The sequence below is a fragment of the Vulpes lagopus genome, chromosome 7, assembly GCF_018345385.1.
Source record: "Vulpes lagopus strain Blue_001 chromosome 7, ASM1834538v1, whole genome shotgun sequence".
Taxonomy (NCBI): Eukaryota; Metazoa; Chordata; class Mammalia; order Carnivora; family Canidae; genus Vulpes; species Vulpes lagopus.
In genome coordinates this window covers 3,093,997-3,231,140 of record NC_054830.1, presented here as the reverse complement: position 1 = coordinate 3,231,140, position 137,144 = coordinate 3,093,997, and the positions used below count along the sequence as shown (strand labels likewise).

The 137,144-nt window shown below is 53.9% G+C and overlaps 3 protein-coding genes and 3 non-coding genes across 10 annotated transcripts; 4 read left to right on the top strand and 2 right to left on the bottom strand.

Moving 5' to 3' along the window:
* Positions 1–55,780: 55,780 nt before the first annotated feature.
* On the top strand, positions 55,781–55,853 carry TRNAV-CAC. The gene has a single exon. It is a non-coding gene; the product is annotated as a tRNA-Val (tRNA).
* A 163-nt stretch (positions 55,854–56,016) lies between these two features.
* On the bottom strand, positions 56,017–56,088 carry TRNAG-UCC. The gene has a single exon. It is a non-coding gene; the product is annotated as a tRNA-Gly (tRNA).
* Positions 56,089–56,359: 271 nt separating this feature from the next.
* On the top strand, positions 56,360–97,261 carry DPP9 (dipeptidyl peptidase 9). 2 transcript variants are annotated; one of them, XM_041762284.1, is made up of 22 exons: positions 56,360–56,514; positions 57,378–57,429; positions 59,557–59,647; positions 63,438–63,691; positions 68,814–68,926; positions 70,132–70,305; positions 70,390–70,558; positions 71,250–71,363; positions 74,761–74,889; positions 75,877–75,938; positions 77,389–77,489; positions 78,945–79,122; positions 79,296–79,458; positions 82,542–82,621; positions 85,592–85,744; positions 86,215–86,350; positions 87,956–88,101; positions 89,072–89,218; positions 90,643–90,795; positions 91,457–91,599; positions 93,420–93,531; positions 96,262–97,261. In XM_041762284.1, exons 3-22 carry the CDS (start codon positions 59,592–59,594, stop codon positions 96,352–96,354), a joined length of 2,676 nt encoding a protein of 891 aa, XP_041618218.1. In that variant the 5' UTR covers positions 56,360–56,514; positions 57,378–57,429; positions 59,557–59,591; the 3' UTR covers positions 96,355–97,261. The 2 variants fall into 2 exon arrangements, with proteins under 2 accessions (XP_041618218.1, XP_041618219.1); XM_041762285.1 differs by lacking the exons at positions 93,420–93,531; positions 96,262–97,261 and adding an exon at positions 90,913–91,047 and having other exon boundaries at positions 91,457–91,593.
* Positions 81,735–81,841, top strand: LOC121496329. The gene has a single exon (XR_005989161.1). It is a non-coding gene; the product is annotated as a U6 spliceosomal RNA (small nuclear RNA).
* Positions 97,262–102,913: 5,652 nt separating the features above from the next.
* MYDGF (myeloid derived growth factor) lies at positions 102,914–115,173 on the top strand. Its single transcript, XM_041762219.1, has 6 exons — positions 102,914–103,117; positions 104,168–104,218; positions 110,432–110,493; positions 112,066–112,147; positions 113,416–113,488; positions 114,721–115,173. The coding sequence occupies exons 1-6, from the start codon at positions 102,944–102,946 to the stop codon at positions 114,798–114,800; spliced, it is 522 nt and encodes a 173-aa protein (XP_041618153.1). The 5' UTR covers positions 102,914–102,943; the 3' UTR covers positions 114,801–115,173.
* A 1,583-nt stretch (positions 115,174–116,756) lies between these two features.
* On the bottom strand, positions 116,757–130,511 carry TNFAIP8L1 (TNF alpha induced protein 8 like 1). Of its 4 annotated transcripts, none has more exons than XM_041762216.1 (2): positions 130,385–130,511; positions 116,757–119,045 (listed from the first exon to the last, which is right to left on the bottom strand). In XM_041762216.1, exon 2 carries the CDS (start codon positions 119,038–119,040, stop codon positions 118,480–118,482), a length of 561 nt encoding a protein of 186 aa, XP_041618150.1. In that variant the 5' UTR covers positions 119,041–119,045; positions 130,385–130,511; the 3' UTR covers positions 116,757–118,479. The 4 variants fall into 4 exon arrangements, with proteins under 4 accessions (XP_041618150.1, XP_041618152.1, XP_041618151.1 ...); XM_041762218.1 differs by lacking the exon at positions 130,385–130,511 and adding an exon at positions 129,896–129,919; XM_041762217.1 differs by lacking the exon at positions 130,385–130,511 and adding an exon at positions 125,700–125,828.
* Positions 130,512–137,144: the final 6,633 nt, after the last annotated feature.

The window sequence follows — 137,144 nt, the reverse complement described above, 5'->3', positions numbered from 1 at the left end:
AATTATATAATATTAATATATTATATATTATTGTTAATAATTATATATATAATTAATCAATACATAAATTTGATTTGCCAACACATAGTATAACACCCGGTGCTCCAGCAGGCTTTTTAGGATAGCGTTCCATAGTGTGGAAACGTGTTATGATTTATGTAGATAATCCCCTGCCATCAAACCCCCCGCCAGCTACATACTTGTAGCCAAATATTTCTGTTTTCTTTAATTGTTTTTTTTTTTTTTAATTGGAGCAAAATATAACATAAAATTAACCTTTTGACCATTTCGGAGCGCACAGCTCAGGGCATGAAGCACACTCACCCTGCCCTTCACCCATCCCCATCACCATCTCCAGAACCTTCCATCTCCCCATACGGAGACCCCAGGAAGCATGGACCCCCGCCCTCTGCCCCCCCCCCCCCCCCCCCCCCCCCCCCCCCCCCCCCCCCCGGCTCCCACCACCTCCTCTCTGTCTCTGTGGACGGGCCTCCTCTGGGGACCTCCTGGGAGTGGGGTCCTGCAGGAGGCGTCCTTCTGGGTATGGGTCCCCTCCCTGAGCCCGTGTCCTCGGGGACCGTCCACGTGGGGGCAGGTGTTCAGGATGTCCTAACCCACCTCCTGTCCGTAGATATGCCTGTTCCGGACACTTCATGTAAATGGAACCAAACACCACGTGGCCTTTTGTGTCTGGTCCTCTCACTGAGCGTCCCGGGCTTGGGGTCCAGGCACGTCCCAGATTCTATCTTCCTAAGTCCCTGCAGTTCTGGATTTTCTGGCCTGCATCGGGAGCGCATCCTAACTCGCCCACTCGAAGGGAAAATCAGAAGCCCGGGAAGGAAGGGCTGAAGTTTGAATGAGATTGAGGGTAACCAACAGGGCAAGATAGCAGTGACATTTGGTGGTGGGGGGAGGGACCCCGGGAGTGGGGGTACCTGACCTTGGACCCCTCTACCCTCCGGAGGAAAGTCGAAGAACAGAATGTGGGCACGGGAAAGGAGAGAGATTGGGGGAGCCCCAAGGTCCCGGAGCTCCCCTAGCTGCGCTCTGCCCTAGAGCAGAGTAAGGACATGCCCACGGCCACCTTAGATTTCACTGGCCCCGGCTCCCACCCGTGGACGAGGACCTTAGTCTCCCCTCCAGGCTGGGCTGGAGACCCCACGTCCCGGCTTCCGAGAGTCGTTACATCGCCAGGATTTTTTGACAATAGATGTCAAACGCAGCCAGTACTGAAAATTAAATTACAGGTACCTAAAACTTAACAAATCATGTAAAACAAAGATGATAAATACTGAACACGCATCACCTCCTCGTTACTACATATTGCTCATTAGCCCTGCTCCCCGGGTGACTGGTGCCTCCTGCCTCTACGTGGAAATGCTACGTGATGGTCTCTCCCCAGTTTCCTGCTCTGCGACTCCCCCCTGGGGAGCTGGAGATCACCGTGGTGGGAGGATCTACAGTCCGGAAATGGGCAGACGATAAAAATCAGCAAGGAACCCTTTCCCCCCAGGACCCCCTGACTTTGCTCTGTCTTTTCTCCCCTTGTCACGTGGACCCCTGTGCCTCCTAACCTGCTACATAATTTATAAATTTAAGACACCATTCTCGGTGTTGCCGATCGCAACGTTGGCTTGGACTAGCAGCGATCTTTGTCTGTTGATGCTCAATGCTCTGTGTTTCTAGAACAGTGCCTGGCACACGTCGGGCGCTCCACACATTATGGCGAGTGGATAAAGGGATCGTTCCGGGAAGCGCGTCTTAACCACAGCACCACCCTGCCTAAGAATGACGGCTGATTCCATGGTGCTGGCACGTTCCATCTCCTTCTCTTTCATTCTGATTTTTTTTTAAATTTTTATTTATTTATGATAGTCACAGAGAGAGAGAGAGAGGCAGAGACATAGGCAGAGGGAGAAGCAGGCTCCATGCACCGGGAGCCTGACGTGGGATTCGATCCCAGATGTCCAGGATCGCGCCCTGGGCCAAAGGCAGGCGCTAAACCGCTGCGCCACCCAGGGATCCCTAGATTTTATTTATTCGTGAGAGACACAGAGAGAGAGAGAGAGAAAGAGAGAGAGAGAGAGAGAGAGAGAGAGGCAGAGACACAGGAAGAAGGAGAAGCAGGCTCCCTGCGGGGAGCCTGATGTGGGACTCGATCCCAGGATTCCAGGATCAGGCCCTGGGCCCAAGGCAGATGCTCAATCACGGAGCCACCCAGGTGACCCTCTTTCATTCTGATTTTTGTGGGCCGCCCTCAGGCTTCCAGGGAGGCAGCCTCGGAAGACAGGGTATTGCCTCCTGGCCAACCCCCCACATTGGGAGAGCCTGTGGTCCCCCTCGCTGGCCCGAGCCTGGCCCGGTTGGTGCTCAAGCACACCTGGAGCGGTGCGCCAGCTGCGCTCCGCGGGGCCAGGTGCGCTCCTTAGCTGCCCACGGGGCAGCCACGCGGGGAACCGGGCCACCTGCGCCGGCGGCGCACTCTGGGCACACCAAAGGGCCACAGAGGCCACGGGAACCACTAGGGGCGCGCCAAACCAGGCTGGGGAGCTTTCATCCTAGTGCTCCTTAAAATCTTATTAATTAGGAAATATTCTAAAGGTTCAGGAAAATCGGGAAAATAGATATAATAGACCTCAAATAGCAAAGCCAAAGGTTAGGCGGATTCATTCACTCTGTAAGTACTTCATGAGATTACCAGGGTGTTAGGCCCTGTTGTAGCAGCTGGGATGCAGATGGCAGAAAAAAAAAAAAAAGATAAAAACCTCTTAACTCCAGAATCTGGTGTAAGTGGGGGAGGCTGGTGCGAAATTATATAAATAACAATCTTCATTTGCTAGTACCGTGTTACTGGCTGAATGCCCCCGCCACCCCCGCCCCCGTTCAGATGCTGAAATCCCAACCTGGGAAGGCAATGGTATTAGGAGGCAGGGCCTCTGGGAGGGAGGGGGGAGCCCCGTGGATGGGATGAGCGCCCTTCTGAGAGGGGCCCCGGAGGGCTCCCTGCCCCTTCTTCCAGGTGGAGGAGGGCACGGTGCGAAGTTGGGAAGTTGGCCGTCCCTGAGCCAGGAAGGGGCCCTCGCCCGGTCATGCAGGCTTGGAAACTGTAAGAAATGGAGATGTGTTGTCTATAAGCTACCCAGCTCCTGGTATTTTGTTAGCCCAAATAGGCTAAGGCAGACTGTCCTAACAACATATCACAGACCAAGGGGAGGGGGCGCTTAAGACAAACCTATTCTGGAGGCTGGAAGTCAAAGGTCAAGGAATCAGCAGGGGCGGTTTGTCCTGAGGCCTGTCTCTCCCTCCCTCTCCTCATCCCCCTCCTTTGCTAGGTTAATAGCTGGTGGTGGCACTTTTAAAACACGACCCCACATTCTCTGACCTTCTCCCACCAAGAGGTGGGGATTATGTCCCGACCCTTTGAACGTCTGTGGACACGTGTCTGCTTGACCTATAGGGTAAAGGAGAAATCGTGCGGGGGTTTCTGAGGCCAGGGCATGGAAGGGCAGGAGCCTCCCCTGGCTCTCTTGACCTGCCCGCCCTGGGGAGGCCAGCCGCCAAGAAAGAAGTCAACATCCTGAGGATCATCAGACTGGATGGGCCGCCAGCAAACACCTCCCCCCATCCCCCCCCTGGTCCCCATCCCCCGTCCACCAGTCCACCATCCCAGCAGCGCCCAGCCTTCTGGCCATCTGCTCCTGGCTGTCCCCTGTAAGAATGAAGCCGTCTCGAACCTTCCAGCCCCATCATCCACTAGCTGCCACTACTCACATGTAACAGAAGAAGCCCCCCCAGATGAGGCCTGCCCACATTCCTCACCTACAGAATCGGTGAGATAGACGAAAACGAGGATTATTTCAAGCCTGTGCGTTCTGGGGCAGTTGGTGATGCAGCAATAGTAAGTGGAACAGTGTTAAATGTAGCTTGTGGCTGGAATTTGCATGTCTATAATTACTCCCCGAATCGCACGGTTCCCCAAGAGTTTGTTTACTACGTCTGTCTCCTCCCGGGGGAAATGCCTGCCTCTGGGGAAATCTGCCATGGCTCAGTTCCTAAGAAACAGTCTCCACGTGTCCCTGAAGGGAGTAGACCCATCCGGGTTGCTGAGCACGGCCTTTTCTCCGTCTATGCCTCCGGCCACAGCTGCTGATCTTCCGGACCCCTACTGTGTGCGAGTCACGTGCTGGAAGCTGGGGGACCCCGGTGAGCAAGCCCACAAGCTGGCAGAGGGCACTAACTCTAGTCCTGCTGTGTGCTTAGGGACGCAGGAGCCCAGGGGGTGGCAGACTGTCCCTGGCTGGGGAGGGAAAGAGGAAGGTGGGAGATGCATCTTTCAGGGACACAGATTTTCCATGTAGAGTCATCGCAAAAAAGTCATCTTTTGCTTAACAGGCTGCCCCAAGCTCAGGGACTTCTGTGGCCTGCCTCGTGTCCTCCTAAAATTCGTGTATAGAAGCCCCAAGGCCCAGTGCGACCGCGTCTGGAGACCCTGTGCAGGCCATATCCTGCAGCCTTGGAAGTCACAGGGTGTCCCTTCCAGCCGGCTCTCCTGGCTGGGAGGCAGCCGCTAAGTCTGGTCGGCGTCGAGGGGAGGGAATCAGATGCCGTCCTCTCAAGGGATGGGAAATCCAATGGGGGAGGGATGTCCGAGAAAGTTTAAGGATGTTTTCAAAGCACTCGCTGGAGCAGAGACCCAGAGGAGGGACCACAAGGTAGACGCCGCCCAGTCAGCGCCTCCTCGAATCGCCCCACGCCTACAAGACGATATTTTTAGGGGAAATCTCCTACAAAGATGAGGGGTCACTCCCTGCTCTTTCAGAGCCCCTAAATTAGTTATACAATTGGTTCTTTTTGCAGCAACGGGTGAGGGATTCTGAGCTAAACACGTCAATGAAAAGGGCATTTCAACAAAGACCTTAGTTTTTCCCTCAAGATAAGACATGGGCGAGTGGTAGTTAGACACCGATCACACAGCGCCTCCTTAGCTGTGGGTGAAGGGTCCTTTTTTATTGCAGGACCGTGACCTGTGAAGACACCCCTACACTCACACATACTTGGGGTTTGGAGAAAGAAACAGGAGTGAGTTATCCGCCAGAGACACTTTAGTTACTGCTTCTGCGAGTGGCGATGCTGGACATCAGCGGCATCTAATGATACGTATGTTTTCCCTTCCTTATCGAGGGCCTTAAGAAACGCCCCTCCGGGGTGCCTGGGTGGCTCAGTTGGTGACGTGTCTGACTCGTGATTTCAGCTCAGCTCACGATCTCAGAGGCGTAAGATCAAGCCCTGTGTTGGGATCGTGCTGGGTGTGGAGTCTGCCTAAGATTCTCTCTCTCCCTCTGCCTCTCCCCCTACTTGCACGAGCATGCTCTCGTGTGCTTTCTCTCTAAAAAAAATTAAAAATTAAGAAAAAAAAAATCCCAGGGTTCCTGGGATTGAGTCACACATCGGGTTCCCTGCAGGGAGCCTGCTTCTCCCTCTGCCTGTGTCTCTGCCTCTGTGTCTCTCATGAATAAATAAATAAATCTTTTTAAAAATATTAAGAAATAGGGGATCCCTGGGTGGCTCAGCGGTTTGGCGCCTGCCTTTGGTCCAGGGCGTGATTCTGGAGTCCCGGGATCGAGTCCCGCTTCAGGCTCCCGGCATGGAGCCTGCTTCTCCCTCCTGTGTCTCTGCCTCTCTCTCTGTATCTATAATAAATAAATAAATAAATAAATAAATAAATAAATAAATAATAAATCTTTAAAAAGAATATTAAGAAATAATTGACCCTCCAGCCCTCCTCAAGTCTCTAGCAGAAATGTTATTGAGTAGCAGGAGGGCATGCTTCCTTATGATAACAAGTAAGAGAGAAACTTTTTTGTGTGTCTGTAACTTTTTAAATTGAAATAAATTACCCATTTTTTAAAAGATTTTATTTATTCATGAGAGACACACAGAGAGAGGCAGAGACATAGGCTGAGGGAGAAGCAGTCTCCCTGCAGGGAGCCCGATGTGGGACTCGATCCCAGGACCCCGGGATCACGGGATCATGCCCTGAGCCAAAGGCAGATGCTTAACCACTGAGTCACCCAGATGCCCCTAAGTAACCATGTTAAAGCAGATAATGAAATATTAAAACAACCATCTTGAAAGGTACCATTCAGTGGCGTTTAGAACATTCTCAGTGTTGTGCAACCACCATCTCTGTCTAGATCCAAAATATTTCCATCAGCCCAAAAGAAAACCCCGTCCCCATCCCACTTCTCTGGATTTGGCCCTTCTGGAAGATTCATGTAAATGGAATCACCCACCTTGTGGCTTTTTGTGTCTGGCTTCCCTCCCTGACTATCATGCTTCCAAGGTTCCTCTACATTGTATCAGGTTGTTTCAGTGCTTCCTGGGTTTTTGTGGCTGAATAATATTCCAGTTTAAGGATGGACCACTTTTGGTTTATCCATTCATCTGTTGACGGACATTTGGGTTGTTTCTACCTTCTGCCTATTGTGACCAGTGCTGCAATGAACTTTAGTATATGAGTGTTTGAGTCCCTGTTTTCAATTATTTTGGGTATAAACCTAGGTGCGGACTTGCTCGATCACATGCTAATTCTAAGTTTAACATTTTAAGGAACCACCTGTTTTCCTGTATCTGTGATTTAAAAAAAAAGTTTCATTTTTTATTTTTATTTTTTTAAATATTTTATTTATTTATTCATGAGAGACGCAAAGAGAGGCAGAGACACAGCCAGAGGGAGAAGCAGGTTTACCACAGGGGGCCTGATGAGGGACTTGATCCCAGGACCCCGGGACCATGACCTGAGCCGAAGGCAAATGCTCAACCGCTGAGCCCCCCAGGTGCCCCAACAATAGCTTTATTGAGGTAAACTTGGTATATAATAAACTATGCATGTGTAAACTGCACAATCATGTCATCCATGAAAAAAGACTTTTTTTTTTTCACTTCCTTCCAAAGTAGATGGCTTTGTTTCCTTTTCTCAGTGCCCTGGCTACAGCCTCCAGCACACTGAACAGGAACGATGGGAGTAGGGACACCTGGGTGGCTCAGCAGTTAAGTGTCTGCCTTTGGCTCAGGCAAAAAAAAAAAAAAAGAATGATGGGAGTAGACAGGCCGGCTTTATCCCCAGTCTCGGAGGAAAGCAGCCAATCTTGTGCCATGACGTATGCTGCTCACCGTGGGTTTTCGTAAGTGTCTTCTGTTGGGTCAAGAAAATTCCCCTCTATTACTCATATCCTGAGACTGTAAAAAAAAAAAAAAAATTAAGAATAGATGCTAGATTTTGTTAAATGCTCTTTCTGCATTTCTTGAGATGATCATGTGGTTTTCTTTGGATTCTTATTATAGCAAATGACATGGATTGATTTGCAAATGTTAAACCAACCTTCCATTGTTTATAAATTCTTATTTTGGGGAAGCCCGGGTGGCTCAGCGGTTGAGCATCTACCTTTGGCTCAGGTCGTGACCCCGGGGTCCTGGGATCGAGTCCCGCATTGGCTCCCTGCTAGGAGTCTGCTTCTCCCTCTGTCTATATCTCTGCCTCTCTCTGTCTCTCATGAATAAATAAAAAAATTCTTATTTTGATATAATTTTAAGATTATAGAAAAGTTGCAAGAAGAGCCAAAGTGTTTTTGCATATCCTTTACCTGGATTCCTCAATTGTTGACACTTTGTCACTTTTCCTTTATTTCTCTCTCTGTCTCTCTAATAGTATACATCTATACTATTGTGTAGTTTAATTATATAGATTATCTACATACATAAATATGATACATGAATATATAATATGATACATAATATTTATATTATCATTTATAACAAAATGTAGGTGTTATAAATAATACATTACACAATTGTATAAAATATATAAAATAATGCATAGCGTATAAAGTTTATTATAAATAAATGTGAGGGATGCCTGGACGGATCAGTGGTTGAGCATCTGCCTTGGCTCAGGTTGTGATCCCGGAGTACTGGGATTGAGTCCTGCATTAGGCTCCTTGCAGGAGGCCTGCTTCTGCCTCTGCCTGTGTCTCTGCCTCTCTCTCTGTGTCTCTCATGAAGAAATAAATAAAATCTTTTTTAAAAAGATTTAATAAAAAAAAAGATTTAATAGATTTATGTGGCAAAATAAAACATGCATTCGTACACATACATATATACACACTATATGTATATATATACTTAAATACACCTATTTGAGTCAGTAGGTTGGGGTCTTTTTTTTTTTTTTTTTTTTTATGATAGTCACAGAGAGAGAGAGAGAGGCAGAGACACAGGCGGAGGGAGAAGCAGGCTCCATGCACCGGGAGCCCGATGTGGGACTCGATCCCGGGTCTCCAGGATCGCGCCCTGGGCCAAAGGCAAGCGCCAAACCGCTGCGCCACCCAGGGATCCCTAGGTTGGGGTCTTGACCACCTTTACTCTTAGGTACTTTGGTGGACATTTCCTAAGAACAAGAACATTCTCTTACAGAACCATAGTTCAATGATCAAAATTGGGAGATTTGACACTGCTGAGCCTTATCATGGGCTTCGCTGTGCAGATTCCAATACTTTCCGTCATTTCAGTAGCTTCCTCCATGGTTTCTCTCCCTGGAAGCAGGCACATTCACGAGGCCTCTGCTTTCTTTCCTCAATGACTGGCTCTATTGCTGAGTCTGAACCAGGTGGGCTATTACTGCTTCCTGCTGTCTATTAAATCTCTCCTCTGCCCTGAGGAGCATATTCTGTGACCTGTCTGGTCACTGTCAGTTAAAAGGTCTCGCCCTGTCCAGGCCTGTTAACAATTTCCATCTCAGAGCTTTCTCCACCCTCTCCTTGGCTGGCTAGACATGTGACTGGGAATGGCATCAAGGCCCCTGCGTTGCCCTCTCTGTCGCCTGCCCCTCCTGCCTCGCTTTGCACCTGGGCCTGGCATGTGCTGCTTCTGTCCGTCCCTCCCTTGCCAGGCTGGAGCAGGAGCTCTGAGTGTCCCAGCAGGTGTGAGTGCTGCCCACCCACACAGCTGCCCTCTCTGCTCTGGATTGGGCACAGGCTGGGCTCCTAGGATCCAGAAAGGCAGGAATGGAAGGGAACAGATTCCAGAGCCAGATGTGGGTCAGGGGAGGAAACTCAGCCATCTCCTTGTGATGCTGCCTGCCTGTTGTCATGGAAACCTAAGCCGCTCTCTTTTGAAGGACCCATTAAGGTACGGGATGTAATCAACTCTCTCCCTGGTGGACCCCCGCCCTCCCTGGTGGGAGGCAACCACCCTCTGGGCCAAGAGGGAAAGCAGGCTTCTGAGTCCTGCCCTCACCATCCCTCCCCAGCTCTGGCTGCAGATGACTCTTGGTGTGACCACAAGTCGGCTTCTGTTTGCATCTCAACATCCCCTCTGTGGGAAAGACAGAGGGACATGCCACAGTGGCCACACTGTCTCCAAGTACCAGACTATGAAAGGGGCATAAGGTAATGGCTCAACATGCAGACTCTGGCTACAAACTGTGCACATTCAAATCTGGGCTTTGCCACCCACTGGCTGTGCAGCCATCAGGAACTCATTCCTCGCTGGCCTTAGGTTTCCTCTCCTAAAAGATGGATTATGATAATTGTACCTACTTCATAGGAGGTATTGCACCTAAAGTCGTTAAAACAGTGTCTGGATAAAGGAAATGTAGTATATTTATGCAGTGGAATATTATTTGGCCATAAAAGGGATAGAAGCACTAACTTTTGGCACAATACAGATGAATAGGGAAACATTATGTTCAGTGAGAGAAGCCAAGCACAACAGACTACAGAGCATATTATGCTATTTATATGAAATATTCAGAATAGGGGATCCCTGGGTGGCTCAGTGGTTTAGCGCCTGCCTTTGGCCCAGGGCCTGACCCTGGAGTCCCAGGATCGAGTCCCACATCTCCCTCTGCCTGTGTCTCTGCCTGTGTCTCTGCCTCTTGCTCTCTCTCTGTCTCTCATGAATAAATAAATAAAATATTTTAAAAAAGAAATATTCAGAATAGGCAAATTTATATAGACAAAACAGATTAGTGGTTGTCAGGAGATGAGGGGAAGGAGCATGGGAAGTGATTGCTTAATGGGATGATGTTCCTTTTGAGGTGATAGAATGTTCTGGAAATAGGTAGTGGTGATGGTTTCAGAACATTGTGAATGTACTGCATGTCACTGAATTGTCACTTTAAAATGGTTAAAATGCAAGTTTTATGTTATGTGCATTTGTTTTACAAGATTTATTTTGATGGTCCGATGCAACACAGTGACACTTGGGGAGATGAAAAGTAGAACACTTCGCCACTTGGAGTTCCATATAAGAGAAGGATACAGGGCATGCACTGCGGGGGGGGGGCAGGTGGACAGGTGGACAGGAAGCTGGAACTATAGGGGCAGCTTATGTGTAGAAAACTGCATGGGGTTAAATTTCCAAGACTTCTTGGGATTGGCTAATTTCTTTTTTTTTGGGGGGGGGGGATTGGCTAATTTCAATGATTTCCTGGGCTCCCAGACAATGGGGCTGTTCCTAGTTACCTGGTTCCCAACCCTGGGGCAATCAGAGCAGGTGCTCAGTGTCCCATGAATATGAGAGCTGATAGGGAAGTGGTCCAGGTGTGGATTTCATCAGCTGCTCAAGAAGAACTGATGGGCCTCTGGCCTGGGGCTCAGAAATGGGTCCCTCTCGCTTACCTCTCCTTCTTCCTTTTCCATCTATCTATCAATCCATTACTTATCCATGTTTATACTTTTCTTCTATCTACCCACCTACTTAACCTGTCATTGTTGCCACTGTCCTCATTGTAATTTATTGAGCACTTACTATGTACCAGGCATGGTGCCACGCATTAACACACTCAACTCCTTGATCCAACAGCCTGAAGACAGGAGCCATAATCATCACCACTTTTACAGATAAGGCAGCTGAGTGGCAGCGGGAACGTCTTGCCCAATGTCCTTGCTCGACATTCTTCCTCCCTCCCCCACTGATCCATGGAAAGGTCTCTGATCCCATCACAGGACTAGAAAAAATTTTTTTTGTACCATCTTTGTCAGGTGCTCTCCAAAACTTATTATAATGCCAAGAAGTGGCCATGTGCCAAAAGTTGGCTTATTTTAATTTTTAACCCACAGGGTGCTTCAAAGGCAGGGTCTCCTATGCTTCCCAAGAGTCTCTGAGGCATTTCATTCCTGCACTCAATTCTCCAACTTTTTTTTTGAAGGTAATCTCTATGCCTAACGTGGGGGCTCGAGCTCATGACTCCGAGATCAAGAATTGCATGCTCTATCAACTGAGCCTGCCAGGCACCCCTGGCCCAATGTTCTGATTTCTGTCAATATAGATTAGTTTTGCCCATTATTCAGTGTCATTTAAATGGAAATGTGTTCAAACTTCTTTTGTTCAGCATGACTTTTCTAGTCTTCTATGCTTCTGTTTGTATCATTGGTTTATTCCTCCCCCTGCCCCCCCCCCGCCGCACCATGAGTAGCCCATGGGGTGGACATACCATTGTTTATCCACTCACCAGTTAGTTATTACGAATAAAGCTATTGAAGATGTTTCTGTAAAATGCATTCTGTGGATATACATATTCATTTCTCTTCTATGTAAATGTAGGCATGGAATTGCTGAACCAAAGGGGCAAAACCTATTTCCATTTTATCTAAGCACTGTTATTTTGAGTCTATCAGAGTAACGGTAGTACACCCCTGTATATCAGCTTTCTCTGCTTCTTTGCCTCATTCTCTGGTCCCTTGATTCTTACTCTCTAGAACCACCTTCCTGATAAACCATACTGTCTCAGGCTCTATTTCCATGGGTTCTCAAATGAAGATAAGTGGACACTGATAAAATATAAGACAGCTCAATGAGCTGTACCTTGAGTTCATACATCCACAAGCAGCTCTGTGGGTGCTGGTTCATGTTTATAGGTGCATATGGCCTCCATACTTCTCTGTCTGGTGAAGATAATGGGGCTCAGACAACAGCATTTATATTTCAACAGAATACTCGTTGGGTATTAGCATTTAGCTGGCATGAGGGTACCCCCTCCTGAAGACGAAACTACTGAGATTAACTGAGGTGTCTCCCCAGAGTCTTCGGGGGGATATCAAAGGTTAGTGGGGTATTTTTAAAAATTTATTTATTTGGGCAGCCCGGGTGGCTCAGTGGTTTAGCGCTGCCTTCAGCCCAGGGTGTGATCCTGGAGATCTGGGATTGAGTCCCGTGTTAGGCTCCCTGCTTGGGGCCTGTTTCTCCCTCTGCCTGTCTCTCTCTCTCTCTCTCTCCATGTCTCTGTGTCTCATGAATAAATAAATAAAATCTTTAAAAAAATAAAAATAAAAAAAATTTATTTATTTGAGGGGATCTCTGGGTGGCTCGCAGTTTAGCGCCTGCCTTTGGCCCAGGGCATGATCCTGGGGTCCCCTCCTCGGGTCGGTTTCCATGTCATGCTAAACTAGAAAACATTGGAAGGATGCATTAAACAAGGGGCAAGTCCCCCTGAAGCCAGTGACTGACTCAGACATCAGCTATGTTTAATCATAAAGGGTGCCAGGTAATCCCCGTTTCATGGGGGATTTTTTATGGTGCTGAGAGAGAGAAGAGAACCCCGCAAGGAGAGGGGGGGATAGGAATAATCTCAAGCAGAACTTTGCACCTGGACCACTGAGCAGGGAGCCTGATGTCGGAGTCTTGAATCTGAAAAGTCTTGAGATAGCAATGGACTTGATAAGCTGAAATCCAGAGTAGGCTGTTGGAGAGAGGTCAAAGGAATTGACGAGCGGTTGAAATCCTGAGTAGACCTAGAGAGAGGCTCTGTTCCTGGTGTTGCCTGTGGGTCTCTTTTTTATCAAAGGAGAATTCTAACTCTCCTCTCTCTCTCTCTCTCTCTCTCTCTCTCTCTCTCTCTCTCTCCTCTCTCTCTCTCTCTCTCTCCATGTCTCTGTGTCTCATGAATAAATAAATAAAATCTTTAAAAAAAATAAAAATAAAAAAAATTTATTTATTTGGGCCGACGGGTGGCTCAGTGGTTTAGCGATGCCTTCAGCCCAGGGTGTGATCCTGGAGATCTGGGATTGAGTCCCGTGTTAGGCTCCCTGCTTGGGGCCTGTTTCTCCCTCTGCCTGTGTCTCTGCCTCTCTCTCTCTCTCTCTCTCTCTCCATGTCTCTGTGTCTCATGAATAAATAAATAAAATCTTTAAAAAAAATAAAAATAAAAAAAATTTATTTATTTGGGCAGCCGGAGTGGCTCAGTGGTTTAGCGATGCCTTCAGCCCAGGGTGTGATCCTGGAGATCTGGGATTGAGTCCCGTGTTAGGCTCCCTGCTTGGGGCCTGTTTCTCCCTCTGCCTGTGTCTCTGCCTCTCTCTCTCTCTCCTCTCTCTCTCTCTCTCTCTCCATGTCTCTGTGTCTCATGAATAAATAAATAAAATCTTTAAAAAAAATAAAAATAAAAAAAATTTATTTATTTGGGCAGCCGGAGTGGCTCAGTGGTTTAGCGATGCCTTCAGCCCAGGGTGTGATCCTGGAGATCTGGGATTGAGTCCCGTGTTAGGCTCCCTGCTTGGGGCCTGTTTCTCCCTCTGCCTGTGTCTCTGCCTCTCTCTCTCTCTCTCTCTCTCTCTCTCTCTCTCTCTCCTCTCTCTCTCTCTCTCTCTCTCCATGTCTCTGTGTCTCATGAATAAATAAATAAAATCTTTAAAAAAAATAAAAATAAAAAAAATTTATTTATTTGGGCCGACGGGTGGCTCAGTGGTTTAGCGATGCCTTCAGCCCAGGGTGTGATCCTGGAGATCTGGGATTGAGTCCCGTGTTAGGCTCCCTGCTTGGGGCCTGTTTCTCCCTCTGCCTGTGTCTCTGCCTCTCTCTCTCTCTCTCTCTCTCCTCTCTCTCTCTCTCTCTCTCTCTCTCCTCTCTCTCTCTCTCTCTCTCTCTCTCTCTCTCTCTCTCTCTCCATGTCTCTGTGTCTCATGAATAAATAAATAAAATCTTTAAAAAATTATTTATTTGGGCAGCCGGAGTGGCTCAGTGGTTTAGCGATGCCTTCAGCCCAGGGTGTGATCCTGGAGATCTGGGATTGAGTCCCGTGTTAGGCTCCCTGCTTGGGGCCTGTTTCTCCCTCTGCCTGTGTCTCTGCCTCTCTCTCTCTCTCCTCTCTCTCTCTCTCCTCTCTCTCTCTCTCTCTCTCTCTCTCTCTCTCCTCTCTCTCTCTCTCTCTCTCTCTCTCTCCTCTCTCTCTCTCTCTCTCTCTCTCTCTCTCTCTCTCCATGTCTCTGTGTCTCATGAATAAATAAATAAAATCTTTAAAAAAAATAAAAATAAAAAAAATTTATTTATTTGGGCCGACGGGTGGCTCAGTGGTTTAGCTTAAAAAATTATTTATTTGAGGGAGAGAAAGAGAGAGAGTGTGTGTGTGTGAGTGCACAGGGAATAGGGGCAGAGGGAGAGAGAGAATCTCAAACACACTCCTCGCTGGGCACAGTGCCTGATTTGGGGCTCGATCTCATGACCCTGAGATCAGGATCTAAACCGAAATAAAAAATCAGACGCCAGGGATCCCTGGGTGGCACAGCGGTTTGGCGCCTGCCTTTGGCCCAGGGCGCGATCCTGGAGACCCGGGATTGAATCCCACGTCAGGCTCCCGGTGCATGGAGCCTGCTTCTCCCTCTGCCTGTGTCTCTGCCTCTCTCTCTCTCTCTCTCTCTCTCTCTCTCTCTGTGTGACTATCATAAATAAATAAAAATTAAAAAAAAAATCAGACGCTTAACCAACTGAGCCACCCAGGGGCCCCTAACCATTTTATTACTTTTTAAAAAGACTTATTTATTTATTTATCCATGAGAGACACGGGGAGAGAGAGAGAGAGAGAGAGAGAGAGAGAGAGGCAGAGACACAGGCAGAGGGAGAAGCAGGCTCCATGCAGGGAGCCCGATGCAGGACTCGATCCCATGACCCTGGGGTCACGACCTGGGCGTGAAGGCAGGCGCTAAACCACCGAGCCACCGAGCCACCGAGCCACCGAGGCTGCCCCCATTTTATTATAAAAAAGAAAAATTCAACCCTCAGGAAAGTTGCAAGAATCATACAGTGAACTTCATGTCATCTTTACCTAGATCCACCCACCCATTGTTAACATTTTGCCACATTTGCTTTATTTTTGTCTATTTCTTTGCATATATCTTTGTATCTGTCCCAATCCTGTAAGTTGCAAACAAAACTGCCCCTTCATTCCTAAATACTTCAGCACACATCCCCCAAGATCAGGGACAGTCTCCTATGGAACCCTAATATAATGACCAACTGAGAAGTTAAAATTGTTACAACACTACTTTCTAATCCCTGGCCCACATTCCAGTTTCACCAGTCATCCCAATACTGTCCTTTATGGCATTTCTTCCTAAGCTGGGATCCAAGTCAGGATCATGCATTGCATTTCATCGTCCTGTGTTTCCCATCTCTACCACAGAGAGGTGGGCTTAGTAGTACCAAGATGATCCTTAGACCCTAGGATTCTCCTCTCAGTCCAAGGATCACCGTTCTCCATGAGGGTATGCACTATTTACACTGTGTCTGCCCCACCTCTTTTTTTACATTTTATTTATTTATTCATGAGAACAGAGAGAGAAAGAGTCAGAAGCAGGCCCCATGCAGGGAGCCCGACGCAGGACTCCATCCTGGGCCTCCAGGATCACACTCTGGGCCAAAGGCGGTGCTAAACCACTGAGCCACCCAGGCTGCCCATGGCCTCCCTTCTTTACAACGAGAGTTTGTTTAAAGGATTCCTTAGGTCTCTTTCTCCCAGAACATTCTAGAAAGACATAGCCAGATATACACACTCCAAGATTACTTTATGAATTCATGAACTCCACAAAAAAATATTTTTGAATGCCTGCTATGTGCTATGTGAGAATACAGCAGGGAACCAAGCTGACGTGTTTTTTTGTCCCTATTAGTGCAGAAGACAGACAATAAGCAAGTAAATAAATAAAGGAACAAGATAACCTCACACAGCAATGACTGCTATGAAGATAATAGATCAGGGGGACAGAACAGGAGTTTGTGTCAAGGGCCAGAAAGTAAACATTTTCAGCTTTGCAGGCTATTCCATTCTGTTGCTGTAGCTCAAAGGCAGCCTTGAAAAATACATAAATGAATGTGGGTGTGACTGTGTACCAATAAAACTTTATTTATAAAAAGAACAGCAGCTTATTTGAATCGAGGGCAGTTATTTACTGGCCCCATGGTAGCATGTGAGTGGCTGGTAAGAGGGACACATTAGCCAGGATGGTTGGGGAAAGTCTCTCTGGGATGGGGCCCCTTGAACTGAGGGCTGAATGGTGAGAAGGATGTGGCCAGGAGGAAAATAAAGGAGTATCAGGCTGCAGGAACAGTCACTGTTAAAAAAAAATAATTAAAACAAAAAAAAGGAACAGTCACTGTAAAAATCCAGGGTGGGTGTACAGGGGTTGAGGAGAAACAGGCCCTGATGAATGTGTCGGGAGAATGATCAAGGGTGAAGGGGACAGGTAAGAGACACAGCAGAGAAAGGTCTGGTCATTCAGGCCAAAAATAGGTCAAACAGGGAAATCTTTCTTCCTTTCTTTCTCTTTACCCTCAAGCTTTTACTTTGTGCCAGGCTCCAAGTCAAATTATCTACATGCCAAATATTCCTGAGGCTTTGGGGCACCCCATAAGATAGCGACAATTGTTGTCCTCATTTTACAGATGAGGAAACTGAGGCTCAGAGAGACTAACGAGTCCAAGGCCACCTGGAAAGCAAGCAGCAGAGTTGGAATTTGAACAGAGCCCTGGGTCTTGGCTCTAAAACTCATGCCCCCGACTATTCCCCACCCTGTTATTGTCTTCTGGGGGGGGGGCTCATACTTTCAGGAGAGCAGAGAATGCCTTTACCCCTAGGATTCTGAGATTCTCTTTCCAATTCATCTAGGCTCCAGATTGGATATGATAAGTACTGGTTTTGGGCACGTGGGTGGCTCAGTGGTTGAGCGTGTGCCTTGGGCTCAGGTCGTGATCCCGGGGTCCTGGGCTCCCCACAGGGGGCCTGCTTCTCCCTCTGCCTATGTCTCTGCCTTTCTCTCTGTATCTCTCATGAATAAATAAATTAAATTAAATTTAAAAAGATAAGTACTGGTTTTACAGACATGGCAGGAGGCTCAGAGAGGAGAAGGGCCCTGCCAGTGAGGAGAGGTTGGAGCTGGGATGCAGACCCTGGTCCACCAGCTTCAAGACTGAAGCTCTTGTCAATTGTACATTCTCTTCTCTATCCCTTTCCAGAGGTCCTTCATGAATATTTAAGCATCTTTGTCTCCCACCACACACACACACCTTTTTAAGACCTTGTTTTTAAAAAAGGATGTTATTTACGTGAGAGAGCGAGAGCAGGAACACGGGGCGGGGGAGGGGCAGAGAGAGAAAGAGAGAGAAGCAGACTCCCCGCTGAGCAGGGAGCCCAATGTGGGGGCTGGGGCTTGATCCCAGGATCTAGAGATCATGACCTGAGCTGACGGCAGATGCTTCACCGACTGAGCCCCCCAGACGCCCTCTTTAAAACTCTTTTTAAGAGTTTTTTTTTTTAAACATCAGGTACATTGAAGTATAATTGATGCACAGTAATATCTGTATTTTCAGATGTGCAGTTCTATAAATTTTGACAAAGGCACAGTGGTGTATCCAATGCCATAATCAAGATACAGAACGGTTCCATCACCCCCAAAGTTCCCTCATGCCCCCTGTGTAGTCTATCCCCTCCCCTAATCCCTGGTAACTGCTGATCTGATCTCTATCATTATAGTTTTGCCTTTTCCAGAACGGCATTTAAATGGAATTACACGGTGTGCAGCTTTCTGTGTCTGGCTTCTTTCACTCAGCATAATGCTTTGGACATTCATCCATGTTGTTGTGTGTATCAGGAATTAGCTCTTTTTTGTTACTGAGTAGCATTCCATTATGTGAATGGACCACAATCTGTTTATCCATTCACCAGTGCGGGGACATTGGGTTCAGGAACATCTCTAGGTCTTGGAGATGACGAATAAAGCTGCTATAAACATTCATGTACAGGTGTTTGTGTGGACAGTATGTTTTCATTTCTCTGGGATGAATGCCTAGGAGTGGGTTGGCTGGGCCACACAGTAAGGGTAGGTTTGACTTTATAAGAAATTGCCAACCTTATTTTCTAAGTAGCCATATGACCTCGCATTCCTGTGAGCAGTGGATGAGATATTACAATTGTTCCACATCTTCGTCAGCACTTGGCATTGTCAGCTTGATTTTTAACCACCTAATAAGTGTATTGCATCTCTCCCCCCCTTTTATACATAAAGTAGCATTCCATACACATCCTGTAAAAACGTGTTATTTTTCATTTATTAGTATATGTAGGAGAACAAGACATAATCCTCAACGAACAGTCTAGTTGGAGAGACAGATAGTCCTAGTCTATTTATAACTCAGAGTGAACAAAGCCATAATGGGGGAGCCTCTGGGCACTGTGGGAGCCCAAGGGAGTCACCTGCTCCAGTCCAGGTTGAGGAAGGAGAGGTAAATCAAGGATGGCTCCCTGGAGGAGGTGCCACTGTCTAAACTGAGACTTAAGGCTGAGGAGGGGCAAGCTGGATGAATTTGCAGGAAGTGCATTCCTGACAGGAAGAACAGCGTGTGCCAAGGCCAGGAGGAGACTCTGGACTTGGCACGATTGGACCCAGGACCACCTGTTTGCAGAACCCTTCCTCCTCCTACCTCTTTCTGTCTGCCTTTGGGTCTGACTGATCCATTTAAACAGAAGTGGCAGCTTTCCCTTGCAAACACTGGCACCTTAGGAGGCTGCATTCCGCCTTCCAGAATAATCATAGCTGGCATTTTTTAATCACTTGCTGCGTCCGCACTAATTTAGGCTCTGCCCTCGCCATCTCGCTAGGAATCTCAGCTTCACAGAGTCCCCTTTGTTCCATTTCCTCCCCTCTGGGTCCCCAGGATCTGCAGCATTTGCCTATGTCCTGGGAGAAAGGCAGGTGCAGGTGGGCAGAAATGAATGAGTCTCTTTAGAAAATGTCCCCCCTGAGACTCCAGTTAGGAACAGTAGCTAATTATCTCCTGGGATAATAAACCAGCAGTGAGTATTAATTAATAGCTCATCATGGTAGAAAAAAAGGTTTAAGAATAAGGGTCTGGGATGATTCTTCCTCCCTGTCCTCTGCCTTACACACACACACACACACACACACAGCCCCTTCCTCAGCCGTTACTATAGAGACCTCTTTCCTGCCACCCTCGTGAGCATTTACAAATCGAGACTGCACAGATGGTGGCCTCAGCAGGCCTGTTGTTCTCTCTTCTAAGGACAATTTCTGGAGCCCTGAGGATTAAGGAAACAGGGCTACTCTGGACAACATCTGCCTGGGGCCCCGAAACCTGACCCTCAAGCCCTGGCAGGGGGAGATTAATGGAGGCATTTACCCAGAAGGAGCAGAACACACAAATAGGACCACACACAGGTTGCCCTCCCCACCTGAGGCTGCCAGGGAATCCCTAATGAAGGTCTCAGGCCCCAACCCCCTGAATGAGAATCACTCGCACTTTTAACACTTCAGACTCTTTGAGAGGAAAAGAGTCTTGCAGTGTGTGTCCTTGCAGGGGAATTATTACAGTAATATAAACTAGTGTTTCCTGAGCACCTATTTTGGGCCAAGCCCTGCACATTTGGGGTATAATAAGTGCCTTCTGAAGCCCTTTGTGTATAATAATCACAATGATACAGATGCTCTTTTATTTGTCATTAACTATATGCTAAGAGTTTTATATATCATGTAAGGGCACGAATCTGTCCCATTTTAATGCCCATGTACTTCCCAATGCATAGAATTGTTAGTCATTGAATGAAAGAATGAATGAATGATCTCATTTGCTCTTCACACTCACCCTGGAGCATGTTAACTGAATCCCACTTTTCAGGTGTGGAAGCTGAGGCTCAGAGAGGAGGAGAGACTCCCACCACGGATGCCCAGCAAGGAGTAGCAGAGGAGAGGTCTGAAAGGAGATCTTCCTGCGACAGAGGACCTCCTCATGTTGATGAGGCCCAGAGAGGGAAAGCAAATTTGTCCAGCTCACAAAACATGTCAGGGATCCAGCCAGGTCTAGAATCCAGCTGGCCAACCCCCTCACCTGTGTGGGGTTGCTTTTTTGTTTGTTTGTTTTGTTTTCTTTTGTTTTGTTTTTTTGTTTCTCTCTTATTCCCTTGCAGCCTTTGCACCAAGCACAATGGCCTGCAAAATACTGGGTCCCAATAGATATTTGCGGATGATGCTGTGAGTGCCAGGGTTCAGACCTTCCAGAATCTTCTGAAACCCTTCTCAGCTTGTTATTTGTTTCAGTCTCACATCCCTCCAGGAGGCCAGGACACAGAGAGCAAAGAAGTGAAGAGAGCTGACATTCGAAACCAGAACCCCTGCTTGTAGGCTCTCGAGCTGCAGAGTCAAGGAGGAAAGCCAACTCTCTACAGGTCTGGTTTCCACTCCAGCATGGAGTCCTGGAGGAATGCAGAAAGAACAGCAGAACAATGCGTTCCCCCTTCTCAGCTTTCCAAGGTGCTTTAGAAACTGGTATTGACAAAATTTCTGGTACAACCTGTCCCCCACAACTGTCCTCCTTCTGACTCTCCATCTGAGGGGGCCAGGGAGGGGATGGGAACAGAATTCCTGGGAGCCACAGGGATAGAGGGGAGCATATTCATAGCTGGCAGAGAATAAGATGTGTGTGTCAGGGAAGTCCCTCTGAGGCCGTGCCATTTGTGCAGAGACTGGAAAGGTAAGAAAAACCCAGTCATCAGGAAGAGACTTCCAGGTGAAGGGAACAGCAGGTGCAGAGGCCCAGAGGTGGGAAGCCAACAAGGGAGAACCTGAAAGCAGGCCAGATACACCCCCTCTCCACTGAGATCCTGGACCACTGCCTGTGGCCAATGATATAGTTGGTCCTTGGAGCCTGCATTCTCCATAATGAGAATGAGGACTCAAACCCACAGTAGGGCTCAGGTGCACAGTAGGTGCTCAATTAATGTTTGTTGATGAAAGAAACAATGAAACAGAGCAAGGAACCAGAAGGCATTTAAGAGATCAGCCAATCTAGGAAACAAAAACTCAAAAGCCTGCAGGGATCTTTTACATGAAGACTCCCCAAACAAAAACATCGGGCGAGGAAACAGACTCCAGGGGCAGCCAGTTCAGCATGAGGCCTCTTACCCGATCCCTTTATATTATCTATGGAAAAAAACTGAATTCAGAGCCATTAAACAACCCTTGGAAGTTCTCACAGCTCATAACTGAGAGCTGGACTGTGATGATGATTAGCTTCTGTTTACCGAATGCCTACCATATGCTTCACATGCATTCTCTCAATAAGTACTCACAACCCCCACAAACAAATACCGGCGTCTCCCGATTTTTTTTTTTTTTTTGGCCGATTTGTTTTTTAACTGATGAAAAATCAGAGGCTCGGAGAGGTTAAGGGATTCATCTAGAGTCACATAGTGGGAAAAAAAAAAAAAGAATCACACAAGTGGTAAATGGCAGAGACTGGGTTCGAACCCCATCTGCTCAGGGCGAAGTCTTCATTACAGTCCCCTCAAAAGCTAAACTTTCCATATTTCTGTACCAGAGGAAACCAACACTCAAAGGAACAGGAGTGTGCGAGTGTGTGGTTCAATACAGCCAACAGTTTTGAGACCACAAATCTGAAGGATCAATCAAACCCACTGATCTGATTCGCGCCCCCCACCCCACCCCCAATCCAGATTTACGCACCCTGGAGGCTGGGGTCCCCACCCGCAACTGCAAGCGCTCCAACCCTCCTCTCCTACTCTAGGTGTACACAGTAGGCGCTTAATGAGCGCTTCCAGGGCGGTCACCCACGCAGCGGGCGGGGATGCGGAGGGAGAGGGTCCTGCCTCCCCGCCCTGTGCCCTCAGCATCCCGGGGCCCGCCCAGCCCCCAGCCCCAGCCCCCGCGCACCGCGAGCGCTCCCTCCGCAATTACGGTAATTAGCTCCGAGCCGCCCGCCCGGGAGGGGGAGGGAGGGAGGCGGACTTTGGCCCGGGCTGACCTGCTTCCGCGCGGGCCTCGGGATTGGTCCGCGCCGGGCACGTGACGCGCGGCGCGGACTTGTTGCTGGGCATCCCGGTGTTGCCGGGGCAACGCCTGCCGCGTGTCCTCTCCGCCTAGCGCCGCCGAGAAGTGGCTGCGCCGAGGGTCTCGAGCCTCGGCGGGAGGCGGGGAAGGGGGGATCGGGGGAGCGAGCCTAGCCGCCTCCCTCCCGCAGCTCTCCCCAGCCCAGTGGCCCTAGACACCCCCCCCCACGGAGTGGCATCCACGTGGGTGGTCACAGCCCGAGCCTGAGGGCGCCCACGCAGCCGGCAGGGACGGGACCCGTGCCAGGGACCCCTCACCCCGCGAGCACACAGGGTGTGCAGGCGGAACGCCGACGCTCAGGGCTTGCATTGAGCGGTTGCTGAACCCACCAGGTTCACCGTCTGTGTTCCGAGGGGGGTGACAGTAGACAAGACAGAAATGAGACCGTCCCTGTTCCCAGCCATCATCCTCATCATCCTGACCACCCCCGTGTGCAGGGGCTCAGCTAAGCACTTTACCTACATGGTGTCCTCATTACCCTCCTGTATTAACCTCGTTCTACAGATGAGGAACCAAGATTATTAGTAGGGAGGGGACCAGCACCCAGCTAGGGGACACGGACTCCATCTCCAAAAGTGTCTTTCCTCCGCCCCCCCCCCCCAAAGATTTTGTTTATTTATTCATGAGAGACGCAGAGAGGCAGAGACAGGCAGAGGGAGAAACAGACTCTGCAGGGATCCGGATGGGGGACTCCATCCCAGGACCCCAGGATCAGGACCTGAGCCAAAGGCAGATGCTCAACCACTGAGCCACCCAGGTGCCCCTCCACTAGTGTCTATTAAACCCTCTCAGGGGATCCCTGGGTGGCTCAGCGGTTTGGCACCTGCCTTTGGCCCAGGGTGCGATCCTGGAGACCCAGGGTCGAGTCCCATGTCGGGCTCCCTGCGTGAAGCCTGCTTCTCGCTCTGCTTGTGTCTCTGCCTCTCTCTCTCTATCATGAATATATACATAAAATCTTAAAAAAAATAAACCTCTCTCGGTCACTTCATAACACTTACAATAATGTAAACAAACAAATGAAAAAAGTTAGCTATGCCTGCCTACCAAATTGCCCCCAATCTTAGTGGCCTAAGATAATATCTATTATGTCACAGCTTCTGTGATTCAGAAATGGAGCTATGGCTTGGCTGGGTGCTCTGCCTCACAGCTTTTCAGGCTGTACTCAAAGCATTAGCCGGGGTTGAAGTACGACTGGGGAAGGATCCACTTCCAGACTCACGCGGTTGTTCGCAGCACTCAACTTTTGGAGGGCTGTTGGCAGGAGGGTGCCCTCAGTTCTTTGCCACGTGAGTCTCCCCAGCACGGGTGGGTTGCTTCATTAAAGCACGCGAGCCCAGGAGACAATAGTCTGCTAGCGAGATGGAAGTCACCGTCTTTTATAAGCAGATCATGGAAATGGAATCTCATTATTTTGTGTTTATTGTGTATGTATATGTATACACACATACACAATATACACTTTATTTTTTTTTAAGATTTTAAAATTTATTTATTCATGAGAGACACAGAGAGGCAGAGACACAGGCAGAGGGAGAAGCAGGCTCCATGCAAGGAGCCCGATGTGGGACTCGATCCGGGGACTCCGGGATCACACATTGAGCCGCAGGCAGATGCTCAACTGCTGAGCCACCCAGGTGTCCCTAACCACTTTAAAGGGCACACTTTAAGTGTACAGTTTAGTGTATACTTATATACGTTCACAGTGTCATGTGGCCATCCCTACTATTGCAAAATTCTTCATCACCCCAAACAGAATGCTCTATACCCATTAAGCAAACATTTTCCCCTCCTCCCTTCCTCTCAGCCCCTGCTTACCTGCAATCTATTTTCTGTTCCCATGAACTTGCCAATTCTAGGTGTCTCAAACAAGTGGAATCACACAATATTTGTTCTTTTGTGTCTGGCTTATTCTACTTAGCATGTTTCCAAAGGTTCCTCCACGTTGTAGCATGAATCAGAACTTCACTCCTTTCTAAGGCCGGCCCTACCTTTGGTTTATTCACCCATTCACGCGCACTTGGGTTGTTTCTCCCAACACACACCTTTGGGGTGTGTTCCCCATCGTGCCGCTGTGAACATGGGAGGGCAAGTATCTGACAGTGACTTAGGGACGAAGGGGTACTTCGGGAGCGGTCAAGGAAGGATTTTTCTGAAGAAGGAAATGATGAGTAGGCCCTGCTGGTGAAGGGCGAGAATGAGCCAGCGACGGGATGACACCTTGTGGAAGGGTAACCTGGCCAGAGAGCAAATGCCCAGCAGGAGGAGTGAGCTTCTCTTTGGGCCCCAGGAATCCCACAGTGGCTGTGTGGCAGGAGGAAGCAAGCTGGAGAGAGAGAGAGTGGGGCTCCCTGAGTGTTGGCCGTGGCTGGTGGAGGCTTCCAGATCTGTCCAGACGTGTGATTGTTTTTGAACTGTTGGAGAGGCTGATGCAGGCGCAGGCAAGTCGGATGCATTTTGTTTATTGTGGTAGAAACACAACCACAAAATTTGCCATCTTGATTGTTTTCAGTGTCCGGTTTGGGACTGTTGAGTATTTTCACCTTGTCATGAAGCATTTCCAGAACTTTTTCAACTTGCAGATCTGAACTTGTGTCCCTGTGAGAACACTGACTCCTCACTCTTTCCCCTACCCTGGCTCCCACCGTCCACTTCCTGTCTCTATGGATGGGACTCTAGGGACCGCCTATGAGTGGGATCCTACAAGATTTGTCCTTCTGTGTCTGGCTTCTCTCACTAAGCACAACCTCCTCTGGGTTCATCCACATCATAGCAGGGGGACGTCATCAGGACGTCCTTCCTTCTTAAGGTCGGATGCTACCCACTGTGTGGATGGACCATATTCTGTTTTGTCCCTTGATCCTTTGACTGGCATTTTCGTTGCTTCTACCTTTTGGCAATTGTGAATCGGGCTGCTGTCGACATGGGTGTTTCGAGCCCCTGCTCTCAATCCTTTTGTGTTATATGCTCAGAACTGGAACTGCAGGATCGTGTGATAATTTCATTTTTAAATTCTGAGGAAATGCTACACCATCCATACTATTTTCCACGGTGGCCACATTTTACGTTCTCACTGACAGTGCACAAGGGATCCAGTTTCTCCACATCCACATCTTCGCTTGCTAGGTCCTGTTTGGGTTTTTTGTTTTTTTGGTTTTTTGTTTTTTGTTTTTTGGTTGTTTGGTTGGTTTTTTATCCTGATAGGTGTGAGAATTGAGTGTTTTTTGTGTCAGAGCCTCGGCTGGTGAGTTTGAAAAGCTCAAAGGACGGGGAGCAATTGAAGATTGCAGGACTGTACTGGTCATGGAATGGGAGTTACAGGTGCACACCAAAGGGTCAGGGTCGTGGGGAAGGATAGCAAGAAGATTATGGGGTGAAAATACAGAGAGGAGGGATGCCTGGGTGGCTCAGCGGTTGAGCGTCTGCCTTCAGCTCAGGTCGTGATCCCCGTCCAGGGATCCAGTCCCATCCAGAGATGAGTTCTGCATAGGGCTCCCCGTGGGGAGCCTGCTTCTCCCTCTGCCTTTGTCTCTGTGTCTCTCATGAATAAATAAATAAAATCCTTTAAAAAACAAAAAAGATCAAGAAAGGTGAAATGAGTGTCTTTTGTTATCCAGTGGCCGGTGATTTAATCAATGGAGCCTATGTAATGCAGTCTCCATAACAATTCCCTGAAGCCTGGGGTTTGGAGAAAGGGGTTGGTGAGCCCTCGGAAGCACTGGGAGGGCCTGCCAGCTCTGGACCCTTCCCTGTCCTCCATCTGACTGTTGCTGGGTGTATCCTTTTATAATAAATGGTAATCTAATGAATAAACTCTTTCTCCTGAACTTTGTGAGCCTTTCTGGCAAATTATCCACCCCCAGGCGGGAGTCCTTGGAAACTCCGACCTATAGCTGGTGTGTCAGAGGCACAAGTAATAGCCTGGAACTTTGGATTGGAGTCTGAAAGGGGACAGTCCTGTGGGACGGAACCCCTACCTGTGGGGTCTGACACTGTCTCCCGGTAGATGGTGTCAGGATCTAGTTAAATTTCAGGACAGCCGGCTGATGTCTGGGAATCGCTTCATGTAGGGAAAACTCACACCATTTAGTGTCAGCAAAGTTGACCATGTTCCTTTCCTACTCTGCCCCCTCAGGCTCCCCATAGTGCTCAGGGTAGACTCAGTTTGCTCATCTGCAAAATGGGGCTGCTAATAGCATCGACCTCCTTGAGATGCAGTGAGAATAAAATGAATTAACACAGGGAGGTCACTTACACACTGCCAGGCACAGAGTTTGCACCCAAGAAATTACCTTTATGACAATCACCATCGTAAGCACGCTCTCGTAAGCCTTTACATACCCCCGTCATGTATCCCCAAAGATTCTGATGTTCTGTGCCTCTAGTCAAAAACTCCCTTTTGTGCCTTGGATGCTTAATTTCTTCTTCTGTAAGATGGACATAGTGAAAGGACCTACCCGACAGGTTGAAGTCTTTAAAAAACAAACAAAAATCCCCAACCCACATGTGAAATGTTTAACCAACGCTGGGGACATAGGAGGTGCCCAGAAAAATTTTGGTATTATATACTTCTTTTTATTTATTTTATTTTATTTTTAAAGATTTCATTTCTTTATTCATGAGAGATACAGTGAGAGAGGCAGAGGGAGAAGTAGGCTCCATGCAGAGAGCCCGATGTGGGACTCGATCCCCACTCTGGGGTCATTCCCTGAGCTGAAGGCAGATGCTCAACCGCTGAGCCACCCAGGCGTTCCCTATATACTTATTTTTGAATTTCTAATTTTGAGAGGATTATAAATGTCACATGCCGTTGTAAGAAATAACCCATGACCCAGGTTCGCCCAATGATAACACCTTGCAAAACTGTAGTATAACAGCATGTCCGGGACACTGACCTGGAGCATCTCTGTTAAGTTCTTCCCAACCGGCCCCCCAGGCCCCTGGCAACCATGAATCCTTCATCTGTTTCCACAATATTGCCATTTCAAGAATGTTCTATAAATAGAAACATACACCGTGTAACCTTTCGGGACTGGCTTTTCTCATCCCACATGATTATCTGGATATCTAGTGTAGGTTGCTGGGTGTTATCCATTGCTGGTTTCTTCTAACTGATGAGTAGTTCCATACATTGATTTTTCATTTTTATTTTTATTTTTATTTTTATTTTTATTTTTATTTTATTATTTCATTTTTATTTTGAAAAGAATATCAAAAGTCGCAAGAATAGTACCATGACCTCTTGGGTACACCCTGCCCCCCTTTTATCATGTTATCATTTTCATATACATGCTTCATCATTGTCACCAAGCCCCTTAAGAGACATGGTACCTTTAAGAAAAAGGCTGTTTTCTTACATAAAGAAGATACAACAATTCATGAAATCTAACATTGAGTTGATGTTACTATCCAACATATACTCCATATCCAAATCCGGCCAACAGTCCACATTGTGTGCTTTATGGCTCTTTTCTCTTCCCATCTGGGGTCTAACATATGTCATATGTTGCGATTGGTGTTCCTGTCTGGGTTGGCTATCTTGGTCTTCCATTACATCTGAAAACAACAGAGAAGTTGTTTCATACATGGTTTTGGTTTGGATTTGTCCAAACCAATTAGAGGTCTCTCTAATTCCTTTTATTCTTTCAGCAAGCACTTATTGTGTACCTGATGTATGCCAGGCACTGGTGTCATGCAGCAAACAGGACCTCCAAGCTGTGTAGTAAAAGCATCACGTGGATGGGTGGTAGTGACACTTTGAAATTTCCAACCCGACCTGGCCAAACATCTGGCTCTACCATTCACTCGTAGTGTGACCTGTTCCCTCTCTGAGCTTCGTTTTTTAAAAAGATCTATTTATTTATTTATTCATGAGAGACAGACACACAGAGCAGAGACACAGGCAAAGGGAGAAGCAGGCTCCCTGTGGGGAGCCCAAAGTGGGACTCCATCTCAGGACCCCAGGATCATGCCCTGAGCCAAAGGCAGACGCTCAACCACTGAGCCATCCAGGTATCCCCTCTCTGGGCTTCAATTCTCTCGTGTAGAGAATATGGCCGATGCTATCTTTAACACTCATGGGGGTTCTGAGAAGCCAATGGACCAGTATCATGGCGAGACTGGTAAATACTGAATGCACACTAAACAAAGTTGACTCTTGGGATTTTTATTATTCTGTGACTCTAGTTCAGGTTCTCTGTCTTGGCACTGCTGATATTTAGGACCAGATTATTCTCTAGGATGGGGTTGTCTCGTGCATGGTAATGTGTTATGCAGCATCTCTGGCCTCCATCCACTGGATACCAGGAGCCCCTTCTCCTAAACCGTGACAGGCACAAGTGTCTCCAGACCACCAAGTGTTGCCTGGGTAGAAGAATCACCTGTGGGCCAGGACCACTGATCTATGATATGTGATTTTAAAGAATGCCGATGATTGGAGGAATCCACAGTTAGATAAAATACTCCGTATCTACACAGCTAAGGGCTGAGAGGAGCTAATGAGTCTAATGTCGCTCTGGTTGCACAGGGTAAGATTTCTCAAGCTGTGGTCAGATACTACTTGCTGCCGAGCCTGCCTGGGCCCCCAGAGCACTGCCCCAGATCATCTGTTGTGTCTCTGCAGGTCTGGTACACCAGCCGTGAGAACAGGAGCTCAGGTTTCTGCTCAGAGCAGCTGTTGGGAGGCCCAAGCAGGTGAAGGGCTTGGGAGTGAAGTTCTATCAGGCTCCATCCTGATAATCCTTGGCTTGCTCCACAAGCAGGACTCATTCCCCAAATGTCAATAGGGCTAAGGTGGGGGAACCTTGGTCTGTGTCAAAGGAAAGGGGTCAAAGCTAGTTCTTCACACACATACCTTCAGCCAAGCACACGCACGCACAACCACTGGCCACGGCATCCACTTCGTCTTTTCAAAAATAATCTTATGGGTTATCTTTGCTTATTCAATGAGTGCATGTTCTCTACAGATAATTTAAAAACTAGAGAAAAACAACAAAGAAAATAAGTCACCCACGACCACCCCACAAGAGGGAGTTACTGCCAGCAGGTTCTAACACCCTCCCAAACTTGTCCCTAATATATCTGTTCTCCTCCACATACTTACAAAAAAGGGAATCATCCAGCACATTATTCCTCTTGGTAGATGGAGAACGTCTTTTTTGTGACTTGAAATTCTCTCCTGATTCAGTTATCTCACAGTTTAAATAATGAGTGCTCATCATTAGACATCTAGGTCATTCACAGTTTAGGGGTGAAGCTCGGGGTAACCAAGCTCTTTGGGACCAGGTCTTTGTATAAGTTCACATTTATTTCTTTAAGGGTAAGTTGTCAGAGGCAGAAATGCCACTTCAGCAAACATGCTCATTTTAAAATGTTTAAATGACAAGTTGTCTATCACCTCCAACTGCAAAGCTGTTGATAACCTCATTATGAAGCCCAACACAATTTGTGAATAAAGGTAAAGAGAAACATGAAGAGGAAAAGTAAATGTTCTAGTTAGTCCCATCACCCAGTGCAATTTGTCTTGACAGTTTGGAGCACACCCTACCAGAACTTTTTCTGTATGGATGCAAACCCATGTTCATGAACTTCATTCTACAAAAGATGAGCTCACTCTGTCCTTAACCATAAAACCCCTTTTTAAAACAAGTAAGACCATCTCCATCCCCTCTTTTTTTCTGTTCTAATCACATCAGATGCCTGGGCCCTATCTGACTCATTTTTCTGTTGGTGGCATGACCTGATGGTTGGAAATTCCTTTATCCATTTGCACAATCAGCAAACATTTATTGAGCACCTGCAGTGTGCCAGACATTGTTCTGAATGAGCAATGAACAAGATAGACAAATGTCCCTGTCCTCGTGGGGCTCATAATCTAGAATACAAAAGATAAACACTAAACAAGAAAGCATCTTAACACAGGGAGTTGGAAAAAAGTATAGGGCGACATGAGTGAGCACTTACCAAGTGAACAGGGCAGGCTTCCTCAGCTGAGGTGACAAGCTTCCTCAGCTGAGACTGAAGAATGCATTGGCACAACTAAGAGATGCAGTGAGGAGAGTATCACTGGAGGTGGGCATGGCATGTGGAAAGGCCCCGGGGTGCGAGGCAATGTGGCCCATACTGGGTGCAACCAGACCTGTGTGGAACAAAGTGAGTGAGAAGGATCCTGGCTAGAAATGTCGCTGAGAAGATCCAGCTGAGACTAAGCCAGGTGTGGGGAGGTGGAACTTGGGTTGGAAGCCAAAGAAGTATCAAGGGGACTCCCATGATTCTGGCCTGTGAGGAGAGAGGCTGGTGAGCTTTAACGAGGGCTAGGTTTATAGGGGATGGACCATGAGTTCAGATTTGGATGCACTGAGGTCTCTGTTAGTGGAGGGGGGTTAAGGAGGAGTCAAGAGGCTAGGTGGGAAGGGGCTGAGAGGCTGGGCTAAAGGAAAAACTCAGAGTATCAAAAAGTACTGTAGAGGGATAGGCAGGGTAAGGGGCAAGGGGGCCTAACAGCCTGAGCACCTGCTCTGGGGCCTCGGAGAGCAGCCCTAAGTAGCCCCCCTCCCCACCATCACCAGGATCCCTTCCTCTGACGCCAGAATTAGGGCAGAGCCTGGAGAGGAGTCTGTGAGGTTTATACTTGTGGGCCCCAGTAGAGCTTTATTTCTCTTCCCTTCCAGAACATTCAATATCTTTCTCTACTGATTAAATTCAAAGCCAGAAGAACTTAGAGCAAAGCAGCAAATGTTTTCTTCAAACACTGAGAGAGACAGAGACAGAGACAGAGAGAAGGGAGGGGTTGGGAGGGGAGAGACAGAGAAAGGGCAGGGGAGCGACAGAGCAACTGGCAAATGTGGGCAACATCCTCCTGAAACCATGGTGACCAGTATGATTGGGGGGGGGCACTGATGATATTAATAATAACTCGTGTGGATTTTTCCAGCATGGGTTAGCATATGTGGAACGCAGCATGTGTGTGTGTATATTTGCATGGTATGTGTGTGTGTGTGTGTGTGTGCATATTTGTGTAGGTGTCTGAATGTACGTGTGTGTGTCGTGCATGGATGTCACTACATGTGTGTGGTTTCTCCATAGGTATTCAAAGCTAGGCGTGGACACATGATGAGTCCCATGTGTGTTTAAGTGCCCCTTTCCATACACTTGTGAGATTAGCTGTGTGCACCTGTCCACACGCATCTGAGGGCGTGACTGTGCACATCTGCATGCATTTGAATCTGCCTGTACATATATGTGCACACAATGCTGTGTGTAAGCGACTCTTGGGCCTGGATGCAGGCGTATCTTCATGGGTACACGAGTGGGTCATGTATGTGCAACTCCAGAAGTGTGTAGACACATGCTTAGGTACATATGCACAAGGGGAGCTTAAAGTAAAAATTGTCTAGTATTGTACCAATGTCAATTTCCTGATTTTGAGAATGTGCTAGAGTTATGTAAGATGCTACTATGGGGGAGGGCGGGGAGAGGGTACAAGAGATGGCTGTGCTATTTTTGCAACTTCCTGTGGAGCCTATAATTATTTAAAAAATAAAAGGTTAAAAAAATCTGGGGATGAGAAACACGAATTTCACACGTTCGTGTCTCCTCAAAACAAGCAGGAGAAAAGGGGGAAAATGTGAGCAGCCAACCTATGATTTTTTTAAGTACAATTTTAACCAAGAACAGGTTGATACCCCAAGTCTCCCAGATGGAGAATGGAGATCCAGGTGCTGTGTGTGTGTGTGTGTGTGTGTGTGTGTTGGGGTGGGGGATCAGAAGCTCAGATGCTGCGACCCAGGCAGGTGCAGCAGTGCTACCCAGCATGTGGCCGTCTGGTGACCCAGGAGGACCTGGAGGGGACTGGGAACATGTGCAGAGTGAAGCCCAGGACCAGCCACCATGAACAGTGAATGCGTGAGACTTCACAGGTGAAGATGAGGAAATTTAATCAAGGTGGAGTGAAAAAGGCTGGGGCATCAAATCCCTTGGGGCACCGGGGTGGGGGTGGGGGGGGTGGAGAGTGAGGGGCAGAGCAGCTAATCCCCCTGGGTGTCAGGTTGTCTGACCACCTGCCTCAACGGGGGTTCTCCTCAAACCCCAGGGTTCCAAGCTTACAGGGGGCAGAGGTAGGGAGGGAGGCAGAGATACAGAGATGCAGACAGAAGAGGCAGGGAGGGAGAGAGACAGAGGCCAGGGAGAATAGAGAGACAGACAGAGACAGGGACAGAGAGACAGAGAGAAATCCAGAGAGACAGAGAGAAACTGTTTCAGCATCTTTGGCCTCAATGAAGCCAGTGTCTGCTTGCTTAAAAGGACCAGTCAAGGGACGCCTGGATGGCTCAGCAGTTAAGCATCTGCCTTTAGCTCAGGGTGTGATCCTGGGATCTGGGATCGAGTCCTGCATCGGGCTCCTTGTGGGGAGCCTGCTTCTCCCTCTGCCTGTGTCTCTGCCTCTCTCTGTGTCTCTAATAAATAAGTAAAAACCTTTAAAAAAAAAAAAGGACCAATTAGTTCATTCAAAGGCATTCTCTCAACAAATCAATAATGTATCAGTTACCTATTGCTGTGTAACAAACCACCTCCAGAGCTTAAAAGCTAAAACCACAGCATCTTATTATTTGTCATGATTCTGTGGTTTGGCTGGGTGACTCTTGCCTGGGCTCATTCACGCAGCTGCATTTGAAGAGTGACTGGGCTGGGCTGGAAGGTCTAAGCCGGTCACATCCCCTTGTGTGGAGGCCCACAGGCTGGGATCTCTCTCCTACTTGCTGCCCAGCTGGGGAATGGAAGCCTAGAAACTACAGTTCCCAGAATCCCCTGCAGCTGAGCTCTGGGCACAATTAGACTCCTTTAATGGACTATAGGTCGTGCAACAGTCTGTGCAGAGGCTGTGTTTCTGCCACATGCGTAATATGTATCTTGGTGACCACAGCGTTACAGTGAGAACAGAGGCTTGAGGGTCCAGGTACGATTTTTTGGGGGGGCATCAAAAGGCAGGGCAGAGAAATCCATTTTTGCTGCTTTTGTGGTTGGCAGTTGTTGACGACTTAAATCTGTTGGAGATGGGTTTTCTGTCACTTGCAACCCAGACAATCGTAGCTGTTGAGGTAAGGAAGGTGAAGTCTGCACAGATGGCTGTTTTATACAGAATGAAGCAAAGAGTTTCGTTGAAAGAAGATATTTTCCATGACCTCGGGTTCCCACCTCGACCAAAGCAAAAAAGCAATAATACTGGAGCCACATGGAACAGCAGAGCTGGAATGGCCCTTAAAAAAAAAAATTGAATCGCAGCAAGGTAAACTGAGTCAGCCCATCAGGGACAGAGGGCTGGCCCACACAGTGATGCCATATGAAGCTCTTTTCCTGCCGGTGGCTGGGGGAGGGGGGAGGGGAAAGGTGTGGGAGGGAATGGGAGAAGATTTCTCTGTGTGCAGGATTGCTCCTAGAATAGGAATAAAAAATGAGTCATCGCCAAGATAGTTGAGAGGCAGAGCTTTAAAATGTCACTGGTCTGGGAAGAGCCAGTTCTGAGAAAAGATGGCAAATGTACAGATAATCAGGGAAGACTGTGGCACGGACAATGTTTTTTTTTTTTTTTTTCAAGCCTTCAACTCAATATCTGAATTTTTGAACAAAGAGCACACAGTGGCTGGTATTGTCAAGGTCATGGGGCGCAAAAATCACCTCCATTGTCCTAGGTGCAGACATGCCGATGGTTTAGCTCTGTCATACCAGACCAGGTCATACGAAATCTCTGGTTGTGTCTGTGGTGGGAGCAATGAGATCTCAGAAACCAAGGGGGTGTATCAGTTAGGGAAGGTGAAGGTTACACGCAGTAACAAGCATCCCCCAAATTTCAGTGGCTCCAAACCCCAGGATGTGTCTCTTGCTTGTGCTGGTCCCTCTCTTGTGGTTTGGCTGAGGACCCTACATGTACTCCTCCTACACTCATGGGGTGATGGAGCCCCCACTACCTCAAACTTGGCCAGTCACTTCGGTAGCTGAAGGAAAGAGGCATTATGACAAGCTGTGTTAAAAGTTTCCATCAGGAGGGGGACCCGTCACTTGAGCTCACACTTAATGGGTCAGAGCAAATCTCATGGCCCCCATCTGACTTCCCGCAGCACAGGGAAGTGCAATTCTATCCAGGAGAATGACCGGAATGTGTAGTGGATGGCATCGATGGTTAACTTAGGGGATGGGGGGCAGAGAGGGCATTCTCTAGAAATAAAACTCACATCAGAGGAAAAAAAATACTAGGATGCCAGCCAAGGCAAACTACGTCAGATGCTAATGGATATTGGCACTGTTCTAAGATTTGATATAATTTAATTAATTTAACCCTCACAACAACTCCATTTGGCATGAGAGGAAAACTGAACACAGAGAGTTCAAGTATATCTTCCAAGGATCCACAGCTCGGAAGCAGTGGAGGAAAAGATTTGATCCTAGACACTGTGGCTCTACACTGAGTGTATTTAAACACTATAGTATAATCCCTCAAATCCAGAGAAGCTTCCAGAAAAAAAGAAAAAAAGTCCAAGAAATGTCTTTGGCTGCCAGACCATGTAGAAGCTCCTGTGGACTCTCCAAGCGAAAACCACTTCAGTGTCAAGGGAAGCACACTTGATAATATTACAACAAGCTTTGGGAATATGGAACGTTTTCTGAGCATTGCGGCCACGGGAAAGCTGTAAAAAGATGTCTGTGTCCTGAGATGCATAAGCCATTAGTGTGGAGGCCGTGGGCCAAGAGAACTTTGAACAGGAGGATGACACAGGGGCTCCAGACGACACTGTCCGGGCTCAAACCTTGGCTCATCTGTGTCCTGGCTGTGTGACTATCGGAGAGCAACTTACCCTTTCTGTGCCTCGCCAATCTCACCTGTGAAACGGAGAGAGCAATACCACACTTCATTCGTTGACTCTAAACCATACATTTGTTGAACGTCTATGAAAGAGGGTATGCTTCATAATTGGTAGCATGTCAAGGGTTGACTGGAAAGTTCTTTTTTCTTTCTTTTCTTTCTTTTCTTTTTTCCTTTCTTTTTCTTTTTCTTTTTTTTTTTAGTGACATCTGGTTTGGGATGGGGAGGGGGGCTGTTATTTAAGGTTCTCTTCACTCTCAGGACCACAGGGTGGGACATGCGATCCAGTCTGGCCAGTCAGAGTATCCCATCCGGTTGGCCATGGGGATGGGTGCAGGGATGGGCATGTGATCCATGCTGAGCCAATCAGAGACTTCCCTGGGACTTTCTCATTGGATCTGATGGGAGAGCTTCTCCGTGTCCACTGGAGTTGCTAGGGGAACTGGTGACTGCATGGAGAGTTAAAAGAGAGAGGGGGGATCCCTGGGTGGCGCAGTGGTTTGGTGCCTGCCTTTGGCCCAGGGCGTGATCCTGGAGACCCGGGATCGAATCCCACGTCGGGCTCCCGGTGCATGGAGCCTGCTTCTCCCTCTGCCTGTGTCTCTGCCTCTCTCTCTCTCTCTCTCTCTCTGACTATCATAAATAAATAAAAATTAAAAAAAAAAAAAGAGAGAGAGGGGATCATAGTTGAGCCCCTGGATCCAGCCATGTCTGAAGCCAGCTTAAGCCTGCACTTCCCACTTCCATAAGCTAGCAAGTGCCCTTTGTTAAATACATATTTTTTCAAGGCGGTTTGAACGGAGTTCCCTTCATGTATAACTAAAAGATCCCTAAAGCGTGCTAGTACCCTTTTGCAGACCCCCAGAGAACTGGCTCAAGATGAAGAGACACTGGGGGCACCCGGGTGGCTCAATTGGTTAAGCGTCCAAGTCTTGGTTTCAGCTCAGGTTGTGATCTCAGGGTTCTGGGATGGAGCCCTGTGTTGGGCTCTGCGCTCTGAGGGGGGTCTTCTTGAGATTATTTCTCCCTCCCCCTCTGCTCCTCTCTCTGCTCACACACTCTCTCGCTCTCGCTCTCGCTCTCGCTCTCACTCTCTCTCTCAAATAAATAAATAAATAAATAAATAAATAAATAAATAAATCTTTTTAAAAAATGAGGAGACCCTCCCTGGTGCCCTGGGAAATGAGCATATCTTTACTATGTCATGGATGCTGGTGAGCCCAAGCCTCAGAGGAGGGAACTCAAGTCCGGGTCAGTGGATGTGGTGGCCAACCTCCAACGTGGACCCCAAGGACCCCCACCCCTTGGGATTTACAGCTTGGGTAGGCTCCTCCCTCCCTGAGTCAGGGTCTCTCTGTGAGACCCACACATGGGCCACACAGAGGTGATGATCGTCACTTTGGAGATTAGGTTACAAAAGACAGTGTCTTGGAGAGCGGGGCTGGCTCAGTTGGTGGAGCATGCGACTCCATCTCGGGATTGTAGGTTCGAGCCCCGTGTTGGGCGTAGAGGTCGATTAAAAATAAAATCTTTAAAAAATATGGGGATCCCTGGGTAATTCAGCGGTTTTGGCACCTGCCTTCGGCCCAGGGCGTAATCCTGCAGTCCGGGGATCGAGTCCCACGTTGGGCTCCCTGCATGGAGCCTGCTTCTCCCTCTGCCTGTGTCTCTGCCTCTGTGTGTGTGTCTCTCTCATGAATAAATAAATAAAATCTTAAAATATATATATATATTTGGAGGGGAATCAGAGGGAGAAATAATCTCATGTATATATATATATATGAAAGACATTGTCTTCTACCTTGTTCGGTGCGTGTGTCTGTGTGTGTGTGGGGGGGGTGGGGTGGGGGGAGATTGTCTCTCTCTCCTCTCCCCGCCCCACTCCCACTGCCACCTGGTCTATCACTTTCTTTTCTGTCTCATTCCCTACCCCTCCTTCCTGGACTTTTGTTGTGGCTCTCTCATTCTCTCTGACTCCATCTCTCTCCGTCTTTGTCCTTTTGAGTCTCTGTGTCTCTGTCTCTCTCTAGCTCTGGCTCTCTGCCCCCACCTGACCCTGCGTGCATCTCTGGGGCTCTCCCTCCCGGCTCCCTGCTCCCTGCTCCCCTTTATGTGCAGACTGAAGGGAAGCAGCCCACTGGGCCTGGGACACCCCCTCCTTGGTTGCCTGGCACTGGGGCTGGGAGGGGCTGAGAGCTCATTACCCTAATGGTGTCTTCGGAGGGTGCCAGCCAGCCCAGGAAATGGGCCACTTAAGCCTATTGGAGCTGATGGCAGCCTGCGGCCACTTCTCCCCACTGCTTTCCTCGCTGAGCTGGGAGTGGGAAGAGAGGAGGGAGAAGGAGAGAGGGGAGTGGGGGAGGATGGGAGGCCGGTGAGGAGGAGGGAGGGGGGGAGATGGGAGGGGGACGCATCTCCACTGCAGGCTCAGGGCGTCCCGGGAAAATGCACTGAGCTGTTTGAGAGGGGCTAGGAGGCTGGACTGGACCCCAGGAGCCGGGGCCCCCTTGCACACACACTTGCACACCTCAGAGAGCACCACCCCCACATTCCCACTCAGGGTCACCCCAGAGGGACACATGCTTGAGGTCACAGGCACCCTTCTGCTGCTCAGACAGGTTCCTGGGACACACACTGTGTCACAGCATCACACAGGTGCACCCCCGGAGCCACAAACGTGCAGGCGGAGAGCCATGGGCACAGCCTTACCGGGAGGAGTCCCTGAGAGCACCTGCAAAGGTGTTTTGCACAGGACTGGCCCAGCGATGCAACACACACCAGACACAAGCTCAGCCAAGCACACCTGCAGTCACAGACAGGGACACGTGTCCACACTCATGTAAACCCACGTGCATACACTCATGCAGACCTAACACATAAACACATGTCCACACATGTGGTTATGGGCACATGTCACAAGCACACATGGGGACGCATGTCCATGTACATGCTTACAGATATGTGTATGCACATCCACACTCATGCACACATGGGCACATATGCTCACGTGCACACGCGCGCACACACATACTCACAGATCTCAACACAGCCACACGCCAGGACACAGGCACAGAGTCCTCAGCTACAGCCACAGACACTCAGATCAGAGCACACACACACACACCACACTCACACTCAGCACAGGCCCAAGGGATCCTGACACCCCAGAGTACAAGCAAACTGGACTTCACCCTCACGATACAGGGACGCACAAGAAACTAAGAGGGCAAGCACGCCCAAAATGAACACACTGTCACACGCACGCTCCCAGGCTTTACAAATGCCCCCCTAGGATGTGGCTACCGCGTACCAACACGTGTGGGCCATGAATTCACCTTCATACACGCACTCACACCTGTACTCAGGCACAACTTGTCATAGAAACACACGCAGACTCAGGCTCACGAACACACAGGCACGCACAGGGACGGATGTGACAATCACAAACGACACGCGCAACAACGGCCGGCCCGGCAGCCGGTCACCTGGCAGGGAAGCAAGCCCAGCCTGGCCTGATCTGCCAATATTCTCCGGAGAAGCTGATGGTCTGGATTTTTACATGAAACCACTTAAAAGAAATCAAAACGAAGGTGTGCAGCCCAACCCAGCAGAGCTAATGGTCTAGACCCCAGCCTCTGATTTGCAAAGGGACCCCAGGTCACAGCGGTAGTATTGGGCTTGGCCTCTCCAAGCCTCCACCTTCTCTTCTGGAAAAATCAGTCAAAACAGTCCTCATCTCAAGGGCCTATTTTGAGGACTGCAGTAGGAGGCCAGCTCAGCCAGGGAACAGAGGGAGGGCCTCCCGTCCTCTCCATCCCCCCCCTCCACCACCACCACCGCCTGCTGCTGTCTGTCTCCGTCCCTGGGTTTCTCTGTCCTCTGCTGTGGTCTTATGCCATCTCTTTCTGTTTCTCTCTCTCTCTCTCACACACACACACTTGGTTGCACTAGTGCTCTGGAGGCCCAGCCAGGAGGAGGCAGGGAGGCCACTTGCCTGAGCTGGAACCTGACCCAAGCTTTGATTTAGAAGAATAAGAAGCGGAGTGTGTGTGTTTGTGCATGGCTGGGTGTGTTTGCGCGTGCATGTGGCTGCCTGCGTGTGCCTGCATTTGCCTGTGTGCCTTTGCCCGCGTGCCAGGATCGCCCATGAGTTAACACATGGGTGTGTGCCTCTGTGTACACACCGGGTGGACGTTGGGGGGCAGGTAGGGGTGAGGCTGGTCTAGGGAGGGGTGTGCCCTGCTGACCAGCCTCTGCCTGCCCAGAGAGATGTGTTCCCCATTTCCCTTTCCATGTCTCTCCAAGCCTTGGGGGCTGCCTTCTGCGCTGAGCTGGAATAGACGCCCCTGCGTCCCTCCTCCGTGGGTGGGGCACCCACCCAGGAGCCCCTCCATCCCCATCCTGGTCCTGTCACCAGGGTCATGCCAGGGTCACCTGGCATCCAGTCCTGGCTGTGACTTGTTCTCGTTCTGTGACTCCGGGAGAGACGCTGGGCCTGTGTCCTCATCTGTAAAGTGGGGAGGAAAAGATTTCTTGCCAGGTGGGGTGCTTGGGAACTTTAAAGGGATGGAGAAAAGGAGCAATTTAAAGAAGAAAGACTTCAGAAAGCAAACAACTTGAATAGATGGTATCTCCAAAGGAGATGCACAAACTGCCAATAAATGGTGGGCACCCACTCAGGGGAATGGAAACCCACACACGCGTGGCGTGGTTGGTGTTACCCGGTAACTCTTGCAGGGGACCCTACAAACCCCGTAAACACTGTTTACAGAAGCAACGGATATTCATTAGCAAAGATTTGGAACATACGGGGGATAGATTAGCCATAAGGTCACCATATTCTCTCATTTAAAGCCCTTATATTTTTTAAATCTTTTTAAAAAATTTTATTTATTTATTCATGAGAGACAGAGAGGCAGAGACACAGGCAGAGGGAGAAGCAGGCTCCCTGTGGGGAGCTCGATGCAGGACTTGACCCCAGGACCCTGGGATCAGGACCTGAGATGCTCAACCACTGAGCCACCCACGCACCCCATTCACTAAGGAGCCAGAGTCCCCTGTGTCCCCACTAGCAACTTCCCAGACAGACCAGATGCGGTAAACAGGGTGGTGGACATTTTCTGATGAAACCTGCTCTGGGCCTCCCTCTCTGTCTCTCCCTCCTCCCCGCCCATCCCTCCTTCCCTCCTCCAGATTTGCTTTACTCAGTGTCATTTCACTGATTTTTCATTGAACCGATCTCCCACATTACTCCAAATCAGCGCGTATAAATCTACCGCTCTTTCTTTTTAGAAATAGGATCTATTTTTGCATAAGTAATCCACGCACATGGAACCAAATTCCAAAGGCACAAAAGAGTTTATGTTGAGAAGCGTCTCCCTGGTCACCCAAATGCCTCTCCCAGTGCCACCACTGCTACTGGTTTCTTTTGTCTTCTGAGATTTTAGTTGTATTAAGGCAGATATACATATACAAATACATGTTTTTGGTGTGCATGTGTGTATTATGTGATACATAATCGATGCACATTGCTATGTATTATACTATTTATAGAGATTATATGATGTATACATATAGAACATGTATAGAATATGTATATCTTATATAATCTATAACAAAGAATATTTTTAGAAGGTATACTTTTATTTTATTTTTTTTTAAATTTTTATTTATTTATGATAGTCAGAGAGAGAGAGAGAGAGGCAGAGACACAGGCGGAGGGAGAAGCAGGCTCCATGCACCGGGAGCCCGATGTGGGATTCGATCCCGGGTCTCCAGGATCGCGCCCTGGGCCAAAGGCAGGCGCCAAACCGCTGCGCCACCCAGGGATCCCCAGAAGGTATACTTTAAAAAAAAGATTTCATTTATTTATTTGAAAGAGAGAGAATGAGCGGGGGGGGGTAAGGACAGAGGGAAAAGCACACTCCCCACTGAGCAGGGAGCCTGACATGGGCCTCTATCCCAGGACCCCGAGATCATGACCTGAGCTGAAGGCAGACGCTCAACATACTGAGCCACCCGGGGGCTCCAAACCTATTCTCTCTCTCTCTCTCTTTTAAGATTTTATTTATTTATTCATGAAATAAACAGAGAGAGAGAGAGAGAGGCACAGACACAGGCAGAGGGAGAAGCAGGCTCCCCACAAGGAGCCCGATGCGGGACTCGATCCCTGGTCTCCAGGATCACACCCTGGGCTGAAGGCAGGTGCTAAACTGCTGAACCACCCAGCTGCCCCCAAACCTATTCTCTTAAAAACCTTTTTTAAGCTCTATGCCCAACAAGGAGCTTGAATTCATGACCCCAAGACCAAGAGTCGCATGCTCTACTGACACAGCCAGCTAAGCACCCCAAGAAAAACATATTCTTACTCTTCATATCGCTTTTTGGGGGGATGTATGTGTGTGTAATACCCTTTGCTCCCCCCATTTTATTGAGATATAATTGACATAACACTGTATTAATTAATTAGTTAATTAATTATTCATGAGAGACACACAGAGAGAGGCAGAGGGAGAAGGAGGCTCCATGTAGGAAGCCCAATGTGGGACTCCATCCCGACACCCCAGGAAGACGCCCTGAGCCGAAGGCAGGCACCCAACCGATGAGCCACCCAGGTGTCCCAACAGTGAATTAGTCTTAAGTGTACCACTTAACGACTCCATATTTGTATATATTGTAACATCACAACCACAGAAACTTTAGGTAACATCTCCCACCTCACAAACTTAACAAGTTTTCCCCTGTGGTGAGAACTTTTAAGCCTCTTAGTAAGTGTCAAACATATGACACAGTATGGCCATGCCATCCTTTTACATAAAAGATAGCATGCTTTGGGCCTGCTCTATGCCTCTGCAGGATCTGTGCCCTGCTTTTTGCTTTTTTTTTTTTTTTTTACTTAGCAATCCAGCTTGGAGATTTTTCCAGACCCATTTAGTGAGTACCTCCAGCTCCCTATTTCACAGATCTTACTTTTTTTTCCTCAACATTCCAGAATTCAGATGTATCATTGATTTAGCCAGTTCCCTATTAGAGAGCATTTTGGTGGCTTTTGAATGATGCCAGAAAGACATCTTGCATACACCTGCACCACAGCTGCACACATGTTTGGGAGAACTTCTGCAGGTGTGTGTGTTTTCTTTTTTATTTTTTAAAAGATTTTATTTATTCATGAGAGATACAGAGAGAGAGGCAGAGACATAGGCAGAGGGAAAAGCAGGCTCCCTGTGGGGAGCCCGATGTGGGACTCGATCCCAGGACCCTGGCATCACACCCTGAACCAAAGGCAGACACTCAACCACTGAGGCACCTGGGTGCCCCATGTGTATGTGTGTGTGTTAAAGGTTTTATTTATTTATTCATGAGAGACACAGAGAGAAAGAGAGAGAGAGAGAGAGAGAGACAGGCAGAGGGAGAAGCAGGCTCCATGCAGGGAGCCCGACGTGGGACTTGATCCATGGATTCTGGGATCACACCCCGGGCCTAAGGGAGGCACCCAGCCGCTGAGCCACCCAGGCATTTCCCCGTTGTGTGTTTAAAACACATTGTACTGGTGATCCCTGGGTGGCTCAGCGGTTGGGTGCCTCCCTTAGGCCCGGGGTGTGATCCCAGAATCCATGGATCAAGTCCCACGTCGGGCTCCCTGCATGGAGCCTGCTTCTCCCTCTGCCTGTCTCTCTCTCTCTCTCTCTTTCTCTCTCTCTCTGTGTCTTTCATGGATAAATAAATACAATCTTAAAAAAATAATAAAATATAGTGTATTAAGAGAAAATTTGAGGCATATTAAGGCCAACAGATTAACTGCCCTTGCAAAGAGTTTCCAAAAGGCAGAGGCTTGCTGCCCCACACAGGGCCACCTGGGGAAGCACCAGGGCAGTCAGGAGGCGATGGGGGTGGGACTAGGCAAGAGGCTTGTTTGTGGCTTCCACAGAAAGAAGAGGGTAAGGCAGGGTTAGCAGGTTTAGGACTGGCAGGTTGGAATAACTTCAGTGGGCTCTGAGACAGAGAAGCTGTTCCTAGTTGTCGAACTTCAGCCAATAGATATCGACCCTGGGGTGAGACCCCCACAAGGGAGGTGTTGGGAGTGTGGGCTCTGGATTGGCTGGTTTGTCTTTGTTTTTTTGTTTTGTCCTTTAAAGATTTTATTTATTTATTTATTTATTTATTTATTTATTTATTTATTTATTTGACAGAGAGAGAGAGAGAGAGAGAGAGCCCAAGCAGGGGGAGCTGCAGGCAGAGGAAGAGGGAGAAGCAGGCTCCCCATTGAGCAGGGAGCCCAATGTGGAGCTCCATCCCAGGACTCTGGATCATGACCTGAGCCAAAGGCAGATGCCCAACCAATTGAGCCACCTAGGCACCCTGTTTTTGTTTTGTTTTTTTTAAGATTTTATTTATTTATTTATTTATTTATTTATTTATTTATGATAGACAGAGAGAGAGAGAGAGGCAGAGACACAGGCAGAGGGAGAAGCAGGCTCCAGGTAGGGAGTCTCTAGGATCATGCCCTGGGCTGAAGGCTGCTCTAAACCACTGAGCCACCGGGACTGTGCATATTTTTTAAGATTTAAAAAAATTTATTCATTAGAGATACACAGTCTTATATCACTCAGCATAACTATGTGAGATTCATGCATGCTGTTATGTGGAGGCACAGTTGATTCCTTAATTGACTAGTAGTATTTCATTGTGTGGACATACCACAGTTTATCCATTCACCTGAAATGACATCTGGGTCATTTCCAGTGTATGTGTGTGTATGTGCGCACATGTGTGTGAGATATACTACAGATTCGGACACTAACCACTTGGATTTATTGCAGACCTCATAAGCTAAGGGCACAGCCTCCAACTACGCTGTCATCAATTCAGATGTGTCCACCTACTAGGAAGCTCTACAGAGCTTTGGCATCCAGAGCTTTGTTTTGTTTTATAAGATTTTATTTATTTATTTGAGAGAGAGAGAGAGAGAGAGAGGGAGAGAGAGAGAATGAGCAGGGGGAGGGGCAGAGGGAGAAGCAGACTCCCTGCTGAGCAGGGCCTCCCCGCCTGCCTCCATGTAGAGCTTGATCCCAGGACTCCGGGGATCATGACTGGAGCTGAAGGCAGACACTTAACCACCTGAGCCACCCAGGCATCCAATTTTTATTGATGTTTCATTTCATACTTCGGACTGATCCAATTGGATCCATGAGATTGAGCTCAATCTGCAGCATTCCCAACTCCTCAAGGTCAGGCTGACATCTAACCAAATGCTTGGTGCTTCCTGCATGAGCAGCCCTCAACCTGAGTCCTCTCCTTTGCATAAACTCGGGTGTGGCCCAGCCCCTGGGTGAAAACCAGACACTCCTATCACTGGGGAGACATCAGGGAGTTAGAGGTTATGTCTCAGGAACCTGGGACAAAGACCAGATACAGTCTATTATACAGCGGTTGATTCCAAACAAAGCTGCTATGAACATTCATGCAAAACAAGCCTTTACATGAATACAAATTCCCTTTTCTCTGAGGCAAGTATCTAAGAGTCGAATGGCTGGGTCATAGGGTTTTATAATCAATGGATTATGGGAAGTTGCAAACATACACAAAGGGAAAAAATCAGAACAGTGAGTCCCCATATGATTTCATATGGCCCTGAGTCCCTGTCTGGTGAACCAACCCAGACATGACATCTCATTCACAAATATTTATTAATTAATTTTTATTTTTCAAAAAGGTTTTGTTTATTTATTTGAGAGAGAGACAGAAAGCACAAGCGGGGGAGGGTGGGACAGAGGGAGAGGGGGAAGCAGGCAAAGCAGGGAGCCTGACCTATGTGAGGCTGGGTCCCAGGACCCTGAGATCATGACCTCACCCAAAGGCAGATGCTTCACTGACTGAGCACCCTGGTGCCCCTTGTTTGCAAATATTTTAATAGTCTCCAATGATAAGGACTCTTCTTAAAAAGTATAATACCGACATCATCACAACTCTGTAAAAAAAAAAAAAAACTAGCAATAATCACTCAGTGTCAATGGAATAACCTGTCAGGGCTCATCAACAGTTTTACACAAATGGTTCATTCAAATAGCCCTCACATGGTGCCCAAATACATTTTTCTTTTCTTTTCTTTTCTTTTCTTTTTTTTTTTAATCTACACAGAGGTTCACCAAAAAGTTACCAGCGGGGAGTGGAATTACAAGTGACTGCTATTTTCTTCTGATTATGGGTGATAATAATGACAGCTAAAATGTATGTCTAAGAAGTATGTCACGTGATGCAGAGCTGTGTCACCCCTGTCACCTGTGGACTTTTCGTTTTTCCTGCCAGCTGAGCTTCTGTGGCATCCTCAGAGCCAAGCACTTTCTGCAGTTTGTCTGTCTGAGTCTGGAGCACGGCGCTGTGGGGCAGGCATGGCTTTCTATACTTTCTAAAGCTTCTACAGGTATCTCGACTTTGGGGCTAAAGTAACATGGGGTGCACTTGTTTCCTGTAGCTGCTGTAACAAAGTACCCCAAACTCGGAAGGTTAAAGTCATAGACATTCCTTCTCTCGTGGTCCTGGAGGCCAGAAGTGCTAAATCAAGGTGTTGGGCAGGTTTGGTTCCTTCTGGAGGCTTAGGGGAGAAAGCGACCCAGGCCTTTCTCTGCACTTCCGGTGGCAGCCTGAAATCCTGTGAGTTCCTCAATTTGTAGATGCATCCCCCAACCTCTGCTTCCATATCATCTTCCCCTTCTGTGTGTCTCCTTCCTGGTCCTCTCCTCTGCTTGGGAGGGCACCAGTCATTGGATCCAGGGCCCACCTTACATCCAGGATGACCTCTTCTCAACTAATGACATGGGCCAAGACTCTATTCCCAAATCAGGTCACACACGGAGGTTCCAGGTGGCTGTGAATTTGGGGGGCACACATTGAACCTGCTACATAAAGTTACCTTTTCAGACTCACAAGGGCAGGAAGGAGGTCCCGTCTTGCATCCCCTTCATAACCAGGGCTGTGAGGGCCCCATGCTAGCTCCTCTGGCCCCGATGAGGCCAAGTGCCCGGGCTAGGGCTGCAGAGCTGGCGGAGACACTGGGCGTGTGCACAGTGGCTCATTGGCAACACAGCCAGGGAAGGAGCCAGTCTTCAGGGCTTCAGCCTTCCAGGCCTCTGCGCTGAGGGTTTCTGACGCTTTGGATGCCTGGCAAGCTCAGGATGGGGACATAAAGATGGCTAAGAGGGGCAGTGACATGGGAGGAGGGGTTCAAAGAAACTTGTCCCATCTCCCCCTGCTGTCTTTCATGCAGTCCCCAGAAGGGGACTTTTCCAGTATTTATTTTTATTTAAGATTTTATTTATTTATTTATTCAACAGAGACACACAGAGAGAGGCAGAGACACAGGCAGAGGGTGAAGCAGGCTCTCTGTGGGGAGCCCGACGCAGGACTCGATCCCAGGACGCCCTGAGCCAAAGGCAGACGCTCAACTACTGAGCCTCCCAGGCGCCCCTATTTCTTTATTTTTGATTGAGACACTGCTTGCACACGGTGAAGTGAACTAGTCTTGTGTGCTCAGTTCAATGAGTTTCTATATATGTGTAGGTGGTGTAACAACACCATCCAGCTGCTTGCACGGAACATTCTGGGCTCCCCAGAGGGCTCCAAGGAAGTCTTTCAAATGACAAATCTGATCCTGTCCTCCTCACCTAAAATCTTTTCATGAGTCCCACCACCGTGAAAATCAAACCGATGATAATGATGATGACGGCACCAGCAGCCAACGTGCAGTGAGCACTCACTATACGCCAGGTACTTGGTCTAATGCAAGGAGTCTGTCTGTATTGACCCCTCCTCCCTCCTGACACCTTTGGAGGCAGATACTCTTTAATACCCATTTTACAGGTGGGGAAGATGAGGCATGGAGCATGTAAGTCACTTGAGGCCGAATTTAGCCAGCTGACTTTGAAGCCAGGTAGTGTGGCTCCAGAGACTGACCTCTTAAGCCATGTGTCTGGAGACCACGGCTCAGACCCTACTCATTTCTCGGGCCTCCCCACTCACCATTCCCATCACTTGGCCTCTGTCCTGCCAGCCAGCTTGTTTCTGCCTCAGGGCCTTTGCACCTGCTTCTCCCTCCTCCAGGATGTTCACAGGGCTGCTTCTTGTTACACAGGTGTCTGCTCTCAACTTCTCAACTTTCCCCAAATCCGTCTCTCATCATTGAGTCTTTGGGTTTCCCTAGCCACCAATGCTGTGAGCAAAAGTGTGTGTGTGTGTGTGTGTGTGTGCAGATGGCAGCACCTGTGAGTGGGCTCACACATACTCATTCACAAGCTGTGCTCCCCACCCCCATGCACCAAATCCCCAGGTGTACCCACCCACAGCTGATAGCCACAGAGTGGTCCCAAACTGCAGTCCCCATCCCATGTCACCCACAAAATGTGACTTAGACCCACAAACCCCCTGTTCTGCTGCTGAGAAGGGGGATGAATGGGAGCCCTTTCCCCTCCAAATCCCAGAAACCTGGCTGGGTAAGAATCATGAAGCCTCTCAAGCCAAGCCCTGTTGAGGACTTTCAGCCCCAATCCCAGGTCTGGGGGGCTAAGAGGTCTCAAGAGGAGGAGGGGTGGAGGGCACTTAGCAGGTGAGAGGGGGCTCAGAGAGGGGGAGTCTGAGGCCAAAGGGAAGGAGGTCTCAGAGGTGGTCTCTGGTCTTCCCCAGAGAGGGGAAGACTGAGGGGAGGGCACCCGGCCTTGGAGAATCCCCAGCAAAGGGCCTGCAGCCTTTCTGGAAGGCTTCCAGGAGGCATGGCCTGCTTTCCCCCAGGGAGGGTCCTTCCCACTCCCAACCTTCCTTCCTGGAGTGGACCCCATGAGTAGTGGCTGACCAAGGGACAGACCCGCTGACCCTGCTGGTCAAGGAGACCCAGCCACCTCTTCAGCATTCTGGGTGACCAAGGGGCCCAGGTGAGGGGGTGCTTTTTATCCCTGTCACCCTCTGGGTCTCCCTGGCTTCCCTATCTTCCTAATCAGGACTTGGTGGGAGCAGCCGGGGGTCCAGGGACAGAACTTTGCCCCTTCTGCGTTGGGGGGGGGGGGGACGTCCAGATGCCCCCATCGTGTGTCTCCCCCAGCCAGGCTCACGGGGTGCCCCCCTTCTTCCTCTAGTCTCCCATTGGACCCCCTGCCGGCTTTAATTGGCTTTCGTGGAGCTGAATTCATTGGAGCTCGGCTCAGCCGGCTGGGCGCAGCTCCCCTGCCTCCCTCCTTGTGAGCTGGGGGGGGGCTCCATTGTGGAGAGAGAGCCCCCCCCCAGCCCTCCACCCCCTCCTGGCTGCCAGCTCGCTCCGGAAACAATGCACGGAGCCCGCTGTCCTGAAGGACTGGCTGCTGTCATTTGGTCTAATTCAGCCTGGGGACACGGCTGGAGCTGAGGAGCAGACCCCTACCCTGCTTTGTCTCAGCGGCCCCCGCCCCTTGCAGGACGCCCTGCCCCCCTCCAGCAGAGGGCACCAAAGAGCAGAAAGGCCCAGGAGCCCCCTTTATGGCTCCTATAACCTTCTAGGAAGAGGTTACAGGACTGGTGTCCCCCTGTGTCCCCTGCTCAAGCCGACCCTCCCCAATGCCCTGAGACACCAATCAGTGCCATCCCTAGATCTGGTCGCCCTGCCTTCTTCTCCCACTCGGCCTCTTTACTCAGCCCCAGATTCAAGGTCAAATTTTGTGATGGGGTTTGGGGGGGGTGTTCTAGGGAGATCAGGGTCCCGCTGGCAGAGCTGCCATGCTCCGAAAGGGGGACTTGGTCTGCAGAGCCTGCTTGTCGGGGAGGGCTGTCGTTGGGGTGAGTGGAGGGAGCAGAGAGGATGTAGGAAGGAGCTAAGGGCTCACTGGATATGGGGCACCCCATGGCCCAGCTAAGTTGGCACATGAGGTTCGGTTCACCAGCTGTTTATGAGGATGAACTGGTTAAACCCTTCACACCAGCCTGGAAGCACAGAGGGATGGAAGCTGATCTCCTGTCACAGTGCAGTTAAGTGAGTGGCAAGGCTGAGACGTGAGCTGGGGCCCGCTGGCCCCACCTGTGTGCCTCTCCAGCATCACTGCCCATGTACGGCTCAGGAGGCAGGTGGTTTCGTGACCCTCGTTTTTCAGATGAGAGAACCAAGGTCGGGACAGGACCCAGCTTGCCTGATATCACAGGGGGCTGCAGACAAGCTGTGCTTGTTGGAGCCTCGGTGCTCTTTATTTGTTATAGACCCTCCAGGAGTGAGCTGGGCAAGGAGTAGGTCTGGTGCATGGAGAGCACGCAGTGGAAGAACCCGATTATTCAGTGAAAGATTTATAGTGGGAGTTGTCTCCTGGTGTTTCCGCCCTGCGGATGGTTGGGTGGCAGATTCCTCTTTTTCGTGGACTCTAGGTGAGCGTCAGGGGACTTGGGTATTGCATCTGTGGCACAAAGTGTCCGCGTGAGGATGCTTCCCATCAATGGCAGAACTCACACCAGTGGCTCTACCTGGAGGGGCCTCAGGCCCAATAAAAATTGCCCCGGACGCTCTGGATTGAGCACCTATTATGTGCCAAGCCCCGTGGTTTGCCCTTCGTCTATGCAGGCCCGCTCTTGCCCTCTAGGAGGTAGCACTATCGTCATCCCCATTTCACAGGCGAGGAGGTTGAGGCTCAGGGATGGGAAGCCACCTGCCCAGCGGCACACAGTGAGGCTGTTTACCAGGCTACCCATGAGAGAGAATGAGCGAGAAACTCACTCCCGGGGGAAAGTCCAGCAGATTCGCAGAGGTGGGAGTAAGAGCTTTCTCAAGTCTCGCCATCTCTCCTCCTCTGATTCCCATCTCTCCCTCCATTGAGCCTTCAGATTGTGCTGGCTTGATTGTGAGGAGCTAAGAACATTCCTGAACAATGCAATGGCCTCGAGATGCAGGGGCAGCGGTGGAAGGAAGGAGGCAGGGAGTGCAAGTCCCCCAGTCTCTCTCCTCTGCAGCCTCTGCCAACTCCGCAGAGCTTCTGCCTCTACCTACCATCCCTGTATCCCCAGGGCAGAAATAACAAGCCGACTCTGTCATCATTTCTCGACTGATTTCTGTACTTACGGGCACTGGGTTAACTGTGGGGAGGTTTAGAAATGGGAGGTCTGGAAGCAGAGTGCCAGGATGAGAAGCCCCACTCCCAGCTAGCCCCCCTCCCAGCTAGCCCCTCTCCCATCATGTCTCTTTGGGCCTCGGTTTCTCCACCTGCAAAATGGGACCCTCACAGGGTGCCTTGGTGGCTCAGTGGTTGAGCGTCTGCCTTTGGCTCGGGTCATGATCCCAGGGTCCTGGGATCCAGGCCTGCATCGGGCTCCCCACAGGGAGCCTGCTTCTCCCTCTCCCTGTGTCCCTCATGAATAAATAAATAAAATCTTAAAAAAAAAATGGGCCCCTCAGAGTGCTGTTGTGGGGACAATATCCATCGGAAGATTGCCCAGCGTCCAGAGGGTCTTCAGTAGGTCCAAACCTCCTGGAGGAGTCAAAAAAGTGTCACCGTGGTATTGACAATAAACAGAATTATTGTTGTTCTGACACTGAAGAAACAAATAATTTAATTTTAAAGTGTTCATAGCAGAAATTCCACTTATTGAAATAGCACCGTTGCAGGGACCGGTGTGGGGGTGAAGCGAGGGAGATTGTTTATGAACGACTGAGCCTGACTCTGAGCCTCACTCTTTTTTTTTTTTTTTTTTTTTTGAGCCTCACTCTCTTGATCTGTAAAACAGGCATTAGGAGGATCTCGACTCCCATCGGGTCAGTTATGGTTAAGAAGTGATTAAGCACCTAGTTCGGGACCTGGCACCTTAACCAGAACTATTTAACTAATCTGTTAACTAATCTGTTCATTTAAATAATCTATCATTATTTCTTTACTAATCTTTCATCGAAAAAGTGCCAGCTCACAGGGCATATGACTACATCACAAATGTCTCAATATGTCCTTTAAACACCTCGAAGCAAACACCTCGTGTTCTTAGTATTTTTAATGGGTCTTAATTACGAAATTAACACTTGGTTCATCAAAAATTGCACAGGACCGAAGGGACTAAGAGAAGCTTTTCTCCCATCCATGTGGAAAGGCCCAATGGCCTTTCATTTATCTTCTTTCCCTTGAACCGCTGCGCAGGGCAGTGTAGTCTGGGGATGGCGAGCAGCTACCCCAGGGGTGTCTCCTATTGGATTCCAGCACTTTCCTGGGCGTGAATACTTTCCCGGGTCCGCCCACGCAAGGGAGAAAAACCAGCCCCACGTGTTGTTCACTCTTTTTAAACCGTAATGCCTCAGAGCAGGGTTCTCTCCGCGAGCACATTCCCTCTGCTCTCTCCCTAGCGCTGCCAAACTGGGGGTGTGTGTGCACCAGGCTTTATCTAAATGTGTTGTAAAAAAAAAAAAAAAAAAAAAAGTGAGAGTGTTGTGTTAAAGCCATCATTCTATTGCCCTACACGTTTTTCTGCACGTTTGAAACAGAAGAAACTCAACTTGCATAAAAGTGTGTGAGTGGAAAGTCGGTCCTCCCTTCCCCCGCCCCCGACCCCTGTGCTCGCCCCAAAAGCCAGCCACTCTTGCGACCCATTTCACCGATTCCTTCCAGGGATGTTCCACGCAAACGCTCGGACAGGTTTAAATCTGTTTGTACCCTCTTCGGATTGTGATCTCTGTAAAGGTGGGGTAAGACATCCCCCGACCCAAATTGCCCCAGCTCAGAAGATGGAGGGTCCCCTCAGTCATCTCATGACTCCCCCAAATTGTGGGGGCATGTTTGGGCTGTCTCTGTTCTTTGGCCTGGAAACCCATCAGGCTACTGTGTCCTAAGATACTCACGACCCTGATAAGCCTCAGGGCGGATCTTCTAATGGGTGGTTCAGATTCAACGGCCTTTCTTTTCTTTTCCTTTCTTTTTTCTTTTCTTTTCTTCTTTTTCTTTTCAGGGATCTGATTACCTTGAACTTCATCTGTGTAGAAGGTGGCCTAGTCTTATGCCGGGGACTTTGAAGCCAGATCACAGGCCTTTGGATCTCCACTCTCATTACTATAACCCTTGTGACCTCAGGCAAGTTACTTAACCTCTCTGTGCCTCAGTTTCCTCACCATTAAAAGCGGGCTGCTGCTGCTAATAGTGCCGGTACCATGGGGTTGTTGGGCAGAGTAAGTGAGTTTAACACGTGACATTTCCTTAGAATATTTCCCAGTACCTATTTCCATTATTTCGTGCACGTTATTCTCAGACATCCGAAGGCATCGGATGCAGCCGGCCTTTGCAACAGAGGTTTCCCAGATAGGAAATCCTGAATCCCTCTGCGCTTCCCTTCTTTCTCTTCCCCTTTCTGCTTCCTCCCCCCAACTCCTGGAATGGGTAGACACCTGGTAGGACAGGCCAGCAAGCATGCCTGCGGTGGTGGTGGTCTGCTTGGTGACAGGCAAATGCTGGGGTGTATGTTGGGGGAGTGGAGCATCTGACCTTGAGATGCTGGGGTCTGGGGCTCAGAGTGGGGCTGAAAGGGAGGGTGGTGTGGGCAGTGGGGGTGGCAGTGTTGGGGGACGGTGGGGGGGGAGACACTGCCTGATGCCTGGTGGTCGTGTTCCTGCTGACACCTGGTGGAAAGAAGCAAGTATCGTCCTTTTCGGCCTGGGCACCTCTCTGAGATGGTGGCCTCCCCCAGATGGCCGCAGGGCCTTGCTGAGGAGGTCGCACCCAAGACGAGGGAGGGAACAGCAGGATGTTACACAGCACACTGGCTGCCCTAGGTGGGTTTGAATGACCCAAGAAACCATTTTAAAGGAGTTTGTGTTTCTTTGTGTTTTGTGTTGGCACATGAGTGAGCTCCCAGGCCTTGATGAGGTTCACAAGGGAGATGACATGTTTTCTGAGCTCTTCCCCCTCCACCGGGAAGCCCACCTGTATTACTCCATTCCCGCTCCCAGGCCTTTTCTACTTTAGCCAAGTCTCATTCATTCATAATTTCAAGAAATGTGTGGCCCCATAGTGACACATAGGTAACAAAATAGATTCAAACAAACAAGCAAGCAGGCAAGCAAGCCCCGCACTGGTGGAGTTCACACTCCAGTGGAGGAGACAGAGGAGAGACGAGCAAGCAAATCTACAGATGGGATTGTTTCCGAGACCAATAATCCACTGAAAGAACATGGTGAAATGATCGAAACGGAATTTATGGATGCTGAGGTGGGGGCAGGGGGAGCTCAGGGACGTTTCCTCTGAGGAGGTAACATTGAAATCAAGAATTGGAGGAGGAGAGGTAATGAGCCCTGACAATGCCTGTGCCAGAGGGCACAGCCTGTGCAAAGGTCCTGGGGCAGGGCCCTGCCTGGCAGTTGGAGGAACAGTGAAGAGGCCTCTGTGGCTGGAGCAGGCTGAGCGAAAGGGAGAGAAGGGAGGGCAGCGAGGGGACTCGCCCAGGGCCTGGTCATGGGGTGGACCAGGGAGATGGCTAGTCAGTGGGGAAGAAGCGGTCAGATCTGGGGTGTGTTGAAAGCGGCGCTAATTGGATCTGTTGAGTGATTGGATATGGGTGGGGGAGCAAGGGACCCAGGGCAGCCCCCAGCTTCTGGCTGAGCATCTGGAAGGAAGGAGGAGCCATCCTCAGCTCCGTCAGGGCGATGGAGGAAGAAGCAGCGTCAGTCTGGCCAGGCTCCTACTACAAACTACCACAGACTGTTTTTTTTTTTTCTTTTCACAGACTGTTTTTTATAAACAGCGAACATTTATTTCTCACGGCTCTGGGGGCTCGGAGTCCAAGGTCAGGGCGCCAGCAGGTCCCACGTCTGGTGAGGGCCTCCTCCTGGGTCACTGCCCACTGTCCTCCCCCCGGGTGCTCACAGGGCAGGAGGGGCAGGGAGCTCTTTGGGGCCTCTCTTAAGGGCGCTCATCCCTCTCAGGGAGCTCCCCCCTGACCAAAGCCCCTCCCCAAGTCCCCACCTTCCCCTGCCATCGTCTTGGGGGGGTAGGTTTCAACATCTGGATTTGGGGGGACATGAAGGCTCAGTCCACAGCAAGCAGGTTCTGGGAAGGTGGGGAGCCCCATTTGGGCCATGCTAACTTTGGGATGCCAATGACACCCTCCACCACTTGTATGGGGACACTGAGGGTCAGCTGAACCCCCAGTCTAGAGCTCAGGGGAAGCCTGGGTGGGGTCAGGACTGTGGGTATCCACCAGGCATAGATGCGGTTTGAACCCTGAAAGAGGATGAGGCTGCCCGGAATGGGTACAGGTGAGGAGGGAAGAGGGGTGAGGGCCTAGGAGAGGAGGTGTCCAGGGAGGTAGGGCGGAAGCTGTGGCCGGAGTGGCATGAGGAGGTTCTAAAGTTTCCCTCAAATGCGCTCACTCATCACCACCCCCAGGACAGCTGGAACCTCGGCTCTGTCCCCCTTCCCGTAGGAGGGGGTCATTAAATCATTGTGCAATGCACGAATGAGTGAATGAGTGAATGATTGAATGATTGAAATACTATACTGCGGTCAAAAAGGGTGTTAGGGAATGATGTCCAGTAAGGAGGGAAGAGTAATGCCGTCCACCAACGTCCCCGGCCCAACCCCCGGAGTCTGGGACCTCGCTCCCGCACCCCCACCCGGCAAAAACAACCTTGCAGACACAATAAGGCAGAGAGCTTATTTGGCGAATCCGGGTGGGCTCCGTGTAGTGACATACAGGAGAGAGGCAAGGAGGTGACAATCGCAGGAGGACAGGCAGCCACAGAACCAGGGGCTGGGGTGGTGTGGGTGCCCGAGGTTGGGAGAGGCGGGCTAAGCGATTCCCCGGGGAGCCAGCCTTGCGCACACCTGGCCTTTACCTGTCTCCAGCACTGGACATAGCAAGTGTTTGGGGTTCTGCAGCCGCTGTCTGAGGTCCTTTGTCGCAGCAGCGGCAGGAAACCACCAGAGAAGGTCTCCAGGCTTTGCGGCTGTGACAGTGCTCGGTGCAGCCCTCCTGGGCCCCCAGGTGGAAGGACCCCCCCCCAGCAGGTGTCTTCCCTAATTTCCAGTGGTTAATTCCGCCCCCCCCCCAGTCCATGTTGAAATTTATCGACGTGTTTGTTTCCATTTGATGCAGAAAAGCAACATCACGATATGTTCTCAACGTTCTGAATCCCAATACACCTACTTTCAAGTTCCAGTATTTTCACCAAGATGCTCTGGGGAGTGGGAGGAAGAGCCTTTCAAAAAATACACTAAAAGCAACAAACACACAGAACTCCCCAAATCCGCTAAAACAGGTAGAGAGGGGCACACACACTTTTGGTCTTTCCTGAGACCCCACGATGGCCCGGCCGAAACCTGCCTCGATTTATACAGTTTTGATATGTTGTTCATTATGCAGTTATTTTGCCCCAAATAGGATATTTTAGTATATTGGATTAAAATATCATTTACCTTGATGATTGCGGGGTGTTTTTTTGGGGGGGGGGCTTAATGTCTGCAGGTGCGACCACTGCCTCGCTCCCCTCGCTCTAATCCTGGTCTTGGGGTGCAGGGGAGGGGAGCAGATTTTACAGCAACGGGACCCTAAGTCCTTGGCCATGACCTGCCTGCCCTCCTCCTGGCTTTCAAAAAAAGAAAAGTCTGGTCTCCCACGCTGACGCGCCAGCGGGGTGCATCGGGGCGCCGCTCGGGGTCGAGGGGGGCTCCCTGCCCGCGCTGCAGCCTCCAGCAAAGGCCAAAGGCCCCGGGAAGGCGCGAATTCCAGTTGCTCTAAGCTCTATAAGTCTCCCCCGGAGCGACGCCCTCCACCGGTTTCCGTAGTGTAGCGGTTATCACGTTCGCCTCACACGCGAAAGGTCCCCGGTTCGATCCCGGGCGGAAACACGCTGCGTTTTTCCCTCCTCTCTAGATTTGCAGAGCCTATTCCCGCCTATAGGCTAGTAGACAGAGTTTCTGTGCTGCAGCTTTTAGCTGTCGCACGTCACACGTTTTTATTAGAAAAATGTAATTAGGTTAAGAGAAAGTAGAAAAAAGAAACGCCCTTGTCTGCGTTGGCCGGGAATCGAACCCGGGTCAACTGCTTGGAAGGCAGCTATGCTAACCACTATACCACCAACGCTCCGGCGAGACACTCTCTTCCTACACACTATTAGTAGAAGTGTGACGGGTCCGCCTGGGCGATACCAAACCCTGCGGGGGTGTCCGTCTCCGGTGTCCCTCCCTGCCCCGGAAGATGCCGCCCCAGGGAAATTCCAAGCTTCCAGGCCGCGAGAGAGCCGATCCGGGGCGTTCCCCCCCCCGAGCGCCGCAGGCCCCTTGGTACCTCCCGGGCGGTGGCCAATCGGCGGCCGCCGCCTGGGCCGCTCAACTTCCGGGTCAAAGGGGCCTGAGCCGCCGGCTCCCCCGTGTCCGCCGCCGCCGCTGGCCCCCGCGCCCGCCACTTCCGGGGCCGCAGTCCCGGGCATGGAGCGTCTAGTGTGAGGCGCCTCCGGCCCCGGGACGCCCTGCCCAGCCCGGCCGCCGCCCCGCGCCGGCCCCGAGCCCGGTGAGCAGCGCCCGCGCGCCCCGTCCCGCGTCGGCCGCGACCCCGAACCCGCCATTGACCGGCCCCACCTCAGCCCTGACCCTGGGCCCGCCGTCGACCGGCCTGTCGGGGGCGCTCGGCCCCGGCCCTGCCGCTGACCGCACGCGGGCTCCAGCCGTCCCGCCCCGGCTTCCCCGCGGCCCCAGGCCCTCGTCGGCCCCCTTCCCCTCCCGCCCCCGCCCCCGGCGCCCGCCGGGCCCCCCTCGGCTCGCCCCGTCGCTGGCCGAGCCTCCTGGCCCGGGTCCCTAACGGGAGTGGCCGCACCCACGGCGCTCTCCTTCCCCGCGGGCCCCGGAGGTCCCCTCCCCCTGCAAACGCGCTCCCGGACCTGCGTCCTGCCCGCCCCTCCGCGCCCCTGCGCAGCCCTCGGCCCTGCTCTCAGCTTCGCGGCCGGCGCGTCCAGCCGCCCGCCTCCTGCCCACGCAGCTTTACACCAGGCCCCACACTTCCCCATCCACGCTGCAGCTGAGCCGTCAGAAGTGCCCCGTCCCCCCCGTCCCCCCCCCCCAACGTGAGGAAGTCGCTTGTCTCGGTGGCAAGAACCAACGTGCTTTCCAGGAGCTGGGGCTGAAACCCTGGAGGTTTGCACTGCGCTGCGCTCCCTGGCTGGTTCCCGGGAGAGCTGGGCCAGATGGGAGGGCTCTTCTCCCAGGTGCAGCTCGGGGCATGCGGAGGGCACAGTGCCATCTGCCCGGGGTCTCCAGAGCCTGGTCAGGTAGAGAGAATCAGGCTGGGCAGTCAGGACTCCCGAGGGGAAGGGGAGCCGGTTGTTAGCCAGCCCTTCCGTTAACCTGCTGCGTTAATGGCCTGTGTGTTCTGTCCAGGTCCTGTCCCACGCCTGCAGCTGGAATGGAGGCTTTCTGGACCCTTTAGAAGGTCAGTTGGGGTGACCGTGATGGCTGGTGTGTGGGCCGGTGGGATTCATTTGCATGCTCTGGAATACAGAAGGCTGCAGGAAGTGGTTTTCTACAACCCTGAGGTCACTGGCCTCCCCAGGGCGGTTGGCTGGGACCCAGGCCAGTGGCTGTGGCTTTTGTGCGCCCTTTCTGGAGACTGTTCTTTCCATCCAGCATCTTCCTCCAGCTGCCCCAGTAAGAACACCCTCTGGAAGATTGTGGGGGAAAGGAGGGGGAATGTGGATTGTAGCTGGATCTGGCGGAGGTGGGGCTGCATTCCCCTACGCCTGACACGGTGCCTGGCGCTCAGTCAGCATTTGGTGGGGAGCCTGGCTCTAAACGGAGCCCTGGTCCAGTTCTCCCCGCGGCAGGACTTTCAGTGACTTGTCTCGTTGGCAGTACTAGCTGTCACGTGGGTCCTGCCACATCTGGGAATTGTGATAGCAGCTCAAGACATAGGGACCATGTTAATAAAGGGGGAAATTGAGGCACAATTTAACCAAGAGGTTAAGCAGCTTCTCAAGGTCACAGAAATGAGAAGTTGCAGAGCTGGGATTTGAACCCACATCTCTGACAACAGCAGCCCCTCTTTTCACCACAGGCCTGAGAGTGAGACCAGTGCTGCTTATGGTGACATTTAGCCTCCTGTCTCTCCTCTCAGTCCTGGGATCACACACTGCTTTCTTTTTCTTGAAGCCTCTGAGCACCTGCCTGCCTGGGACTTGGCTCATCAAGAAGGTGTTTGGTTGCCGACCAAGCCAGGGCTCCCTTTGACTTTAGACAGCATTCAGGGGACGGCAGGGACTTGTTGACTTGTTAATTCGACCCAAAGTGCTTCGTGTGTGCCAGGCATGGTTCTGGGCTCCGGGGATACAGAAGGAACAGGACAGATGTGAGCCTGGCCCCCTAGAGCTGACATCACAGTGAAGAGTACTCACCCAGAGCAGGGGTTCTCTGCCTCAGCACTGGCGATGTTTGGGGCCAGATCATTCCTTGCAGTGGGGAGTGGAGGTGAGCATCCTGTGCCCTGTGGGATGCTTAGCAGCCTTCCCTGGTCTACATCCCAGTAGCATGCCTCCCAGTGGTGACAACCAGAAATGGCTCCTGGGAGCCGAATTAGCCCTGGTTGAGACTTACTGGGTTGGGGGGGGGGGGCTCAGTTGACCCCCAAGAGACTCTATATTCCATAATCATTTGACCTACTGAGGTCCTAGGATGTTGCACCACTTAAATATGTGAACTAAGTGGGAGGGAGAGAGGAGGTGACTCACAGATGCTGGGGTTTACCATCTGACCCATCAGGGATTTATTCTAGTGCCTAGTGACGGCCTAAGGATCTTACTCAATTTTTTCCCCCAAATAAAGAATGCAGAATTCCTCCTCCTCGGTTCGCTCCATGCCCGGAGCACCCACAGTTGTGACAACCACAGTTGTCCCCAGACATCACCTGGTGTTCCCCAGGGGTGAGGTGGGGTGGAAGACACAGTAGTCCCCCTTGAGAGTCACTGTCTTAGACTTACTGCTGTACAAAAGGACCAGGTGGTGTGTGAGGGTGACAGGGCAGCCACTTTGGACTGGGTGCCAGGAACAACCTCTGAAGAGGTGCGACTGGGACGTGGAAGAGAAGAGGGGGCAGGGCGTACGGAAAGCAGGGGAGGGCGTCTCAGGCAGCAGAACTGGCGAGTGCCAAGGCTCTGAGGTGGGAAAGGTGGGAAAGGAGAGTAAGGCCACGGTGGCTCGAGGTCATGGCCAAGGGCAAGGGGAGAAGGTGAGGTCAGGAAGGCCATCAGAGAGTGGCCACCGTGGGGAATTTGGGATTATTCAGATTCTAGTGAGCACCAAGGTTGGTGTCATGGCGTCATTTGAAACTGCCCTCTTCTCAGGGGCTTCTCGCCTTAGGAGGACTGACCTGCCCCTTAGGACTGCTGGTTTCTGGCGAATGCCTGGCACCCTCTCAAATTTCCAGGGAGGGCCTTGTCACAACGCTCTTGGCATTCGGTGTCCCTGGAGTAATGGGCTGCCTGGAGAAATGGGAAGAGGAGGAGGAGGGTGAGATGGGGCCCTCCCAGACTACTGGCAGTGGCAGCTCTGGGGTCTCTGCTTGCAGGCTTCCCCACCCTCCTGAGGTCGGCCGAGTGGTTAATGCGGAAGGTTAAGAAGCTCCGCCTGGATCACGAGAACACAGAAGGTTGGAGAAGGTAAGGGGTGTGGGAGCCTTGATCTGTAGGGATGTAGCAGAGGTTCCCCAAATTTCTGACAGTGTTATAGATCTGCCCCCCGCCGCCCCTTTCCGTGTTTCCCTGACTCTGTTCTGGCTGTTTTGCATGAGGAGGCAGTGTGGGCTAGTGCAGGGTTTCTCAGCCTGGTCACTGCTGACCTGGGGTCAAGTCATTCTCCATGGGGACCCTCCTGGGCACTGGCGGGGGGATGAGCAGCACCCCTGGCTCCACCCCATCGATGCCAGCCTTACCCCAGACACTGCCCGGTGTCCTCTCAGGCAGGATCAGCCCTAGCTGAGAACCCCTGACCTGGTGCTTAGGATGTGGCTTTCAGGTCCAACAGATGTGGGCTCCCCTCTGCTTCCTTGTGGGGGTGATGCTGAGCCTGCTTTCCAGCCTCCCAAATACGGCTGACCCCTGAGCTCACCTGTCAAGGTTGCAGTGGGAAGTAGTCACACTTGTGCACCTGAGACCCGGTGAAGACCGTAGCAGATCCTCCGCTGAGCCCACCTGCTGCGCTGCCAGGGTCTACTACTCCTGGCATCATTTGCTTTTAGCAAGTACAAGCCATCAGACAGGCAGGAAGGGCATTAAAAGAGGTTCTGGAAGACAAGTGTGATACTGAGCACAGTGATTCATTTCCCAGACACATGTTCCCAGTGTCTGGTGGGTAAATGCATTAGGAGGTTACTTAGCGAGGGAGACCCGAGTCCCGCTTGTTGCATGCCTTAGGTCCCCAGTGGGCCAGGCTGGGCTGCACACCGAGTCTGTGAGGATGGTTGTGACCTCAGGAGGCCCAGGTGGTGCCAAGGGCAGCCCTTATAGGGCAGAGGCTGGCCTTTTGTTTCCGGGGAACCCCCACCTGTGGGGCACTCCGGCATTTCCTCCCTGGAGTGCAGTAGGCCCCCGCCCCTCACCTCCTTAGCGCCTGCCTTCCTTCCTGCCTTATCACTCCCTGCGGTCGGCCAAACGCTCGCAGACCTGCAGCCAACACTGCGCTCTGCTGTTCCTTCTTGCTTTCTGCCTGCTTCCCTCGTCACACGCCCCGCTTGGGTCTCTGGTGGACACCTCGGGGGACCAGTGGTCCTGGCTGTTGGAGCAGCAGCTTACAGATCGCAGAACTCCCCTCGGGCCCTGACTGTGACTGCACCGGAGGTCCCAGGCTGCTTGCTAGTGGCCTCGTGGTCTGCGAGGTATCTTGCTGACTGGCAGAAGGAGAGTGGCAGTGGACCTGGCCTAAGTGGCTTGGAATCCACTTTCATTTCCCCAGCTGTGTAAACTCTTGAGTGGAGAAGCCCAGCACTGCCTGGGGTAGGACGGGAAGGGCAGCGTTTACTTAACCTCTTCCTCATCGCGTGCCACCTCCTTTGCGGTCTCTCTCTGCTTCTGGGGGAACAGAGAGGTGAGTGGAGGACCAGGGCATAGCACCAAGCCTTGGCCTGTCTGGGAGCTCAGGCTGCCTGGCCGCATCTAGAAGATTTCCTAGAAGTTTCTCCCGATGTTTCATTTCATTTCTCATCTCCTGGATCATATTTTTGCTCCTTGGGCTCTCTGCAGTGACCGGAGGCAAGATCTTTTTTATTGTTCTTTGCTATGAAACTTAGCCACATGATTTTGTGAGTGCTTCTGCTAGGCTCTTAGCTTATGGGGTCCCTTTGGGAACCCTCAAGGTCATGATCTGTTTTTCTGCTGTGAGCAAGGCTTGAATTGTGGCAGCAGTTTCGGGGTTGGAGGGGGGGAGAGGTGGGCTGGGCCTGTTAGAGGAGTCCCCTGGCCTGGTTTTCTGGGCTTGTTGCCAGTAGTGCTCTGAGCCATGTGGGTTCTGGAGCACTCAGCCAGCCCTGGCCCTGCCCCCAGCCCCAGCCCCTGCCCTGGCCCTTGCCTGACACTGCCTGTGCCCCGCACTGCCCTGGAGGTAAACCACAGCCCTGCAGTGGGCCAGGATGCAACGTTAGTCTCCTGTCTTCTCTGGTTTGGCTTAGGGGACCCAAGGGCCCTGAAAGCTCTGATGGCCCGTGATCTGTGTCTTCAAAGCCACTGTAGGAAGTACTGAACTGAATGCACTTTCTGTGGCTGGGGGGCAAGAACCCTCGGCTTGCTGTGTACTCCCCCGCACCCTTTTCCCCCAACCTGGCTGGGTCACATAGGACTGAGTAAGGGAGGCATTTCTGCCGCTCATCTGATGCTGGGTCGAGTTGGAAAGGGGACTCTGAAAATCGGCCCACAGAGGTCGTTCTCAGAAGTGTCTCTCTCCCATTGCCTCTTGAAGCAGCAGGCAGGGGTCTGTCTCTAATGGTGGTGACTTGGTGGGGGGCGGGGTGACTTACTGGCAGGGGCAAGGTCTTCTGGGAAGGGAGGGCACAGCTCTGCCTGGTGCTTCTCTAAAGCCCTTGGCTTGTGCTGTCCCTGCCCCTGGGTCTCGCAGTAGCAACTCCCACTTCCGACCAGCGAACCCCGAACTCCACCCTCAAAGCAAAGCCACTAATCCTGGAGCAAAGCCGCTAATTCCAGAGCGCAAGGAGTCCCAGCATCCAGCAAGGCCTTAGTGCCTTTGATGCCCACGGAGGAAGGGGAGGCTGCCCTGCTCACTTTGGCAGGCCTCACTAGAGACCCTGGGTGCTCCAGAACTGGGTCACTGTGGCTGTGTTTAGATTTCCCTAAAACAAATATTTGCCTGGCCAGTCCAGTCTGGTCAGGAAATGTGCTGAGCAGCAAGGGTGGGAGGAGGGAGGGAAGGAGGGAGCCTCGGCCATAGCTGCGCAGTGGCTGAGAAGAGAGGGGCTGTCTTGAGGGGCATCCATCCCCTCCTCTGGGGTTCTCACATTGCCTGTGCACAGCTGCCTGTTTCTCTGAGCCCCTTTGGTGGGACACGAGAGTTTCCCCTGCTGGACCCAAGCTGGATGGCGCAGAGTGACGAGCTTTGCCAATTCGTTCCTTATGCTCAGTTCTTTGCATGTGAGTTGTGTCTCCCAGCGGGCTTAATGCAAGATGGTCACTCCACAGCCCTCTGTGGGATGCCTGCTGGCAGCTGGACAGAGACCTCATGAGGTTTTAGGGACACTGCCGTGAGTGGGACAGGCGATCAACAAACAGCTGTTGTGACGAGTGCTCTGAGGGCAGGGACGATGTGTGTGTGTGTGTGTGTGTGTGTGAGAGAGAGAGAGAGAGAGAAAGACTGTTGGAGAGACCGGCCTCGGAGCAGATGGTCATTGAAGGTTTCTGACAACCCAACAGATATTTACACTAGGATCTGATTAGAAGTTAGTCAAGCAAAGTGAGAGGAAAATGTTTCAGGCAACAGAAGTAGCACATGCAAAGGCCCTGGGGTGGGAAGGAGTCTGGCCTGTTTTGAGGAGCTGAGAGAAGGCCATTTTGGCTGGAGGACTGATAAAGGGTGGGAGGTTGAGGTTCAAGAGGTTGGCAGGGGTCAGAGGACAGAGAGCCTTGAAGGCCGTGACAGGAACTGGTTTTTACCCCAGGGGCTGTGGAAAACCAAGGAAGAGCGTTAAACAGTAGGTTCAGATTTGCAGTGGATGTGTGGGGTCTGTTTGTGAGACTGTTGCGATCAGAGGTGGCAGTGGTTTGGATCTTAGAAGTGTTCCTGGTGGTGGAAAGAAATGGAATAATTTGGGACATATTTAGGGGGACTGGGAGAGTTGCATGGGGGAGGAGCTCATCTCAGGGAGGTCAGGAGTGTCTGATGAGGGGGCAGCTTGTAAGGGAAACTTGGGTATCATCCTCTTCCCACGCTCTCCCCTCCCACTCGTAGCTTCTCGCTGAATTCCGAGGGGACAGAGAGCATGGCTACAGGGGCACCAGTGTCTGACCGGGGTGACGCCGTCGAGATGGAGGACCCGGCATCCCGCTTCCAGGTGCAGAAGCACTCGTGGGACGGGCTCCGGAACATCATCCACGGCAGCCGCAAGAACTCAGGCCTGATTGTCAACAAGGCTCCACACGACTTCCAGTTTGTGCAGAAGACGGACGAGTCGAGCCCCCACTCCCACCGCCTCTACTACCTGGGTAAGCCCCCCAGGTGCCCTCAGGCCTGGTCGGCCCCTTGACCGTGGCAGGGTTTCTGGGACACTGTTACTAAGTTCTCTTGTCTCCAGAGGCCAGCTGGTTCTATTATAAGGTCCAAAAAGATGGGCCCGGCCCAGGGCAAACTGTCCCATGAGGCCATGCCACCCATGGGGACATCTGTTTACAGGGAAGGTCTGGCACAAGGTGCCCTGTGGGGGTTAGAAGTGCAGGTGAGCGGAGCAGAGGGCGGCCCACTGTTGTAGCAGTGCTGTGGCGGGAGGGGGGAAGGGAGGTTGCTGACACTGTCTCCAGTACCAGGTGGCTTGGGCCTGCCCCCCTGAGTCATTTCCCCATCATCTGGGCAAGGCAGGGCAGGGCCGGGTTGGATCAATGAATGACGACTCCTAGCACTGGGAGTCACAGGTAAGTCCTCGCCTTGGGCTGACGTGCTAAGAAGGATCCCGAGGCTCAAGGGAAAGGTGCCACGATTGTGTACTGTGTGTGCTGTGGTTTAACACCAGAGGGTGGCTGGCCACATGGTGCCATCCCCGCCCTAGATATCTGGATAAGCCAGTGAACTACTAGTGACTTCCGTCTGTGGCATGCGCCTTGTGAGCAGAAATTTCTACACCACCTGCAGTCAATTGCAGGCTTGTGCTCCCTGCCGGCCTGGTGAGAGCCTCAGGGCCCTGTGAGCTTCACGTGGGCCTGGCTCCTGGTAGGTGGACAGTGAATACCTATCTATTGAGCAAGCGAAGGGCGTTGCCTTATTTTGCCTGACGGTCTGACAGGGCCCACAGGAACAGTGCTGAGCATGTTCCTTTGGGAGCAGCACGACACATGACTGGTGACCCAGGGCAGGTCTGCAGCCTTAGCTCTCAACCCCATATTCAGGGCCCGGTCGGCCTCTGAAGACCCACAGCCCCGGCACGATGCTGGCGGTGGCCAGGCCTTACATCGGTGTTGAATGAGGGGTGGCACACACCTGTGACTGAAGGTTGTCCTCTGCCCAGGGCCGACCCCCGCTGAGGGCCCTGGCAGTGACCGCCGTGGATGCCGGCTGGCTCTCCCCAGAGCTGACGCAGCAACTCTGTTCGTAGAGATGCACGTGGAAACCACATGGTGGTTTGGTGACCACGGCGTTAGAAGAGCAGTGGTCTAGAACAACAGGCTCAGCAGGCAATAGCCGTCTGTTCCGGAAATCCAGTTTTACTGGTACCCAGCCACACCTGTTCATTTCTGTACCTTCTAGGGCTGCTTCCGAGCGTAGTCACAACGGAGGTCATACGGCCCCCAAAGCTGAAAATACTGTACAGGGAAGAGTTTGGCGGCTGGGGGGGGGGGGGGGCGGGCGGGGGGGGGTGTCTTTTACCTGGAGGGACGTGGCTCCTGGGGTCACAGCGGCCAGGGCACGTGGAGTGGTGGCTGCGGCTTCGGTCTTCCCCACAATCCTGTGACCCTTAGCACAGCTTTGGACCCCTCGCCAGCTCAAGCTCAGGCTGTTGTCCTGGGCAGGTACTTGTGTACTGTGATCCAACACCAGGAGTTGTTTCCCCTGCCGGAGTTTCCTGGGGCTACTGCTGTCACAAATCACCACCGACTTGGGTGGCTTAAGACAACAGAAACGTGTTCTGTCATAGTTCCTGAGGCTAGAAGTCCAAAATCAGTTTTCCCGGCCAAAATCAAGATGTCAGCAGGGCTGCACTGAGCTCCCTCCAGAGGCTTTAGGGGAAAATTGGTTCCTTGCCTCTTCCGAGTTCTGGTGGCTGCCAGCGCTCCTTGGCTAGTGGCTGTGTCACTGCCATCTTTGCCGCTGGGGCCACATGGCCCCCCTTCTTCCGTGTGTCTGAAAGCTCTCTCTGCCTCCCTTAGAGGGACACATGATTCCATTTCAGGTCCACCTGAAAAATCCAGGTTACTCTCCCCAACTCCAGATCCCAAACTTAATTCCCCCTGCAAAGTCCCTCTTGCTGCAGAAGGTAACATAGTCATGCTCTGGGGATTAGGACCTGAGCACTTGAGGGCCACTGTTTAGCCAACCACAGAAACCCTCTGAGCTAGTTTGAGCCACCAGGGGCACCTCATAGGAAGGACACGGGGGTGTGCCAGGGAGCCACCTGGGCCTCGTGTCATGACCCTGAGAACCTGGAGATTCGTGGGGCTTGGGCGTCGGCTCTGCACGTGGTCTCCTTCATGTATGCCCCCTGCCCACCTGCTTCCCACTGCCATGCTCCCAGGGTTACCCATCTCAGGTTCCGGCAACCAGCAGAAATGGATGAGCTCTCTCTGAATGTCTGGGAGAGGGAACCAGGTGGATTCAATGTCTGCTTGTCTGCAGCCTGTGCATGTGGCTGGGGTTGGGGTGAGTAGGTCCCTGCAGTCTGCAATGGGGAGGGGGCAGCTCTTGCCAAGGGCTCTGGACTTGGCAGAGACCCCAGGACCTTCCTAGGACATCTCAGAGCCATCCTGCCTCTCTGGAGGTAACATTTCTTACCCTTGAGCTAATCCATCTGTATCACTTAGTACCTTCGGGGTACCTTCAAGCTCCACTTTGTGTCTAAGTTCTTGGAACAAACATCCCTGAAGCCCCCAAATATTTATGACAGGTCTTTATGCTGGTGTAGCGCCCAGGGGAATCCTGGCAGCCAGCTGATGTTTATGGATGGAATGGAAACAGCCTCCTTGGGCCATGCCCAGTGTGCAGCCTGCCCCCTCTGCTTCCCCTGGGAGCCCCTGCCTCCTCCGTGGGCACCAGGCTTGCCACTTTGTGCACAGGGAGCCAGTCACCCTGGTCTCAGGGAAGGCCCTTTCAGATGTGCGCGATGAAGTCCAATGCAGAAGAAATGGACAGAGGGGAATGTGCCGGCGTCTGTGGCCAGGAAGATGGGACTGTGGCAGCTCCGGTTCCAGGGCTCAGACTGTAGCTCCCCTGTTCCTTGTGGATTTGCTTATCCCCCTGCAAATGGGTGTCTCGTGTAGGACAGAGGCCTCTGGGACAACTTGGGGAATCCCTGAGAAGGAAGAGAGGCCTCTGTGTCCTCACGACATAGAGGAGAGCCCAGGCCCAGTGCAGGTCACGTGCTCATCGGGCTGCTTCGTGAGGCCACAGGACTCGGGTACAGAAATGGTGCTTGTGCAGACCCAGGCCGCCTGTCACACTGCTGGATGTTGGGGGTCGGGGTGCTGTTCCCAGTGCTGGGGTGGAGCTAGTCCGGGAAAGCAGGGGAGAGGCAGGGACAGCAGAAGTCAGAGCCCAGGCTCACATGCCCAGTGTCACTGGCCATCACAGGTGCCAGGGCAACACAGGGAATGTTCTGGTTTGTGCCATTTGGTGCCATCACTTACTAATCTGCTGGGCAGAGGATGTGGCTCCAATGTCCTTGGCAAGGCCACACTGTTGACTTCCTGTTTGGAAAACCCTGGCTCTCCCAGAGAGTCCCGAGGACAGGGGCTCACGCTGCTATATTGCAGACAGCCAGCAGCTCCTCCCAGCCTTCCACACTGCCCCATGACAATGTTCTTTAACGAGGTCTAATTCACATACCCTAAAACTCAGTCTTTCAACGGTGGACAACTCAGTGGTTTCTCGTATATGCATGTCGTCGTCAAACTTTCACTAATTCCAGAACGTTCCATTGCCCCAGAAATAAATTCCAGACCCATTAGGCATCGTCCCTCTCCCCCACCCCCAGCTTCTGGCAACCATGAGTCCGTGTGCTGTCTCTCTGAAGTTGCCTGTTCTGGACATTGCACATAAATGGGATCATGCACTGCAAGATTCCCGTCCCCATTTGTCGTATGAACTTCAGAAGGAAGAACGCCCCGTGGGCAGTCTGGACAGGCAGTGTCACACCGGTGCCTCTAGCTGGGGTGAGAAGTAGGACTCCACAGTGTCCAGGGTCCCTAGACGTGGAATCCCAAGTCTGACAGGGTCCCTAGACGTGGAATCCCAAGTCTGATTCCCCTAGACGTGGAATCCCAAGTGTTGCCCACCTGCATATTTACATTACCTCTGTATTTTTCCTTAAAAAGGTTTCCAAAGGAAATCTTATTAACATATATTCCTTTAGATATGATCTTTTACTAACTACTTCACCAGTGTTGTTGTAAGTGGAAAACCCGTGTGGATTGCTGTGTCGAGAGGCGGCCTGTTGAGATGACTGGAAAGGGAACAGACATTACCTGTCAAGCCCCAGCCCTAGAGGCACCGAGCTTGGGGTCTCCCTGTCCCCCACTCGTAAGAGCGAGAGCATAGGGGAGGCGGGCCTGAAGAGAGGCCAGCGCCCCATTGAGTCTTCTTCCCAGGGGAACTCAGAACTGGGGGCATCTATAGTCCATTGTTTACCCGTGAACAGCAGCCCTGCCGTCGTCCGTCGAGTTGAAAACACTGGTGGTCGGAAAAGTTTATATGCCACAAAGAACGCAGCAGCAGCTTTGATGATAAGATGCACCCGAGAGAGGGAATAATGTGAGAAATGGCCATTTGCTACCAAGACAGGCCCAGGTCTCTTTGAGTGACGCATCCTGGCGCCGTGGGTCGCGCTGTCTCCTGCCCACTGCGTTCATGCAGAATCCTCACTAGGCAGCTCCTGTCCTCTCCTACAGGGTTACCTTAGATCGGCGGGTGGGGTCTGGGGACACGTGTGGTTGTGCTCCTGACCTGGAGTGGGTGGGGGCTGGCAGGGCTGCTTAGACACACGGTTCCTGGCTCCCTTGCATACGTTTGCTTTGACTCTGACCCTGTGTCAGTCTGTGGCCTCCAGAAAAGCCTCTAACAGAGGACACCTGAGACCCGAGTCTCACCGTTGAGAGGTGGGTTTCACTGGCCTCCCCTTTGTTCTCTTACGTGTTGTTTCTGTAGTAACTTTAGGCAAGGTATCCGTCCAGACACCTCAGGGCTAGAAGACCCCGTTACTGTTGCTAACATACTTGCACCCAGAGTCGGAGTGTGCGTGGGGAGGGGCATGCTGCCAGGACGCGCGGGGAGGACAGGGTCGAAGTGGAACCAGCCAGGCCCAGCCATGGGGAGCCAGGGTCCTGGCCTGAGGCCGGCCCTTACCCCAGACCCTCTCCCTGTCCTGGGGCAGGTCCCCCATTCTGGTTCTTCTCTCTTCCCCCCAAGGGATGCCTTATGGCAGCCGCGAGAACTCCCTCCTCTACTCGGAGATTCCCAGGAAGGTCCGGAAAGAGGCCCTGCTGCTCCTGTCCTGGAAGCAGATGCTGGATCACTTCCAGGTGAGCCGCATGTTACAGGGCTCCGGCAGGAGCTGCCCTGGGCCCCACCCATGGCTGAGGACGCCGGCACAGGGCCAGGCTGCCAGGCCACACACATTTCTGTGGGCCCTCAGCCCCCGAGCAGCTCCAGCCTGGCAGGTAGCTCAGAGCCTGTGGAGACGAGTGTGCCCCCCCCCCCCACTCTACTCAAGCCCCAGAGTGTGCGCTCTGATAAGAGCTCTTATCAGAAGCATCTCTTCCTTTTCGATGCCTCACCAAAGACTTGAAACCAACCCCAGGCCGAGGCCCATTAATGGGGTCTGGGCTAATAATTAACATCATCCAAAGTCAGCTCACCTCGGGGAAAAGATGGCTGGTGAGGGACAAGGGGGCCTCTTGCGTCCATTTCTGTTGACTTCTTTTTGGTCGTAAAAGCAGTGTGACAGTACGGGGTGGTGGACGGGTGGTGGCACATTCTGGATTTCTCTGCGCCGATAGGACAGCTCTCATTTCTGCCATCCCTGGTAGGCCCCAAGCCGACCGAGCATGGGGTTCATTGTGCTTTGGGTTCTGCTTTTAAGAAATGCGTTTCATGCCGTTAACATTCCTTGCATCTCCACGTCGAATTCAGAATTCTCAGGGAGGCTGTGTGGTGTCCACAGTAGTCTACACGCCCAGACCCCCCAGTGTTAGGTGTTTGGGTGGTTAGGTGGTCCTGAATTTGCCCTGTGCCCCATGTGCAGAAAGCAGGAATGAGTGCCGGTGAGCAGTTTCACCAGAAGTTCTGGCTGGACGGGATGGTGATCAGGGCAGGAGGGAAGGGGTCTGTGGGATTGGCGCTGGGGACCAGGAGACAGTACTCCTTGGGGAGCTCTCCATGCCGGTGGGTAGGGGACAGGCTTGGAGAGGCTCTGTGGAGAAATGTGGATGTGAGCAAGCCCAGAGAGGGGCCAAGAGAGGAAGACCTCTCCGGTGAGCCCAGAACCTGTCAGCCAGCCCTGTCACCCCCAGCCTACTGAGCACCCTCATGGCCTCCAGGATCGGGCCCACTGCGGCCACCTGGGAGCTCCCTGGAACAGGTCTGCTCCCCAGAAAGTTCTCTCTAGTGTGGACCACAGGCAAATTGGCAGACACCGCCCAGGAAGGCCCAGGCCGGAGGGTTTATGCTCAGGGTACGGGTCCCTGGCTGCACTGCTAACACAGCACCCATCCCTGTGTGTCCACAGGCCACTCCCCACCATGGGGTCTACTCCCGGGAAGAGGAGCTCCTTCGGGAGCGGAAACGCTTGGGGGTCTTCGGGATCACCTCCTATGACTTCCACAGCGAGAGCGGGCTCTTCCTCTTCCAGGCCAGCAATAGCCTCTTCCACTGTCGCGATGGGGGCAAGAATGGCTTCATGGTGAGCCCTGGTCACTGGCTGAGTGGGAGGGGGTGGGCAGCCGGGCAGCCACCTGTCCCCTGAGCCAGGCCTCTGTGTCCCCAGGTGTCCCCCATGAAACCCCTGGAGATCAAGACCCAGTGCACCGGGCCCCGGATGGACCCCAAGATCTGCCCTGCCGACCCTGCCTTCTTCTCCTTCATCAACAGCAATGACCTGTGGGTGGCCAACATCGAGACCGGCGAGGAGCGGCGGCTGACGTTTTGCCACAGAGGTGAGGCCAGGCAGGGGGCCACGCTCCTATCCCAGCCATTCTTGTGAACTGCCATCAGAGCCACCAGCATAGCTCCTAGAGAGGCCTCCATCCCCGCTCCATTACCGCCGAGCAGTGGGCAGCTTCTTGGTCTCTGCTGGCACGATTTGCCATGTGGTCCTACGGTGGCCTGTGCCAGCCCCACAGGAACTCCAGCTGCCTGGCTTACGGCTTCCTCTACATGAGTTGGCCATGGTGGCTTGTCTTCCCCACCAGCCACTTGTTCTGTCTCTCTGCTCATTCAGGCCCTTCCCCCTGACACACCCTCCTGTTTCACTCCGCCTGGTCCGACTCAGACCTCACGTGCTCCCTGGGTTTTCCACATTCCCTGTGTGATGGAGTTCTCCATGGGCTGTGGCCTCCACATGTCCCCCATCCTATCCCACAGCCCCAGTGGCCTCTCTCTAAACTTGAGCTGCTCGGCCCAGATAGCTCAGATGCTGGCCACATCCAGAGATGTTGTTAGCTGCTTTGGCTGCTTGAGGTTGCTCCTGGCATCGAATGGGTGGGGGCCAGGAATGTGGGTCAATCCCTCAGAGCACCAGATCCCCTTACCTGTAGGATGTTCCACCCTTGAATGTCTATAGTGCTTGGGGGTGAAGGCCTGCTCTGCACTTTGTTCCTCACCCCACCTGGTGCTCTCCCCATCCAGGTTCACCCAGTGTCCTTGATGACCCCAGGTCTGCAGGCGTGGCCACCTTCGTCATCCAGGAGGAATTTGACCGCTTCACTGGCTACTGGTGGTGCCCTGCGGCCTCCTGGGAGGGTAGGCACCTTTGTATTTATAAAAGCATACTCACCTGTGTTCTTTTGTGTGCGTGTGTGGGTCTGTGTGTATTCTTATTAACAGAGCCATAGTCTACCTGCTTTTCTGCTCTTCCCTCTTTTTATTTGAAACAAACTTTAGCAGCCTTTCTATCGATATTAGTGTCCCAAGCCATTTAGGCTGCTATGGCAGGACACCACAGACCCGAATGGCTGATAAACAACAGACATTTATTTCTATTGATTCTGGAGGCCAAAAATCCAAGGCCAAGGCACCAGAGATTCACTATCTGTTGAGACCCTGCTTCCTGGTTCATGGACCACAGTCCTCTTTCCCTGTGTGCTTACTCTCTCATAAGGGCGCTCATCCCATTCATGGGGCTTCACCCTCATGATCTAAGCCCTTCCCAGAGGCCCTGCCTGCCCATACCATCACCTTGGGACAGGATTTGACTTTTGAATTTGGGGGGCATGAACCTTCAGTGCATTGCAGTCAGCACACAGGGAACTCTGATGCCACTAGAACCCTGGGGTGTGGATGGACCACAGTTTGTTTAACTAGTTCCATCCTGATGGATGCTTTGGTTGTTTCTGGATTTTCATTTTGGTTTTGCTTTGTGTTGTAAACAGTGCCACAACGAACATCTTTGTGTATATGTCCTGACCTTCTGGGTGTTTCTCAGTGGTTCTTAACCAGGGACAGTTCTGCTCCCAGCAGACACTGGGTGAAGTTTGGGGACATTTGTGGCTGTCACGACTGGGAAGCTACTGATATGGAGTGGAGAAGAACCAGGGATGCTGCTCAGCATCCTATTGTGGCCAGGTTGGCCCTGCCCACAAAGCACAATCTGGCCCCAAATGTCAGCAGTGCCAAGGATCATGAATCCTATCATGGAGAAAGTTCCAGCTACAAGAGAGCTGAGTTGAAGCTACACATGGCTTAATTCTTGATGAGTTTTGCCAACAGTTTATGGAAGAAGCCAGATCAGTGGGTCCTTTTGTATCTTTGTCTTTCTGCCTGCATACTGTGCGGTTGTCTCATCCCTTCTGGCATTTAGTCAAGCCAAACCCATCTTCTAAGGGTGGGGGACTTGTTTCTGGCCTGTGCCGGTAGCATCAGACCCTCTTGTGCTAATTGATTTCTCTGTGGATCTTCATGCTTTGGTGAGCTTTGGCAGAGCACACGGCAGTGACAGCTGTGCTTCCTGGGCACCAGGCTGCGACCTCCACTGTCAACCCTGTCTGCTGTGCACTGTTGCCTTTAGTTAGGCTCACCCAGTCCTTAAATTGACATAAAAGGAAAACTTTAGAGTTCTTAACTGTCAAGAGAAGTGAAACACTAAATCCTGTGCTGTAAAGAAGCCAGCACCGTACACTGAAGTCGGCTCCTAGGAAAAAGAGGGGTCGCCAGCATGGGAGAGGCACCTGAGGCCTGTCCATCCTTCTGAGGGCCAGGCTGGCTTGCCTGTTATGGGACAGAGCACTGTGACCTGTCCTTGTGGCTGGCCCAGGGTCTTCATTGCACTGCCATGCTGTGTGTGCCCCTATGGCCTGTGCCTCTGGAACTAGGGCCCCAGGTCAGGTCATTTGTCTGTGGTGCCCTGCAGTCCTGAATCATGTGGCCTGTTTGTCCTGGTCAATAGAAGGGGGTCATTGGCCAAGAGCAGGAAGTCTCTCCCTCAACACTCTGGACAACGGGACTGTATCATTGTCTGCTGGGGGCCGTCCGGGGTGCTGTGGGGTGTGGAGCAGCGTCCCTGACCTCTGCTTGATGTGTCACTTGAATTCTGACAACCACACAGGATGGCCCTGCTTGAGATCCAATGGCCTAGATGATCTCAAAGGTCCTTTCTCCCAATGCTGGTGTGGCTCAAAAACCCCTATTAGGAAGCCCCACCCCCACCCCCCGAATGCTGCCACCATCAACCCTCCGGTGTGGCCCTCTCCCAGGCCTTACACCCACTGTCACCTCCTGTGCTGTCTTGCATGGAGGAACATGGCTTTTCTTAGACCATGGCAACCCAAGAATGTTCTTGCTGGTTGCCAAAGTTTGAGGCCCAGGAATCCTCCATGCGGAGCTGATGGACACAGCAGTCCTAGGCACTGGGTTTGAGCAGCTGGTCCCAAACCACATGGCCTCAGGCCAGCCACTCAGCCCCTCCAGTGCTCTGCCTGACCTGCAGGCTGGGTGGGGCTGGGCTGCTGGTTCTGGAGGCATCCCTGGTCCATCCATCCCTGGTCCATCTGTGGTGAGTTGTAGGGAGGGTCCAGGAAACTGCACACAGGGCCGCATTTTCCCTTTCAGCAGCCTCAGAAGCTTTGGCGACAGGCTCCCTCCCCATGACGTAAGCGCTGCCAGCCCCACATTCCAGTCTAGACTGTCACCACCCCGTGATTCACGGACTTCTCATAATGGTTTTTATCCTAAGCCTTTCTGAGCCATGTCCCATGTTACCCTGTGTGGGCCGCCAGAACAAAGCCCCACGGATGGGGTGGCTCAACAGCAGGCATTCACTGTCCTGGTCCTGGAGGTAGGAAGTCAGATCAGGGTTCAGCAGGCCTGGCTCCTCCTGAGGCCGCTCTTGGTGTGCACGTGGCTGGCTTTTCCCTGTGTCCTCACGTGGTTGTCCCTCTGAGCATCTGTCTTCATCTCTTCTTTTAAGGACACCAGACAGACTGGATCAGGGTCTCACTACTGACCTCATCTTAACTTGGTCATTTCTCTAAAGCCCTCTCCCTGAATCTAGCCCCATTCTGAGATTCTGGGGGTTCCCAACACAGGAATTCAGTGAGGACATAGTTCACAGCCTGTAACACCCCTTAGGGCCACCTCCCATGGTATTGATGTGTCACTTGAATTCTGACAACCACACAGGATGGCCCTGCTTGAGATCCAATGGCCTAGATGATCTCAAAGGTCCTTTCTCCCAATGCTGGTGTGGCTCAAAAACCCCTATTAGGAAGCCCCACCCCCACCTCCCGAATGCTGCCACCATCAACCCTCCGGTGTGGCCCTCTCCCAGGCCTTACACCCACTGTCACCTCCTGTGCTGTCTTGCATGGAGGAACATGGCTTTTCTTAGACCATGGCAACCCAAGAATGTTCTTGCTGGTTGCCAAAGTTTGAGGCCCAGGAATCCTCCATGCGGAGCTGATGGACACAGCAGTCCTACTGGCCTGTGCCGTAGGATGAATAGCTCAATTCTCATTCCCATCGTCAGAGTGAGGAAACACGCCCCAGGAAGAGATGTGACAGGGTCACAGTCTACTAAGCAGCAGAGCCAGGGTTTCAGCCCTGAGGCTCGTGCTCTTGTCTGGGCCCTGCTGTGCAGGAGAGGAGTGTGGGGTGGCAGCAGGGATGCTTAGCACCCTCAGCAGCTTCCTCTGCCCCTTCCCAGGTCCAGAAGGCTGTAAGACACTACGGATCCTGTACGAAGAGGTTGATGAGTCAGAGGTGGAGATCATTCACGTGCCCTCTCCCGCACTAGAAGAAAGGAAGACAGACTGCTACCGGTACCCCAGGACAGGTGAGGGCATCAGGCAGCGGTCTGGGCCTCACAGAGCAACCACGTGCCAACGTGGATAATCCACAGGACCCAGAGACACGGGCTGGGCTCAAGAACAATAGCAGCAGAACCAGTGCCACCATTGATAGTACCTGCTCTCTGCAAATCTCCAGATTTTCCCAGGAAATGGCTTAAACATTCTTGGGATTATTTAAAAATACTTAGTAAGCTGCACAAATTACACACAGGGGCCAGATCCAGCCTGTTTCTGACCTCCTTGGAAGCGTGCAGTGGGCACCTGCTACATGCTGTGCCTGAGATAGATCCTTCCAGTGATATTTGCAACCCCTGGTTTAAGTGGGAATGTCAGCCCCTCCACCTCCACTGGACAGATGGGAGAGCTGGCGCTCAGGTGTTGAGCTATGCACCCACGTGCTGGGGCCATGCAGGCTAGAGTTGGGATTGACCACAGAAATAGCTGGAGCCTGACCCAAACCCACCTCTAGAAAGTGCCATTTGGTCATCCCAACCAATCAGCCGCCTTGCTCCCAACAGCTCAGGAACTCAGCAGAGTCATGTGGGACATGTGGACACCTTTCTGTATCATGATGATTTTATGGTAGTTGTGTCCTGCCTTTGCCACCAATTTTCAAGCTCTCCAAAGGCAGGGAAGCATGTTGCTGATGTTTGTGTCTCTCTACAACCTGCCTTCCCGCCGCAGCACAGGGTCTGGCCTGTGTTCTTAAATGGTAAAGATGGTTGTCATGGCACTATCAGGAACAAGGTCCAGGTTCAAAGTCAGAAAGGCCTGTCTGAGGGACTTTGTGCCTGGGCCAGAGGGGTGACGCACCCATGGAGAGACCTTTGGACACCCAGTCCCTTCCTCCCCATCCCTCCCACACTGGCTTTGTTATGTTGCTGGGGTATCACCCCACTCTCCACCCCAACCCCTGCTCTGAGCCCTCGTGGGCGACACCTGCTGGACTCACCTCCCTTTTATTTCCGCAGGCAGCAAGAATCCCAAGATTGCCTTGAAGCTGGCCGAGTTTCAGACTGATAGTCAGGGCAAGGTGAGAGTGGCCAGGAGAAGCTTCTGGATGAGGAGAGGAGGGGCTGGGGTTGGTGTTGGAGATGGGTGGGCAGTTGGGCGGCATCAGCAAGCCTCCTTCCCCCTTTCCAAGGGCAGGTGTTCTCGGACAGCTGAACCCGAAAAGGCACTGCCTCTGTAGCCCCATCACTCTGAGCCTCGGTCTCGAAAATGAGTGGTGAGCTTGGCCTCACCTGCCTCCACATGAGGAGGTGATGCTGATGAGTACCTTTGAGCGGAAGGTCCCATAAGGGTTTCCAGAACAGAGAGCTCCCCTGGGTAGTCATCTGGGGGACTCAACCTCCAACCCAGCTACTCCCCTCCCCCTCCCCAGCATTTGGGCAGATCTGCACATATGCTTCGTTGGAACTGTCAGTGCTCCAATTACTTCTTGGTTACCTGGGGTCAGGACAAGTGTCCTCACCACCCAGGGAGCACTTGCTCAGAAACCCACAGCCAGGAGGGCGGAAAGGCTCTGATGGAGAAGGGCTAAGGGGCTGCCAGGTCTCAGAAGGGAAACAGCCACATGCCGGAGGTTTGAACGCTCAGACAAGCTGAGGAAACCCTTGCACATATTTGTCAGAATGACTTTCTACATGAGGTTTCAAAAAGAGTGTAAGATAAGATACACTTATTTTTCATGATTTGGGGGTTAGGTTTTGGTTTGGGAATGATTAGGCCTTAACCAAATCTCTTCTCCACTCTTTACCTGAATGTTCTGGCATTTTCACATACACCTGACATTAGGTAGCTTTGCTGAACGCCTACCAGCTGTTTTAAGTGGTGCCTGGCCCGTCGGACTGGCAGGGTCCTGAGGTGGGCATGGGTGGTACCAGGCAGTTGGGAGCTGCTGGTAGGGGCACGTGGGGGCGTGGGTGTAGGTCACGCCAAGGCCCTGCCTGCTTTTCTTCCATCGTTTTCTGGACGGGATGCCCCGGCAGCTTAGCAGCCGGAAGTCATGTTGCCCAAGGCCACCTGGCACTGCAGTGACCGCCCAGACCAGAGCCCTTGGGTTCCAGCCAGCAGGCTGTCATGAGCTTAAGCAACAGAAGTGTATGTCTCCTGACTCCAGAGGCTAAAAGTCTGATAGCAAGGTGTGGGCAGGGCTAGGAGTCTCCTCCTGGCCCATCTCCTCGCCCTGTAGATGGCCGCTGCCTCCCTGCATTTTGTCATGAGGCGCCTGAGTCCGCGCTTCCCCTTTATTACAGGGGGACCGCTCCTTTTGTTGGATAGGGGCCGCCCTATTCTAGCACCACCTTACCTGATTATACCTGAGACCACCCTGTTTCCAAATCAGGCCCCACTGGGAGTTAACCAGGAGCCAGGACTCTACCCCTGAGACTTGGGGGACACAGTGTTCCCTTCAGAAGCAGCCATCTCCCGGGCAGCATGTGGTCAGGCCAGGGTGTGACCCAAGTCTGCTTTGCCTTTAGATCGTGGCGACGCGAGAGAAGGAGCTGGTGCAGCCCTTCAGCGTGCTCTTCCCCAAGGTGGAGTACATCGCCAGGGCCGGGTGGACCCGGGACGGCAAGTAGTGAGTGTCGCCAGCGGGAAGTGGAGCTTTCCTTGTCACTCCTGTGTGACCCTTTTGCCACATTGAGGGCAGATCTCTAAACGGGGCCCCAGACCACTGCCTGCAGGCCAAATCCAGCCTGATGCCTTTTTTGGTATGGCCCACGAGCTGAGAACAGCTTTGGTGCTTTTAAATGATCAGGGGTAAACAAAATCCAAGGGAGGAGAGTATTTCATCACGCATGAAAATGATACAAACTCCTCATTTCAGTGTCCGTAAATAAAGTTTCACCGGCACATGGCCACATTTTTTTGTGTACGGATTGTCTGTAGCTGCTTTCACGCTATGTTGGCAGGGTTGACATTGCCAGAGAAACTGTGTGGCCCACAAAGCTGAAATGTTCACCCACTGGTCCTTTGAAAGACAAAGCGTACTTCTCCGGCTCCACACACTCATCCCCGAGGCAGCCTGGACTGAGCCTCCTTGCCTTTGGCAGGCTGTGGGCTCAGGCTGGACTGGCATGTCCCCGTGGCGTCATTTGCTGGTTTGGTTTCCATTATTCTCTCTTTATATTGAGATCCAGCTTCCCCAGCTGCGGTACTGACAGGTCTCTGTTTCAAATAGGTTGTCCATTTACAGTTGAAAAAGGTACAGAAAACTTTTTTTCTTAATTTTTGAAAGTTCTTTTTTTTTTTTTTTTAATATTATTTATTCATGAGAGACACAGAGAGAGAGGCAGAGACACAGGCAGAGGGAGAAGCAGGCTCCCTGTGGGGAGCCGGATGTGAGACTCGATCCCAGGACCCCAGGATCATGACCTGAACTGAAGGCAGATGCTCAACCCCTGAGCCCCCCAGGCGGTCCTTAAAAGCTGTTTCAAAGCAGTTGTTTTGAGGACAGAATATACCTGACAAAGTAGCTCCCAACAGGATTTTTTTTTAAATAATCTCTACACCAGTGTGGGACTTGAACTCACAACCCTCAGATCAAGAGTCACACCCTCTACGGATTGAGCCAGCCAGGTGCCCTCCCCCTACCCCGCAACAGGATTTTTTTTTTTTTGAAGTTGCTGATTGCTTCCATCCCAAGTCCTTAAGAATTCATGTTCAACAGAATAAACAATTTATTTCCCAAAGAAAGGAAGAAAGACAGAACACTGTTGTTCAGAGCAACAGGAAGTAAACAATAGCGTATGCGGGCTGAGGATTTGGCAGAAATTGCAAACGTTCTTGAAATGCTGCTGTAAGGTCTAATGATACCGAGATGTTTCCAGAATAGTTGGTTTATAGAGTCCTGTCGCCCGTCACGTCTCCCCAGAGGGCACGTGCTAGCCAGGAGACCTTTGTGTGCTGTGGGGTTGCTTGGTCAACTGTGGCAAAGGAAGGATGGTTCTGGTCCCACGTGTTCGGGAAGTGAGGCGTCTGTCCCCCGCTGGGCCCTGAGGCCTTCGGCTGCTCTCTCCTCTTGCTCTCTCAGTGCCTGGGCTATGTTCCTGGACCGGCCCCAGCAGCGGCTCCAGCTCGTCCTGCTGCCCCCAGCCCTGTTCATCCCCACCACCGAGAACGAGGAGGAGCGGGTAGCCTTCGCCAGAGCAGTGCCCAGGAACATCCAGCCGCACGTAGTGTACGAGGAGGTCACCGATGTGTGGATCAACGTAAGGGTGGGGAGATGCCGGGTGTGCATGCCCCCTGGGCCCCCAGATCCTCAATGGGGTGGGGACAGGGAGGGCGGAGTCCCTGGGGGGGTGGTTGGATTGCCCTCCATGTGAGTCCAGCCAACTGGCAAAGCCCCACCTTCTGATGCATTTTCTCTCTTCTTCCTGGACAGGTGCATGACATCTTCTATCCCTTCCCCCAGTCAGAGGGAGAGGATGAGCTCTGCTTCATCCGTGCCAATGAGTGCAAGACTGGCTTCTGCCACTTGTACAAGGTCACCGCCATCTTAAAGCCCAGTGGCTACGACTGGAGTGAGCCTCTCAGCCCTGGGGAAGGTGAGCAAAGCCTGACTAACACCACTGCTCACCCAGTTGGCCGTCTGTGGCCCAGTGCACTGCTTGCTCACTGACCCCGCCCTGTGACCAGCCCCATGAGGCAGGGGCAGGAAGAGTAAACAGCCAGCCTTTCCCGAACATCATTCATGGTCTGGCGGGGGTTGTTATAGCCAACTGTCCATTCAGTCAGTGGTATCTATTTAGCTCCTACCATGCTCCAGGCCCGTCTCACACCAGGGATTGGCTCAACACGGCCAGAGATCAAATTCAGCCCACTGCCTGTCTTTGTAAATAAAGTTCTATTGGCACATGGTCACATTCATTTAGGGATTGATTGTCTGTGGCTGATTTCATGCCACAATGACAGAGTTGAGTAGTGTGACATAGATCTTGCAAGGCTGAAAATGTTGGCTATCTGGCCCTTTATCGGAAAAGTGGCCAACCCCTGCTCTAGGTGTCAGGGGTATAATTACAAAAAGAGGAAAGAAATCTCTGCTCCTATGGAACTCCCTAGTGGAGGAAATGGGCAATAATCCAAAAATAATTGAGAGTAATGAGCATGGTGGTAGATGCAACAGGTTAGAGAGTGAGAGGCTTTCTTTCTGGCTCTGGAGGTCAAGGGACCTCTCTGGATAACATGTTCTGGAGCAGAGACCTGGAACAGGTAGCAGAGGCGGCTAGCCACACAGATCATTCCAGCTTAATGGCACAGCCTGTGCAAAGGTCCTGGGGCAGTAGCTGCCTGGTATGTTGGCAGAGCAGTGAGGAGGCCCTTGTGGCTGGAGCAGAGTGAGTGAAGGAGAGATGGGGAGGGGAAGGCAGAGAGGGAACCGGGCAGGTCATGTAGGGGGTTGGGGGCCTCAGGGAGGACTTGGGGTTTTATCCCATTGCTATTAGCTTAAAGCCATCCCTGGGGCTGCTGTGTAGAGGGGTCAGGAGAAGTGACAAGGATGGGTCGTGGCAGCAGGCTGGGCTAACCCAGGTGGATTCGATTCTGAATGAACTTTGACCTCTATGTCACCACAGTTTGCTGGTTGTAGGGTGCGAGAGAGAAAGAAGAAAGGCACAGGTGCCTGGAAGGTTTCTGGAGGGTCAGTGTGTGGCAGAAAGACTCTGAGAGGGACAGTTTCAGGAAACGTCCAGTTGAGGTTTGGATGTGTTCACATTGAAGTGCCCGAGAGTGGACATGCTGCGTGGGCAGGTCCTGGCACCTGGAGTTCCAGGGAGCAGAATGTATTTGCAGTGGGCGTTGGGCGTCCTCACACAGATGGGATCTCAGCCTCGAGACAGGACGGAGCACCAAAAGGCCGAGTCTGGGCGAGGAAGCAGTGTGGGCTGAGAGCCAACCCAGGATGCCTCAGGCGCTCCCCCCACTATGCGGACCCTGGGCCAGCTTGTCCTCCGTGGGGGCGTCCTGGGCTCTGTGGGGGACTGAGCAGCATCCTGACCCCCACCCACTCAGTGCCAGGAACACCCGTGATCGTGACAGCCCCAGATGTCCCCAGACATTGCCCAGTGTCCCCTAGGGCAGGATCATCCCAGGGGAGCCCCACATTTTAGAGGCAGCCCCACAAACAAGCCCGAGGCAGTGCCGCACAGGGCATGGAGGCTGGACACCATGTGTGGTGTCCAGGGAAGCCGAGCCCAGGGATCAGGAACAGGCAAAGCCACGAGCTGCCAGGCGTCCAGTAAGAAGGAGCTAGAGGAGTGACTGCTGTCTTGGGATGTTGTCACCGCTGTCTTGGGGTGTCCTGCAGTCCACACAGGCTAGCTAGGCCATCTCCAAGGTGGGTTTTCTGTAGCTCTTCTGTGTTGTGCTTTTCCCTCTATCTGACTAAGCTGGCACCACCTAATCTAACCTTGGGAGACCTCAGTGGGCACATCCTTGTTCAGCCTCTGGTGGTCGCTGGGTGGAGCTCCTGCCTCTGCCCATCCTGTGTGGGTCCATTGGCATTCCCAGCCGGCACTTACTGTCCTGTGGCTTGGGACTGCTAGGTGGCAGTTGGTCGGCCGAGAAGGCAAGACCTTGGTCACTTTGGATCAAAAGGCAGGAGTCCTTTAAAGGAGCCCATTGGCGTGCCTGGGGAAGAGGGAGGAGGGTCAGGAGCACCGAGGGAGGGTGCGGCTGGCTGTCAGCTGGACGCCCCGGGTTCCCCCCGGAGGGGCAGGAGAATCGAGCAGAAACAGGGCTCTTCCGGTGGCCACATGTGGTTCTGCTCCCCACCCTGCACCTTCTGTAAGGCATGATGGAACTGCGCCGGTCCAGATTTGAACGAGTGCTCCCTTCAGGAGCACATACACTAATGCTGGAACTGTACAGAGAAGATGAGCGTGGCCTCTGTGCAAGGATGACATGCAAATTCGTGAAGCATTCCATGTTTAAAACAAAAAATCTGAGCGACAAATCAGCCATGTCCAGCCTCCATGTGAGTGAGGGACACGGGAGGAACCTCCCACCCTCCCAGATCCAGCTGTGACCAGTCCCTGGGCCCAGATGCCTGTACCAGGAGTCCATGTCTGCCAAACCGGTGTCGTTTGTGCACAGAATGAAACAGCCATCACTCGTAAACTGTCTTAATAAATTTGTGATGTGTGTCAGCAGGCAGCCCGTAGTTCTTTACCTGGCGGAAATTCAAAAGTGAGATCTACCCAAAAACAACAACAACAACACAGCAATCCAAAATCTGACATAAGAACTCAGCCGAGCCTTTGCTCAGCCACAGTGTTGTGACCAAGCTCTGGTTCTCCAAAATCCTAACACGTTCTAGGAGGTCACAGGTTGAGAGCCCAGAAGGTGGATGGTTTGGCCTCGGCAGGGTTCTAAAATCGGTGCTTCCAATAAAAGCACAGCTGTCTGGTTTTCCCTGGGAGACGCTGGAACCTGCACACAGCCCCCATGGCCAGTGGGACGCATCCCTGCCCCATACTACATCTGGGGCCTGGCCAGCTCAATCTCGTCTCCCACGTGGCCCGGCTTGGGGGTCTCTGACAAGTTTGCTCAGATGGAGTTTGGCCTCAGGGCCTTTGGGTCCCCTTCACGGCTGCCTGGGGCCCCCTTCAACTCTTCCTTTCCTTACTTCTAGATGAATTTAAATGCCCCATCAAGGAGGAGATCGCGCTGACTAGCGGTGAATGGGAGGTTTTGGCAAGGCACGGCTCCAAGGTACCAGAATCTCTTTGCAACCCTCCCCACCCGCCCTGCACGCACGCGCGCTCCAGCTTCCCTGCAGACCCTGTGTGCCTGTGGCTTCTCTCTTCCCTCCTGGCTGCGCCTGCCTCCTGCTCTGCTCCACTCAGCTCCGTCCACTGCTCCAGCATGCCCTGGGCCATAGAGCTCTGGTTCTGGCCAGCTGGAGACAACCCCAGTCCGGGAAGTGGGGCCTGCTCTGTGCACCTGTTGCAGTCCGTTAGCCTTCTCCCACTCCATGAAACCACCTCTCCCTGGGACGCTTTGCCTACCGTGGGATTGCCCTGCAGCTTCCAACTGGGGCTTGCCCTGACGTCTGTCCCCGGGAGGTTTGGGAACAAGGATGCAGCTGCAGAGACAAGCGGTGTACCTTCCACTCACCCAAATGCACCATCATAAAAATGTGGCAGGACTTGCATCTGACCAAAACTTCTTCATCAGGGTCCAATTCTACAAAATTCCAAATTTTATGGAGAGAGCTCTTAATCAGACTTCCGGATCCCTACCTCACACCTGCATAAATGCCTCCTGGACCAAAGACAGACGTTAGAGATGTTAGCACGCATGCGTGCATCACAGAGCTGTTTATGCAGTGGGAAATAGTGGTCAGTGAACACTAGAGTGAGCCCTCAAGGAGTGACTTCGGTATGTCCAGGTCGCACAGATCCAGGTGTTGAGTATAGCATAACCACACCTGACAGAGTGCCCTGTCACTGACTTGGAAAGATGTCCCTGTGAATTGTTGGAACAGAAGGTGTGAGATGTGATTCTGTTAGATTTCATGTTCACCTACTATTTGTGAGGCGAGCCGGAGGGTCGGGTACCAAAAGGTTAAAGGTTGCCTCCTCATTTGCTCTGCTGTGGTTGATTCTTGCTAAGAGGCACCCCTGAGCCCACAGCCTAGCCCTGCCCCTCAGTAGCTGTGCTCCCGTTCCCGTTCCTCATCTGTCAGATGGGGTGGTCGGGGAGCTCTGATCTCATCTTCACGGCAGTCTCTTCCCCCTCAGCCCTGCCCACATCTAGGCGTCCCGGGCACTGTGGGATGGCAGCACCCTTCCCCATCCCACCCATCCCACGTATAACAACCACAGATGTCCCCAGATGTTGCTAAATGTACCTGGGGGGGAAGGGGGTGGGCAGGACTGCCCCAATGAGGACCCTGCCTTAGAGTAACCCGAAGCCCCCCAGTGTAACATCTGGTAGACCCACCAACTAGAACTCTGCCCTTTCTCAACCACTCTGGGCCTTGTGGCTCTTACACACCTGGGTTTTTATCCAGACATTAAAAAACAAAAGTCAAAAAAACCACAGCAGCATTTAAAAAAATTTTTTTTTAATTCTTAACTGAAGTATCGTTGACAATACAGCAACATGTTAAATGTTACAAGGGGAAAGACTGGCCTCTCATGTCCCCTCCAGCTCTGAGCCACCTGCACTATTTGGGGTCCTGGGGGGGGGTCCAGGCACCTGGGGAGCACCTCCTTCCAAGTGTGCATCTTCTCACGTGGTCCTTGTGACAAAACTGCATGTGACCATGTGTGGTTGGTTTTCCAGCAACATCCTGTTTCTAGAAAACCTGCATTCATTTTAAAAGGGCAGCAACAAAGGATACATCAGCGTTTGTTGTACAAACTGAACCATTCTAGGTAACCCTACATTAGGGATATCCTCACTCCCCACTCCAGGCTCCCGAAGACTCTTCCCGTCAGAGGTGGCTGAACCCCGTGACAACCCCAGCAGAGTGTTTTTGTTTGCACACATCTCCACAGGATGTTGGGGTTTTTTAATTTTGTTTCTTAAATATTTATTTATTTACTTAAGTCATTTCTGCCCTCAACATGGGTCTCGAGCCCACAACCCCAAGATCAAGAGTCATACACTCCAACTGAGCTAGAGAATTGGGCTGTAATTTGTGGGGGTTGGTTTTTTTTTTTTTTTAATTTTTATTTATTTATGATAGTCACACAGAGAGAGAGAAAGAGAGGCAGAGACATAGGCAGAGGGAGAAGCGGGAGAAGCAGGCTCCATGCACCGGGAGCCCGACGTGGGATTCGATCCCGGGTCTCCAGGATGGCGCCCTGGGCCAAAGGCAGGCGCCAAACCGCTGCGCCACCCAGGGATCCCTGGGCTGTAATTTTGAAGCCAGTCTGTCTTTGGACATTCTCAGGTCATCACTTTTGTTTAACAATAAGAACACAGCATGTTTGTCCTTCCACTTGAAGTCACCCCTCGAGTGAAGCCCTTAGGAACAGTTCCCTGGAACATAATCGCTGCATCAGAGAACATACCCTCTTTAAGTGTTTTACCTGTGTAGCCAGTTTGGCCCCAGAAAGGCAGTGGCTCTTCTGATCCCCGGAGCAGGTTTCCTTCCTGTTCTTCCCGAGGGCTCATCACATAACCGCACACTGAGGTCTGACGGGGGTTCAACCCAAGAAGCAGCCGGCACAGGGAGTTGCCGCCTCTGAGCCCCGAGCACCGGGTCAGAAGGGTGGGCTGACCTCTTGGGGACCAAGGGCAAGGGGCTGGTGGGTCCTCCAGCACAGGCCAGCCCCTCCCTCAGCCTCAGTCCCAGGCACTTGTGTGCCCTCTGCTCTGCACTCGCAGCTCTGAGCACTCCCAGAAGGGCTGTCTGGGGTTGGCCTTCTCATTTTAAGTCCTACCAGGGGACCTGCAGTGAGCACAGCTAGACCGCTGTCTGCGCCCGCCCCACCCAGGCTGAGGAACACTTCTCTCCCAGCTAACTCTTTTCCTGCCAGTGGGCTAAAGCCAGTGGAGAGATCAAATCTTGCCACAGAACTCTAAGCCATCCCTGTGGGGACAGGGACAAAGGCCTGGGTCCCTCCACTGGGTGTCCGCCTCCTCCCCCAGCCACCGTGGGAGCAAAGGCATGGGAAATGCCAGGCCGGGCCTGGGGCTGCTTCACGAGGAGCCCCTGTGCCCCCACAGATCTGGGTCAACGAGGAGACGAAGCTGGTGTACTTCCAAGGTACAAAGGACACGCCCCTGGAGCACCACCTCTACGTGGTCAGCTATGAGTCGGCAGGCGAGATCGTGCGCCTTACCACACCCGGCTTCTCCCACAGCTGCTCCATGAGCCAGGTGGGCACTCTCTAGATGTGCCTGATGGCACCATTCTGGCACCCACCCTTAGCCTGTCAGAACATTCTAGAATGTCAAGCAGCGAATGTGCACCAGGCTACTTCCAGTCCAGGGCAAGCATTTGATAGCAGTCTATGCACTGTAGAACCAGCAACATGAGCAGGCTCTGACATCAGAAGGATCAGGGTATGACCTTGGTTTGGTCATTTACCATCTAGGGTGACAGGTGGGGGGAAGTGGGGGATCCCTGGCCAGGGAACAGATTCCTCTTGGCCTCCATTTGCTTATCTGTGAAATGGTGGGGGGTACTAGCACCCATGTGAGTAGAAGAGCATTGAAGTTTCAACAAGTGAGCACACAGGGTAGACAGTACATAGGTTTGTGGGTTTTGGGGGCGGAGGGAGCCAAAGCAGACTGGGAGATCAGGAAGGACGCATCGTGCAGTGCTCAGCGCCCCATCCTGCCCACAGAATTTCGACATGTTCATCAGCCACTACAGCAGCGTGGGCACACCACCCTGCGTGCACGTCTATAAGCTGAGCGGCCCTGATGATGACCCTCTGCACAAGCAGCCCCGCTTCTGGGCCAGCATGATGGAGGCGGCCAGTGAGTAGCCCTGCACCCCTGGGGACCTTGACGGAGTCTCCCCTGCCCACCATCCCTGGGAGCCTCCACTTGCCTGTTTGTAAAATGGGGTGTGGCCCTGTTAAAAAACACTGGCAAGCACGGGCCGTTCTAGCAGCTTCAAGGCAGCAAGTGGCCCAGTGGCCCCATCTGTCCTGTGGGCCCTGCCACCTGGGACAGTCTCTAACTCCTGTGCTGTGTTTAAGGACGATGTGACACAGCACAGATGCAGTTCATGACCAGCTGCCTGACACAGGGAGTCCCTACAGGGGGCCTCTCCTCATCCTTGGGCAGCTGTCTCCATGGGCATCTGCACAGGGCACATATTCCGATGCTTTTGTGGAAGGAGCCAGGGGGGTTGGGCATGAGCACAGCCTCTGGAAACTGGAAGCAATTTGCCAGTTTGTCCTGGAGCCTGAAGGGTGGCCTGGACTCTGCTCAGGTGACCCCAGATTCCACTGCTGGCTCCAGAACCATAGGCATGTCACTTAGTCTCCCTCAGTGTGTCCTCTATGAAACAGTCCCATGGCAGGCAGTCTGTGGGATGAAAACTGAACACTCCGTACAGTGCCTGGCACACAGGAATCGTGCACTAAAAAGGACACCCTTCCCTGACCCCAGAGTTGCCACTTGCTAGATTTCCAGAACATTCTAGGAAATAAGAATCTCTGGCGTTTGTGGGCTGGAAAGCATCTTGTTACATCATCGCCCTCTGAGACCTGGTATAAATCTCCAGCCAGTAGCTCACTCAGTCTAGGACTCTCCCCCCACATCACCACAGGACATGACAGAGCAGGAACCCTGGTCCCAGTTTTACAGATAAAAACCAAGAGAAGGGTGGGTCTTACCCAGGCACCCAGCAAGAGGGCAGTGGTGGGAAGTGCGGTGTCTTGGTGCCCAGCCCTGGCTTGCGGGCAGGTGGACCGAGGCACCACATCCGAACACTCCCAGTCTTGGCATGTTTGTAGATCACCTCTACAAGAAGTCAGCCAACATGGCCTACGTGCCAAGCCTAGCCACTCCCGGTCATTTAGGTACTGTCAACGGCTACACTGGGGCCCCAGCAGCAAAGCCATGTAGTTAAGATGCAGACAAAACTCACCAGCTGACCCTTTACAAAAAGCATTTTCTGACTCCCAACCCACGTGACAGTTAACTTAATTTTCTTTTAAAGTGACTTCCTCCATTTACCTAAATAAACGTTCAAGATAAGCTTAAAGAAAGACTTCTGCGCTGTCATGATTGGAAAACCAATGTTATTGCTTGGCAGAAATAAAGGTGAACATCAGAAGCAGATGATAAGACTGGCTGTTACTCAAATCCCAGAGGCATTGCCACCCCCATAGGAGATCAGATCAGCAGGTGTCGGGGGGCTGCTGGGGACTGCAGCCTGCCACACACACACTCCTGGGACCAGAGACTTTTGTGGCCCTTGGATTCGGATTTAAACCATCAGAAAGCACAGAAGACAGTGCCTCCTGTCTACCCTCTGCTGTCAAGGGCCAGGCAGTGGACTGTGGGTTTCAGCCAGATGTGCTTCCCTGGGGCACTCTGGCCCAAAAAGCCATAGCCACTCTGTCTCTACAGGCTGCCCCCCGGATTACGTGCCCCCGGAAATCTTCCATTTCCACACACGGTCAGATGTGCGGCTCTACGGCATGATCTACAAGCCCCACGCTGTGCAGCCAGGAAAGAAGCACCCCACTGTCCTCTTTGTGTATGGAGGCCCCCAGGTGGGTGCCAGCCCTGCTCCCCACACACCCCCTTCCTTCATGCCAAGACTTGAGTGCCAGCTAGGCTAGAAGAAGGGTTAATGCAAGCAGGGGGTCCCCTCCCCACTGATCACACAGGGTTCTTGGGGTCCTAGCCCTCCTGCCTCTGAGTCTCTGTACACCCCACCCTCTCATACAACTCTCTTCCCCCTGCTGATGCTCCCTTGTCCCTCTGGGAAACCTCCCCTAGCCCCCAGGTGTCCCATCTGGTCCACCTGCCCAGCAGTGACCCACTGTCACCCTTGATCACTGATCTTGGGACAGCAGAGGCCATGGACCCTGGGCCCAGTTCTCTGAGAAGGAGACAAGACAGGTCCAGGCAGGCAGATTGGTTGGGGACCATCTAAGATAGCAGTTTCTCACCCGGGGGTATTCTGTACCCCAGGGAACACTTGCCGGTGTCCAGGGACATTTGTAGTCTTCATGGCCACAGTTGGGGGCCTGGGACAGTCAATCCCCTGCAGTACCTGCCATGGCAGAGACTGATAAGCCTCCAAACATCAGTAGTGCCAAAGTGAGGAACTGCTTTAAGTCAAGTTAACTCCGAGAACACAACTGCCTGCCACCACTGGTTTTTATCTGTTTTTAGAGAAAACTGCAGTAGAAAGGAGGCAAAACGTGTCTCAAAAAATAAGGGAGTAATTCCAGGCAGGCCCATGGCAGAGGTCCCAGCTGAGGAGGGAGCCCATCCTAAGCACAGACCTTGTACAGAGTGGGCCCCTGCCTGACGTAGGCTACAAGGTGGCTAGAACCCTACCAGGGCCACGCATAGCCTTCACAGTAAAGGACAAGAGTCTTGATGAAGCTGTGAGACCCCCGGCCCCATCCCACCTGCCTCTGGCCCATCCAGCCCCTCCCGCCTGGTATCTCACACGGGAATCCTTGCCACCATCCTAAAGCTCCATGTCCTCTCCTCACTTTCCCCTTACAGGTACAGCTGGTGAATAACTCCTTCAAAGGAATCAAGTATTTGCGGCTCAACACGCTGGCGTCCCTGGGCTATGCCGTGGTCGTGATCGATGGCAGGGGCTCGTGTCAGCGAGGGCTTCGGTTCGAAGGGGCCCTGAAAAACCAAATGGTAACATCTCTTCACAGTTTCTCTGGGCCTTTCCTGTATGGTCAGGGGAGCCCTGGGGCTTGGGGGCAGCTCTGGAACACCTCCTCAAGGGCAGTCCTGGCCAGATGGCAGGCATTAGTAGGGCGGACTCTTGGAACCAAGGAAAATGTCCACTCTGATGCTCTGCTCTGAGCCACAGCCCTATGGCGAGACAGGTATCCACACATCCCACCTGGTGCCTGAGGCCCAGATGAACCAGACATAACAGTATAGGTGCCATCGGCAGGAAGTCCCAACAGCTGGAACAGACAGGGACTGGTGGCTGTAGAAGTGGTACTAATGGTAATGGTGGTGGTGGTGGTAATGAAGATGAGGGTGATGGTGAAGGATGGTGGTGGTGGTGGTGGTGGTGGTGGTGGTGGTGGTGAGGATGGAGATGATTGTGGAGGGTGGTGGAGGAAGTGATGAGAAGAGATAGTGGTGATAGCAGGAGTGACAGTGGTGGTTGTGGGCGAGGATGGAGATGGTGGTGATGGTGATGCGGATGGAGAAGATGGAGGGTGCGGTATAAGTGATGAGAAGAGGTGGTGATGATGGTGGGAATGATGGTGGTGGTTATGGTGAGGATGGAGACGGTGGTGATGAGGATGCAGATGATAGTGGTGATGATGAGAATGGTGGTGGTGGTGGTGGTGGTGGTGGTGAGGGTGTAGATGATGATGGAGGGGGGTGGTGATGGGAATGATGGTGGTGGTGGTGATGAGGAGGATGGAGATGATGATGGTAGTGGAAGTGATGAGAAGAGATGGTGGTGATGGAGATGATGGTGGAGGATGGTGGTAGAGGTGATGAGAATGGAGACGGTGGTGATGATGGGAATGATGATGATGGTGGAGGGTAGTGGTGGTGGTGGAGGATGATGGTGGTGATGATGGGCGTGATGGTGGTGGTGGTGGTGGTGGTGATGAAGATGGAGATGATGGTGGTGATGGTGGCAATGATGGTGGAGGTGATAAGAATGGAGATGATGGTGGAGGACAGTGATAATGGTGAGGATGGAGGTGATGAGGATGATGACGGTGATGACACCTGCTGTTTATCGAGCCTTATCACGTGCCAGGCCTCTGAGTACAGGACACTCACCACCTCGTTTCCTCCTCATGCCCACTGTAAAGTGGTCCCATTCATGTTGACGTCCTATTTTAGGGATGAGGAAACTGAGGCCCAGGAGGGGAGATGTGACTTTCTCCGGGTCAGCCAGGAGGTGGCAGGGCGGGGCTGGTGCTGGGCCTGTCTGACCACTGCCCCCGAGAGCAGGTTGGGACAGGGTCTGGAGAGATGGGTACCTTCCAGAGAGCTGCTTTTGGTACACAAGGGACAGAGGTGGGACAGCAGGGCTCGCACACGGAAGAGGCCTCTGAGAGGTGCCTGGCCTCATCCCTCAGGGCCAGGTGGAGATCGAGGACCAGGTGGAGGGCTTGCAGTTTGTGGCCGAGAAGTATGGCTTCATCGACCTGAGCCGAGTTGCCATCCACGGGTGGTCGTACGGAGGCTTCCTCTCGCTCATGGGGCTGATCCATAAGCCCCAAGTGTTCAAGGTGGGTCCCACCCCGTCCCCCTCCTGTTTGCGGGCACCCGCCTGTGCCCCTCGGAGCCCGCCCCCCCGGAGAGGCATCTCGGCAGGGGCCTTGCCACGTGGCTGTTTCTCCCCGCAGCAGCCCCATGGGGCCGAGCCCCCCTCCTCATTGCCCGCCACTGCTGACCCCAGGATGGCATCCGGCTGCACAAAACCCCGCCAGCAGCTCTCTGTGGGAGGCTGAGCCCGGGACCCCGGCCTCGGATGGGCAGAGGTGGGGCATGGTGTGAAGAGCGTCGGGGGAGGGGCCCCCAGGCCGGCCCCACTGGCAGGGCACCGCGGGGCGGCGATGAGGAGGAGGAGGCAGGAAGGCAGTGGGACCAGGGAGGGGCCGAGCCCGGCCTGAACGCACTCGTTCAGCTCACCCGCCCTCCCTCGACAACGCACGATCCACGGGGGACACGGTCTGAGGGCCCCTCCCCTGCCAGTCCCCGTGTGCATGTCCACTCCTCACGTCCTTCGGGGGAGGCCCCGGGACAGCCGGCAGGCCAGCGAGGGCTCCTGAGACCTGACTCATGTGTGTATCTCTCTCTCTCTCCTCTCTCCTCTCCGCTCCCTCTGCTTCCTTCTCTCCCTCTCTCTCTCTGTCTCCCTGACCCCACTCTGTCCACTGTGGCCCTCAGGTGGCCATCGCGGGCGCCCCGGTCACAGTCTGGATGGCCTACGACACAGGGTACACTGAGCGCTACATGGATGTCCCGGAGAACAACCAGCTTGGCTACGAAGCGGGTTCTGTAGCTCTGCACGTGGAGAAGCTGCCCAATGAGTAAGGCCCCCACCCGCCCTCAACCCTCAGGGTTGCCAAGACGCCCATTTCCCTGCTGCCACTGTCCCCCTGCCCCCTGCCCTTTCTGTGTCTGCCTGCAAGGCTGGGCCTCCCGTATTGGCGCTGTACTCCTGTGGCCACCGAGCCTCCCTCTGCCTGCACTTCACACCCCCTTGAGGCCTCCCTTGTCAGTGCTCCTTATGGAAGCAGCAGGCCCCCAGGGTGCCCTGCCCTTAGAATGTTGGAAGGAAGACTCTAGAATCTCACTGCTTTGCACATGCGGGCCTCCCTCAATCCCTAATAAGCGATGGGGCCATCGTTGGGTCTCGAACCTGATCAGCCCCTCTTTTGTGGGCTTTTGACATCCAGTGGTTCAGGGCACAGGTCCACGTGGTTGTAGCATCTGGGTCTGTGGGACCAGCTTAGACATCCGGTGTCAGCCTTTGGTATGGGCCCCTTTGTCTGAAGGAAAGAACGGTGTCACCACCCTCTGGTGTGGCTCGATCTGGTGAAGGACTTCCCTGGGCCACACCTTTAGTGCTGGGCTCTCCATGCATGCTGACCCTACCCAGGGCCCTCTCCTGGCGAAGCTGTTCTCTGTGACCTGGAGTGTGGCCCTGGGCTCCCTGGAGATGCTGAGGGGGGTGTGTATGGGGACGGGGACACACACACACACACACACACACACACACACACACACACACACAACACAGCCAAGCTTGAAAGCCAGCACTCTGGGCCTGTGCCATCTAGTCTGGGCACCAGGAGCCATAGTGACCCCCAAATTGAAGCTCACACTGGTTCACAGCTACTGACGGAGTAACTGGGCCGAGACAGACACAGACTGTCTGCTGGTTGCCAGGGGGTCCAGGGAGACTGCTAACGTCAGGGGGCTTTGCTAGAACTGGATAGAGGTGGTGGTCACACAGCATTGGGAATCCACAAAATGCCCCCAAATCCTTGAGTTTGCAATGAGGTACTTTTATTTTTATTTTTTTATTTTATTATTATTATTTTTAAAGATTTTACTTATTTATTCATGAGAGACACAGAGAGAGAGAGGCAGAGACATAGAGGGAGAAGCAGGCTCCCTGCGGGGGTAGCCTGATGTGGGACTTGATCTCAGGACCCCAGGATCATGCCCTGAGCCAAAGGCAGACGCTCAACCATTGAGCCCACAATGAGGTATTTTTAGATTATTTATGTGAATTTCATTTCAATAAATTATTTTGAAAAATCCATTTTTTAGGGGCACCGGGGTGGCTGGGTTGGTTAAGCTTCCAACTTTTGATTTCAGTTCCATTCATGATCCCTAGGGTCGTGAGGTGGAGCCCCAGCTCTGCGCTGGGGATGGAGCCTGCTCAAGACTCATTCTACCCCCCTCCCTCTGCCCCTCCCCCTCCTCCCACACATGTGCACTCTCTTTACAAAAAAAATCTGATTTTTAAAAACTACAGTTCCTCGGCCATTCTGGCCACATTTTAAGTGCTCAGTAGCCACATGTGGTGATGATGATGGTGACTGCATTGGGTAGGGCCAGTCTAGAACAATCCCTCATCCCACAGTGCGGTGAGGCAGCACTGCTCTAGAAGCTTCTCTGTAGCTCGGCATACCATGGCACAGCACACCCACACCTCGCTCCCCTCCTTGCCTGAAAGGAAGCGAGGGAGTCTCCAGACGTGTTTGTGGCACCTCCAGCCTTCAGGCTTTGCGTGCTCCACCGTGCTGCGTTGTTGAGCTGCTGCCTGTCCTGGCTGCTGCTGGAGCTGGGCGGGAGAAGAGGGTCCTGCCTCAGACCCTCACCCAACTTTGTCTTCCAGGCCCAACCGCCTGCTCATCCTGCACGGCTTCCTGGATGAGAATGTGCACTTTTTCCACACAAACTTTCTCGTCTCCCAGCTGATCCGAGCAGGAAAACCTTACCAGCTCCAGGTGGGTGGCGCCTCCCCAGGAGTCAGCAGCGGGGGGCGGGGGCGGAGTCACCTGCTTATGCGCTGGCCCCCAAGGCAGGCTCCCCGCACCGGCTGCCTCCATGGCTCCCCAGGCCCCTCCCCAGGCCCTCGGGTCCCCACCTCCAGTCAGCAATCATGTACTGATCGAGGGTGGTGGCCTCGACACCCGGCACACTGGGGGCCAGGCCAGCCCTCCCCAGCTCAGCCTGGTGGAGGGAGGTCAGTGTTATGGAAATTATCGCGCCCACACCATTTTACCTTAAGCCAAGAAATTTACCTGGAAGGAATGGTATGGGGCGCTGAGAGCATCTCAGGGTGACTAGGATCAGAGAAGGGTTCCCTGAAGAGGTGACGTGTGAGGATGCTGGAAAGTTGGGGGGTATCCAGCCCAGCCCGGATGTGGGAGGCTGGGGGGCTGGGGGTAGACACCAGGCACAAGAAAGTGCTGGAGGCAGCAGTCCAGAGACAGGAGGCCAGGGTGGATGGAGTGAGCTGGGAGAGGAGTTGGGGGGCCAAGGCCAGGCAATGGGTGGGACCCCTTGGGCACGGCCTCGGGCAGGGGTGGGGCGTTGGGCAAGGGGCGTAGCTCCACAAAAAGGGGTGGGTCTTTCATGAGGGCAGCTGCTGGAGGTGAAGGGCGGGGCCCTGGTGATGAAGGACAGGCTTCAGTGGTGGGGGCGGGGCCGCAGCTGGGGGCCTTCAAAGGGTGCGGTGTCTCGTCCCCCTCGCTTCGGATGCCCTCTAGACAAGGGCCCAGAGGACCCAGTGGGATGTGAGCCATAAGTCAGCTGTAGCAGGAAAGGGGCCAGCCAAGTGAGAGAGGTGGGAGGGACAAATTTTATCCTGCCAGCCTCAGTGTTTCTGCCTCCCAGAAGCCTCCATGTGCTTTGTCCTCAGGGGAGTACCATGTTGCCATTAAGCAGACGGAGAAACTGAGGGTTACAGGGCAGGAGGGACAGACCTCAGGGACCTTTCCAGACAGGGCACGATGGAGGCCCCCCAGCCACACATGCTTCACACTAACAGGCCAGAGGCAGCTGCAGATCAGGGTGAGCAGGGCCAGGATGGAACCTGAAATGTCCCCGATGAGCGAGACAGTCTGAGCTGGGGTGGCTGGGAGAGCCGCTCGCTCTGCACCTGGCCCTAGGCGGTAGGTCCATTAACCTCGGGCCTCTCCTCCTCATCTGTGAAACGGGCAGGATAACTCCTACCTGCCATGAGTCTTCGAGGGCCAAATGGGTTCTCTCGGGAGAAGGGTTAGCACACAAGGCGGGCCCCGAGTCCTGCACCCCTGCCTCCCCATGAGAAGTTGGAGGTGAGATGACACACTCCACTGAGGGTGGGAGCAGGGCAGCCTGTGAGGGAGGTGGGGCGTACCCCGCCTTTTGTTTCAGGCACCCTGGAACAGATGGACTGGGAGGCTGGTGGCCCCAGGTCCTCCTAGTTCACAGCCCATTCACAGCCCGGACCTGAGGACTGAGGGCAGAGAGCACGGCAGGGATCCTCAAGATCCTCTTTCTGCCCTCACAGCCAAAAGGAGGAAGAAGTAAACAGGCAGCCAGAACCCAGAGTGGTGCGAAGGGTCTGTCCCAGGCAGTGCTGGTGGGGAGGAGTGAGGCCTGGGAGGCTGCAGGGCAGCAGGACCCAGGAGGCAGGGTCTTGATGACAGACTGACAAGTCCTTGCAGACTTGCTTCATTCAAAATGGATTAAAGAAGGCAAAGGAGGAGGAGGAGAGACCTCTGGGCACTTGAATGTATTTCAGAGTGAACTGGGGCAGTGGCCGTGGGCCTGGAGAGGAAGGAATGGTTTAGTTCACAAATCATCTTGTTGGCAGGAAGAGATAAGGAATGGGCCCCCAGCCCTGATACCAGCCAGCCCCACCCAGCTTGAGACTGGGGTCGGGTAATTTGGGAGAGTGTGGAGCAGGTTTTCAATCCTGACCGACGAACCCCCAGTGTCTATCTGAGACCTACTAGGGTGCCAGAGCCCTCATTTCATGGTCAGAGGCAAGACCTAACCTCCTGTTATCATCACCCAAGGGCCTAGATGTCACTCAGCCAGGTCTCAGGGACTGGGTGATTCCTTGGGTGTCGCCAACAAGTCATTTGTCTTCTCTGGGGACAATCCCCCCTCAGGTGGTAAGAGAGAACCCAGAAAACACTTTATGAGAGCCTGGGGTGGGAGGCCTGCCATGGGAGCCATGGCATGTGTAGTCCTCATAGCCTTTTGGTAAAATGCAAGTGGCACCAGTGAACAAGTACCAAAGGTCCCACAGACTTGCACCTCCCCAGGTTTGGCGACGGCTCCTAGCTTGGGGGGTGGAGAGACAGTCCCTTGAATGTGTCATTCTGTATGTGCAAGTGCTCTGTGTTTGAGAGACTAGCTCGGCAAGCCCTCCAAAAGGCCTGCAGAGGTCCGATTCTCCAAAAGAGGAGGCGGCTGCAGTCAGGGAGGTGGTCACTGGCCTATAGTTACACAGCAAGCAAGTCAGGGGCAGAGGGGTTTGGAGCCCAGGTCTATCCGGCCAGGGTGCCTGCTCTTTCCACAACCCCCCAGAAGCAGCCCTGAGCCTGGGGTAGGGGTTGGAGGGTGGGAGATGGGGGAAAGGGGGTGGAGAATGGGGGGGAGGGGTTAGAATGGGGGGGAGGCGGCAAACACCTTGGGCAGGTCCCTGTGTGCCACCAGCCCTGCCTTCTCTGTCCACTCAGATCTACCCCAACGAGAGACACAGTATCCGCTGCCCCGAGTCCGGCGAGCACTATGAAGTCACACTGCTGCACTTTCTACAGGAATACCTCTGAGCCCCCGCCGCAGGGGCTGCACATTCAGAGCACAAGTGGCTTTGCCGCCATCGCCGCCGCCGCTGCCACTGGGGAAGCAGGCGGGAGGGCCTGCGGCGCCTCCTCCCGCCGCCCCCTCTGGACAGCACCCCCTCCCCCAGCCTTCGCCTTCGCTGCCCCCCACGCCTTTTCTCAGTTTTGTAATGCTCCTGGGATTTTTGCCTGCTGCCTCCCGGTTGCCAAGACGGAGGGATGAGGCCCCCATCCAAGAGGCACTTCCTCAGGCCATCCCCTCCCCTACACGAGGTCTGGGAGCTGGAGCCTCCACCCCACTGGGCACCCCGGGAGGCCCGAGGACACTGGGCGGGGCGCCCGGCCCTCCGCACCTGGCCGCACGGAAGCATGCGTTTGCCGTCCCTTCCAGACCCGCCCACTTCATATTGTGTTTTGTTGGGGGGCGTTTTTGATGATTATTTAAGACAAAGCATAGGGTGCCTAAACCTAGAATGGGGTCCGCTGCCGGGCCGCGGAGTTCCACCCCGCCAGCACCCGGTTGGGGGGTGGGGGGAGCGGTGCGCCAGCCTCCCGCCGCCCCCCAGCGTTCAGGCCTGAGCCCCGCGGGTCAGTGTTCGGCCGGCCCGCCCCGCGCACGGCCCCCCCCCCACACACACACCGGGGCTCCCGCCTCGGAGCGGACCCATCCCCGCCTCAGGGTTATCCTTCCTCCCTGTTCCTCCCGCCAAGAGTTCTGCCGGGGGCGGGCAAAAAGAAAAAGAAAAGAAGCAAAAAAAGAAAAAAAAAAAAAAAAACCACCCCACCAGAAACGAACCACCTCTACATATTATGGAAAGAAAATATTTTTGTCGATTCTTATTCTTTTATAATTATGCGTGTAAGAAGTGGACTCAGTAAACGATTCCAGATGGAAGCGCAGCCGCCTGCCTCAGGTTCCTTCCAAGCCTGGGGCTGGGGGTGGGGGTTCCTCTGACCTGGTGGGGTCCCAGGAGGTGCCAGAGCCCTAAGCTGCTGGGGCTGCGAGGGCCTCAGGGAGGACGCCGCGGTGACCCGATGCAGCCCCTGTCAGTCCCCTAGGGACCCAGCCCAGGATGTCATGGCTGGCCCGGTCCTCGCTGCAGGCTTCCTCAGGGCGACAGCATCAGCCAAGGTGCATGTCCTGGCTGGTTCCTCTGCACTGGCTGCCTTTACTCTGTATCTCTGCTTGTCCAGAGGCTTGACTCTGTGGTTCCAGGATCAGGGATCGCCCACCAAGGAGGGCAGGCCATTCCCTTTTCACATTTGCCCTAGCACATGGAAGGGAGACTGGAAGCTGCCTGAGCAGATGGCACTCTGGTACTGAAGCTCCCAACAGCACGATGGCCTCTCCTGGCACCTCCACCCTCTCCATACTCTGGGAAGTTCCGCTTTTATTTTTAATGGCTTAACAAATAAAACTGTAGTGCTTTTAAAAGGATATATAGAGAAAAGATGCCTTCCCTCCAGAGAGGTGATCACATCCCAGTCTCTGTTCTTAACACCTGAATTCTGTTCCTCCTTGTGAATGTGCCAGAATTTATTTGGCCAGGCACCTATCAAGGGATAACCGGTTATTCTGAGCCTCTTGTTTAAATCAGTATAAATCAGGGGTCAGCCAACTTACTTTGTAAAAGGCCAGACAGTAAATATTTTCAGCGTTGTGGGCCAGACAGCCTGAGAATCCAACTACTCAACTCTGCCCACCTAGTTCAAAAGCAGCCACAAATGATATGTAAATGAGTGTTTGGCTGTGTGCCAATAAAACTTTATTTACCAAACCAGGCAGGCGGCCAGATTTAACCCACAGGCTGAAATTGACCAACCCCCAGTACAAGTGATATGGCAACAAATAGTCTTATACATATTTTGGACATATGTTTGAGTTTATAGGGTAAATTCCTAGAATTATCAAAAGGCCTGTTCGTTTTTAGTTTCACAGAGGATTGCCGGATTGCCTTCCAAAGAGAACACCTCAATGTAAACTTCTCCAAGAAGGGTGAAGTGTGCCTGTCCCCCCATTCCTTAGCCAGTACTGCCTGCTATCAAATATTTTTATCATTGCCAATCTTAGTGGTCAAAGGTAGCATCTTACAGTCATTTGAACTCCCATTTCTTCCATGTGTGGGAATATTTTCATGTTTTAAGATTCTTGTTTACTAGTAATCATTGCCCACCTTTCTTTTGACCTATTGGCCTCATTGAATTGTGGACTCCCTTTGTATATGAAGGCAATCAGCCCCTTGTCATCCATATTGCAAACTGAACAATGTCGTCAATCTCCGTGTGTCTTACAGGTAGGAAGCTCAGCGAAGGAATGTTTAAAATCAGTCTTGGGAATAAGATGTCTTTCACTTAAACCACTGTGAAATAAAGAGGAAGAGGAAACTAGTCACAAGTCACAGGAGGACAGAAACAGGTGGCAAAGGGCACTGGGCTTGCTCCAGGAGCCTTGGCAGCTAGGAACCTGCATTTGTCTCAAAGCAGGAGCTCTTCATCAGGACATTCTACTCCTGCCTCACTCACTCAGTAGATTGTCACGAAACAGCATCCATTGGCCTAACTTCAGTTGGTCACATTCCTACCCTGACGATGAGGCCCAGAAATGGAAGTGGGGTGCCAACAGGAAGGAGGATGCATGATGGGCAGGTACAAAACAGTAAGTGTCTGTTGGCAGAAGGTCAAGGTCTCAGAGGCGGCAGGTGGAGGCATTTTGTTTCTTCCAGGCTGCGACGTGGGCCACTCTTCTCCACCACTGGTGGAGTGTGGGGGTCCCCAGCACTGTTGGAGGTTGCCTGTGCATATGCTTGCCGGCTTTCCCGTTGGAAAAGCTCATCTCTTCCCTAATTGGCAAGAACCCCCATATGCCTGTGTCATATTGGGTGCAGAGACTTCTCGGTCTGTCATTTGTCTATCAAACATGTTTATGGTATTTCAACGAACAACAACAACAAAAAAAACTCTGGACACATATTCACAAAAATAATACAGAGAGTCCCATGGGCCCTTCACCCAGCTTCCATCTTACTCTAACCATAGTACACTGTTAGTTCAACATCAGGAAACCGACCTGAGTGCAATGCAATTAACTAGACTCCGTACCTTATTTGGGTTTTATCAGCTTTTATATGTCCTCACCAGTGAGTGTGGATGTGTGTGGATGTCTTCCATTTTGTCACCTGTATAGATTCCTGGAACCAACACCACAGCCCTAATCCAGAACTGTTTATTCTTGAGAAAGGAGTTCCTCTATGCAATCCTGTTGTATCCCACACCCACCCCATTTGTAGCGTCCCGAACACAGAGAGAGAGATCTATAGATATTTATGTCATTAAGTTTCCTTAAGGACTGCTAGATTTCACATCATGATTAAAAAGCAGGATCTTTGGAATGATGTTTTTTTTTGTTTGTTTGTTTGTTTGTTTTTTTTAATCTCTCCAGTGTGGGTTGTGTGTTTTTTGTTTTGGTTTGGTTTGGTTTTGGGTTTTTTTTTTTTTTGCAAAAAAGGAAAAAACAAAAGATGTTTGGGCTCAGTCTTTCTGAAAAGAAAACATGCACACACAGACCTACCTACCTTCAGTGGGAGGCCCAAACAGCTCACAACTGAAATACCTTGTTAGCAGCAGCGCTTGGCCACTAATTGAATCCTTCATAGTGATGGACTGAAGGTCAAACACAGCAGGTGAGGTAATGGGAAAGACATCAACAGAACCATGCAGTGTGAAACACAGAATAAGGCTGTGATCGTCCAGTTTATGGAGCCAATTTCTAATGGTCCAGAGCAGGCAGTTGCAAGGAAAAAGAAATTTCTTTTTTAAAAAAGATTTTATTTACTTATTCACGTGAGACAGAGAGGCAGAGACATAGGCAGGGGGAGAAGCAGGCTTCCTGCGGGGAGCCTGATGAGATACTCAATCCCACGACCCCAGGATCACAACTGGAGCCAAAGGCAGATGCTCAACCACTGAGCCACCCAGGCAACCCAAAAAAGGGAATTTTTTAATGCGAGCAGGTATCCCAATTTAGGACAGGCTGCCCATAGCAGAAGGGCATCAGTTTTGGAGTTAAGGTTATTTGCGGAGCCGTCAGCCTCCTGGAGGATCCTCCGGACCTCCCTGAAATTGGCCTTCATCCTTGGTATGCGAGGGGGTTAGAGTGATTTGAGGTCCTGAAAGTTTGCGATAGAGCCCAGCTTTGGGGTTACGTGTGCCCCAATTAGTGGCCAAGCGCCGCTGCTAACGATTTTCTTTCTGGATTCTGTTCTTTGAAGTCAGGAAGGACTAGGAAAACAAGCTTACCTCCGGACACTCCAGACCTCGCCATTGATGTTTTCTTGAAAATTTAAGCAACTTGTGACAAAAAAGAAAAAACCTCAAAGCTAGTATTAAGAGTTCTTACTTCTAGAAATTTCACCTGCGTGTCCTCAGTTCATTTTCCTAACAACTCCCTGAGGTAGGGATTATTTTCTTTTTCGTATATTTTGGAATAATTTTAGGCTGACAGAAAAGCTGCAGAAATAGTACAGAGTTCCGGGATACCCTTCACCCGGCTTCCCCTAATGTTTGCATCTTATGTTAACCATGGTGCAATCAGGTTATTGAAGCCAGGAAATTAGCACCAATGCAACCTTATTACCTAATAAGTAAAGGCTGGGGGCGCCTCGGTGGCTCAGTCGGAAAAGCATCTGCCTTCAGCTCAGGTCATGATCTCAGGGTCCTGGGATCGAGTCCCACATCCAGCTCCCCGCTCAACTGGGAGTCTGCTTCTCCCTTTGCCCCTCACCCCTCTCTTGCTCACTCTGTCATCTCTCAAATAAACAAATAAAATCTAAAAACAAAACAAAACAAACAAACAAAAAAAACCACGTAGAGGCCATTTTTTGGTCCAGGATTGTGAACACATCCCTCAAAAATTCCTACGTTGAAAGCCAAGTCCAATGTGATGGAATGGGAAGGCAGGGCCTTGGGTCATGAGGTCATGAGGTCATGAGGGGGAGAGCCCCATGAATGGGATGAGAGCTCTTATGAGAGGCCCCAGTGGGAAACTGAGCATAGGGCTACCCCTGAACCAGGAGGCAGGCCTCACCAGCCACCACGTGTACCATCACCTCGATCTAGAACTTCCAGCCTCCAGAACTGTGAGAAATAAACGTGTTTGTTCATAAGTTGCCCGGTCTGTGGTGTTTTTTTGCTGTTGTTGTTGTTATAACGGACTGAGTTCAGACAAGGAACCAATCCAGGATCCCACACTGTGTTTTGTTGTCTCGGTCTCCTCATTCTGTGCTGGCTCCTCAGCCTTTGTCTTTCATGACGTTTCTGAAGAGAACAGCCCTGGTATCTTGTGGGATGTCCCTCAGCTTGGGATTTTGTATGATACTTGCTTATTATAATTAGACTGAAGTCACGCCCTTGAGGCAGGAGTCCAGAGGTGCCACCGCAGATGTCCTTCTTTGGGGTACCTGCAAGCAGCTCCATGTTACTGCCGTCTCATTGGTGACATTAACTTTGGTCATCGGGCTACAGATGGTGTCTTCGTTGTAAAATTACTATTTTTCCCTTTACAACTAATGAACGTCTTTGCGGGGTGGGGGTGGGGGTGGGGGTGGATGCTTGAGACTATGGAAATATCCGCGGTCTCATCATACGTTCCACGACCAATTTTTAGATCTGTTAACCTTACACAGTCACACTGCAGTTATTGTACCAGTAAAAATAGGTGTACTTAGGAATAGCAGAGAACTGCACCTGGGGACCAGCAAACCAGGCAAATCTGCAGAACAAAGGAGAGGACAACTGTCTTAACAGAGGAACAAGGAAGGTGGGAGGGGCTTGTGATAAAAAGTCCACTGCCCTGACCCGGGAGGGCCAGGTGTGGTGGCTTCTCATTGGCTGGGCTGTGGCTGCCTCTCATTGGCTGCAGCTGTGGCTGTGCCTCATTGGCTGGGCTGTGACTGTCTCCCAATGGCTAGACTGTGACTATCTCTCATTGGCTGCGGATGCGGCTGTGGCTGTGCCTCATTGGCTGGGTTGTGGCTGTGTCTCATTGGCTGGGCTGTGACTGTGACGAGCTCTCATTGGCTGGGCTGTTGCCTGGGCAGGGGAAAACTTGTTTCCTACAGGTAGGGCAGTGAGGTAGCGGTTTCTGTTGGGGCTGCCGCTGACCGGAAGTTCTAGGGTGCAGAGCCTTCCCTGCCGGCCTCTCCACCCATTCTCAACGAGGGTCCCGTTTATTAATTTTTAGATCCATCCAGGGATCTCGGCTGCAACAGTTATGAGCTATTTGCCCACTGGTCATCGTCCATTTCCCTCCTTCCTGACGGAACTTCCTACGTTTATTAACTGGAAGAGCTGCAGGGTCCGTCAGGGGTAGGAACTGCCCCACTGACGGACCGCAGGACCACTCACCCCGGGGCCCCTCCCTGAAAGTCCAGGCCCCGCCCCAACATGGCGGCCCAGCCGTGGAGGAGGCGGGGCGCGTCAGGTCACGTGGCCCGGCGCCGCCGACGTGGCCTCTAGCGGACGCCCCACGTGTCCCTCGCCGCGTCCCGTCGCCGCCCCGGCCCTGCGGAGCGTTCCCAAGATGGCGGCGCCCAGCGCAAGGAGGGACGGCGGGAGCGCGAGCTTGTGGGCTGCGTTGCTGCTGGCGGCCGTGGCGTTGAGGCCGGCGCGGGCGGTGTCCGAGCCCACGACCGTGGCGTTTGACGTGCGACCTGGCGGCGTCGTGCACTCCTTCTCCCAGAGCGTGGGCCCGGGGGTGCGTATCGCCGCCGCCCCGGGGGCCCGAGGGGTGGCGCCGTTGGGGGCGGGTCATGAGAAGGGGGCGCGGACCGTCGGGGGCGGAGGCTGAGCTGGGGAGGGACTCGGGGGGCGCGGCCCTCCCGAGGGGCGGCTGGACTTCGGAGAGCCCGGCCTCCTGGGGTCGGGGACTGGGAGCGGAGGGGCGGGGGCCGCGGCCTCAGTCCCTGTTTCCTCGCACCGGTCCAGCCCAGGCGGCCCCAGCTCCCGGGGCCGGGGAGGCTGGAGGCCCTTGGGCCCCGCCGCAGCTCCGACGGGCCTCCACTGCTCGAGGTCCTCCTCTCGTGGAGGTGTGAGGCCAGCACAGCTTGTGGGAGAAGCCCTTCCCCTCCGTCTTGGTTTTCCCCTCTGTGTAGCCCATGGCAATAGCTGCTGTCTCTTGAGGAATTTCTTATAGCCGGGTCTTGAGCCAAGTGCTGGGTTTGCCAGGACCATTTCGCAGACGAAGAAAACAGGCTCAGAGAAGGTTCACTAGGGACGCCTGGGAGGCTCAGCGGTTGAGCGTCTGCCTCCCGCTCAGGGCGTGACCCCCGGGGTCGTGGGATCGAGTTCCGCGTCGGGCTCCCTGCAGGCAGCCCGCTTCTCCCTCTGCCTGGGTCTCTGCCTCTCTCTCTCTCTCTCTGTGTCTCTCATGAATAAATAAATCTTTTAAAAAAGGAAAGTGTTCACTTGTCTGAGGCCCGCAGCAGAGCACAGATGGGCCTCCTGGTGTCCTGCTTCCATTCCAGAGTCCGTGTGCCTAGATGGATGCGTGCTTGGAGGCTGTGGGACCTACTCCTTCCTGTTCTTCATCCCCCAGAAGCCACCTGAGTCAGGAGCTCACTGTCGGGGAGGCCAGGAGGGCTTGTGGGACTGGCCTCCGTCACCCAGGAGTCTTGCTCTGCCTCCTGCCCCTGAGATCCCCAAGCCAGATCTTGATTTTGGATCTTAGAAGGGCGTCCTGAGACCCTCTGCTGAAAGCACTAAGGATTACCTCCTAACAAGCTTTTTTCCACCTTCCATCCTCCAGGACAAATACACTTGCGCGTTCACCTATGCTTCTCAAGGAGGGACCAACGAGGTGAGTTGTTCAAAATTCCACATGGTTTTGTATGGCATGGAGAGGTGCTCTCAGGGGGAACAGTGGAGATGGGACATACCTGCATTAACTTATGCTCGTTGAGCTATTCTTGCCTAACCAGTAAAAGATAGGGCTCTGGGTAACTAGTGATGGCAGATTCCCCCTGTAATTCCACAGAGAGAACATGTCTGGATGGAAAGAGGCACATGGGATGCAGATGTGCTGTGCCCATGAGCCTCTGTGACGGGTTATTTTATTTGCCTTCTGTGCTGTGTGACAAATCATGACAAACTAAGCAGCTTAAGACAACACCCGTCTGTTATCTCACAATCTTGGAGGTCAGAAGCCACAGTCAGCTCAGTTGCAGGGTTCATAAAGCCAAAATCAAGGTGTCAACAGGCAGGGCTCTCATCTACAGGCCTGTTCAAGTTGTTGGCAGAATTCAGTTCCTTCCCATGTAGGACTGAGGTCCCCATTTCTTGGTGGCTGTTTTCTCCTGCAGCTGGTGGCAGAGAGGAAATAAGAGAGATCCGAAGCATAAGAAAAGCATAACTCTCCATTGCTGGCTGTGAGGGGCCTCGTGGTGAGAAGCGCAGGTGGCCTCTCATAGCTGAGGGCAGCCCGTGGCTGGTGGCAAGGTTTGTTTTACAATCACAGGAACTGAGTTCTGCTACAAGCACATGAGTTGGAAGAGGACCCTGAGCCTCAGGCGGGAGTGAGTGCGGTCTGCTGACACCTTGAGTCCAGTCTTGTGAGACTCTGAGCAGAGGACCTGCCATGGCCAGCATTTACCTCGGGGACTGAGGGCTGATTAGTGGGCAGTTGAACTGCTAAATTTGTGGCCATTTATCACACAGGGTAGTGACTTGAACGGGACCCCCCCTTCCCTGAAAGTTATGGTTTCACATCCTAATTCTTGGAACCTCTGAACCTATTTTTTTCTGAGAGAAAAAAATATTTGCAGATGTAAGCTCAGGATTTTGCCTTGAAGAGATCATCCTGGGTTATCCAGGTGGGCCCTAAATCCAGTGGCAGCTACTCTTACAAGAGACACTTGGGGGGAGATTCGATAGATAAAGAGAAGAAACAGAGGAAAAGGCGTGTGGAGGCAGAGGGGCACGGCCACAAGCCAAGGGACATCCAGAGGTATCAGAAACCAGAAGAGGCAGGAGGGGTCCTGCCCTAGAGCCTTCGGAGGGAGCCCAGCCCAGGGACACCTTGGTCTGGACTTTCAGCCTCCAGAATTGGGAGAGAAGACATAGTAGTGGTGGTGATGTGGCAGGTTTGTGGTGTGATGGCCGCCGCAGCAGTGACGCACCATTACGAAGTGCTCTGAGAGTAAAGTGCTGGCGTGGAGTTCTGTCTCGATATTGTTGCCCGGTCTTATCAGAAGGGGAAGTGGCAAGTGTTTGAGAAGATGCACAAATGAATTTCCTGCTCAAGATTGTGAGAAAGAATAAAAGAAAAATGAAAAGAATTCATCACTATAAAAATCAGTAAAAGCCATCTTTTTTTGTTTTTGAAGATTTTTTTCGTCTTTTAGAGAGAGAGAATGAGCAGGGGGAGGGGCAGAGGGAGAAGCAGGTTCCCCACTGAGAAGGGAGCCCAGGGCAAGACTCGATCCCAGGACCCCAGGATCACAACCTGAGCTGAGGGCAGACATGTCACCAACTAAGCCCCCCAGGAGCTGCCCCCGATCTTTTTGTCCCTAATTGTGCTTTGCTTTCCCACAACCAGACTTTAGAAAATGCTGCTTTCTTTCCAGAACAGTCTGTGTGGCCTGACAGTGTAGGGTTGTAGAGATGGAGGCTGCTGGGGAACCTCTCATGTGCTTAGAACTTCAGGCCAGTTCTTTGCCCTCTCTCTTCCCACTCAGGACAGCATGTTGAAATGGACAGAGAGCGGATCTCTCTCCCTCCTTGGCCCCGTTAATGTCTGAGTTTGGGGCTGGGCCATTCTCTGAGGCCGCTGTCCCAGACGCTGGGGCCCGGAGCAACCTCCCCAGCCCCACCCACTCAGTGCCAGGAGCACCCCAGTCATGACTTCCAAAAACATCTCCAGACATTGCCAAGTGTTCCCCGAGGAACAGGATTATCCCTAGTTGGAAACCTCTGGGCAAGAGTGACTTGTTTTAGATACGTCTTGTTTGGAAGTAAATGATTCCTGGTGACAGTATTTTAACAAAATGTAGCAAAACAGCCAATGACCCCTGGCAGCAGTGCCAGGGACAGCAGCCCTGCTCTGTCGGCAGGACAGCAGGCGTCCTGCAGTTGTCTGCACCTTCCTTCCACAACTCCAGGCCTCACCGTGTCTCCAGATAGTCCTCTCCATTATCCGATGAAGCCAAATGATGGTCCTGGTCATGAACCCATCAGTCCAGCCTTCCCCCAAGCACCCAGAACCAGTCCCAACACCTTCTTCCGCGTGGCTGCCTTTGGATGCCTCTTCTGCTGTGTAGATAGATTTATGGGACAGTAAACCGAATAGCAGCACTACCATGACGTTTATCAGGTGCCCTGTGCTGTGCTAAGCCACGCACACATCTCATTTCTCCCTCTCCACAACCCCAAGAGGCCATAAGGTTCTGGCATCACCCCATTTCATACATGAGGACACGGAGACCCAGGCTCCCTTAGCTGGGAAGTGACCAAGGTCCTGGGGGCACGGACCCCTAACCACTGCTCTGCTCCTAACCCGGTGTCACCAGCAGCTTTAAAGAGAGCACATACACCCCCCTCCCCCATCCCAACCCCCGGACTTGAGGTGGATCGTCTGCTGCTGCAATGCGGGAGGGAGAGCCAAGTTCATTCACACCGGCTGGGGCAACTATAGGCTGGAGCCTTGTCTCGGAATAGCAGTTGTGTCATAATTCCCGCAAGAGACTGGATTCGTTTGTTTTGGAAGAGGAGGTTCATCCTGAGGATGTCACCTAAGAAAAGCAGACATGTTGTGGCACAGCCTTGCTCTGGCAGCAGCCATCCAGGACGGTGACAGAGACCACAGGTAGCTGACTGCTGGGGCACGTGGTACTGCAGGAGCCTGACGGGGCACCTGGAACCCATGGGCTCTTTGGCCGCTTCCCTGTTGCCTTCTCAGAGGCGAATGACAGGCTAGGTTCTCAGTGAATGTGCAGGGAGGGTTTGAGACGTTCTGTGGCTCCTGCCTGGAGACATACAGGGAGGCATTACTAGATGGCCCTCGGAGCATCTGGAAGGGAAGTCCCGAGAGGCCCCGGTGGCATTTCTGCAGAGCTGTCATCAGAGGAGAAACCCCAGCTCCCAGTCGGCTCCCAGGACGACCTGTGGCCGGTGTGGGTGTGTGGGTGTGCCACTCACACAGCTTGGAGCCAGGGCCTCTGAGGGAGAGCAGCCTCTCTTGCTCCTTCGATAATCGTTTGTTTCTGCAGAGGGTCACCCGAGAGCCAGTGCAATCAGGCGTTAGTAGGCACAAGGTTACTCATGATTTCTCAGTGCCCGCTAGCAGGTTGAGCAGCCGGAAAGCTTGGCCGTGCTTGGTGGGAATGCAAACTGGCCCTTTCTTAGGAAGTTAAACATACCCTGACCACATAACCCTGCACTTCCACTGCCTGGCGTCTACCCACTAGTCACGAAGACTCACCCACATGAAAACTTGTATGTGATCGTTCACAGCAGCAGGATCGCAGTGGCCAGCGAGTGGAAACAGCCCTGCAGGTGAACAGCCACACACAGTGTATCCCCCACATGTGGGCACGTCCCTCAGCCGTGAATCGGAGAAAGGCTCCCACACGTGCTGCCCCGGGGACAGACCCTGAGCCCATGACGCTCAGGGAGGGAACCAGACACAGAAGGCCCCACAGTGTACGAGTTCATGTGTGTGACACGTCCAGGACGGGCTCCACGGACAGGGAGGGGGCTTGTGGGCGTTGGGGGAGGAGAAGGGATGGGGCTTCTTTCTAGGGTGATGGAATGTTCGGGAACTATACGGTGGTAATGGTTGCAGAGTTGTGAATACACTAGAAAGCACAGAATCATATACTATGCAGGGGTGAATTGTGTAGATATAAATATTTCTCAGTGAAGCTTTTGGATTAAATGAACTGTGGGCATAGGCAGCAGCAGTGCCCTACGCTAGGTGAAAACACCCAGGAGGACTGCACACCGTCTGATTCCACTCTGGTGACAGTTTTACAAAGGCACAACGCTGGGGACTGAGACGGGGTCGGCACTTACCAGGAATTTGCAGGAAGGGGTTAACTACAAAGGGAAGGGGCCAGGGATCCAGGGACAGAGAACTGGTGCGTATCTTGATTGGGTGGTGGACGTGCAACTAGAAGCATCTGTCAGAGCTCCTAGAATGGTCACTAGAACGGGCGCATTTCCCCACTGTCATTTATATCTTAATAAGAACTAATCGCAGCTACCAGTTACATGTCACCTGTGCCAAGCTCCCCGAGGGTTCAGGATGGCCCCAGAACACACACTCACATGAATGTCTGATGCCCGAACCTGAGCCTTACCATCTGCCACCACGCCCTGCAGCCACGAGACCACACTCAAGTTCATGTAACTGAAGGCCACTCAGGGATGTTGACCCTATTGCTAAGAAACTCTCGGTTTCAAATCTGTTTGCATTCGTCATTTTTTAAACAACGTTTAAATATTTGCCTCATTTTCAAGAATTTTTTCAGAGGGCAGCCCTGGTGGCTCAGCGATTTAGCGCCGCCTTCAGTCCAGGGCATGATCCTGGAGACTCGGGATCGAGTCCCGTGTCCGGCTCCCTGCATGGAGCCTGCTTCTCCCTCTGCCTGTCTCTCTGCCTCTCTGTCTCTCTTTCTCTCTGTCTCTCATGAATAAATAAATAAAATATTTTTTTAAAAAAAACTTTTTCAGAGTGTAGAAAAACCTCTCCTCTGTCTCCTAGCATAAAACTGTCTCCAGGTGCTCACAGGCCTTGGAGCCACAGACAGGTGTTTTTAGACAGGGAGGGAAAGAAATCTGAGTGCGCGGGTGTGGCCCTCATCCGTCCCTTTGTCATTCTAGAATTACTGGTTCCCACATCTGTGCTGCAGGCAGACAGCATCTAGGTGACCATTTACTCCCATTGTAATTAACCTAAAAATGGTTTTGTTCTTATTAAAAGAGGCTCTGATGTTAAACCCGGAGTACCAGTGCCAGGAGTATATGATTACTCCAGGGAGGGAACTGTACACTCTCACGTTACTAGCAAATCATGCTGATGCCTGAGGCACCCCAGAACCCGCAGTAGCTGTCTGTTTCCATTCGTCAGGTTTTCAGAGGCTTTGAAAATGAGAAGAAACTGGTAGTGGTATGTTCGGGGATCACTTAAAAGTTTAAAAAAAAAAGTTTTAACGTTTTGGGGTACCTGGGTGGCTCAGCTGAACTTCCAACTCTTGGTTTCAGCTCAGATCATGATCCTGAGGGTTGTGGGATCCAGCTCCACACTTGGCGGGGAGTCTGCTTGAGATGCTCTCTCCCTCTCCCTGCTCATGAGCACATGCGCGCTTTCTCTCAAGTAAGTCAGTCTTTAAAAGTTTTTTTTTAAGATTTTATTTATTGAGAGAGAGCACGCAAGCGGGGCGGGGAGGGGCAGAGGGAGAAAGAGAAGCAGGCTCTCCGCTGAGCAGGGAGCCCAATGGGGGGCTCCATCCTAGGACCCCAGGATCATGACTGGAGCCGAAGACAGACGCTTAACCAGCTGAGCCACCCAGCGTCCCAAGTCTTTGAATGTTTTAATCCTTTTAGTTTGTTTTTTAAAAAGCTGACACGTTCATATCTCTGAAAGAGAAAAACACCTAAATATCTAATGTTAGTGTTTATTTTTCTTGATAGTCTTGATTTTTTAGAGCAGTTTTAGATTCAGTGCATAAGTGAGCAGAAGGCACAAATTTTGATATGCCCCTAGGTCCCCACACACAGCCCCCCTTGTCATTGACAGCCGCCATCTAGAGCAGGACGTTTGTGACAGTCGCTGAACCCATAGCCATGTCATGGCTGCTCCAAGCCTGTAGCTGACATTCAGGCTCACGGTCAGTGCCGCATCCCCTGAGGGTACTGATGGATGTATGAGGACACGTACCCACCACTGTGTCACGCAGAGTCTCCCCAGCCCTGAGGTTGGCTCCAGCCGGGAGGCCCAGGAAAGGAAGTAGACGTGAACCTCTCGGGGAGCCTGCAGGTCCTGGGCTGACCTGATCTTCCTTCTCTTCCCCAGAAGTGGCAGATGAGTCTGGGGACCAGCGAAGACCACCAGCACTTCACCTGTACCATCTGGAGGTGAGCCTGGGGTCCCAGTGGTTGGACCGCCACTGGAGGTGGCACTTCATGACGTCTGCTGGGGTGTTTGCTCGTGGTACCCCCAGGCAGCAGAGGAGAGGGGGCCAGACAGCACAGGGTCCCGCATCCCTTAGGGGCGCAGGCTGGGGCAGACATCACGCAGATGCAGGTGGGAGAGGGGGTGTGGCACTGCTGGGGGCGGGGGGAGGTGAGGAGTGCTGTCCAGGCAGTGGGAGCAGCACCAGGGGCAGGGGCCGGGCTCCTTGACATCGTCAACCTCAGCCTCCCTGCCCAGCCGTCATCGCCCCACCACCTGGAGTGCGGCATGAGTGAGCGCTGGACCCGAGAAGGGACAGAGGGCAGGGGGTGCCCAGCCCAGGGGGGAGGTGGGCGCCGCAGCAGTGTCACATCATATCCCCATTCCCCTGGGCTCCACGGCCTGGAACCGAGTCCTCCAGCGTTGGGTGTGGATCTGGCATAGTGCAGGCATTTTGAGGGATACACAGAAGTCTAAGCTGTGGCTCCACCCTCGGGTCGGGATCATCATAGGGGGACAGGTCACTTGGAGGCCGTGGCAGCAACTTGGACTCAAAGGACACACACGTTCTAATCTTACTTGTAGGCACCACCCCAGTCTTCTGCTGGATGCTTTATAAACAGCAGGTGCTTCCTAGGCGGTGTTGGGGGACATTCTCATCCACTCCGTGGACTGGCCCTTGTTGGCAGCAGGCAGGGGCCCCAGGGGCCAGGAGCAGGGCATCTCAATCGGGCCATTCCTAGCCCCGCAGAGAGGAGACCCTGTCTGCTGACCCCTGGCCACCGAGAGAAGCACCCTGGAGGCAGGGAGCCCCTGGGGTCGCCCTAATCATGGGGCACATGAGCACCAGCCCTCTTGGTGGACAGACCCAGGCCACACAGGCCTCAGGCCATGCTCAGTCCCAGAGCCCTGCTGACTGCAGGGCCACCTGCTCAGCGAGAGGTCATGCCTATATGGGCTGTTCTCCCAGTTTCAGATGTTCACTGACCAGGCCCAGGGCAGCTGCTGGGGCTTAGAAGGTCTAGGAGGCTCCCTCGACCTGCCCCTCCCCCGCCCTCCTGAGGCACCCCAAGCACGGCTTTCCTGTCATCCTGGTGCCTCCCACCCCTGCCCCCAGCACTGCTCTTTGCGCGTGGCTACATGGGGCTCCCACCGCGCACACGGTCATACCCTTGCTGCCACCAGTCGTCCTCCTCAGCTCCTCTCTGCCCTGGCCATGCTGACCTGGTGGTTCTTTAAATGCCCCCATTGGTACTCTCCACAGGACAGCTCTGTCCCTCCTCTGCCTAGATAACTCCTGTACTCCTGCCCCCCTGGGATGTTGCCATTCCCTGGTCCCTGGCACAAAACCTGGAATGTCTTTGGCACTGGAAAAAGCATCCAGTGAGTGACCCCGAGGTCCCTGTCCTAGAATAGCTTGCACTCAGAAGGTGCAACGAATGTAAATGAGCCAAGAGAATGTTCTAGTAAAGAGGGAAGAAGAGATGATGTCGAGGAGGCTAGGGCTGACCCCCTTGCCTGCCCTTCCCTCGCAGGCCCCAGGGCAAGTCCTACCTGTACTTCACGCAGTTCAAGGCGGAGGTGCGGGGCGCCGAGATCGAGTACGGCATGGCCTACGTGAGTGTGGGGCGTGCGTGGAAGGGGGGCAGCCCTGGGGCAGCGGCGGGGAGGCTGGGGAAGTGAGGAGATGGACACCAAGCCTTAGAGCAGGATTTTGTGACAGAGGACGTGGGACACCATGCAGACCCCGGGCCTAGAGGTGCCAGGGTTGGGGTGGCACCGAGCCCAGAGTGGGCCCCAGCCAACCCCTAGAGACTGGCAGGCGGAGCAGGAGATGAACACCTGGCTCCCTGTCCTACCACCTGCCAGCCTCGCACATGTGCCCCCTGCTACAAGGTCGGCAGGAAGCAGAGGGGAGGGGCCCCAGGACACTAGCACTGATGGCAAGGGCAGGAGGGGACCCAGGAGTGCAGGCAGCCTGCTCACGGGGCAGGGGGAGGGGGCTGGCTCCCATAACCTAGGGTTCACAGCCCCCGCAGCACCTTCTGCCACACTCTGGCCCCCCATGGCCCGCACCAGGATCCTGCCACAGGGCCGGGCCCCTCCCCCAGGCCTTGCATCTGCATTTGGGTCAGAAACTGATTGGAAACTACTTTATCAGTCCAAGAAGCAGAGCCGTGGGGATAGGCATTAAGAGATTTGTTGCCAGGAACTAGGTTCACCCCAGGGGACTGGCAGGGCGGTTCCACAGCCCGAGCCAGGCCCCTTGGCAAGGGGCGGGGGAGGTGGGGGCACTGCCCCTAGGGGCACCTCTCCTTCCCAGAAGCCTGGCTCTGCTCTGAAGGCCCTTCCCACTGATTGCATCAGGCCCACCAAGGTCACAGAGGATGACCTCCCGAAAGTCCGCTCCTGATGGACTTTGTCACGTCTGCAGAGTCCCTTCCCCCCAGCGGGCGCCTGCCTACAGGACAGGGGAGTGTGGCCACTCCAGCCCTCACGCCGCTGACCCCCACGCCCCTCATCTGATGGTGCTCTGGGCTCCCGTCTTACTTTAGTGTTCATATTTAGCCGATTTGAAAGAGACACGACTCTGATTTTTAAAAATTGCATTCCAGCGACTGCCCTGCCCGTGTCGTTCCCATATGTTCGCTGAAGGGGAAAATAGCTTCCTCGGGGATCGGCAGCGCGGGCATGGAGCTTTAAGCCAGTTGACAATCCCTTAAGTGGATTAACCACCGCTTCTGCTGGATTCTCTTAGTGTGTAGGAGAGCATCGCGTGCTCCTTTAGCAGAAGCGTCCCTGGAGCCTGTGCTGCCCCCGGAGCAGAAGAGCAGCCGAATCGTGTTCTTTCCCAAGTAGAGAAGTTTCTGCTTGTTCTCTTTCAGTCTAAAGCTGCGTTTGAAAGAGAAAGCGATGTCCCCCTGAAAAGCGAGGAATTTGAAGTGACCAAGACAGCAGGTATGTAAGGAAGGCCTATGGAGATGGACCCTGGGTCGTCAGGCACGGAAGGACCGCACCCCCATTAGAGGGCCGGCGCCCCGGGTCATGGCCTCTAGCACCTGCAAACTGATTCTGTGAAGGGCCCCTGGTAAACATTTGCCACTTTGTGGGGCCGACAGCCTCTGCTGAGACGACTCAACCTGGGAGGGCCAAGGCCATAAGCCACAGGTCACGGATGGGCATGGCTGCATTCCGATAAAACTTTGTTTTATGAACACGGAAAGGAGAATTACATGTCACAAAATACTGACTTTGGTTAAAGCTATCTAAAACGTAGAAACCACCCTTACCTCGTGGCGCAGGCCACACTTTGCCAACTCCTGCCAGGGACCTGCGGGCGTGAAATCTCCTGGGGCCCTTAGGGACGCTCAGCAGGATTGCTCCTGGAAGGGGGCGAGGGGGCTGTGACATCCACACAGCCTGGCTGTCCTGGGTTCTGTGACTAGGAACAGCTCCGATGTTTGCGAAGTCTGGGGGGCCATGGTCAGCCCTGCCAGGCAGATGCTGAGCAGATGGATGGGTGGGAGGCTCTCTGTGTGAGAGCAAGGGGGTGGTGAGTGATTCTGACGATGGACGTGGGAGTGGAGCCATGTCTCGGGGAGCCCTGGGGGTCCTGAGGTGAAGGATCCTTGTGGTTGTGGGCATCACCAGGCATGGGGATGGCATTGGGGGTACAGTGAGCGGGGCTCTTGGGAGGAGGGGCCTTGGGTCTGGAAGGAGCCCTGCCCCCCCTGCAGGTCCACAGGGGTGTGGGGACTGTTCCAAGTAGAGTTTCCCAGGACAGGAGATGGGGCGGCCAGCAGAGCCTTGAGTTCAGGGTGCACAGCAGAGGGGCAGGGCTGAGCCCCTGGGGAACAGCAGTGGGGGCCGCATTCCCAGGTCCTGCTGGAAAGGTGCCATAGATGCCTTAGATGAGTTTGCCAGTGGGAGCAGGAGGTGCGCAGCCCCACCCTGACCCCCACCCATCCTCGTGGCAGAAGTGCTTGTCCACGCTCAACTTTCCTGAGGCCTCCTGCTGCCCTCATAACAGGCCTGCCAACCTTTCTTTTCTTTGGTCCCTCACCCATAAGACTTTAAGGACTGGGGACCTTTCTAGGTCGAGTCTACTTTGGGGACTGCTCCCCTGCCCGGCCCAGGACCCAGAGCGTCTGGAGTAGCGAGGGCCCGACCGCGTGCTTCTTCTCTTGCAGTGTCCCACAGGCCCGGGGCGTTCAAGGCCGAGCTGTCCAAGCTGGTGATCGTGGCCAAGGCATCCCGCAGTGAGCTGTGACCAGGAGGCCCGCCCGGGGGCGGCTCTTCCTCATCTTTGCTGAAGGAGCTGGGCCCGGGAAGAGCTGGCATGTTACTGGTTTTCTAGGGGGGACTGGTTGATGTTCTCAGAACATGGAGCAAGGGTCTGAGACCCACTGCCCGTCTTTCTTGTCAAAAGAGGCGCTGGGGCCTGTGAAGGGGCTCCCGGGGGGAATCGCAGCTTCTCTGAAGCCAGTGCGTCGTCTCCCTGTGGAGCAGGCCAGGCTCCAGGTCACTCCCAGGGAGAGGAATCCTGCTGCCCTGACCCCGAGCCAACTGTTTTCTTACAGTTTTCCCAGGGGACCTTCTTCCAGACTAACTGGTAAGAAATTAAATGTTCTTTCACATTTAAATAAGATGGTTGAAAAGCAACCACACAGACTTGGCAACTGGCACTGGTGCCTGCCTGTCTGGGTACTCGGGGCGGGGGGCCCAGGGGCAGCAGCAGGGGCTGGCCGCCCGCACGCGCCTTCACTGCTGGAGACGGCCAACCTGTGCCACCGCAGGCACCTGGAGTCTGCAGGCGCAGAAGCACTGGGTCCCAAGGCCTGGATCTCCCTGAGCCCGTGGGGCAGGCCTGGCTACACCCAGCAGGTCACACGGGTGGCCCCAGCACAGGGTGAGCGCTCCAAGGCCGACCTCTTTTGCATCTGGCTGGCTTGGCTTATCTTATTGAAGCCAGATTGCACATGGCGACTTGAGACACCTCCAACCACAAACACTCAGAGGCAAACAAGATAAACAAATACAACTCCCAAATGCCCCAGCCACTGAGACGGGCCCTGGTCTCCCCACAGCGGAGCCTGGGCGTCTGACCCTGGCCTGGCCTCTGACCGGACCTTCTTGCAAGCAAATGGAGAAGAAACTGTGAAGCCCTCAGCTGTGAACCAGAGTCCTTGCTCATCAGAATCACTGTGTTGGATCAATGGGGGATTCTCCTCCCCTTTCCCTTCCCTGGCCTCCCTCGTGCCAGCCCAAGGACCAGGGCCATGCGGTGATCCCACTTGTCAGAGAAGCAGCGGGTGTTAGGGTTCCTGCTCCAGATTGCACACCTGTCAGAAGTGGAGTGGAACTTGCACCCTATCCACACCTGTGGCAGCTACTGACTCGGGAGCCTGAAGAACAGTTGTCCTCACAGCACATAACAAGTTCAGAGTCCCCTGCGGCCCTGGAGATACTGGGAGGAAAGAGTCTGCCCGCCTTCCCTGTCCAGCACACATGCACATGCCACGCCAACTAGTGAGAGAAGTTAAGGGCACACACGTCCACAGTGGGGCGGTGTTCGTCCCACTCAGGAACGGATACACTTTGAGGTCAGGTGAGCACAGGGACCCCAGTGAGGGCCAGGAGCTCTGCTGCTCCTGGCTTTGGGGTTCAGTGGACTGAAGGACCCAGTGCGTCTCCACAGCACCCCGGAGGTGGTTGGCTGCCCGGGGCCCCCTGCAGAAACAAGGCAGCAGTGATATCATATCCGGGGGTGCTGGGGGTCACATGGGCCCGACCCTTGATGGTCAGCCTGGAACCGTTTACCACTTCTGAATCCCAGGGGCCCATCAAGGATGCAGAGCCCGTGGGTGCTGTGTCCCGGGACGCGGCAGGACATCTGGACACACAGTGGCCCGTGCCCACACCAGCCATCTGTGCGCCTTTAGGTAGCTTTCAGGTAGACTCAAGAAGGCAGCCACCCTGGCCCCGGGGGCTTTAGCCATGATGGGGAGCTGAACCGAACCTGGTTTGGGCGTGCACAGGCCGAGCTCCAGCTCTGCAGGCCCGTGAGTCTTTCCCCCCGGAGCCCCGGGGAGCAGGACTTGAACCTGTCAGCAGGGACCACAGGCGCGTGACGTTACCCACGAGCTCAGTCGAGAGGCAGCAGCCCCTGGAGGGCGAGGGAAAGCTGTCAGGCGGCACCAGCAATTTAATCGCTAGTTCCACATAATGCAAATGGAAGATGCGTGCTTTTATTTAAATAGTTCTGTAGCGCTTTGGTTTTTCTAAATTAAATTTCAAATGTATGAAGAGTCCAGACAGGCTGGACAGCCCAGCAGGACACAAGAACAAAGTGTTATGCACGTTGATGCATTCGGTGTGCCAAGCTGAGGACGGAGGCTTTCCAAGCCCCTGGGGCCTCTCGGGTGCTCAGAGTGCACGTTTGTTCTCGTACGTGAAGATCTGTCTCCTGACAGAAGGTGGGGGGGCAGGTTCTCCTTGGGGTGGGGCAGAGGTGGGACAGCTGGTTCCCGGGCAGGAGAACTTTGGCTTCCTTGGGGAAGCAGAAACCAGAGAAAGGCCGTCCTGCCGCGGGGGCAGCAGAGGCGAAAGGGTGTGGTGGGGACTGCGGCGGCCACGCGGCTGCACCAGCGGGCGGTGCGGGCTCAGGCGAGTGTTGGAGGCGAGCTCCACACGTGGATTGGTACGCAGTGTCCTTGCTTTTGAATAATGTCGCTGCCTCGGGCGACAGGGCTGACCAGTCCCGTCGTCTTGCCTAAAGAGGCCTGCAGGGCTCTGTGTGAAAGCTTTGCCCAACAGACCTGGGTCTGCAACACTCGTCAGGAGACGTCATGCCCCTCCCCCCCAGTCCCACGGGTGCCCCGAATAACCTGCCCACCTGCCTCGGCCCACCTGCCGCAGGCCTGCTGAAACACACGCCCCTCCTGACAGACAAGAATCACAAACACACGCTCACACCCCGTGTGTCCATCCGCACCCTGAGCTGAGAATCCCTGCATTCTCTGGGTGTCCCCAAAGCCAAAACCTGTTGAGGTTTGCTTTCTGAGGTCTCGTAAAAACAGTTGGCCGACTGAACGCAAATGGAATCTTCTTAAAATGGGCGTGCATCTCAGATGGCCTTACGCTGGAGCCGAGTCGGGGGCACACCGTCCCCTCCCCGTGGGAGTCAGGGCTGCAATTCCAACCCCATTGAGGCGTCCTTACCGATAGCAGCCACCCCAGCACTCTCCTAGGCTCCCTACACAGCTTCCCTGCTGGAACCGAGTGCACCCCGCTGCCCCCCTGGGCAGGTGCAGCAAGAGAAATGTGTTCCCTCTTAGTTCTGGAGGCCAGAGTCGGCCGTCAGGGTGTCAGCGGGGCTGGCTCCTGACAGCCGCTCCAGGCGTCCCTCTGGCTTCTGGAGGCTGCTGGCAGTCCCGGGGTTCCCTGGCTTGTAGACACAACCCTGCAGCGTCCCCCCCCATCTTCACACGGCCTTATCTGCATCCGAACGCCCCCTTCTTACAAGGATCAGGGGCCCAGCTCGACTCGGCGTGGTGTTGTCTTAACTAGGTACATCTGCAACGACCCTATTTCCAAATAAGGTCACATTCAGAGATCCTGGGGGCTAGGACCTCAAAGACTTCGGGGAGATGCAGCTCACCCCCTAACACTCCCTGGCTTCTGGTTCATCGTTACCCTGTCGGAAGGAACAGGCAACATCGTTAACGTGGTTAAGTGGCGAGCGCCAGCTTTCAGAGGCATCCAGTGGCTGGAGGGGCGGGCCGGGCTCCTCCGGAATTGGGGCGGAAGGGACCCGGGGCCCTGCACTGCTGCTTCCAGCGGATCAGCATCGTCTCCGAGGGGACGTGTCCCGGGGCCTTGGCCAGAATGGGATGGGAGAAAGGAGATCCTCGAACCGCCCCCGCCCCGCAGGAAACCCGGGCCCGGGGTCATATGCTGTCGTCGTCCAGCATCCTGGTGAGGCCCTCGCAGATGCGGCGCAGGTGTGAGCGGTAGGGCTCGGCGGGCCCGTAGAGCGCGGCCAGGAAGTCGCAGTCGGCCAAGTGGCCGAACACGTGGTTGATGCGGCCGTGGGACTTGGCGGTCAGGTGCGCGCCCACGGCCTGGTGCAGCAGGTCGCGGCACTCGTGCAGCGCGGTGGCCAGCACGCGCCGGTCGAAGGTGAAGTCCACCTGGTGGAAGCTGACGGCGGTCATGGCCAGGCGGCGCGCCCTGTGGCGGAAGCGCTGCAGCAGCGCCAGCTCCTCGCCGCCCAGCTGCCCGCCACGGAGCAGGACGCCCAGCTTCACGGCCACTTTGACCAGGTTCTTGAGCACCTTCTGGGCCTCCTTGCGGCTGCGGGTGAACTCCTTGGTGGCACGGTACAGCTCGTCCAGCACCTCGCTGCTCGTGTCGTCGATGAACACGGCCACGGTGGCCTTGGATGCCATCTTGCTCAGGAGCTTCTTCTGGGCCTGCAGGACCAGGCTCTTGGTGCTGAAGGCGTCCATCGGCCCTGCCGGGAGGAAAGGCGCACGAGTGTCAGTCCCCATGGTCCCAGGGGCGGGAGCCTGCGCGGAAGCACCTGCCGGGCGCCAGGGCTGGGTGCGGGGCCCGGGCGGGTCAGGGACACGTGACACGTTGTACCCTCAAGCAACAAGACACCAATGCAGGGGCACCCCAGAGATTCCGGGGCACAGGCCGGCCTCCTGGAGGGAGGGGCAGGTGAGAAAGTGGGCGGAGGGCCCACCCAGGCGGCCTGGAGGAGGGAAGCTCTGAGAAGTTAGAGCGCAGAGCACAAATCCGGGCAGGACACCTACGTAGGAAGAAGGCTTGTGGGAAAGATCACAGTCACACTGAAAAGACGGTGACCCGGGGGCCCTAAGGGATCTCAGGGAATTCGTTCCTGAAGGAAGGAAGGAAAAGGAAAGAAAAAAGGAAGAGGAAGGTGGGTGTTAAGTCAAAGGAGTTAATGCCTAATGGTGAACGTGCAACCTGGGCAGCACGTTCTGAAGCCGACTACTTGCGGGCCCTGGCCCCAGCCCCCCAGCCCCGCCACATCGTCGCTGTGGGCAGAGGAGGGGCTCAGGGTGAGTTATCGCTGGCAGGTTCTGTGCCCCCCAAGTCCAGCTTGTCGTTCCCCAGCCGCCATCCTGCAGTTCAGTAGGACGTGGTCCCAGACCCGGGGCTGTTAGTGTGGACGAGCCCCGTTACTTCCGATCCCCCGGCGTTCACAGCGGACGCGGAACGGGTCAGGTGGGCAGCCGCCTGGGCCGGGCGGCCACGCATGAGGCTTCTAGAAACACTGCTCCAGCGACGCCTCCCGAAGGGGTGACACTGACCAGGGACAGCTCCCGCCCAGGAAGGGCTGGCACAGCAGGCCAGCTCTCGGGCGCTGTGACCGGGCCTCCGGCCGCGGGCTGTGTTCTCACCATCTCCACGGCCCTCCTGCAGAGGGCCCGGGCTCTGAAGCCGCCCCTCCGGCCTCCTTCCTGCGGTGCCCAACTGCCTCCTCGCCCGCGCATCCGGGCGCCTGCTGGCAGCTCCCGTGGTTCCCAGGACCCGTCCCCACCCCTCATTCGGGGGCCTGCAGCCTCCCTGGCAAACTCCTATTCATCCCCCAAAGCCCCGGCCCCTTAGCCCTGCCTCTTCTCAAAGTTTCATTTCCCCAGCTCGGCTTGGCTACGACCTCCTCTAGGAGGCCATCCATGAACAACCCAACGGCGACGGGGCAGCTCCCTGGCCACGCGGCACCCAGGCACCCCCATCGCTGCCCTGCCCCCTCCAGCGGGCCCCTCTCCCCACCTGGCCTGCAGCAGCCCGGCCCACAGGGGAGGCGAGGGGCCTGCTTCCTCACCCACCGTGTCCTGGAGACGTCGGGAAAGTGAACGAGGCAAGCCTGAGGCCCACCCCCCGCCCTCACCCACGGCCCCAGGCCGGTCAGCCCAGGAAGGCCACGTGGGTGCCCACCCAGCCCCCAGAGCCCCTACAAAGCCCTCTTTGTGAGCGCTTCCGCCCCGAGACCAGGCCCACCCCCGGGGCTGCCCCGGGGCCTGGCCTCAGAGGTCAGGGTGGGCACGGGGATAACGGGGCCTCCCTCTGTGCCTCCCACGCGGGCCCCCGGAGCGCGGGGCCTGGGCCAGAGTGGGCTGCCGCTGACTCAGCACCACGTGGCAGGCCTGGGCCGGCAGCGGGTGCCCGATTCGTCATTTCCGCCAGGGAGCAGGCTGGCTGCCAGTTTGCTGAAGAAGTTACCGAGGCTCAGAGAGGCTGAGACACGTCCCCAAGGCCACACGGCGGTGGCAGCGGCCTGCCTCTGTGTGCCTGTCTCCCCTTCCCCACGTGATGCCTGCAAATCGGCTCGAGTTTTCGAGGGCCGGGAGCTGTTTCAGTGCCAGGTCCCCAGTACCTAGGGCCTGCTCCCAGATCTGACCGCTTGGTCAAGCACCACGACTACGCCGTGCCTCAGTTTCTTCATCTGTAAAATGGGGGAAAGTCCAAACTAACTATGTCCTAGGGCCGGAGCTTGCGGCCAACCCCAATGCCCCCCAGGCTGTGAGCTCTCCCTGGACGAGGGGCTGGGTGGCCTGCCTGGATTTAACTTTCAGGCTGGCCACTTGGCACAAGGAGTGCCTATGCCTCCCAGATGCCTTCCCACCACTCTCTCTAGAAAGTTCTATTCTGTTCCCTGTCCCAGCACCTCCCTATTACTCATCCTGTTAACTGCTCATCCAAGTGCCAGCATCATGGTCACCTCCTCCCGGAGGCCGTCCTGCGTGTCCCAGGCTGGGCCAGCTGCCCCTTGGCTCCCATGGCACCCTGGCCATGCTCCTTCTTGGCCTTGCACACCTTGATCTCGCTGTTCGCCCCCTCGCCTGACGGGGAGGCCGGGGCTGGGTCTCCCTTGTTCACACGGCGCCTCCGGTGGTCAGCCCAGGGCCCGGTACACAGCAGGCGCTCCGTAAGTGCTCACTGAATGTGTGAGGGAAAGGATGTCCACAAACCTCACATACGGGAAGGAACCCCCCAGGGCCCTGGGCTCAGCCTCCCCCGCTTACAGATGGACAAACAGGCTCAGAGCGGAAGCGGACCCCCCTGAGCCCGGGGCCTGCTGCCTGCCTTGGCCTCTGGGTGACCCCGGGGCGGCTCCGTCCCTCTCTGGGCCTTGGCCTCCCAATCTGCAAGTCCTGGTTGAGTGTGTTGGTTCCGGAGGGGGCCAGGCCCCCAGCAGGCCCCCCTCCTGTGCCCAGAAGGCCAGGGGGTGGGGGGATTCGGGGGGTGGGCGGAGGCAGCTGCAGCCTCCCCCCGGGCCTCCGCACTCCTAACCCCTCCAGGGCCCCAGACCTGCTAACACCTGGGCCAGCCCAGCTGCATGAGCCCCCCCCCGACCCATTGTTCGGCCAGAAACCCCCCACCCAGGCAGGCAGACAAGGAGATGACTCCCATCCCGGGGGAGCAGGCCGCAGACGAAAATAAACCCCGGCCTTCCTTCCTTCCTGCTCACTCGCCCAGGTCTGAGGGCCGGCAAGCCGGGAGGTGGCCAGGCTGCGCCACGTCAGCCCTTCTGGGGCACGGCCGTCCAGGAGCCGCCGAGGGGCTCGAGCCACACACTCAGCGTCCCTGGTCCCCGTCCACCCAGTGCCCGAGCGTCCCACTGTCATCAAAGCTAAAGGAGCCTGGCAGAGGGTCCAGGGCTGGGCTAGAACACTCATCCAGTCACTAGTGAGCATTTATGGAGCACCAACTGTGTCCCAGGCACTGGGGACACTGCAATGACCCAAAGAGATCCTGTCCCTGCCTTCTGGGGGGCTCCAGCCTTCTACACCCAAGCCACCTGGTGTGATTTGGGTCCCAATTCATTCAATTGAATGAAATGGCATCGCAGACACCACCGTCTGCCTGCACCCATCAGCTTAAACACAAAATAGGGGGCGCCTGGCTGGCTCAGTGGGTAGAGCGTGGGACCCTTGATACTGGGATTGTGAGTTTAAGCCCCATGTCAGGTGTGAAGATTACTTACACCCAACGCACTTAACCCCACTTACACCCAATAGGATCTTTAGGGGCACCTGCATGGTTCAGTCGGTTGGGTGTCTGCCTTTGGCTCAGGTCATGATCCCAGGGTCCTGGGGTCGAGCCCCTCATTGGGCTCCCTGCTCAGCGGGGAGACTGCTTCTCCCTCTCCATCTGCAGCTCCCCCCTACTCGTTCTCTCTCTCTCTCTCTCTCTCTCAAATAAAATATTTTAAAAATATTTTAAAAAAATAAATGTATAAAGGTGGTATTGTGAGGCAAGTAGACCAGGGAAGGGGTCTGGAACATCCCACACTTTGCATCTTGATCTAGGTCTATACACATGTAAAAAGCCATCAAGCTAACTGGCCGTACAATTCTATGATTACGCTAAAATCCAGCAAATTGTACACTTTCATAGGGTGAATTTTATGGAATGTGAATTATATCTCAATTTAAAAAAAATTGAATCTTTCTCCAAAGGAGACATAAATGGCCAACAAGCAGCTGGAAAGATGCTCAACATCACTGGCCACTAGGGCAATGCCAGTCAACGCCATAAGGGCCTTGCCTCACGCCACGAGGGTGGCTGCTGGCCCAGCAACGGGTGTCACGAGCGCCCGCCAGGCCGGGTGGAAACCGCGGCCCCAGCCCCACTGTGGGCAACGGGAAGTGGGGCAGCTGCTGTGAAAGCCAGTTTTTTGGCAGCTCCTCCAACACACAGACTCTCCACGTGACCCAGCAATTCCGCTCCCAGTAGCCCCCCGAAAGAGACGAGAACGCAGATCCACACAAAAACTTGTTCACGCGCGTGCACGGCAGCTTGGTTCATACGGCCAGGCTGGAATCAACCCAGCGTCCATCAACGGTGAAGGGACAAACATAACGCCTCTGCTCCACGCACGGGCACGTCCCTCGGCAGCCAACAGGAGCGCCACACACCACCCTGGGGACGGACCCCAAGCCCACGACACTCAGGGAGGGACCAAACACAGAAGGCCCCACGGGTGTCAGTCCATGCTTGTGACACGTCCAGGACGGGCTCCTCCATGGACGGGAAAGAGGCTTGTGGGGGCTGGGGGCTGGGGGAGGGGATGTGACACCTGATGGGGTGGGGTTGCTTTTTAGGGAGAGGGAATGTTCTGGAAGTTGAATACTTTAAAGTGGTGAATTCTATGGTATGTGGGTCATATGTCATCAAGCTGAACACTCCCTATGTATACATTAAGTATAGGTATTTCAGGGGCGCCTCAGCAGTTGAGCATCTGCCTTCGGCCCAGGGCGTGACCCCAGGGTCCCGGGATCAAGTCCCACATCAGGTTCCCCGCAGGGAGCCTGCTGCTCCCTCTGCCTGTGTCTCTGCCTTTCCCTCTGTATCTCTCTTGAATAAATACATAAAATATTTTAATAAAAAATATATTTTTATACCCCATGCCCTTTATGTTTTCTGCCTCATTTTTTTATGCCTCGCATTTACAATGTTCAACAAATTTAACATTTGAAAAATCAGGATTTGGCCCAAACTGTAGCACAAACAGAAATAAAAGGATCACGCAGGGTGGGATTCGCGAATCACTGCTACCTGGCCAGGCACAGAGTGGGTGCCTGATAACGGAGGGTTGGCCAGAAAGAACTTCCCACCTTAGCAGCTCGCGCCCACCGCTCGAGGATAGAGTGCATCTCGCAGAGGTCGCACGTGCGGCGCCGCAGTGAGCAAGCAGCTGCAATTCCTATCACAAAGCGCCACCTTTGCCTCAACTTACCCGGGACTTGCATTTCTGGAACAGTCACTGAATATTCAAACCGTGCAAAACCCTGCTCAACAGTTTGTTTCCGGTGGCACATTAGGAAGTGGTGGGGTCAGGGGCTACTCCAGGCTCATGGCTGGATGCCTAGTGTCCCCGCTCCCTGCCCCCGACGCTGGGACATCCTGTTGTCACCGCGAGCAGAGAGAGAGCCCTCCAGATTTCCAGAGCAGCCCCCTAAGAGGCGTCTTCCTTGCTGGCAGGAGGAGACACTAGAAACCAGTGAACACAAAAAACAAACAGGACAGTTTCAGAGATGAGGGCCAAGGGCGGGGGGTGACAGCCAAGGACAGCAGGGGACCTTGGCTGGGATGGTCAGGAAGGCCTCACTGAGGTGGAGCTACCAGAGCTGGGACAGGAAGGATGAGGCCTGGGGGAAAGGTGAGTGAGGCAGAGGAAACAGCTGGTGCAAAGGCCCTGGGGCAGGACTGCGCCTGGTGTGTTAGGGGAGCAGCAAGAGAGTGAAGGCCACTGTCCCTGTCCTCCTGCAGCCCTGACATCTCCCCACAGGGGCCCCAGGCAGGCCCCACACCCTTGGGGACAGCTCTCCCATCTGAGAATTGGGTGCCCAGGTACAGAGTCCTTGGCCCTGCTGGCTCATGCCCTGCCCCTCCCCAGGACTGTGGAGCCCAGTGCACACCTCCTCTGCCAACCCCACTTCACCTTTTGGGACCAGGAACTTTGTCCTTGTCCCCATTTGGCCCCTCCAGCTCCCAAACACCCTGGCAGCTGCCCTCTGCGCTGCCCCAGCATCCTCCACCCGTGGGGGCAAAGCCAGGAGGCAGGGCTGTCCCTGGGCCTCCCCCGAGAGGTGAGGGGCACGCAGCAGGAAAGGTCCCCCCACCCTGTGGACCCTGTTCTTTCCGGTCCCTTCAGCCCCCAAACCCAGCAGCCGGTCCAAGCTCTCCGGGGTGACAGTGGCGACCCCTCCTCCAGGCGGGCGGTGGCTCAGCGAGCTCCCGCACTCAGGGTGCTCTGCGGGGGTCGGGAGCAGGGGGCATGCTCCGAGGGGCTCCTCGACACCCCACATCACTCACTCCCGGTCCCCTCCCGCTTGCCCTGTTTGTCTGTGACAGTCCCCTGTGCGACCCATTGGTGCAGGACGTAGGTTCCGATGCCAGGCCCGGGGTGCACAGTCCCAGCGGTGCGCCGGCGGCCTAGTCTCGCTGCGTGACTGCTGAGTGACTAACCGATTCCCGAGCGCACTCGGCGGCCCGGGCGATGCCGGCGGGAAGTGGGAGAGCTGCCCGGCCGGGAGGGGGAGGCCCTGGCGGTGGGGGTGGGAGACCCCCCTCCCCCCCATCCCACGGGAGCCCAGCGCCCGCAACCCGCCCCCAGCCCTGGTCCTCGCACCTTCCCAGGGAGCCACCCCGCAGGGGGCCCCCCAACCTGCATTCCTGGTTGTCCACACCGGCTGACAGAGATCAGAGGTGGGGGGTGGGGGGGGCAGGAAATCCTGCTCCCCAGAGTCCTCAGCCCCCAGGGGCCCGGTCAGTGCCGCATCCCGCTCCCCACGAGCCCAATCGGTCTATAAACCGGCCGCTCTCCAGAGAAAAGCAAACAGACGCTGACACGCACATCCGCGTGTTCATCCTGAGCTCCAGGGGGTGTGCCACCCGATTTGCAAACATAAGAAGCCACCCAGACCCTCTGGGGCAGATGCCACCCAGGCCACGCATTCTCGCAAGGTGCCCGCGGTGAGTCTTGCCGTCTCCCGGGAGGCCGCCAGCCTGGAACAGACGGGGCGGACACCGGGCGGCTCACGGGGCCCCCAGAATATTTGCTCTCGGCCCTTCCTAGAAGAAGTTGGCCAACGCCTGGGCCAGATGCTCAGCAGAACAAACGAGGCCCGGATGTGCAGCGGTGGCCCGGCCCCGGCGGGAAGGCCCCCGGCGCCCGGGCCAGCGCAGCCTTCCGCCTGGATGTCAGCGGAGGCTGCGGGGACAGCCGGGGGACAGCCGGGGGACAGCCGCCCACCCTTCCCACCAAACACGCGATGGGCGAAAATGACCTCGGGAGCACAGATCGTAGTAAAACATGGCAGGGAAAGGGGAAAGCTAGGATTTTTGACCATTCATGACCTTTTGCTTTCTTCCGAGTCTTATCAGTGTGATTCACGTGCCATAAAATGTGGCCTTTCAAAGTGTACAGCCCAGTGGCCTCTCAATACTCAGACTGTGCAACCCTCACCATTGTCCAGTTCTAGGCTGTTCTGTCTCCCCAGAAGCAACCCCATCCCACAGCAGCAGCCCCCTCCCCCGGCCCCCCCAGGCCCCCTCCCCGTCCATGCAGGAGTCCGTCCCGGAGCAGGAGTCCATCCCGGACGTGTCCCACCCAGGGACTCACACGCCCTGGGGCCTCTCGTGTCTGCTCCCCACCCCGCCCCAAGCGTCGTGGGCTCGGGCTCTGTCCCTGGGGCGACACGTGTGGGCTCCTCGCTCCTTTTTATGGCCAAATAATAGTCTATATCCTCATTTTAAATATAACCTAAGCGCATAGCCTGTCATCTGTAATCATGGCTGTTCATCAACCCGCCGGGAAAGTTCCTGACAAGGCAGCGGTGGCTCTGCAAGGCCGAGCAGCTGCAGCAGCCCCGGGGCGTCCTCCGCGGGCAGCCCGTCCCCGCCGCATGAATTCTTCATGTCCCACACAAAGGGTGTCAATAATTGATGCACCAGCTCAGCAGGGCCGGACCGCCACTCCATCTCACCTCTCCGAGCCCTGGCCACGGTGGCCCGGGGTGGCCTCAGGGGCCCCAGGCCTCTGGCCACAGCAGCAAACGCCCCCACCGTCCTTGTGCCCACGGGATCCCCCTGCCGACACCGGGGCCTCCCCTGCATCCCATTTTCATTAACCACCGCTCGGACCTCACAGTCGGTGCCCGATTTGGATGTGGCGAAAGGAAGAGAGGGACCAGCTTGTCTGAGGGGCTCGGGGTCTCAAACTGGGTTCTCCAGAGCCCTGGGGGGGCCGCCCCAAGGACGAGCAGGGTCTGGCCACCTGTCTCAGAGTTGGGACAGTCACCTATGGTCAGACTTCCTTCCACTGAAACGGGGCTTTGGGGCCAAGCGTGAATGTTGGGGGAGCACAGCCCACGGAAAAGGCTCAGGCCAAGCAGAAGATGTTTAGCAGCAAGTGGAGGAGGCTTCGGGGTCCCGCGGCAGGAACGCAGCCCCTAGGTGAGCCCCAGCTGCACCCACCGCTCCCCTCTCCCCTGCCTGAGTCCTCCTAGTCCCCCGCCCCACTTGGGCCCTCCCTACGGGGCTCCTGCTCTCACACTTCCCCATCCGTCCTCCCCGAAGAAGCCACCAGGGGGCACCAGTGAGCACCTGCGGCAGGACCCAGGTCCTCGGCCCTCAGCTCTCCACCACTCCCCTTTCTGGGGTAAAAGCCCAAATTCTTCCCATTGCCCACAGGATCTTACACGACCTGCCCGGCACCCTCTTCCCCTCACTCACTCGGTTCCAATCACATGGGCCTCCTCACTATTCCTCCAAAACTCCAGGTGCCGCCCCCCTCCCCGGCCTGCCTCAGGGCCTTTGCACCAGCTGTGTCTTCTGACTGGAAGGCCCTTCCCTTCAGGTCTCCACATGGCTGTTTTTTTCTTGTCTTGCAGGCCTCAGCTCAAATGTCACCTCCTCAGGAGTCCCTCCCAGATGCCCCAGGCTAACTTCCACATCCATCTGTCTCGTCACCTTCACGCCATTACAATTAAGCAGAATGATGTTCCTGCACGAACACCTATGTTTCCCAAGTCTGATCTGTAAGCCACGCGAGGGAGGGCACTGGCCCGGCCTTGGTCAGTGCTGGGTCGGCGGCGCCCTGCCCCAGGCTTTGTCTCACAGTAGGTGCTCAGAACTTGTTGAATGAAGAAATGACCTCCCAGTACCAGAGGGACATAGAGTCTGAGAGCTCATCCAAAGGCCCCACTGTCAGCCAGGGAAACTGAGGCCCAGAGAGAGACAGAGATAGCCCAAGGTCACATAGTAGTAGTACAACAAGAGCTCCTCTGGAGTGGGGGCTCCCCCAGGTAAATGTTCCCCGACTTCCACTAGCCCATTGGACAGAAGTGGAAAATGAGGCCCAGAGAACGGAGTCTTAGAGGATCCCAAGGTCTTGGCCAGAGGAGCTTCCAGGAAAGCTCAGGTGGGGGATCTCAGGGAGCTGTCTCGCGGTGGGAGGTGGGGGTGAGGGGTGCCCAGGGGAGGTGCAAGTGCTGCTTATCTCTAGGACCCTCCCCCATGTCCCTAACACCTGGGGCTGTACCCAGACAAGCCTCAGCCATTATTCAGCATCTGCCTCTGTGCGGGGACATTTCCCCCACAACAGCTGGAGCTTTGTCCTCAGGCACCCTCTCCCGGCCCGTTGGACAGACAGGGACGCTGAAGCCTCTCAAACCCACCACATCAGATCACCAAGCAACCAAAAGGCCCCAGTTGTACCCAGGCCTCAGATGAGGGAACAGGTCCTGAGGGCATCTGACCTGCCCAAGACCACACCACAGGAGGGGACACCACAGAGCCCCCAGTCTGCACCTGACTCATCTATTTGCTTAGGGACCTCCCACCCTCATCAGAGCAGGGATCAAGCCCCCCACTACCGCCGTTGCCCCCCTCCCAGGGGTCTGGGCACTCACCCACTAGCAGCATCCCAGGCCACCAGGCCTGCCAAGGGGGAGAAGCAGAGCCCAGGTGTTTGCGTGGCTGGGGCGACAACTCTTTGTTCTGGTTTCCATAGGCACAGCGTCCCTGGGCCGGCCCCTCTCCGCTCCTCCCAGCCGCCCAGCCCTTGCCTGGCAGGCCGTGGCCCAGCCCATCTAGCAACTGGTTATGCTTTAAAGTTGGTGCCCACGGACCTGGCGTGGCAGTGGAGGCCCTGGGGCAGGACCATGTCTGGCGCGTTGGGGGAGGTGGAGGTTGGTAGGGCTGGAGCAGGGTGAGGGAGGGGCAGAGAGGGACGGCCAGGAGGAGACAGGCAGGGCCCACATTCTTGCACTTAACCTGGAAACAGCCCTCTCCCCCCACCCACCCCCTCAGGAGTTATGTCCCTTCCCATTCAGGAAAGGGACATGAGGGACACCTGGGTGGCTCAGTGGTTGAGCATCTACCTTTGGCTCAAGGCATCGATCCTAGGGTCTGGGATTGATTCCCATAACAGACTCCTGGTGGGGAGCCTGCTTCCCCCTCTGCCTGTGTCTCTGCCTCTCTCAGTCTCTCATGAATTAAGAAAAAAAAAAAAAAAAAGGAAAGGAAAGGAAAGGGACATGAGGCTCAGAGAATCCAATGACTTGTTTTGGGTAGCCCAGGAGTGGGGGAGCAGGAGCTGATGTGTCTGATTCCAGGGTCTGAACTCCCCAACCATTAGGCTGAACTGCCCTCCCTCCACCATGGCCCCCCAGGGCGTCCGAGTCCCCCAGCTGGACTCAGATATGCTGGGGAAGCAAGCCCAGAGGCCTGTTTGCAGCTGGGGCTGTCCCTCCTCCTGGAGAGCCCCCAGGACAGAGGACGTCCTGATGCATGCAGATCTGGGTCAGGTCACCTGCCAATTACCTCGGCAGCTACAGTCCCAATTCACAGACGACAACACTGAGGCCAAGGCTTCGGGCCACCGGGGAGCTCCCAGGTGGCCAGTCTGGGTGGGCCTGGCAGTGGCGCTTCCTGCAGCCTGGACCAGCCAGAAGCCACACACATCCCCGTGACCACACCTCTGGCCAGGCTGCCCACCACCTGAAGGCCCTCCTGACTCTGGCAGAAGGCCCCAGCACCTGGCACCCTGCACGGTGAAAGGGGCAGAGTCCATGAGTCCCCGTGGGGGTGGGGGCACGCTGGTCCCAGAACACAGCCGCACGCTCGGGAGGGCAGTTCAGACCCCACCTGCCGTCCCCTAAGCCAAGAGCAAGAGAGTGCCGGGGACACGGAGGGAAACACGCAGGATCACGGACCGGCAGGGGCGCGGGGGCACCGGGGCAGGCAGGCAGGGCGTCCAGGTGGCCCCCGAGGCGCGCCCGGGTGCCCGGCGCCCCGGCATCGCTCCCTCACCTGCTCTCCGCGGCCTGTCCGTCGGTCCGACCGTCGAGGCTCCGTCCAGCCGCCTCCGAGGGGCCGTTGCGGCGGCCGCGGGACTCGCGCGGGAGGACTGAGCAGGGACGGGACGGGGCGGGGCGGGGCGGGAAGCTCGGCCACGCCCCCTCGTCGCCCCGCCCCGGCGCGGCCACGCCCCCTCCGCCCCGCCCGCGCGGAAAAGTTGCAGAGGGGCTGGCGGGGGGGCGGGCCGCGGGCGTGGAATCAGCCAATGGCAGAGCGGGCGGCGTACGAAGAGGCCAATGGGAGCGCGCCATCAGGAGAGGGGCGGGGTCTGGGGCGGGGCCAAAGGCTCGGGGGATTCCTCCGGAATGGTGAACCGGGCCGGATGCGCTGTTGAGGGGGGGAGAGGGGGGCGTGAGCGAAAGAAAGGAGAGGAAGGAGATCCAGAATCAAAAACAGAGACCCGGTGGGGAGGGGGCAGGGAGAAAGAGGCTAGAGAGCCCAAAAGAAAAACAGACCAACTCTGGCTCTGGGCAAGCCCCTTTGCTCCCTCCGGGACTCAGTTTACCCACCTGCGTAAGCTGAAGCGTGTTTCTTAAAGTACAGCCCGGAGGAACCCTTTGTATCAGAATCACCTGAGAGCCCTTTAGAAAATGCAGGTTCCTGTAGCCCCAGATGGGCTGCATCTGACCCCAGGTTGAAGACAGATCTTCCTGGGCTCAGGTAAATTCTCAGGTGAGACTTGAGACAGTCGCTGGGTGGACGGATCCTGGAAGCCCCACCAGAGGACTCCCAGATCCAGACTCGATTTCCGTGGGAATGAGCCAGCAGAACACGCAGGAGCCAGCGAGTGAGGTGGCTGGGCCAGCTGGGGCCCCCCCTAGGAGGATGCAGCTGTGAGTCCTGGGAACTGGGCCCAGGAGCGGCTCCCAGCTCCCCTGCTGCTCGGTTTCCTCCCTGCAGCCCGGCTCTGGGTCCCAGTTCCAGCCAGGGCCAGGGGAGGCCAGAGCAGGCCAGACAACAAGTGTTTGTGGAGTTCCTGCTGTGTGCACACGGGGCACACACAAGCCTGCCACAGGGTTTTGCTCGTGAGGCAAAAATAAATGAAATGTGTCTTTTTCCCATTTTGGAGAGGGAAACTGAGGCCCAGGGAGGGGCAGTGACATGCCCAAGGGCACACAGACACACGGGGCAGGGCCAGGATTCAAGCCCAGGTGTGCTGGTCCCACCTCCTCTTGCCCTCAGCCAGGTCCTGCCCTCTCCCGGGTCCAGGGCTGCGTATCCTCTGCGCTATTGGCATCCAGATCCTGCTGTGGGGCCTTCCTGGGCCCTGCAGGGTGCTGAGCAGCCTCCCTGGCCCCCACCCATAGGACGCCAGCAGCACCACCACCTCCCTGCAGGTCCCAACAATTAAAAATGTCTCTAATTCAGGGCACTTGGGGGGCTCAGTGGTTGAGCCTGTGGTGTTGGCTCTGGTCATCATCCCGGGGTCCTGGGATCGAGTCCCGGATCGGGCTCCTCAGGAAGCCTGCTTCTCCCTCTGCCTGTGTCTCTGCCTCTCTCTCTCTGTGTCTCTCATGAATAAATAAAATCTTTAAAAAAAAAAAAAAAGGCAATGTACTCTTCCCTCCCTCACATATACCTGTGGTCACTTAAAAAAAAGAAAAAGTCTCTAATCATTGCCAAGTGTCCCCTAGGGGGCAGAATCACCCCGTTGAGACCAGCTGTTAGCGATCTGTCCCTTCTTGCCTCTGCGCCAGACGGTGAAGACCCCTTCTTTGGGTCGGGGTGGTAGCTAATGAGACCACAGAGGCAGAGCAAACTGTTTTTAGCATCTCATCAAACCACAGCAAATTGCCTCTATGAGTCCAGGGTGGGTGTGGGTGGAGTGTGACCAAGGTGGGTTCAAACCCAGCTTTTTCATGATCTCCCCGCGTGTGTTCGCCTCTCTAAGCATCAGTCGTCTGCATTTGTGGCATGGGGTTAGGAAGGCCTACGGGTCCGCAAATGAGGACAAATAAAGCACCCACAGGGATGCCAAGAAACCAGATCGCTTGTACATCGTCGGTGGGATTGTAAAAAAGTGCAGCCACTGTGGAAAAGTTCAGTGGATCCTCAAAAAAGCGAAATGACCCTGTGACCCAGCAATTCCCCTCCTAGGTATCTACCCGAAGAAGCTGGAAGCAGGCACTGGAACAGATATTTGCGCAGTGTCCACCGCAGCACTACTCTCAGCAGCCAAAAGGTGGGGAACAACCCAAATGTCCATCAACAGACGAACAGATACACAAAAGTGGCTACACTGGAATATTATCAGCCATAGAAGGAAGTTCTGGTTCATGCCGCGTGGATGAACTCTGAAAACATAAGTTTAAGAAGCCAGTCGTAAGAGGACAAGTGCTGTTTGATTCCACTTTCTTGAGGGATCTAGAACAGGGGAATCCATAGAGGCAGAAAGTAGAATAGAGGTGACCAGGGGGCAGCCCGGGTGGCTCAGTGGTTTAGCACCGCCTTCAGTCCGGGGCATGATCCTGGAGTCCTGGGTTCGAGTCCCGCATGGGGCTCCCTGCAGGGAGCCTGCTTCTCCCTCTGCCTGTGTCTCTGCCTCTCTCTTTCTCTGTGTCTCTCATGAATAAATAAATAAAATCTTAAAAAAAAACAAAAAAAGAGGTGACCAGGGCCCCCGGGGAGAGGATGGTTAGTGTTTAATGCAGAGTTGTGTTGGGGATGATGGAGAATTTCTGGAGATGGATGATGAGGATGGTTGCAACAGTGTTAGTGTGCTTAATGACCCTGAATTGTACACCTAGAAATGGTTATAACGGTAAACTTTGTTATATATTTACCACAATTTTAGAAAATGAATAATGTAATATACCAAAACCGCTGAATTGTAGGTGCAAATGGGTGAATTGTGTAGTGTATGAATTACATGTTTGTTTGTTTTTTTATAAAGCTGGGTTTATTTTTAATTTTTTTTAAAGGTAGGCTCCATGCCCAGCACGGAGCCCAATGCAGGCAAACCCACAACCCTGAGATCAAGACCTGAGCTGAGACCAAGAGTCAGAGGCTTAACTAGCTGAGCCACCGAAGCGTCCCTTTAAATTTTTTTTTTAATTTTATTTTGGGGCAGCCCAGGTGGCCCAGCGGTTTAGCGCTGCCTTCAGCCCGGGGTGTGACCCTGGAGACCCCAGATCGAGTCCCACGTCTGGCTCCCTGCATGGAGCCTGTGTGTGTGTGTGTGTGTGTGTGTGTGTGTGTGTGTCTGTCATGAATAAATAAATAAAATCTTTTTAAAAAAGATTTTATTTTAAATTAACCTCTAGGGACGCCGGGTGGTTCAGTGGTTGAGCGTCTGCCTTCCGCTCAGGTTGTGATCCTGGGGTCTCCGGATGAGTCCTGCATCGAGCTCCCTGCATGGAGCCTGCTTCTCCCTCTGCCTGAGTCTGCCTCCCGCTCTATCATGAATAAATAAATAAAATCTTTTAAAAAGTAACCTCCACACCCAACGTGGGACTCAAACTCACAACCCTGAGACCAAGAGTTGCACCCTATCCCCACTGAACCAGCGGGACGCGGGCTCCCCCGCGGGTGGGGGTCGCGGCTGCGCGGGTTCCGGGCGCTGCCGGCAGGGGGCGTGCTCTGCGCGTGCTCCGCAGCCGCGGTTCCTCCGCCTTCCCGGGGATGGGTGGCGGGGGCTCGTGACCTCTGACATCTCATGCAGGAGCAGGGTGCTAGGTCCAAGTCACCTACGAGCATCGAGCGTCACCTGCAGCCCGAGACCAAGCCCCACACCCCGCTGGGCTGTGCGACCCAGAACAAACGACCCACTTGTCTGGGCGCCCGCCTGGCGCCTGTCTGGGCATCGTCTGCGCGATGGGCCCAGGTGGCGGGGCGTGGGGTGAGTGGGGGCAGCGTGCCTCCTCCAGGAGGCCCTCCTGGCCCGCCCCGCCGCGGCTTCCCCACCACCTCTGGGCGCCTCGGGGGACCGGACGCGGGGGCCAGAAGCCCCCCCACACCGTCAGCCCCGGGAAAAAGCTCCCACGGGCCGCGGTCCACCTGCGCCCCCCGCCCGCCTGCCGCGCTCTAGCCCCGCACAGGCCCCCCGCGGGGGTGGCAGGCCCGGGAGCCACGCGGGGGGAGGAGGGTGGGGCGGGAGGAGCGACAGCAGCTTGGGTTCTCGGCCCGCGCCTCCCCCGCGCCAGCAGCCAGCAGCGCAGCGGAGGATTCACGAGCGTCGCGCGCGCAGACGCCGCCCACCCGCGTGTGGGAGGCGCGCGGGGGCGGGGCCCATCGCAGGTGGGCGCAGGTGCGTGCAGGTGCGCGCAGGTGCGCACAGGTGCGGGCGGGTCCCGAGGGCGTGGCCTGATCCGCGGCTCCTTCTGCGGCTCCTGGAAGATGGGGGCAGTCGCAGCAACAGATTCAGAGGTTTGCAAAACTCGGAGGACACAGCGCAGATGCTCAGCAGAGCCCTGGCACCTGTGCCTCCACGGATCGCCTCCACAGCGACAGGGCTGTGATGGGGAGCACAAGCCCACGCTGATCCCTTGACCCCACTGGAAATCCAGGGAGACTTCCAGGGGGAGGTGACAACTGACCTGAGACTTTTTTTTTAATATTTTATTTATTCATGAGAGACACAGAGAGAGAGAGAGAGAGAGAGAGAGAGAGAGGCAGAGACACAGGCCAAGGGAGAAGCAGGCTCCCTGCAGGGACCCCCAGTGTGGGACTGGATCGCAGGACAGGGGAGCACACCCTGAGCTGAAGGCCGACGCTCAACCACTCAGCCACCCAGGCATCCCAGGAGGGCCCTTTTTATTCCTGGCTTATTCTCAGCAGACCATGGGTCCTCTCTGAGCCTCTGTTTCCACATCTGTAAATCAGACCCATGATACCTATCTTTTGGGCCAGGTGCAAAAACTGGCAGAGAGGATGCAGGAAAACCCTTAACGCGCTGTGAGTGCCCACCCTGAGGACCAGCTATTATTATTTGGGGGAAGGGTTTTCCTCTGGCCCACCGCTCCCAGGCTGTGAGAAGGAGCATAAGGACATTGTGCAAAGGACGGACGTGTGGATGGAGGGAAGGTGCTCCAGAAAGGGAAGCCGCCCGAACAAGTGTGCAGAGGTTGGGAATTTCCGGACGCCGACAGGAAACAGTGTGTGTCCTGATCAGACCACAGGGCTCCTCAGGACAGCAAAGGCTGGGTATAAAAATCCAGCCTTCATCCTGAGGGCAGTGGGGAGCCATGGAGGGTATTAGAGCCCGAGAGAGATTAGGGTATTGGGAAATTCCTCTAGTAGCCAGCAGTGGGCAACACTGGAGCTGGGAGGCCAGGGAGGAAGGGGTGTAGGGAAAGAGGGGGTACCCGGTGAAGCCTGTCCCAGTGGCACTCCCTAGGGTGGGGTAGCCTTGTCTCTCCAGGCAGATGCCCTCAGGCCACCTGCTTCCCCACAGGGCCATGTCACTGCACCACCCCCAAGGAGCTGCCTTCCCGCCTCCCCACCCCGGATCCAGGCGGACTCAGGGAGAGCCCGAGACACTGCCGAGGTCCCAGCCGCTCGCTCGGATGGGAGCCCGCTCCAAAGCCTGCAGTGCCCCCACCTCCACAAAGCGTTCTCCTCGGTCCTCAAGGCGCTGCCACACCTCGGCTCCCCCAGCCCTTCGCCCCACCTCGCACACCTCAGTTTAGGGGCACGATGGCTGCCACACGCAGCAGCACCGGTTCGGGCTCCGCTGCGGCTCCATCTGTCTCTCAGCCGTTTCTTCTCCCAGCCCCCAGCCTCCCTGTCCCTCCCACCTGAGCTGAGGGCAATGGGGGGTGGGGACCGGCTGGGGCAGCCCATGCGGGCCGGTGCCATGCCCTGCAGCGCGTCACCAGGTGTCCATGGGAACCCCCGCAGAGACTTTGGGGGCTGGCCTCTCCCACCCGGGGCACCCCCACCCTGCCCCCAGGGCCGTCATGTGTTCCACATAGGAATTTACTGAGCACAAGCTTCGAGCCAAGTGCCCAGTGGCCACCAGGGCCCAGCTGGGAGCAAACTGCCCCTTCGTGCAGCCGAGTCTGGAGTTGGGGGGGCACGAAACGGGGCCGAGGCAATCATTTACAAGTTATAATGATGCAGCCCGGAGAGGCAGTGAGGGCTCGGGCGTGCGGGGCCCCGTGCTGGACCCTGGGACAGAGGAAAGGGCCCTGGTGGGCAGGCGGGAGGCATCCCGACGCGTCCGGAGTTTTAATCCATCACATGGTGCCCGGGGTTGGCTTCTTGGTTTGGACAGACATACGGTGGTTGTGTAAGGTTCTGACATTAGGAGAAGCTGGGTGAGGAGTCGAGAGCTGGCTTTTTTTTTTTTTTTTTTTTTTTTATGATAGTCACAGAGAGAGAGAGAGAGAGGCAGAGACACAGGCGGAGGGAGAAGCAGGCTCCATGCACCGGGAGCCTGATGTGGGATTCGATCCCGGGTCTCCAGGATCGCGCCCTGAGTCAAAGGCAGGCGCCAAACCGCTGCGCCACCCAGGGATCCCGAGAGCTGGCTTTTTGTGACTTTTCTGTAAATCTAAAATCGCCCCCATAGAGGGAGAAAGGTGAAGAACTGGGAATTGTGAGTGCTTTTAACAGGGGGAGCCGATTGGGACGCCTGGGTGGCTCAGTGGTGTGTGATCCTGGGATCCCGAGATCGAGTCCCGCACTGGGCTCCCTGCATGGAGCCTGCTTCTCCCTCTGCCTGTGTCTCTGCCTCTCTCTCTCTCTCTCTCTCTCTCTCTGTGTCTCTCAT

Bases quoted from the DNA above. Each gene is read 5' to 3' on its own strand.
- DPP9 (XM_041762284.1), top strand. From the start codon at position 59,592: ATGCGGAAGGTTAAGAAGCTCCGCCTGGATCACGAGAACACAGAAGGT. The intron at 68,927-70,131 runs GTGAGCCGCATG...GTGTGTCCACAG, and splicing joins AGATGCTGGATCACTTCCAG to GCCACTCCCCACCATGGGGT. The intron at 85,745-86,214 runs GTGGGCACTCTC...TCCTGCCCACAG, and splicing joins ACAGCTGCTCCATGAGCCAG to AATTTCGACATGTTCATCAG.
- MYDGF (XM_041762219.1), top strand. From the start codon at position 102,944: ATGGCGGCGCCCAGCGCAAGGAGGGACGGCGGGAGCGCGAGCTTGTGG. The intron at 103,118-104,167 runs GTGCGTATCGCC...TCCATCCTCCAG, and splicing joins CCCAGAGCGTGGGCCCGGGG to GACAAATACACTTGCGCGTT. The intron at 110,494-112,065 runs GTGAGCCTGGGG...CTTCCCTCGCAG, and splicing joins TTCACCTGTACCATCTGGAG to GCCCCAGGGCAAGTCCTACC.
- TNFAIP8L1 (XM_041762215.1), bottom strand. From the start codon at position 124,386: ATGTGCCACCGGAAACAAACTGTTGAGCAGGGTTTTGCACGGTTTGAA. The intron at 119,046-124,304 runs GTAAGTTGAGGC...TCCTCCCGGCAG, and splicing joins TCCAGAAATGCAAGTCCCGG to GGCCGATGGACGCCTTCAGC.